Source organism: Balaenoptera borealis, assembly GCF_965194805.1.
Source record: "Balaenoptera borealis genome assembly, chromosome: 19".
Lineage (NCBI taxonomy): Eukaryota > Metazoa > Chordata > Mammalia > Artiodactyla > Balaenopteridae > Balaenoptera > Balaenoptera borealis.
In genome coordinates, this window is record NC_138878.1 from 58436268 (window position 1) to 58579360 (window position 143093).

General features: G+C 41.4%; 3 protein-coding genes and 1 pseudogene across 13 annotated transcripts; all 4 read left to right on the forward strand.

Annotated features, from left to right (window-relative positions):
- The first annotated feature begins 243 nt into the window (after positions 1-243).
- On the forward strand, positions 244-17422 carry ZNF234 (zinc finger protein 234). The gene is made up of 4 exons (XM_082368396.1): positions 244-252; positions 4421-4515; positions 8190-8316; positions 13023-17422. The coding sequence occupies exons 2-4, from the start codon at positions 4501-4503 to the stop codon at positions 14888-14890; spliced, it is 2010 nt and encodes a 669-aa protein (XP_082224522.1). The 5' UTR covers positions 244-252; positions 4421-4500; the 3' UTR covers positions 14891-17422.
- A 1583-nt stretch (positions 17423-19005) lies between these two features.
- On the forward strand, positions 19006-72984 carry LOC309616979 (uncharacterized protein). 10 transcript variants are annotated; one of them, XM_082368366.1, is made up of 8 exons: positions 19006-23098; positions 23574-23624; positions 25715-25760; positions 56492-56618; positions 57542-57664; positions 61334-66651; positions 71764-71854; positions 72442-72984. In XM_082368366.1, the coding sequence occupies exons 1-6, from the start codon at positions 23064-23066 to the stop codon at positions 63394-63396; spliced, it is 2445 nt and encodes an 814-aa protein (XP_082224492.1). In that variant the 5' UTR covers positions 19006-23063; the 3' UTR covers positions 63397-66651; positions 71764-71854; positions 72442-72984. The 10 variants fall into 10 exon arrangements, with proteins under 10 accessions (XP_082224492.1, XP_082224493.1, XP_082224490.1 ...); XM_082368373.1 differs by lacking the exons at positions 19006-23098; positions 23574-23624; positions 25715-25760 and adding exons at positions 49688-49757; positions 52538-52611; positions 55078-55125; XM_082368367.1 differs by lacking the exon at positions 71764-71854.
- ZNF233 (zinc finger protein 233) lies at positions 72487-81585 on the forward strand. The gene is made up of 5 exons (XM_082368395.1): positions 72487-72503; positions 74175-74236; positions 77070-77196; positions 77733-77828; positions 79161-81585. The coding sequence occupies exons 2-5, from the start codon at positions 74222-74224 to the stop codon at positions 81023-81025; spliced, it is 2103 nt and encodes a 700-aa protein (XP_082224521.1). The 5' UTR covers positions 72487-72503; positions 74175-74221; the 3' UTR covers positions 81026-81585.
- A 4675-nt stretch (positions 81586-86260) lies between these two features.
- Positions 86261-98580, forward strand: LOC309616508 (recombining binding protein suppressor of hairless-like; annotated as a pseudogene). Its single transcript has 2 exons — positions 86261-90678; positions 90783-98580. The product of its transcript is annotated as a recombining binding protein suppressor of hairless-like (transcript).
- Positions 98581-143093: the final 44513 nt, after the last annotated feature.

Consider the following 143093-nt stretch of genomic DNA (forward strand, 5'->3'; position numbering starts at 1 on the left):
GGAAGTCGGGACTTGAGGGATTCTTTTCTCTCTGGCATTTTGGGAACCGTAGTCAAGAAGCTTCCCGTAGTCTTCCTGGAAAGTGAGACTCTGGATTGTTTTCCTCGGCATTCTGGGAAATGTAGTCCAGGCACTCTGTGTAGTCGCTTGCACTTCCGCTCAGGAAGGCGGATCTGACGAATTCTGGGAAGTGTAGTCCAGAAGCCCGGTGGACTCGTAGGCACTTCCGTTCCCGGAGTGGGCGGGTTGCAGGTGTGTTTTCTGTGGGCCCGTGCGTCTGTTCCGCGTCTCGCTGGCCCTTGCGAGCTTCCTGGGTCTCTGCTTGGCTCGCGCAACCACCTGGCAATCGATTTAAGGGAAAAGAATCCTCGGCGGAGAACGCAGGTGCGGAGGGGCGAGGGCGGCCGTGTGCGTGCCCCTCGGTGGAGCCTCTGTGCGTTTGGGGCGTTCTCGAAACCCCAAGAGGGGACTGGCTCCGCTCGCGTATCCCCCGGATTGGGAGTTTCCGCGGCTCTCACCTCGCCCAGTCCGCCTCCCTCCACCTTCCACGTGCGCTTCCACTTACTCGCGTGGGGAGTTAATCTTCCCGTGCCTCCCGTTGCTTTTCTTTAAACTATTAGGCCCTTCCTAGTAGAATTGTTTTGGGAATTGAAAAAGGTGGTACAAATAGAAGTCTTAGTTCCTGGCACGTAGTGAATGGTGATCTCTCCTTGGTGTTAATTTCTCGAGGAGAGGTCAGGTCCCCAGGTTAGGGTCAGAAATCCAGCTTCAAGGACCCTTGCCCTTCTCTCTATCTCTGCGTGACGCTGGATAATCCCGGACCCCTTCTGACTTTTTTGGAGGGGAAGGTTCCGGATTGCTCGGGATTGCTTCTAGATTGCTCGGAGGGAGGGGAAGCTTTAACTTTTATCGGGGACGGGGACTCAATCGTGGCACTTCATAGCATTCTTTCTTTCTCCAGCGTGATTTCTCAAAAAGGACCACACGGAGGTAGAGGGAGTGACTCCTGAGCTACTGATAGCAAAACTCCACGTGAGTGGGACTTGACAGTTTTGTTTTACAATGATCTTCACATCAGTCAGAGAATGTGTAGGATGTGTAATTGGACATGAGTATTGATAATAATTAATCCTTAACTGTTAACTTAAGTAATGAGGGCTTTATACAAATAAATACATTATGTCACACCATGGCTCCGTGAAGAAATATTGCTTTTTTCCTGTTCTGAAAAATGAGCTTGAGACCTAGGGAGCTGAAAGTTATTTGCCCATAGTCACCCACCAAGTAAGAGGCTGAGCTGGGGTTGGAATTCAGGCAGTCTGAGTCCAGAGCTTGAGTTCATAATCTTTTGGATGTAATTCTCCTTGAGCTTTAGGAACTAGGTGGAATCAAGCAGTTTAGTCAGGACTTGATTGTGAGGGACCTTAAAATCAAATAAAATGGGCTTGGACTTTTCTATGCGTTTTAAAAAATATCATCAACTATTTTGTTTCACTTGTTACAAATAATATTTCTTATTCTCATAGAACTGTATCATCGTGGAACATTCAGAAATTAAAGAAATTTGAGAGAAAAAAATTTTTTAATTACTTCTTAATCCAGGGTAAAGATAGCAACAGTTAAGCTTCTAATGTATTTCTGTTTAGTGATTCTTTTTGTGTATTTGTTTATAAACATTTTACAGATTTTTTTTTATCCTACCTTTCTCAGTGATTTTTCCCTTATGTGTTTTAACTATGGAAATTGGCAAACACTGACAAGAAAGAATAAACTAATGAACTTCCAAGTAATTTAATGATCAGTCTTACTATTTTCGTTATTATTGTTATTCCTGTGACTGTTTCCTGATTTTTAAGAAAGTTTTATTTTTATATAATTTTTTTTAAAATATATATATATATTTATTTATTTATTTGGTTGCACGGGGTCTTAGTTGCGGAAGGTGGGCTCCTTAGTTGTGGCATGCAAACTTTTAATCGTGGCATGCATGTGGGATCTAGTTCCCTGACCAGGGAATGAACCTGGGCCCCCTGCATTGGGGGTGTGGAGTCTTAGCCACTGTGCCACCAGGGAAGTCCCTTTATATAATTTTAAACCTATAGCAAAGTTGCAAAATAGTATAAGGGACTCTCCTATACTTGTTACCTAAATTCACCAATTGTTTACATTTTGCCTATCTGCTCTGTTCCTCCATCAGTAATGTACCTGTATTCACTGACAGCTCATCTTAGCTTTCTGCATGAAGGAAGCCCACATACCATGAGTAATCAGGAGTTGTCTTGGTAAGAGGGATTTAGGAAAGGCTGACTATAGGATTTTAGCATCACATACTTGGTAATATGAGACTATTATACTATATATATTTTTAAAATGAATTAATTAATTTATTTTTCGCTGCGTTGGGTCTTTGTTGCTGCACGTGGGCTTTTAGTTGCGTCAAGCGGGGGCTACTCTTTGTTGCGGTGCGCGGGCTTCTCACTGCGGTGGCTTCTCATTGCAGGGCACGGGCTCTAGGCACGTGGCTTCAGTAGTTGCGGCACGTGGGCTCAGTAGTTGTAGCTCGCAGGCTCTAGAACGCAGGCTCAGTAGTTGTGGCGCATGGGCTAAGCTGCTCTGCGGCATGTGGGATCTTCCCGGACCAGGGCTCAAACCCGTGTCCCCTGCATTGGCAGGTGGATTCTTAAACCACTGCACCACCAGGGAAGCCCCTATACTAGATATTATACTAGAGAATAGTGTTTATATATTAGATACGTATTAAGTTATTCCTAATCATAGTTAATAGGTAACAGTAGATAATGCCAGATAGCATATTAAGTAACATACTGTTATATAGTCCACATCCTGTATTTTGTTCTGTTTTTCATTGGAAGTCTTCATAACTGGTTTTCCCCTCAGTTCAAAGTCCAATTTTACACCCAGCTCACAGATACAGAGAACAGATTGGTGGTTGCCAGAGACAGGGTGTGGCGGGGGTGGGTGAAATGGATGAAAGTGGTTAAAAGGTTCAAACTTGGAATTATAGGGTAAAGAAATCATGGAAATATAGTGTACATCATTATGACTCTAGTTAATAATACTGTATTGCTCATTTGAAAGTTTCTAGAAGAGTAGATCCTAAAATTTCTCCTCACACACAAAACATAAATTTGTAATTATGTATGGTGATGTATGGTGACTAGATTTATTGTGGTAATCATTTTATAACGTATACAAAACTAGAATGATTATGTTGTACACCTGAAATTAATATTATAAGCCAATTATACCTCAATTTAAAAAACAATAATAAAGCTCATGCACTTGATCATTAAAAAAAAAGTCCAATTTTATGCCTTGCCTTAAGGTGTATATTTGTTTACAAACATTTTACAGAATTTTTCTCATACTTTTCATAATGTTCTTCTTTGACATGGAATGATTCCACAGGTTTTGTCTCTTTTGTTCTTGATGCTTTTAGGGAGTTTAGAGGCAGGTTATTTTGGAGGACCATTTGAGGTTCATCTGATATATTCCATGTTTAGCTTCAGGTTACGCATTGTTGGCAGGGATTCCACAGAAGTGGTGAAGTGTCCTCGTCACTGCAACATAGCCGGAGCCAAAGGATATCAGTTTGTCCCTATATTGGTAAACTCAGCTTTGTTTACTAGGTTAAGGTAATGTCTGTCAGATTTCTCCATTGTAAAGTTACTCTTGTTTTTCAGAATTAATAAAGTTTTCTTATGGGGAGATACATTTATTAGTGGGCATTCTACTATAAAGAGAAACTTCTTCTCTCCCACTTATTTATTTATTCATTTAAATATAAATATTAGTATGGACTCAGGATCCATAAATTAGTATTCTAAATGACATGTAGATTAATAAACATTTATTTTTACCAGCTTGAGGTATATTGTACATATCATAGAATTCACCCACTTGAGATGTACCGATCAATGATTTTTAGTAACTTTGCTGAGTGGTGCAACCATTGCCATGATAATTTGGAACATTTTCATTTCCCCAGTTGGATTCCTTAGTTAACCCCCATTCTCTCCCCAGATACCCAGGCTACCACTAACCTACTTTCTGTCTCCATAGATTTGCCTATTCTGGACGTTTCATATAAATGGAATCATACAATATGTAGACTTTTGTGTCAGTCTTCTTTTGCTTTCCCACACATTTACAAGGGTTCATCCACATTGTAGCATAATCAGGACTTCATTCCTTTTCATTGGTGCATAATATTCCATTGTATGGATATGCCACAATTTGTCTGTTCTTTCATGCATAGGCCAACATTTTGGTTGTTTCCAGATTTAGGTTATTATGACTAATGGTGCTGTGAACATTCACATGCTCATTCACAAGAAGCATCTGTATGGGTGAGCGGCGACCCAGGTCACTCTTTCATTTCTTTTTTCTGCCTTCCCAGACACTCTGCCAGGTGCAGTTCTGACCTCCCAGGATCTGTGTAACTCAGGACTGTGCCCATCCCCAGACACAGGAGGAAACATGACCATGTTCAAGGTGAGTAGGGCCCGCCTTTCTCACTTTTAAAGTTCCATCTCATTACTCAGACTGTTGCACGTTTGTCTTGGGATGACTCAAGCAGAACAAGAGACATGGGAGGGCCTGTTCTCCTCCCAGCTCTTAGGTTGTCCTTTTTGAGTTTTCATTGCATTTGTTTTTATTGTTTATTTTATGTTATTATTATTTATTTTATAGAGTGGAAAAATGACTACAAATGAACAACTCTCTCACTTCACTACTTCCCTCCTGACAAACTAGCTGTTTTTATTTTCTCTTACTCTTTTTCTCATGTGCATTCATAACTCTTTTGTATTTATGGTGTACATTTAATTTTAAATTGTAACTTCTTTCCTTTAATATTAGATAACGTTCATTTTTTTAATGGATACAACATATTTGTCATTGAATTGATGTATGTTTTTATTTTATTTTTTGGTACCCTTTTATTTATAACTGCTTCCCACCTGTAGACATTTAGATGGTTTAGGAATTTGACTGTTCTAAGCAACCCTGCAGTGACAGCTTTCCTACATTAAAGCTTCGCCCCCCCAAATCAGTTCTGAAAACAGTCTGTCAGTTTTTTCTCCTTACTGTACTGTGAGCTCAGTATAGAAAGAGTACATTTGATATGTGTCATGTTGGCTGTTTTCTAGGTAGAATATCCAAATACAAGCATGGCACAGCCCTAACTTGCTTTGCACAAACATATTTGGAGGTTTTCACACAGGAAGAGCTGAATTCTGTCTTCCCCAGGCCTGAGTCATGGCTTGTGTATATTTTATTTATTGGTCCTTTTTTGTTCTTTTATGTATTAACCAGTTTGACTAAAGTAGTATGTAACCTTAGCTTAAAATGTCCAGTGATACTAGATTTGCCAGTAACTTGTGTTCTGTTTCTGCATTTACTCTTTAGAGCAGCTGCATGAGGAGATTTTGTCTCATTTTCTTCTTAAACACTTGAAATATGAGACACCTACTCACGTTGACACAGGAAACCAAGGGTCGGGAATGCTAAGCAGTCTGCTTAAGTGAAAGATAAACAAGAAGAAAGAAAGTTCATTTGAGACCTGTGTCTTGTAGTGTTGTTGTCTGGAGGGCCTTTTGAGTGATGATTTCCACAGTCAGTAGGTGGCGCTGCTCCTCCCCGACCCCTTTCTTGGGTTGCATCTCTTCTCTTCCTGAATCTCTCCTCTACCTGAGTACCGCCGCAGGTACTCTGAGATGCTCAGCGCTCCAGGCACACAAAGACAGCAGTTAGCACAGTCGTTGTATAAAATATTTAAATTCCTCTGTGGCAAAAAGATACCTTACATGGTATTACCAGAAAAAATAGCAACCTGGGGCAAAAGTATTTACCAAACGGATTCCAAAAAAAGACAAAATCCAGAAAAAAGAATCTTATACATAGGACAAAGGAAAAAATCCAGCGGAATATGAATGAGGACATGAACAGGTATGTTAAAGAGGACAGATACAGATGGTTAATAAACATCTGGAAAGGTATTAGTATTAATTTATAATCAGATAAGTGGGAATACTAAAGCAAATTGTTCTTCCAAATCAGATTACAAAAACTGTGGGAAAATTTATAACCTGCTCTTGGCCAATATATGGAGATTCAGGGTACTTGTACTCTCTTCAAAGATTAGGGAAGTAGGAAAAAAATTGGGAAGAAAATCTGCCATTATATAATTTTATAATTTATATTTTTAATATATAATTAAAAATATAATTTTAAATATGCCTATTTTGACTTTTTAATTTTCATTTGCAATTATTTTATTTATTTATTTATTTATTTATTTTTGACCACGTTGGGTCTTCGTTGCTGCGTGCGAGCTTTCTCTAGTTGTGGTGAGTGGGGGCTACTCTTTGTTGCAGTGCGCAGGCTTCTTATTGCAGTGGCTTCTCTTGCTGTGGAGCACGGGCTCTAGGTGCACGGGCTTCAGTAGTTGTGGCACACGGGCTCAGTAGTTGTGGCTCACGGGCTCTAGAGCGCAGGCTCAGTAGTTGTGGCGCACGGGCTTAGTTGCTTCGCAGCATGTGGGATCTTCCCAGACCAGGGATCGAACCCGTGTCCCCTGCATTGGCAGGTAGATTCTTAACCACTGCACCACCAGGGAAGTCCTGCAATTATTTTTAAATAATGAGAGAGATAAGATCTACAAAAATGATGTTCTTTGCAGGATGGACTATAAAGAGAAAAATATATAAAATTAAATACACTTTATTTAGAACAGGTAGATGTAGATCATCAGTTCTCTGAAATAATACGCAGCCACGAAATGGGATGAAATAGGTGTTGATAATAGGAAGGAATAATAAGAGTAATAGCAAATGTTTATCAGGCACTTACTCTGTGCTACATACTCTTCCAAATGCCATGGATATTCCCTTGTTTAATCCTTGAAAGAACTCTGTCATGTAAGGACCATTATACAGAGAGGAAACTCAGGCACATAGGCAAGCTTGTCCAAAGTCACGCAGCTAGTAAGGGTAAGGGCCACGCAGACCTTTGGGAATCATGTCAAAGTCTGCTGGATCCAGAGCGTGACACTGAATGCTGCAATTAAGAGACATAGTGTGTGCAAGATGGGACCCCATGTCTCTAGGAAGATCCTGGAACCAACACTCTTCAGTCTGTGGAACTCAGAGAATAGAAATGTTGCTACCAGAGCCCTTTACCAAGCAAGAAGTCCTTCAATAGGAAAATCTGGCTTCCAGCAGCATGAGTAGCTTATATGCACTCTAATTCAAGTCTCGCCAGTCAGCTTCCAAGTTTGAAATTCCCCTGACCCCGTAAATTTTGCCCCAGACCCTGGATCGAGGAAACAAACTTGAGAGCCTTGCCTCCTGTCTCCTTGTTGGTTGATCTCGCCATAAAGCTTTTTCTCAAAAAAAAAAAAAAAAGTGTACCTTTAGGTTACATAGGGTGAACTACATAGATGTCCCACACAGGTTACTAAAAGCTTGTTAGCTTGGCAGACAATAAAGAAAAGTAGTAACTTTTCTATCACAAGAGGGTTCGTGTGTGTGAGAGGAAGAAGGCCATTGCTGTCAAATACGTTTGGACTAAATTGCGAAATTCTTCTGGGGACAATTGGCAATATTCAACAAAAAGTAAAATGCATGTAGTCCAGGATATATATTTAGGGTTTTGGGAGGCTTACTTGTAAGTAGACCCAACGAGGGCGCAAAATAAATACGAGGACGGTTGTCACTGCCACACTTTCGGCGAGGCTGAGGAAAATCAGTGTGTGACGTTGGCAGGATGAAAGGAGAAGGTCTGGGAGGTCTACAGATTTGACTGAAGCCCCTCAGAATCTGGGCTCACTTCCCTCCCATCCTCTCCACCTTCTCAGCACTGTCCCTTTTCTTTCTTTCTTTTTTGTTTTTTAAATATTTATTTCTTTATTTGGTTGCATTGGGTCTTAGTTGTGACCAGCGGGCTCCTTAGTTGTGGCTCACTGGCTCCTTAGTTGTGGCATGCGAACTCTTAGTTATGGCATGCATGTGGGATCTAGTTCCTGGACCAGGGATCGAACCCGGGTCCCCTGCATTGGGAGCGTGGAGTCTTAACCACTGTGCTACCAGGGAAGCCCCAGCTGTCCCTTTTCAAGTGGCCATTGATTGTAAGATTGAGGCTACATCTCAATGTTTTTGGTGTCGTAGGAGGTGGTGACCTTCAAGGATGTGGCTGTGACCTTCACGGAGGAGGAGCTGGGGCTGCTGGACTCCACCCAGAGGAAGCTGTACCAGGAAGTGATGCTGGAGAACTTCCGGAACCTGCTCTCAATAGGTGAGGACAGGCACCCTCTCTAACCTAATGTCAGCTCCCCAGTTTGGTTTTGTGTCCTCGGGTGTTGAAGGCTTTGGGGGTCTTGAGATGGTCACCTGCATTTGGGGACCTCACTTTTGTACCAACAATTTTTTAACGAAATAAAATAAGGTAGAAAAATACCAGGATTTGTCGGGAAGAATGGAATACCTTGCAGCAAAAACTCTTGCCAATTGCATGAGTGATGTAAGAACCGATGGGAGGAGAGTTAATGAAAATAGACATTGGCAATAAATCGGTTTCTGTAATACTTATTACACATATGTGTCTGGGTCTTGAAATACTGGTATTTCTTCAAATAGGTCATGTTTTTTGTTTTTTTTTAAATACACTGGTTTTGATTCATTGATCAACATTTAATTCAGGAATCTAAATTTCCAGTAAATTGTACCTTTAGTGTGTTCCTTTTAAGTATGTGACTCTGCATGTTCACAGGGTGTCACCCCTTCAAACATGATATATTCCACTTAGAAAAGGAAAAGAGGCTTTGGGTGGTGAAGACAGCAACCCAAAGAGAAGGGACATCAGCTAAGAACCAGGCAGATAAGAGTCCTTGGAGATGCTCTTCTACGTGTTTTTACTTTTCTCCAGTCCTTTGCTGTCATCTGGTCCAAACTGCCAGACCCCTTCTTTCACACGCCTTTGTACTGGTTGCCCTGCTCCTACCCTTCCCCTCCTATAGTCTATACTCCACGTCACAGCCAAAAGTGATGCTTAGGAAAGATTGCCATTCCTCTATTCCAAACCTTTTATGGCTTATTTTTCTTAAAGTTAAAACCTCTTCAAGTGGCTTCTGGAGTCCTCCAGGGTCCGCTCCTGGGCCCCTGCTGCCTCTCCAATTCCTCTCCTCTGCTCTCCTCTCTCGCTGCATCCCTCCCACCCCTGCCGGCCTCCCCAGTGTTCTCAGACCTGCCGGGGACGCTGTATCGCCCGTGGCTGCCCTAATAAATCAGCACAAACTTCATGGCTTAACACAACACATGTTGATCATCTTACACTTCCAGAGGTCAGAGCTGTAACGTGGTTCTCACGGGGCTGAAATCAAGGTGTTGGCACCATTGCGTTTCTCCTTGGGGGCTGTAGGGGAGAACCTGCCTTTCCAGCTGCTAGTGGTCACCCAAATCGCTTAGCCTGTGGCCGCCTTCCTGCATCTTCACAGCCAGCGACATCGCTTCTCTCTGTCCCTTGCTATGTATTTGCACGCCCCTCTCCCGCTCTCCTTCTGCGTCCCACTTCCGCTTTGAAGGGCCCTTTTGACTGCATTGAGACCCCACCCCCACCCCATAGTAGAGGATCATCTTCCCTTTTAAAGTCAGCTGATCAGCAGCCTCAATCCCGTCTGCAACCTTAATTCCCCTTTGCCACGTGACCTAACATATCCTAGCTTCCAAAAATCAGGACGTGAGTTCCTTGGGGGACAGTTACTCTGCCCACTGCCGGTACTTCTGCCTCTGAGCCCTCAACTTGCTCTCTCTCTTCCTTTTACCTCAGACCCTCCTGCTCCCTCCCTTACTGCCTTCAGGTCTCCGCTCCGTTCTAACAGCACGCGAAAGGCCTCTCTAAAATCCCATCGTCCCTGTACTCTCCTCGTTCTGCCTTTTATTGGGTCTCACAGACTTTGGTTTGCTTGCTTATCACTTCTCTCTTTGCACTGAAGTGTGATACCCAGGAGAGAGTTTTGTCTGTCCTGTTTAGTGCTCTGTCCTCAGTGCCCAGAGCAGCCTGGTATGTGGCAGTCATCTGCAAATATTTGTTGACTTAGTGAGCGTGTTGATGGATGGGACGGGAGACCCCCGTGTCTCCGAGAGTCATGGAGATAACTATTAGTCATGTGCAAACCAGAGTGAAGGAAGGAGGTTGCAGAGCATTTTTGTCTTTTGATGAATGTCTATCCGATTACTTTCATTTTTTTTCTTATTCGTTTTTTAATTTTATTTTTAATTTTATTTATTTTATTTTTCCAATTACTTTCTGTTTCAACTACTTTCTTTTTTTTTCTTTTCTTTTTTAAAATTAATTAATTTATATATATATTTTGGCTGTGTTGGGTCTTCGTTTCTGTGTGAGGGCTTTCTCTAGTTGCAGCAAGCGGGGGCCACTCTTCGTCGCGGTGCGCGGGCCTCTCACTATCACGGCCTCTCCTGTTGCAGAGCACAGGCTCCAGATGCGCAGGCTCAGTAGTTGTGGCTCACGGGCCTAGTTGCTCCGCGGCATGTGGGATCTTCCTGGACCAGGACTTGAACCCGTGTCCCCTGCACTGGCAGGCGAATCCTTAACCACTGCGCCACCAGGGAAGTCCCCCACGTTCTGTTTTCAAAGAGACAGTCCAAAAGATTCAGAAGGAACTAGTGATGGGCCCTCTTGCTTTCTTTTCACCCCAAAGGATTCTTGCCACCTTTGATTTTCTTTATTAGCACATGCTTGGTGTACCCTGGTCTCTGAGACAGCTTTTCAGCAAAACTGAGTTCTCTGTCCCTTTGATATTTCAAATAACATACTTGGAAAAGATGTTTTCCCTGTAGGACTTGGCTTAAGCTCTCATAAAAAAGTCAAACCGAGATTCATTTATTCATTCAACATGCATTTGTAGGGTACTCACTGTACTCCAGTCATGATTCTGGACAGTGATTATAAAGTAGGGAAGTGTAAAAATGTGTTCCATGTACAAAGTGTGAAATGCTTCCCGCTTTGAAGCTGCATTGCAGTGGGAAAGAGACATATTAAACAGCAAATGATTTAGTGAGTCATGTGGGGAAAAGTGCTGTGTAGAACATAAACAGATTCAAGGAGGATGGACATTGCCAGAGGTAGACTGAGTGAGGGCAGGATTGGTTATTTTACATTAGGTGGTAAAGAGGCCTTGGTGGTGGGTTGACATTGAGCAGAGACCTAAAAGACGTGAGGAGTCACCCAGGTGTCTGTCTGAGAAGACTTCCTGGCAGAATTTAACTCCCGTTTTAGGATTGGCTTTCAGAGTTTATACCGTGACCTCACCTTCTCCCTTTCTCAGTCTCTGTCTCTGTGTAAAAGATTACCTTCCACTTTTTTACTTTTTTTCCTAGAGGTCTGAATTAATATCAGGTTTAGGACAGTGTATGTTATCTGTTCAACTTGGTTTCCCTTTTGTCCTAATGGAGAAAACCTGCCAGTAGGAGCTGAAGTTCCATCCTCTGCTTTCACTGTGTTTTAGTCGGTGTGTGATTAGATATTTGCTCCCAAACCTGCAAACCATTCTAACCATTCCAGTCACCTCAACGCTGAAGTAACTTTCCAATAAAATGACCTAAGGCAGAGTTATAGAGAGGCTGTTTATCATATGTCTACTGGATCAAAGAGGAGGCAGCTTAAAGGGAGGGGAGTGAATTTCTCCTTTGAAACTTGTCAAAATTTCTTCACAAGTATTTTCTTTCTTCTTCATCTTCTTCCTCTTCCTCTTCCTCTTCCTCCTCTTCCTCTTCTCCCTCCTCCTCCTCCTCCTTCTTCTTTTTTTTTTTTTTTTTTTGTATGGAGATGCCCTGGCACTCCAGGGGTTAGGACTCTGTGCTTTCACTGCTGAGGGCTTGGGTTCGATCCCTGGTTGGAGAACTGAGATCTCACAGCAAAAAAAAAAAAGCCTCTTTTGTTTTGTTTTGTTTTTAGAGCAGTTTTAGGCTCACAGCAAAATTGAGAGGAAGGTACAGAGATATCTCATATATCCTTTGCCCTCCTCACACTCACAGCCTTTAACATCATTGACATATCCTACCAGATACAACTGATGAGCCTACAATGACACATCGTTTTCATCCAGAGTCTATGCTTTACATTAGGGTTCATTCTTGGTGTTGTACATTTTAGGGATTTGGACAAATGTTTAACGCCATGTATCCATCATTATTAGTATCATACAGAGTATTTCCACTGCCCTAAAAATCTTCTCTGCTTTGCTTATTCATCCCTCCTTCCCCCTAACCCTTGGCAGCCACTGACCTTTTTACTGTCTCCATACTTTTGCCTTTTCCAGAACATCAAATAGTTGGAATCATACAGTATGTAGGCTTTTCAGATTGGCTTCTTTCTTTCTTCTTATTTAATAATATGCATTTACATTTCCTCCACATATTTTCCTGGCTTGATAGCACATTTCATTTTAGCACTGAATAATATTCCACAGTGTGGAGGTAACCACAATTTATTTATCCATTCACCTATCGAAGGACATCTTGGTTGCTTCCAAATATTGTTTACAGAAAAGTTATTGCTTTTCCTTAAAGTTCTAGTTGATTCAGATTTTATTATCTGTATAACTTTTTTGTCTACATCATTTATTAACCATATAATTTACTATCCAAGATTCTATGCCGCCTTTGAAATTCAATAGAAATGGCCATAGGTGAACAATTTGAATCTAATTATCAATTTTTTAAGTTAAGTTTTTGATGTCTAACTTGCGCCTCACATAGGAAATTTGCACCAATGGGTTTTGTTATGCTTAGTGGATAGGAGAGAGCTGGGCCACCTCTTGGTTTCCTTTGGCACGCAAACCAGAGCACACGACACACAATGGAAGAGACGAACTGAACATTCTCTGGATTCATTCAAGTCTCATACTCTGTCCTAAATGTGAAATTTTGACAGCACTGAGCAGAGCCTTCAGTTGTCCACATCTCTGAATTTTGTCTTTGCAGAAGGAAAGATCCAAAGTGAGATGGAGACTGTTTCAGAAGCAGGACCACATGAAGAGCTTTCCTCCTGGCAGATCTGGCAACATATTGCAAGTGACTTAACCAGGTGTCAAGACTCCATGATAAAAAGTTCTGAATTCCACCAACAAGGTGACTCATCCGGCCAGGTTGGGGCAGGATTCTCTGAAACTCACACAGGCCAGAAACCTTATCAGTGTAATGAATGTACAAAATCTTTCAGTGATGTCTTCAACTTTGATCTTCATCAACAAATACACCCAGGAGAGAAGTCTCATACATGTGGTGAGTGTGGAAAAAGCTTCTGTTACAGCTCAGCACTTCACATTCATCAGAGAGTTCACTCGGGAGAGAAACGCTATAAGTGTGATGAGTGTGGCAAGGAGTTCAGTCAGAGCTCACAGCTGCAAGCTCATCAGAAAGTCCACACCGTAGAGAAGCCATTCAGATGTGAGCAGTGTGGGAAAGGCTTCAGTCGTAGGTCAACACTTACTGTTCATTGTAAATTACACATGGGAGAGAAACCTTATAATTGTGACCAATGTGGAAGGGCCTTCATTCATGCTTCACATCTTCAGGAACATCAGAGAATCCACACTGGGGAGAAACCGTTCAAATGTGATATATGCGGTAAGAACTTCCGCCGTAGATCAGCCCTTAACAGTCATTGTATGGTCCACACTGGAGAGAAGCCATACAAATGTGAGGAGTGTGGGAAGTGTTTCACTTGTAGTTCAAATCTTCATATCCATCAGAGGGTCCACACAGGAGAGAAACCTTATAAATGTGAGGAGTGCGGTAAGTGCTTCATTCAGCCTTCACAATTTCAGGCCCATCGGAGAATCCACACGGGAGAGAAACCATATGTCTGTAAAGTGTGTGGTAAGGGCTTCATTTACAGTTCAAGTTTTCAAGCCCATCAGGGAGTCCACACAGGAGAGAAACCATACAGATGCAGTGAGTGTGGGAAGAACTTCAGGATGAAAATCCATTATCAAGTTCATCTGGTCATCCACACGGGAGAGAAACCCTATAAATGTGAGGTATGTGGGAAAGGCTTCCGTCAGAGTTCATATCTTAAAATCCATCAGAAGGCCCACAGCATAGAGAAACCTTACAAGTGTGAAGAGTGTGGGCAGGGCTTCAATCAGAGTTCACGACTTCAGATCCACCAGCTGATCCATACTGGTGAGAAACCATACAAATGTGAAGAGTGTGGGAAGGGATTCAGTCGAAGAGCAGATCTTAAAATTCACTGCAGAATCCACACCGGAGAGAAACCGTATAATTGTGAGGAGTGTGGGAAGGTCTTTAGTCAGGCGTCTCATCTTCTGACCCATCAGAGAGTCCACAGCGGAGAAAAACCATTCAAATGTGAAGAGTGTGGGAAGAGCTTCAGTCGGAGTTCACACCTTCAAGCCCATCAAAAAGTCCACACTGGAGAAAAGCCATACAAATGTGAGGAGTGTGGGAAGGGCTTCAAGTGGAGCCTGAACCTCGACATGCATCAGAGGGTCCACACAGGAGAGAAACCATATAAGTGTGGGGAGTGTGGGAAGCACTTCAGTCAGGCCTCAAGTCTTCAGCTTCATCAGAGTGTCCACACTGGAGAGAAGCCGTACAGATGTGATGTGTGTGGTAAAGTCTTTAGTCGGTCTTCACAGCTTCAGTATCACAGGCGAGTTCACACAGGGGAGAAACCTTACCAGTGTGAGATGTGTGGTAAAAGCTTCAGTTGGCGCTCCAATCTTGTAAGTCATCACAAAATGCATACTGGGGATACATTTTATGAAAGCAGCGAGAGTGGTAAGAGCATCAAGGAACTGTCAGAGGAAAGAAGTTCTACAAAATGATGTTTTCAAAAAACTCATGTGCAACGTGAATTCTTGCAAGCATCAGGTCTCATAGGAGAGAAAGTATTTTAGGTTAGTTGGTGTTGAAGCAGTAGCTAAACAGATCCTAGTGTTCACCAGACCACACAGCAGGGACCCCTTCTGAGTGTTGCAGTAAGGGCTGCATTCAGAACTTTGACATTTATCAGATGTCACTTAGGAGATAGCACTTAGAAAGGAAAAGAGTTTGGTCTGGCCTTTAATAAAAGTGTAAGGATGAGCTAGTCAAAATTGATGTCCATGAGAATGTGTGCTCCATGAGGGCAGGGACTTGGCTGCTGAATCTACACAACCTTAACATTGAGTAGCGCTTTTAGGTGTGCTCAGTACTTCTGTTTTAAATAAACCGAAAGGGGGAAATGTATAATATATGAAAGTTGTATCCAGAGGAGGAAACCTGCAAAATGAAATTAATTCAGGACATGAACATTTGTTGAAATACTGAAAATCACTGCAGAAAACTAATCTGCAATATATTTTTTTAAAATTTATTTTTGGTTGCGTTGGGTCTTCATTGCTGCACACAGGCTTCCTCTAGTTGCGGTGAGCGGGGGTTACTCTTCATTGCGGTGGGTGGGCTTCTCATTGCGGTGGCTTCTCTTGTTGTGGAGCACGGGCTCTAGGCGTGCAGGCTTCAGTAGTTGTGGCACGCGGCTGAGTTGCTCCGCAGCATGTGGGATCTTCCCAGACCAGGGCTCAAACCCGTGTCCCCTGCATTGGCAGGCAGATTCTTAACCACTGCGCCACCAGGGAAGCCCACCAATCTTCAATATTAATATGCTATTAGCCTATTGCAACTGGCTCCTTGCCTCCCGCAGCCTCTGTTCTCAAGTTGGGTGGTTATTTGAGGCCCTGTCTAGTTTTCCAAGGACTGTGTTCAGTAGAAATTGAACTATCTTGTGATGTTTTTTCTTTTCTGATGGTACAGACTGAAAAAACATGATTAACTTTGCAACAACAGTAACTGCCTAGTATACAATTGATTTTTTTGTCTGTCAATGTTAAGGCAGGGTATACTGTAACACTTTGAAAGTGTCACAAAAATCGTTTGTCCCTAGAAAAAAAATTTTTAGTTGACCTTGAACTTACTGATTTCTAATTCTCTGCATTTTCATCCAGACTTTGAAGTGTTTGCCTTCTAATTATTGTAGCATTTCTTCTATCAAAACTTCTCAGGTAGGGGCTATGCCATATTCTTCCCCCACATCCATGAGGCAAATACCCAGAAAACTTGTAGGAATTTGATAAAGTTATCTAATGTATTATTGAGACAAGACTGACATTTATGTGCTTTTCCCTATTGGTAGCAGTAAAGCACGGTTTCTGGAAAGGAGTATGTATCAGAATATATTAGATTGTACATCTCTTTGATCTAGAAATCATATAATTGGAAGTTATTGATTATGAGATTAAAATACCAGAAAGATGAGCACCACATCAATGATGTCACTGAATTTTTTAATGGAAATTAGTGTACAGCTGTAAGAATTTGAGTTTTGATATATTCCTATATTAATCTGAAGCCATTAAAATGATGACAGGGACTTCCCTGGTGGTGCAGTGGCTAAGAATTCGCCTGCCAATGCAGGGGACACGGGTTTGAGCCCTGATCCAGGAAGATCCCACATGCCGTGGAGCAACTAAGCCCGTGCGCCACAACTACTGAGGCTGTGCGCCACAACTACTGAGGCTGTGTGCCACAACTACTGAAGCCTATGTGCTTAGAGCCTGTGCTCTGCAACAAGAGAAGCCACTGCAATGAGAATCCCGCGCACAGCAATGAAGAGTAGCCCACACTCACTGCAACTAGAGAAAGCCCGCACGCAGCAACGAAGACCCAACGCAGCCAAAAATAAATAAATTAATTAAATAAATTTATTTTAAAAAAATTGTGACAGATATCATAATGGCAGGAGATACACAATATGGGCTTTGAGAGGTCACTGATTGTAGCCTTCATGGTATAATCAACCATAAATCTTTGTTAGTGTTTGTGTATGTGTGCGTGTGCACACATGTATGTGTACATGCATAAGATCATGTGTAAAGGGGTACTCTTGCAGAGTGGTTTTCCTAGGCAAGGAGCATTTTGTGGTATTTTTCCATTTTATAACTTCATGTTATATTTTTTTCTTTGAATAGTGAATATTGCCAAAGCAGGAAATTATTACAATAGAATTTGAAAAAGTACTAAATAATTAATCCCTTGCAGTTAAGACCTCATAATATGATTGTTCTATATTGTCATAAGGCATATAAGATCAAAATTACGGTATGAACTCTGGAAGCCAATTTCAAAAACAAAACAATTCTCAGATTATTTTGCATACACAGAAAAATTGATGAGTTTCAACAATCGAAGCTTTATTATTTATGCTGTGCTTTAACTACAGATCCGTTATAGGGAGAGGGAAAATCCTGGAGCTAGAAACAAAAGTGGATATACCTATATTGTGGAGGTTTAAAAAAATAAAGTTTCTCTTGTTGAAAAGATGCGCATGAGGAGAGAACTCAGCGTAATAGCAGAGGACCCTCTGGATGTGGAACCCGTAAGGACAAAGCAGGTTTGGATGCCATTCCATACTCAGACCAATGGTGGTATTTTTAGTATAGTTGGTTAAAGGGCTTTATTTAGCAAGTTACAGTTGACCCTTGAACAATATGGGTTTGAAATGGGCAGGTCCACTTATATGCAGGGTTTTTTTTAATAGTAATTACTACAGTACTACATGATCTGTGGTTGGTTGAACCCATGGTTGCAGAATTGCAGATACGGAGGAACCACGGATATGGAAGTCTGACCATAAGTTATTTATATAGATCCGTCCATCCATCCATCCATCCGTCCATCCATCTATAGAGAGAGAGGGAGGGAGTGCACATGCTAGGTATTTACAGAAGTAGATATGGAAGTGTGAGGATATACAAACACACACATGTGTATGTGGTGTATATAAGCATGTACATCCACGTTTCTATTTCAGGGCTGGAGCAAGGAAAGTATAGAATGATCCTGGAGAAAATTTGCTGTGCCAGAAAGTAGGAAAGAGTGGTGGGACATGTAAAAAGATTCAGCTTGAAGAGACTCACGCTGGGTAAATCTGAGCAATTTGACCATAAAATAAATAATTATCATACAGAATATGAATAAAGAGGAAGGGAGGGAAGGAAGGGCTCTCATAATAGAATGCCAAGCCATAAATATATAGAAGGAATGATGTAATGTAAAAATCATCATTTACAACCATCATAGTAATTATACGTTCTGGCAAGAATAATCAATGAATTATAAAACTACTGGTTGAAAGTTTATGAGGAACAGGATGCTACAAAACCCAAAATATCTCTCCACAAAGTAGTAGTAATCACAAAAGGAAATACAGTAGGTATAAATTTGGTGAACACTACCTTAGCCAAGAGATGAACATTATCAATAACAGAACAAACCAACATTTTAGATCTCTGGGATATGATGTACTGAGAAGGATGCAACGTTGCTTCAGTATTATTACTGACAGAAATAAACCAACTCTTACCACAAGGAAGCATCCAAGTTGAAGTCTCCTATTTCACAGATATGACCACAGGGAGCATAACTGACCAAAGGTCCCAGCTGCTGCTCTTAAATCCGTCACCACGTTTGCATAGAGGCCAGTCTTTCCCCTGATTGCTCCTAGTCAACACAGCAGGGATCCTAAGGCAGGCCATTTCTTGGAGACCAGGATTCCTCTGTCCAGTGACCTTTTTGCAAGGACTCCCTGACAGCCTTGAAGGATTTTACTTAGATTACAAGGCAGTCCAGGATGATTTACCAAATCTTTCTTCCAAATCTTCACTCAGGGACAGACTTGCACTATGAGCTGATAGTTCTGCCAGCCTTCCAGAGCTCCCTGCCATTTTCTCTCAGATGTTTTCCCTAATAAAATATTTGTTCATTAAAGTATTTCTCAGCACTTTGCCATCTAGTTCTTGGAGGACCAGGACAAACCCCAAACGCTAGAAACATCCCTTTTTGGCTCTTTCTAGTAACCTTCCTTTCCCTATGGTAGCCACTAATTTGTAATGGTGTAGATTCACTTAGCCTATTTTGTACTTTATATAAATGGAGTCATGTAATAGGTACTATTTTGTGTTGGCTTCATTTGCTCAGCATTATATCCATGACATTTATCCATATTGTTGGGAGTGGATAACTTTGATTCATTTTCATTGGTGGATATTATTGCAGTGTGTAAACATATCAAAATCTATTAATCCCATTATTGGTGGGTATTGGGTACTTTCCCATTCTTGGCTATCACAGTTAGTGGTGATGTGAGCAATCTAGAACGTGCCTTGTGCACTTGTTTGAGGGATATTTCTATGGGTGGAACCAAAGGGTTATAGGGTATATGTTCAACTTTGGTAGATACAGTTGACCCTTGAAGAATGCATGGGCATTAGGGATGCATCTGAGTCTTTTATTCCATAGATGTTTAAAAATTTTCTCTCACATTTGGCCCATTAGTGGTGCGTTTGGATTTACAGTGTTTCTTAACTTTAAAATAGTCCAATTTTTCAATTTTTTCTTTCACAGTTTATGATTTTTTTGGTCTTGTTTAAGAAATTCTTCCTACTCCAAGGCAAAAAGGCTGTTCTCTTACGTTTCTTTCCTAAAGCATCATTGTTTACTTTTCAAATTTAAGTCTGCAGATCTTCTGGAATTTATATTTTTGTATCCTATGCAGTAATGATTAATATTTTTCCCATATGGATATCCAGCTGACTGAGAACCAATAGTTGACCCTTGGACAACATGGGTTTAAACTACACAAGTGCACTTATACGAGGATTTTTTTTCAATAGTAAATACTGCACTACTACACAATCCAAGGTTGGCTGAATCCTCAGATGCAGAATTGCCGATTATGGAGAAACCATGTATGTACAGAGGACTGACTATAAGTTATACTTGGATTTTCAACTTAGCAGAGGGTTGGCACCCCTAACGCCCTCGAACCCTAGTTCAAGGATCAACTGTATTAACAAGACTTCTTTTCCCTCTCTGCTGCAGTGTTTTCTTTTCTTTCTTTTGGCCGTGCTGCGTGGCTTGCAGGATCTCAGTTCCCCGACCAGGGATTGAACCAGGGTCACCACAGTGAAAGCGCCGAATCCTAACCACTAGACCACCAGGGAACTCCTTGCAGTGTTTTCTTTTTACACGTTGTTATAATGTCTGTTTCAACATGGATTTTGATGTCTATCATCTTGTCTATCCTTGAGCAAACACCAGACTATCTTATATTGTAGATTTATAGTAAGATTTAATGTGACTAATATCTTTCTTTTCATTCTTCTTTCAGATTGTCCCAGCTCTTCTTTTAGCTCTTTGCTTTTCCACATAATATTTATAAACATCTCATCAATTTCCAAGGGAAAAAATGCTGATATTTTTATTGGGGTTTCATTGAGCCTATAGATCATTTTGGGGATTACTGATATCTTTGTAATATTGAATCTTCAAGCCATGAATATCATTATTTTTAAGAATTTCTCTTGGAGAAAAATAAAAGTGGATCCCATGTAATAAAATGTACATAAATAGACTCCAAAATATTTAAAGGACCTACATGTGAAAGATAAGTCTAGAAAGTTAATTTTTAAAAGGTAGAAATATATTTTTTCACCTGAGGAGTTTCAGAAGCACAGATATTAAGAAATTATTGTTTTATTATCTTATATCTTATAATTAAAGATTTCTATTCCATGAAGAACACAATAGAAAAATTTTAGAAACACGTGCCCAATTAGGAAAGGATACTTGTAATTGGTAAAACTGAAAAGGTATTAATAATCAGAATATGTAATAGAAATGAGGAAGAAAAAGATAGCATCCACATTACAAAATGGGGCAAAAGGTTTAAGTAGAGATTTATAGATGAAGCTACCAAGCATTTGAAAAAAAGATCAAACTTATTAGAAATCAGAGAAATTTAACTAAAACAAGATACTACTATACATTTAATACACTAGCAAAACAGGGTGATGAGTCGTCCAAATGAAGGTAAGTGGTTGCACAAAAACCTGACGCGCAACTCTTGGTAATCTGGGCTGGTGTAGCCATTCGGGAGGTCAATCTGGCTATATTATTAAAGTATACACATTTGCTATGAAATAATTTCACTCTTGGGTATGTATTCCAAAGAAATTCTCAGATACGTCTATAAACAGAAAGTAAGAAGATGTTTATTGTTATTGGCATGGCAGTTGGAAGAGTATAGGTAAAATGTGGGTGCAGAAAATGGAATTCTGTGAAACAAATTGGATGGGTGAATCTTAAAAATACACTCCTGAATGAAAGAAACATCAGAATGAATTTTATGACACAATATTATTTATATAAATTGAAAATATACACAAGTGCACATTTTGCACAAGAACACACCCAAAAGAAAACACATCAAACAAATTAGAATGGTAGCTGACGGGGTAGAGAAGGGAGTGGAGGGTGCCATAGGGAACAGGAGGTGAATAAATAAAGCTTTTAATTATGTTACTGTATTTCATCATACTATATCCAAGATTTCAGTTTACTTGTAGTGGAAAGAAATCCTGTGTGCTATGTTGCCTTAAGTCAAGAATAGTTCTTGGAGGATATTTTCCTGAAAGAATTTAGAACAAATTTTTGGAAAAATCTTTGTTTACACCATGGATGATCTTTTTGGGTTTTTTTTTTTTTGGTGTTTTTTTTGTTTGTTTGTTTGGTTTTTGTTTTGTGTGTGTGTGTGAGATCTACTTTATTTTGTTTCGTATTTCATTAATCTGCTCTTATTTTTTTCCATCTGCCTTCTTCCGTTTTATTATTCATTTATTAACTTCCTGAGATGTTTTCCGAATCAATTTTCAACTTCCTTTCTACTTTAATATATGCATTTAAGGCTCAACATTTCCCTCTATATATGTGTTAAAATCTCCAGATCCAATTATGAATTTGAATGTTTCTCTTCATGGTTCTGTCAATTTTCGCTTTATAAAGTATGAGCTGAAGTTATTAGTTTCTGATAACTTGAAAGTTTTATGACTGTGAAGTGTCCCTCCGTATGTCAATAATGCTTTTTTTTCCCCCTTACAGTTCACTTGGTCAAATATCAATGTCACAGATATTTTATAATTACAGAAATAACTTCAGACCTAGGATGTTGATGTCTGTCTCTAGAAAGGATTTTCACTTGCTTCTGCACGGGTTGTAAGATGCTAACAAAACACGTTCACCTTTACACAATTTCAGGGAAAGGTGTTTTGGCGTTTGGCTTCAGTCCCTGCCAAAGAAAGCCCAGTTTCCTTCTCCTCTTTTTCCAGTGGTGAAACTCTATGGGGTTTACCAGGAAGCCTCTGTGGCTGGTAATGCCTTTATGTCGCTTAGCCTCTCGAAGACGTCCAAAGTTCTGAGCTTGTACGCCTTTCAAAGAACAGAATCTACACTCTTCTGAGGCCGACACAGTAGAACGTCAAGACTGTCTGAGACCTTCTCAGGGATTCCGGAAAGTGAAAACCAGGGAAGTTGGGCACTTCCGCATCAGGGGAGCGAGGCTCTGTCCGTTTTCCGCTCGAACCTTGGGGGGAAGTGTAGTGTAGGAGGGCGATACTGTAGCCGGTACACGCACGCAGACAGACACAGACACAGACACACACACACACACACACACACACACACAATTCCTTGTGGGACATGTAGTCCAGAGCTCGTGCCGGCACACACACCCACACACACACCCTTGCATTCTGGGACATGTAGTCCAGAGCTCGTGCCGGTAGACACACCCGCACCCACCCTTGCATTCTGGGACATGTAGTCCAGAGCTCGTAAACTCGTGTAGTCTCATATACTGCAGCTACAGTAATGCCGCTCTGTAAACGTTTCCCCGCGGAATTCTGGGAAATGTGGTCCAGGAGCTCCGGGTTAGTCGCAGGCACTTCCGCCCCAGGAGGACAACGTAGCAGCCATCTTTTGCCTGATTATGGTGTTTCAGGTCCGCTCTTCACGACCCATTCAAGCTTCCACGACATGCGCCTGGGGCCAACATTTCCAGACCTTTCACTTGGGGAGAAAGAGGAGGAGCGGCTAAAAGCGGAGGTTTGAGGGCCTAGGGTGGTGATGTACGTCCCCCGGGCGGAGCTTCTTTGCGTTTGGTAACGTACCCGGGATGGGGTGGGCTCAGGTCGTGCCTCCTGGGGTTTGAGGGTCTCCCTGGTTTTCTTCACCCCTAACCTGACCCCGCCCCCCCACCTATGAGCTAGCCTTACCACTATATACGGCGTCACACTGGGTGAGTTGCTTAACTCCTCTGTGCTTCCGTTGCTGTTTTGTAAAAGGGGGAAAAAAGAAATGCCTTCTTAATATAGTGTTGTGAGAAAAAACGAGATAGCACAAGTAAAAGATCTACAACTGCCTGATGCATTGTTGTTATTAATACTACTCTAATTCGGGAGGCACCCATTTCGCAGCGGGATTCTGTGAGCCCAGGAAGCTGAATTGTCCTGGACTCCTGGTCTGTTTTGGAAGGAGAGGACTTCTAGCTGGTACGGGGGCGGGAGGGGGTGCGGTATGAATTATTGGGAATGGAAACACAGCATTGGTATTTCACAGTCTCCTTTCCTTCCCCAGCCCTGACTTCTCAAAAAGCACTGCACGGAGGAAGAGGCAACAGAGCCCCACGTGAGTAGGACTTGGCATTCTTCTACTTAAGATATTCATATAAATTGTAGAACGTATGGGACATGGGTAACGATTATAACTGAGCCTTGGTCACTAATTTCCATTCTAAAAGCTTTATGCAAATGAACACATTACCATCAGGCAGTGGCTCTGTGAATTGGTACTGCTGTTTTCTCTACTTTAACGATGAGGAGATGGGAGCAGGGAAAACAACCCTTTTGGCCCATCCTCACCCAGATGGTAGGAGGCAGAGCTGGGGTTGGGACCCAGGCAGTTTGAGTCCAGCACCTGAGTTTGCTAATCCCTTTGGTATATTCTCCTTGAGCATAGGGTACTGGGTAGAATTATATCATGAAAGTAGGTTGGGACTTAATTGTGGGGACCTTGAGAGCAAGGTTTAGGCTACTGCATGAGTTTTTTTTTTTAAATTTATTTATTTATTTTATATTTTTGGCTGTGTTGGGTCTTCGTTTCTGTGCGAGGGCTTTCTCTAGTTGCGGCAAGCGGGGGCCACTCTTCATCGCGGTGCGCGGGCCTCTCACTATCGCGGCCTCTCTTGTTGCGGAGCACGGGCTCCAGACGCGCAGGCTCAGTAGTTGTGGCTCACGGGCCTAGTTGCTCCGAGGCATGTGGGATCTTCCCAGACCAGGGCTCATACCCATGTATTGGCAGGCAGATTCTCAACCACTGCGCCACCAGGGAAGCCCATATTGTATGACTTTTTAAGATAGTTTTCTCAACTGGGTCATATATTTTATTTCAAATAATATGTATATCATAGAAGTAGCATAATCATTATGGAAAACTGCAGATATATCCATAAAGAAAATTTTTAATTATCTATAACTTTAGGATGTAAAGATAACAGTTGTTAATGTTTTAGTGCCTTTTTGTCGAGCTGGATTCACCAAAGCCCTACTCAGTCCAATGATTTTATTCCCGCACTAATTATTGTCAACTATCAGGGCCCCTTTCAAAATCCTGACTTGAGCAGAAGACAGCTAGCAAGTGTAGAGTCAAAATGGAGGTCGTTAGAAGTTGTGAAGGTATATCTCTCCCAGGCTTTGGGGAGTGGAATCTTTGCCATCTTTTGTACTAGATCGAACCCGGGCCACCTGCATTGGGAGTGTGGAGTCTTATCCACTGCACCACCAGGGAAGTCTCCCATTTATTTCTTAAACTTTCCTATATTTATAATGATATAATTACAATTCAGATTCCTGTCTTTTTTAATTTAAATTAGATATGAACTGTCAAACTATTTTTTATTGTTGTCGCAGAATCCTGGCTTTTATTAGTTCTCTTTACCTCTGTGCATAATTGTCAAAACGGTACTTCCTGTTTAAAAAGAAACTTAATGTATTTTTATACCTTTTGTAAAAAGTTGTTCACGTCAATTTAAATATTATTGTTGCAGTAACAAAATCCTTAGGAAGACGAGCAGAGATTTCAGAAGTCTAAAGACTCTCACATAACAGGGCAACAACATATGACCTCCACATGTCTGACAGTGTTCTGTTGGTAGAAATCACATCTCTAAGGATAATTTCTAACTAAAATATCATCTGCTTTACTGCAGTTGCTAAGAAATAAGAAACCCTGACGATGGTGTTCTCAGAGCTTTCTACCTTACAGCAATCTCACGAGGTGGATGCCATTGTTCTCCCCCACTTGCAGATGACAGAACTGAGGCGAAGAGATGTTAATAATTTGCCCAGGATGACACTGCTAGTGAATGGCGTAGCCTGATCGCAGCCCACGCATATTGACTCCAAAACCTACTCTTACTTACATGGTCTCTGTTTACACCATACCCAGAATAAGAATGACCACTGTGGAAGCTGCAGGCACACTGTGAGGGGGCCACTGTGTGTGGATGGGCAGGTCATTCCTCACACAGCCGCTGAGAGGGGTCACGGGGGCATCTGGTATCCGTGTGGGGCTCTGCTCATCAAGCATGCTCGGCTGCAGCCACCCCGAGGACTGGGAGCCTTGGTAATTCACAATGAGCACCACGTGGGTTAGTGACTTTTTTTTTTTTTAACCAGTTTCCATTGACTTCTTTCTTCTTTCCCTGTCTGTCTTCCTAGGACTCTGCACTTTCCCAGAAGGAGAGAGAAAATGAGCACATTCCAGGTGAGTAGAGCTTGCCTTTCTTGCTGTTAAAAATGCCATTTTTTTAACTCAGATTTGACACAGGTTTTCCTCTTTTTTTTTTTTCTTTTTCTTTTTTTTTTTGATTGGACTATAGTTGATTTACAATGTTGTGTTAATTTCAGGTGTACAGCAAAGTGATTCAGTTTTACATATATATACATATATTTTCAGATTCTTTTCCCTTATAGGTTATTACAAAATATTGAGTATAGTTCCATATGGGTTTTTCTCTTTCAAGGAGAGTCTAAGCATATGAGGACCTGAGTGTGCCATGTGTGCTTTTTTTAAAATTCCTGTTACATTTAATTGGTTTCGGTTTTAATTTTTGTTTTATTTCATCATTTTTTTGTTTCACAAATAAAAGAAAAATTAAGGGAAATGAAGAACATCTTCCACTTTACTGCTTACCTGCTTACAAATGAGCTGCTTTTATACTTCTGTAATCTTTTCATCATATGTATTCATAGCTGTGTAGTTGTATTTATAACATAGATACAATTTTAAATTGTTTTTTTCACTTAATACTAGCTAACATTCACTTTTAATTGCTTTATCATGTTCCCACAAACTTATGCACCTATTTTTTAAACTATTCTTTTTTCATAGACATTTAGTTTAAAGACTTTTACTGTTTTAGGAACACTACAGTGACAGTGTTCCTGATTTAACCTTTTTCTCAAAATATCTGTTCTGAAGAATATTGCCCCTTTTTGCCCTTAACATACTAGGTTTAGGTATTCAGAGTTGAAGAGATATGTTTTATATGTGGTGCCTTGGATGTTTTTTGGTATAATATCCAAATATGGCACAGCACAGCAGGATCAAACTGCTGCTTCATGCAGAAAACATAATGTATTGTTAGAAGTTTTCTCACGACCAGAGTTAGATTCAGTCTTCCCCATGCTTGAGTCAGACCCTTTGTGTATTTTATTTACTGGTTTGTTTCTTTTTCTGTCTTATATATTTTTCTAATCAAGTAATACATAACCTTAGTTTAAAAAGTCTAGTGGTACTTAAAGCACTTGTCACTGCATAGACATCTCAGAACAATTGTATAAAGAGGTGCTTGGTTTCATCTTTGTTTTAAATGTAAAGAATAGGGGTTGTGAAAAAATGAGGAACCAACTCAGACTCACCCAGAAAACCAAGGGTCTGGAGTCAGAGTATTGCATTCGAGCGAAAGACAGAAACGGGGAAAGAGGGAGTTTTCATTCAGAGACCTGGCATGGCCTTTTGGTTAATTTCCACATATAACACTCCTCCTCAGCTGGTTCCCACCTCAATGAGAAAGCAGGTGCCATCAAATACTGCCGGGACTAAATTGGTAACTGTTTCTGGGGCTCTTGGCAATAATAATTAAAAAGTGAAAGCTTTTTAGTTCAGGATCCAGCAGTTAGAATTCTAGGGAGTTTACTTATGAGTTGTCTGAGAGCCCCAGGTAAATACACAAAGCTTTCTCTTTCATAGCCGCACGTCCGGCGAGGCTGAGGAAAGTCAGTGTGTGGCATTGGCTGGATGGAAGGAGGGGGTGCTGGGAAGTCTGCACACCACACAGGAGCCAGAGCAACTTCCCATCCTCCTCCTGTCCTCGGGGCTGCCCCTCTTCCACTGGCCACTGGGTATAAGATTGAGTTGGTGTTGTTTGTCGTAGGAGGCGGTGACCTTCAAGGATGTGGCCGTGGCCTTCACCGAGGAGGAGCTGGGGCTGCTGGACTTGGCCCAGAGGAAGCTGTACCAGGATGTGATGGTAGAAAACTTCCGGAACCTGGTCTCAGTGGGTGAGGACAGCCTTTCTCTGCGAGTGTCTTTGTGACCTTGGTGTTTCAAGGCTTTGGGCCCCTTGAGATGGTTCCCTGAGTTTGGGGACCAGACTTTTGCAATTCCTGTGGGACATGAGAGGATGTCTCTGGTCTTTCTAAACAGTGTGTTTCAGGTCCTTTTCATTTGTTTTGTAAAAGAACTGTAAATCAATGGTATCTTGCTGTACCTTGTGTATTCTTTTTCAGATTTCCCTTCCTGCCATTAGTGGATTATAAAGCCAATTTATTGAGCCCTACGTGCGATTTTTTAATGAAATAAAATAGTATAGAAAATATCAGAGTTTGTTAGGAAGAGTACAACACATTGCAGCAAAAACTCTGGCCAATGGCATGAGTGGTGTGAGAGCCAGTGGGAACAGATTTCATGAAAATAGACATTGGTTAGAAATAGGTCATTCAAGCTTCGTTTTAGTAATGTATACTTCTACATGTGTATCTAGGTTGTGAAATAAATGCTGTTTCTTCATTGGGTCGTGATACAAAGTTTGAAAAACACGGCTTTCAATATCTTGAATATGCAGTTGGAACTCAAATTTCTAGTAAACTTTAGCTCTAGCCCGTTCATGTTAACTTGTGACTTTGCATGTTCTCCTTCTTCAAACGAGATACAAAACATATAGAAAGAGCAGAGAGGCTTTGGTTGATGAATTCAGCAACCCAGATAGAAATTTAGGTAAGAAGCAAGCAATCCTGAGTTCTTGTGGTTAGCTCTCCATCTGTTTTGCTTCTCACCAGCCCTGTGCTGTCCATCACCTGGTCCCAGTTGGAAATCTCTTTCCCGGATTATTGCATAGTCTTTGTACTGGTCACCTGATCCCATCCTTCTCCTCCCACAGTTTGTTCTTTAAGTGGCAAAGTGATCTTTTGTAATTTTAAGTCAGGTTATGTTCTTGTTTCAAAATTCTCTTGTGGCTTCTTTTACTTAGAATAAAAACCACTTAAAGTGGCTTCTAGAGTCTTCTGTGGGCTGCTGTTCGTTCCCCACCACCTCCCTGAATACATCTCCTCTCCTCCTTCTTACCCTATCTTTTCCAGACCTGCAAAGGATGCTTCTGCCACAGAGCCTTTTCCTTGTTCTTCTCTCTGCCTGGAATACTCTTTCACCTGTAATCTTTTAGGCCTCTTTACTTCTTTCAGTCATTCACCTTTAAGATGATGAGAGGGCTGTCCTCTGACCACCCTATGGAAAATACAGTCTTCTTTCTTACTCTCTCTGCCCTGCCTTGTTTTGTCTCTAAGCATTTCACTCATGTACATTTTTGTTCACCTGTTTCTCACCTCTCTTTCTTCCACTGGAGGGTAATCCAGGAGTGGAGGAGGAATTTGGTCTGTTATGTTTATTGCTCACTAGCCTCAGTGCTTAGCATAGTCTTCGTACATGACAGGGGCTCTTAAATATTTCTTGAATAAATGAATGAGTTAATGGATAGAGAAATTAGCCTTCCATGAAAATAGCTAGTAGGCAGTGAACAAATCCAAGTGAATAAGGGATATTGCCAAATGTTTTTTTGTCTTCAAATGAATTCCTAGCCTAATTCTAACTTCTCAGGTGCCCATGATGTGTATGTGTGTGTTTGCCTTTCTGTACAAGTTGGCCCTCATCAACGTGCACAAAAAACATGTATAGAACCTGTAATTATAACCAAACTGAGTAAAACGCTTTCCCTGTGACTTCCCTTGAGCGCTTAGTAGCAGAGCATATTCATATGTCTACTTCTTAGGTAGCTCTCCTATAGAAGGAAAAAAAATTCTATTTCCTTATCCCTTATACCAGGGGAGAACAGGTCTCAGAAAACAGCCAGCTGGTGAGTTAGCCTTTCCCTTAAAAGATTTGCCCCGCTGCATCCCATTTGCTTCCTCCAAAGCCCACCTCACTAATAAGAAATCGATCTTTGTTAGCTCTACAAACATTTTGTGTGTGGGGGTGGGGATTCGTACGTATCCTGTAGAAGGTATTTTAGATAATGTCACCTTGAGTGCTTTGATAATTCTTTAATAGTTTCTAGTCTGTTTCTTCTCAATACTTATCACAAGCTATGGAATTTATTCCCAGCTCACTCATAAACCCCATTCTTCACTTTGGAACTCATTCTTGTTAAAGACCAATGTATCTGTGTCCAAAAATTTTCCAGGCTGTTTTTAAAGAGACAGCATTCTTCCCTAGCCTCTAAATTTTGACTCCTACTTGGCAGGGGGAGTGGGGGGACGTATTAGGCAGCACAGATGCCTCAGAAGGATCCAGTGCATAGGTTTTCATGCTTTTTTTTTACCCCCACTGATTCTTAGAACCTTTTTTTTAATTAATTAATTAATTTTTGGCTGCATTGGGTCTTCGTTGTTGCACACGGCCTTTTCTCTAGTTGTGGCGAGTGGGAGCAGCTCTTCGTTGCAGTGCGCAGGCTTCTCATTGCGGTGGCTTCTCTTGTTTCGGAGCACGGGCTCTAGGTGCGCGGGCTTCAGTAGTTGCGGCACGTGGGCTCAGTAGTTGTGGCTCACGGGCTTAATTGCTCCGCGGCATGTGGGATCTTTCCGGACCAGGGCTCGAACCCGTGTCCCCTGCACTGGTAGGCAGATTATTAACCACTGCGCCACCAGGGAAGTCCTGATTCTTAGCACCTTTGATATTCTCCTCAGCACTAACCCCCTTGGTGTACTGCTGCCTCTGGTGCAGCCTTTCAACTTTTCAGCAAAACTGTACTTTCCAGTCCTTTTCCTATATCTGATACCTGACTTGTGAAAGCTCTTTTGCTTCTCTGACTTGGTTCAAACTTAACCTGGGATTCAGAATTGTAGAGAATCCTGGAAATCAAACTGGGGTTCACCTGTACATGCATTTCTTGAGCCCTGACTAACTGCCAGGCACTGTTAAAGCTGTGAGCACAGCAAAATGCTTGTCTTTATTGATACTGTATTGTGGTAGGAATGACATGTAATTTTTGAAAGATGACTTAAATAGTATGTCAGATGGTAATCATTTTGTTTTAAATGGGTTTCTTTAATGCTAAGTATTTGGGAGTTTAATGGACCGTCTCTTGGTTTCTGTCAGTATATAAACCAGAGAACTTCATTTGTGGTGCGAAAGATAAGCTGAACCATCCTGAGGTTCATTAAGTCTCATACTGTGTCTTAAGTGTAAAATCTTGAATCTTTGAACAAAGCTTTCACATGTCCACATCTCTGAATTCTCTGTCCTTATAGAAGAAAACAATCAAAGTGAGTTGAGGGCCGTTCAAGACAGAGGATCACGTGAAGACCTTTCCTGCCGGCAAATCTGGCAACAAATTGCAAGTGACTTAACCAGATGCCAAGACTCCGTGATAAATAGTTGTCAGTTCCACAAACAAGGTGATTCCCCCTGCCAGGGTGGGGCAGGACTCTCTATTCAAATTTCTGAAGATGAGAACCATATATTAAATGATAAAGCGGGTGATCCCAGTAGTACTGGAAATCCAAGGTGTGCAACTCTGAGAGCCCAGGATTCCTGGAGGAAAACTTCATTGACTGAGTTGCAGAATTATCAGAATAGACACCAGCAAATTTCCATGAAAAATAAACTGTGTCAGTGTAAAGAGGATGTTGACACCATCAGTTGGATTTCACATCACCTTGATGCTCATGGAGTACACAAGGGTCAAAAATCTTACAGCTACAGTGATTATAGAAAAGATAGCACGAGGGTTTCAACACTGGATCAGCAAACTATGATTCACACAGGACAAAAACCTTACCAGTGTAACGAATATAAAAAAACCTTCACCAATCTCTCCACCTTTGATCTTCACCAGCAATTACACTCAAAAGAGAAGTCTCATATGTGCAGTGAGTGTGGAAAAGGCTTCCGTTACAGCTCGGTTCTTCATATTCATCAGAGAGTTCACGTGGGAGGAAAACGCAGTGAGTGTGATGAGTGTGGCAAGGAGTTCAGTCAGAGCTCACAGCTGCAGACTCCTCAGAAAGTCCACACTGTAGAGAAACCGTTCAAATGTGGGGAATGTGGGAAAGGCTTCAGTCGTAGGTCAGCACTTACTGTTCATTGTAAAGTCCACACGGGAGAGAAACCTTATAATTGTGAGGAGTGCGGGAGGGCCTTCAGTCAGGCCTCTCACCTTCAGGACCATCAGAGAGTCCACACTGGGGAGAAACCATTCAAATGTGACATGTGTGATAAGAGCTTCAGTCGGAATTCACACCTTCAGTCTCATCAGAGAGTCCATACGGGAGAGAAGCCATACAAATGTGAGGAGTGTGGGAAGGGCTTCATTTGTAGCTCAAATCTATACATTCATCAGAGGGTCCACACGGGAGAAAAACCCTACAAATGTGAGGAATGTGGGAAAGGCTTTAGTCGGCCTTCAAGTCTTCAGGCCCATCAGGGGGTCCACACTGGAGAGAAATCATACATATGTAATGTGTGTGGTAAAGGCTTTACTCTGAGTTCAAACCTTCAGGCACATCAAAGAGTCCATACAGGAGAGAAACCATACAAATGTGATGAGTGTGGGAAGAGCTTCAGGAGGAACTCCCATTATCAAGTTCATCTGGTTGTCCACACAGGGGAGAAGCCCTATAAATGTGAGGTATGTGGGAAGGGCTTCAGTCAGAGTTCATATCTTCAAATCCATCAGAAGGCCCACAGCATAGAGAAACCTTACAAGTGTGAGGAGTGTGGGCAAGGCTTCAATCAGAGTTCACGACTTCAGATTCACCAGCTGATCCATACCGGTGAGAAACCATACAAATGTGAAGAGTGTGGGAAGGGATTCAGTCGAAGAGCAGATCTTAAAATTCACTGCAGAATCCACACCGGAGAGAAACCGTATAATTGTGAGGAGTGTGGGAAAGTCTTCAGGCAGGCCTCAAATCTTCTGGCCCATCAGAGAGTCCACAGCGGAGAAAAACCATTCAAATGTGAAGAGTGTGGGAAGAGCTTCGGTCGGAGTTCACACCTTCAAGCCCATCAAAAAGTCCACACTGGAGAAAAGCCATACAAATGTGAGGAGTGTGGGAAGGGCTTCAAGTGGAGCCTGAACCTCGACATGCATCAGAGGGTCCACACAGGAGAGAAACCATATAAGTGTGGGGAGTGTGGGAAGCACTTCAGTCAGGCCTCAAGTCTTCAGCTTCATCAGAGTGTCCACACTGGAGAGAAGCCGTACAGATGTGACAGATGCAGTAAGGTCTTCAGTCGGTCTTCACAGTTACAGTCTCATCAGAGAGTGCACACAGGGGAGAAGCCTTACAAGTGTGAGACCTGTGGTAAGAGCTTCAGTTGGCGCTCCAATCTAACAATTCATCACAGAATCCATGCTACTGATAAATCCTATAAAAGTGATAGGAATGGTAAGACCATCAGAGAGCCCACACAGGAAAAAAGTTCCATAAAATGATTAAAAAAAAAAACAAAACAAAACTCAGGTGTCATGTGAATTCTTCCAATCATCAAGTTCAAAAGAAAAAAAATCACTTGTTTCATTAAAGTCAGTGTTTCAGCCATAGCTCAGCATGTTCCAGTAGTCAGGAGGCCACACAGCAGAGAACCCTGGTAAATGGTGTAGTAAGGACTTCAGTTTGAACTTTGACCTCTATTAAATATTACTTAGGGGAGAAGCCTTAGTATGAGTTTTAGCAGGCCTTGTACAAAAGTATGATGGACATGCCAAAATTTATGCCCATTACAATGTAAGCTCCACAAACGCAGAGACCTTTGTTCTGAATCTACAGTCTGAACATTGCCAACTACTTCGTAGGTGCTCGATATTTGTTAAATTAATGAATGAGGAGAAACTTTTTGAAAATTATGTTGCAGTCCCCTCCAAAATTTCATAAAAATTTGTATTCAGAGCAGTTAACCTAAGTGTGGCCTTAAAAGTAATTCAGGGAGACAAAGAGTTGAAGTGTTAGAAAACCACTCAGTACTGCAATTTGTAATATTAGTGTGGCATCGTCCTGTTATGATTAGCTCCTCTTGTCCCCCCAGCCTCGCTTCAAGTTGGATCTTATCTTGGACTTTGTCTAATATTCTGTCAATTTTATACAGTACAAATTCAGTTATCTTTTGTGACAGTATAGACTTACTGAAAATGGATTGTTCATCTTGCAATACAGAAAACATACTGTTGACCCTCTTTTCAAGAATGTCAAGGCAGAGGTTTAAGTGTCAGAAAGAGTTACTAATGACAGTGACAGAGGACAAACATTTCTTAGTAAATGAACTGATAGTTGGTTTCTTATTCACCACATTTCCATCTAGGTTTTTTTTTTTTTAATTTATTTATTTATTTTTGGCTGTGTTGGGTCTTCATTTCTGTGTGAGGACTTTCTCCAGTTGTGGCGAGCGGGGGCCACTCTTCATCGCGGTGCGCGGGCCTCTCACTGTCGCGGCCTCTCGTTGCGGAGCACAGGCTCCAGACGTGCAGGCACAGTAGTTGTGGCGCACGGGCTTAGTTGCTCCGCGGTATGTGGGATCTTCCCGGACCAGGGCTCAAACCCGTGTCCCGTGCATCGGCAGGCAGACTCTCAACAACTGCACCACCAGGGAAGTCCTCCATCTAGGTTTTGATGTGATTGTCTTCCAAGGGTTTTAGCATTACTTTCATCAAGACTTCTTAAGTAGAGAAAAGAGGCTGTTTGAAGTAGATTACTTTTGTCAAGTTCTCTATCTCCTTACTCCTTCTCTCTGGCCTGAGATAAAAAGAAAAAAATTATTTGTTGAAATTTGGTAATTTCATCAAACATATTTATTCAATGACTGACTTGCACACTTTTTCCTAGCGGTAGATTGAAAAATTACTTTTCAAAGTGAAGTTGGTTAGTACATATCAAAATATAGAACGTGCGTCCCTTTGATATAGAAATCATAGAATAGGACCTTATAATTAGGAAATTCAAATAGAAAAGGTGAGTAGTACGTCAATGCTACTAAATTTTGTAAAAGTGAAATATTCAGTAGGAATTTATATTTTGAGATACTTATGTAATAACATCTGTTAAAATGATGGCTTAGACTTATGACAGAAGCATGTAACAGTTTAATGTATTTTAGGTACATCACATACTTTAATCAAACATGTATGTGTGTGTGTTAATGCATCCTATCATCTGTAAAGGGATATTCACCCTTATTTACATAAGTGGCAAAATTTTCAGGGATTTTTTCCACATTTAACTTCTATATTTTAAATTTTTCATTGAGCATCAATTTTCCAGTAAAATACTGTTATTTTTATAGTAACATAGGTAGTAAAATAATATAAAATGTAATATTAAAAATTACTGAGAACATTAATCCCTCACAGTAAGAAATCCTATCATCATGAGGCATATATATATATATATATATATATATATATATATATAGCCAAAATTAAGGAATAGTTCTCTGGAAATCAGTTATAAAAAGAAAAAATTTATATGGTTATTTAAAGATACAGAATATTAGTCATTGTAACTATATATTTATAAATTAATGCATTTGAAGTTTAGGATAAATCCATGCAGCCCAGAATATTCTGTTTTAATTCCAACAGTAGAAATTTACACTTCCTAGTTCTCCTCGTCAGACTTCCTTACCGGGTGAATGGATGGATAGCCCGGGGTACCGGCTTGTCCTTTCACGTGTTTGGTCTGACTGCGGAAGTAGCTGAGTCATTCCAGACACTATGACACAGAGAACCATTAGCTGTGGGACAAAAGGAATTTACCAAATTTTTTATTTTTTTTTAATTGTTTACAAAGTAACAGTGATTGGGCAAATCCTGAAGATAGAGAGTGGAAATAGGTAAGTTTTAGAGGTAAAATTTATCAACGATTCCCTAAGGAAAAATGTGCATAGGGAAGAAACCTAGAATGATGGGAACAAGTTGTTAAGGAGGAGGTTTGCATACCATTTCCTACTTCTTAGTCATTTCACTGATGTTTAACACTTACTTGGTTAAAGGGCTTTACTCAGCAAAAGATGTATTTAATGTGAGAGGCAGGTTTCCAAGATTGGTTTCCTAGACCACACCTTCACATGTGTATATAAAGTCCATGCTACCTCAAATTGCATTGCATTAGATGTCAGAAATCCTAGACCTTTCATGTTCTGTTTTGTTTTGTTTGGTAGATATCAGGATAGCCCACCAACTCTCAAGGTAATTTGTAGTTTAGTGAGTTAAGTCAAGGGCTGGAAAACTACCTCCTGTGAGCCCAATCTGGCTCATTGCCTTTAAAGCTTTATTGGAACATAAAAGCTCTTTATTGGCCCATCCATTTATTTACCATCTTTGAATGTTTCCCATTGTGCTGACCATGTTTAGTGGTTGTGATGAGCACTGTGGCCCACAAAACCTAAAATATTTACTTTCTGGCCCTTCAGAGAAAAAGTCTGTTGATCCCTGTGGTAAGCCCAAAAGGTTTGTCTCTGTAAGTGAAAGACCACAAGTAGAGCAGAACTTAGACTTGGTTCAGTGAGGATTCCAGAGAGGTTTCCTTTTTGATTCTCATATCTGCCCTTCTGGTTGACCTTGTTCTTTAGTTTGGTTCAAAGACAGTGGTAGCAACTAGGGACTACCTGTTTCTTTCTTCACATTCAGTGAAAGAGCTGCTCTTCCATTCTTGGTGTTGAGTAGTCCACTACTCACTCCTAGTGCATAGCTTCCTCTAACCTTGACTCCCATCTATGCTAAAGACTAAATCTTTAGCTTTTTATCCAGTTCCATTGGCTTTGTAGGGCCTTCAGTTTCAACTCCCACTTGATACCATGAGCTCAAAATCTGTTTTTACCTCTGGGGATTTTCTGTCTTAGCTTTGAGCTTGGCTACATAGCAACGCTTTGGGGGACTTGTTATAATCAGCATTTCTTTCTTTCCTTCCTTTTTTTTTTTTTTTTAAGGGGATCCAAAGTCAAATTCAGTCAGTGGCTGAATGACAACACATTGATTCACAACCTTGTAGATTCTCTTATGTCATAGGGCATCAGTGGGAAGGAGTAGAATCCTGGAAACTTGAGGTGGAAATACATGGGCAGATTCCAACAAAGCTGAGGCCTGTGACCTCTGACCTGTGACCTCTTAGCTGAGCCTCCTGTGCTATTAGAAGGAGGTCTTCCTCTACTCTGAGATAGTTTCCTTGCAGGGGACTGTAGATCCTCAAGACTTGCCTCCACTACCTCTCGTTTTTCTAGACCTAGTAATCAGACTAGAGTCCTTGACATGGGGAAGGGAGCAGGGAAGGGGTGGGTACCCATCGGGTATAAAGTATGACCATGAGGAGACACTATATCTGCTAAAATAAGAAATTTTATAATTTATATCAATAGGAACCTGAGAAATAATGTGTGATTGTGGATTTTGTAGGTATTGAAGCAGGTGGAAGTAATGTAATATTGGATTAGGCTGGATTTGTTGATACGAGTGCATTTAACACCCATTCCAGACTCAGCATGTTAGCTTGGGTACCTGGGAATGCCTTCAACAGTTTGCTCAAATGACTGAAACCTGCACCCAAAGTTAGCGTATGCTAAAGTCAAAATGCCAGAACTTTCTAAGTACGTTGTAGCAAAATTTCTTGACCTTGGCGTGACTGACGTTTTGAACTGGGTAGCTCTTTGTTGTTGGGAGCTGTCCTGTGCAATGTAAGATGGCCCAGTGCCACATACTCTTCCCTGCCACCCTAGTTGTAACAATAAAAAGTGCCTTGATACCTCCGTGTGCACCAGCCACGTGGGGCTCATTCGTAACACAGCTCCTTAAAGAAAAAAGTCTCAAGACACTGCCACATGTTTCCTGGGAGGGGGGACCAAAGGTTTCCCCAGCTGAGAACCACCGCTGTAGAAGGTTTACAAAGGCATAGGAATGCCAGACCGCTGGAGTGGATTTATCACATAAGATCCGCTTACCCAAACCCCCTATGTGCCCTGGGAGGGCTCAGAGGACACTTCCTTTGCCAGAGGTTTAAGAAACGTATTGGTGAGGGGAGCGTTAGCAGTCTTGGAATGCTCTGTAGCTACTCTTCTCTGCAGGCCAGTAATGAGAGAGGGAAATTATGTCATCATAATGGGCTCCCTAAATTCAGTGAGGCTAATGGGATCGTGGGGCATCATTGGTCAAGTGGAAACACTTCATTGGCAGAGATAAAGTGAGCGTGTTTTTCACAATGAACAGCAAACTGAAAGGGATCATTAGAATGGTTTGATACACAGAGATTTTTTACATTTGCTCATGTGGTATCTCTAGGACTGAAATAAATGGGAAGTCTAATACCCTGCTTGATTTGAATCAGGAGAAAAGCTCTAGGTCTGATGAACATGTCTGACCTGAATCAACATGAGAGTTGTGGTCCCTAAGCCAATTCCATAACATGAGTCAGTTCCCATTTCCAGAGCATCTTGAATGAAGGGCAGGCCGGGTCCCCTTGAGGGAGGATATACCCTGGTATACTACCAATACCATAAATCATCCCTAGACTTCTTCAGCATAACTTCCAGCCACACTTTATGGAGGTTGTGCATTAGGTTAGTGGAAATCACCAGAAGATGAAGGAAGCACTAGACACTGGAGCTGACATTAACTCCTGGACCCCAAAATGGCATTGTGGTCTACTGGTTAGTACAGGAACTTATAAATGACAAATAATGGATGTTTTTGCTTGGGTCCATCCACATGAGCTGGTCTAAATGGATCCCTGAACTCATCCTCTGGTTATTTACTAAGTTCCAGAATGCAGAGTTGCATTTGGAATAACCAACTGGCAGAATCCTCACCTTGGTTCTCTAGCCCATGGTACAAGGGCAATTTTGATAAGAAAGGACAAGTGAACATGATAACTGCCTTGTACATACCAAAACAGAAAACCAAAAGCAGTGTTATATTACTGGAAGGATTGAAGAGATTAGTGCCACTAGCAGTATCCTGAAAGCTGCAGGGGTCATGATTTCCATCATATTCCCATTCACTTCACTCATTTGACCTGTGCAGAAGACAGGTGAATCTTGAAGAATGACATGGGATTATTGTAAACTTAATTAGGAGTTAATGCCATTTGCAGCTCCAGATGTGGCTTTATTGCTAGAGAACACATCTGCTGGCACCTCATATGCAGCTACTGAACTGACATGTGCTTTTTTTTCTCTATATCTATTAGCAAATATCATCCATTGAAGTTCAGTTTCATCAGGTAGGGCTATCAACACATTTTTATTGACCCAGCTCCAGGCTACATCACTGTCCAATCTTGTTTCACAGTGTAGTTCAAGAATTGGCAAACTACAATCCATGGGTCAAATCTGGCTGCCACTTGTTTCTGTAAATAAGATTTTATTGAAACAACCATGACCACTCTTATATATTGCCTACGGGTGCTTTCGTGCTAAAATGGCAGAGTTGAGTAGTTGTGACTGAGATTGAGTGGTCTGCAAAGCCTAAACCATTTACTACATGGCTCTTTACCAAAATAATTTTATGGTCCCTGATAATGTCTGTGTTGTCTGTACCTGGTAATGTAGGCAGTGTCTGCGACAGATAGGGATGCTGCATGGAGATCACAACACAGATATTTAGGATTTGGGAACAGAGAGTTATGTCGTCCTCTGCATGTGACATGACTCCTTCTGTGAAAGCAGCTTCTGGTTTTATTGGTGACTAGTTAAAACTAAATACATGGCCATGAGCCAGAAAGTTATGCAATGAAGTCATAAATTTGGGCATACCAGCAGCACTTCATCATCGGGTGGAAGTGATACGTATGAGACTGGGCTCAAAGTCACAAGTGAGTTGCACAAGCAAGTGGCTCAAATTCCCAGAGCTCCAGTTCCTTCTACAGCGACTCCCATCTCGCAGCCCATGCCTTGTGACCTCATGAGAAGTTCTATGTGATCAGGTGAATGAGGAGGAAGATTTGGGTGCTGTTCTCCAAAGGAGATTCCCCAACCCCCAGCTGGGAATTTGATTACATGAGACCACTTCCATCATGGAAGGGACAGCACTTTCTTTTCACTGGAAAAACCAGTTGCTGTAGATATGGAACTGTCTTTCCTCTCCCAGTGCTTCTGATAAAAGTACCATCTGTGGACCTTACACAATGCTTTATTCTCTGTCATTGTATTCCATCCATCATTGCTTGTGACCCGGGAAGTCATCTTACAAAAAACGAATTGTGGCAATTGGGCTTGTGTTCACAGAATTCACTGATCTCGTACCATGCTTCTGCTTAGATATGCCTGGATTCTCAGAATTCCGACAAGCTCTGATTTCTCCTTCCACATTTGTGTAAGGTCTAATTCCTATTTAAAAATTCCCTTATCTCTAAAATCATAGTGACGTGGCTTTCCTAATTGAACCCTGACTGGTATTGAACCCTGTAGTGTAAGTGCCTGACATTAAGCTTTTGATTGCCAAGGCATCCATTTAAAAAGACATCTATTTTTTTCTTTTCTGTTTTTTAATTGAAGTATAGTTGATATACAATGTTGTGTTAGTTTCTGGTGTACAGCAAGGTTATTCAGTTATACATGTATATATCCTTTTTCATATTCTTTTCCATTATAGTTTATTACAAGGTAAATATAGCTCCCTGTGCTATAAAGTAGGACCTTGTTGTTTATTTCTTTTATATATAGTAGTTTGTATCTGTTAATCCCAAACTCTTAATTTATCCCTCCCCCCCTTTCCCCTTTGGTAACTGTAAGTTTGTTTTCTATGTCTGTGAGTCTGTTTCTGTTTTGTAAATAAGCTCATTTGTATCATATTTTTAGAGACCACATATAAGTGATATCTTGTGATATGTCTTTCTCTTTTTGACTTACTCCACTTAATATGATAATCTGTAGGTCCATCCATGTTGCTGCAAATGGCATTATTTCGTTCCTTTTTATGGCTGAGTAGTATTCCATTGTGTATATGTGTATGTGTGTGTGTGTATATATATATCACATCTTTTTTATCCATTCATCTGTCGATGGACATTTAGATTGCTTCCATGTCTTGGCTACTGTAAATAGTGCTGTGAACAATGGGGTGCATGTATCTTTTTGAATTAGAGTTTTCTCTGATATATGCCCAGGAGTGGGATTGCTGGATTGTATGGTAACTCTATTTTTAGGTTTTTTAAGGGACCTCCATACTGTTTTACACAGTGGCTGCACCGATGTACATTCCCACCAACAGTGTAGGAGAGTTGCCCTTTCCTCCACACCCTCTCCAACATTTATTATTTGTAGACTTTTTGATGATGGCCATTCTGACTGGTGTGAGGTGATACCTCATTGTAGTTTTGATTTGCATTTCTCTAATAATTAGTGATGTTGAGCATCTTTTCATGTGCCTATTGGCCATCTGTGTGTCTTCTTTGGAGAAGTGTCTATTTAGGTCTTCTGCCCATGCTTTGATTGGGTTTTTTTTCTTTTTTTCTTTTTTTTTCTTTTTTTTTTGTTATTGAGTTATATGAGCTGTTTGTATATTTTTTTAATTAAGCCCTTTTCGGTTGCATTATTTGCAGATATTTTCTCCCAGTCTGTAGGTTGTATTTTCATTTTGTTTATGGTTTCCTCTTCTGTGCAAAAGCTTATAAGGTTGATTAGGTCCCATTTGTTTATTTTTTTCTTTTATTTCTATTGCCTTGGGAGACTGACCTAAGAGAACATGGCTACGATTTATGAAAAGACATCCATTTTATATAAACATATTGCCGGCTGTATGGCACAGCTCCTAGCAAAGCAACCAGTTAAGGATAACCACTAGTGGATAACCACTAGGCCACCCACACCCATGAAGTTCCCATTTCAGAAGCCCCTGGCAATCTAGATACCTGACCACTTGAGTGAGCCTGCCTCCACTCTCCCACACCCTAATTCTCACTCTTATGCTTCAGGTTAGCCAATAATGAGTGAACCTACGTGAAACCCCACATACCCCACCCCTGAAGCCTAATAAAGGCAGGGCCCCAGGGCCGAGCTCTCTCTACCAAGTAGGAATTCTGAGAATCCAGGCATATCCAGCTATCGAAGTGGAACTTTTAACAGGAACATGGTATAAGATCAGTGACTTCTGCGTGCCTAAAGGCCACACAGCAAGGTAGAAAGTAGAGAGTATCTGTGAGTAATAGATCTTGTTTTTCAAAGTTCTCTAAATTTTTTTTTTAATAAAGGAACTCCTTTATTTTATTTATTTATTTATTTATCTATGGCTGTGCTGGGTCCTCGTTCCCGCGCAAGGGCCCTCTCCAGTTGCGGCAAGCGGGGGCCACTCTTCATCGTGGTGCGCGGGCCTCCCACCATCGCGGCCTCTCCCGCTGCGGAGCACAGGCTCCAGACGCGCAGGCTCAGCAGCCGTGGCCCACGGGCCTAGCCGCTCCACAGCATGCGGGATCCTCCCAGACCAGGGCTTGAACCCGCGCCCCCCGCACCGGCAGGCAGACTCTCAACCACTGCGCCACCAGGGAAGCCCTCTAATGTTTTTTTTTAATTTATTTATTTTATTTATTTTATTTTTGGCTGCATTGGGTCTTCGTTGCTGTGCACGGGCCTTCTCTAGCTGCGGTGAGTGGGGGCTACTCTTTGTTGCGGTGCGCAGGCTTCTCATCGCGGTGGCTTCTCTTGTTGTGGAGCACAGGCTCTAGGCACATGGGCTTCAGTAGTTGTGGTTCGCAGGCTCAGTAGTTGTGGCACATGGGCTTAGTTGCTCTGTGGCATGTGGGATCTTCCTGGACCAGGGTTCGAACCCGTGTCCCCTGCATTGGCAGGCGGATTCTTAACCACTGCACCACCAGGGAAGCCCAATGGTTTCCCTAATGGTTTTTTGCTGAAGTGTGTCTTGTGATAATAATAAGAACCATAAAGGCTGGCCCAGCCACAACACTGGCCCCAGTGGGGGAAATGTCTGTGGGGCTCTGTGTGAGTAATTCGGAGCCCAGGTGAGTGCCTCAGGCATTTGTAGCTAAGAGCATTACCATCAGTAGGCTGTGGCTTGCAGGATCTTAGTTCCCCAACCAGGGATCAAACCCGGGCCTGCTGCAGTGGAAGCACAGAGTCCTAACCACTGGACTGCCAGGGAATGCTCCTGATTTTCATTCTTGGAGGTAAAAATTTCAACATTTTTATCACTAGGTATTATGTGTAATTTTTCTGTAATTTTATTTTAGTTTTAAATGTGATCGTTCTAGGAATTTATAATCATTTCACATATATTTTCAAATTTATCATTATAATATTCCTCAAAATGTTCTCTTAAAATCTTTAGTGATGCTCCCTTTTTAACTTCTGAAATTGGTAATAGTGCCATTTCTGTCTTTTTTTCTTGATCACTGTTACTGGACTTTGTCAATTTTATTGTTTTAGTCACAATGTTCTTTTGGCCCTTTTTTAAAAAATCCACTTATTTTGTTTTCTATTTCATGAATCTCATTTCCCTCCATATACTTAGTGTATTTTTTGTCATTTGTTTATTAAATTCCCGAGGGGGATGTTTTAATTTTCAGATTCAGCTTCTCTTCTGTTTTAGTATATGCTTTTAAAGTTCCACATTTCTTCCTAAATATGTATTGAAAACTCCCATTCTAACTGAGAATTTTGCTTTTCTTCTTGTGGTTCTGTCAATTTTGCTTTTTCAAGTTTGGTTTTACATTATGTGAAACTGTTATTCATGATAATTTGAAACTTATTGTTTCTTCGTATATCTTATAATGCTTTTTCTTCAAGGACTACTTTGTCCAATATTAATATGTTTTTAAATTATAGAAATAATTTGAAGCCTATGATGATGCTCTCTTCCCTAGAGAGAATTTTCATTTGTTTCCGTTAGATGATTGAAGATACTAACAAAAAAGCTTCACTCTAATCCTATTTCAAGTAGTAATTTGGAGTTTGGTTTCAGTCTCCCCCAAAGGCGATCCATTACCCTTTTATCCTTATTCCTATAGGCAGCTCTTTAAGGTTTTACTACGGACTCCTGTTCTCCCTACCCTGACCTCCTCTCAAGCCCCTTGACCATGGCTAAAATGATGCTTAGCTTTCAATAACAGAATGGGTAGGAGCCACCAAGAAAGACAGTAGCAGCGCCAAATTGGACAACTTTGCCAAACTCCGCGCTGGCATTTCTTGTTGTAAGACGTGAGGGGCAGCAATTGCGGGTTTTTTTACGGTGACACAGATGTATATTTTGATAACACCAATTACAGGCTCAGTATTGTAAGGAGCATAGCAGGCCACTGCCGGCTTGTAATGCGGAGAGAACTGAATTAAAGCAATTTTATAACCAAAAAAAAAAAAAAAAAAAAAATAGCTCTTAAAATTCCTCTACCCTGAGTGTTTCAGGAACCCCCTACAAGAATTCAGTGCCTAGAAGCTCAGGGTACTCGGAAGTACTTCCCCTTCAGGGGGCGGGACCGTGGCCGTCGTTTCTCTCGGGCATTCTGGGAAGTGTAGTCTGAGGTCCGTGCAGCCCAGAGCACTTCCGCTTCTGGACGGCAGGGCTAGGGAATTCTGGGAAGTGGTCAACGGGCTCCCTCTCGTGGGAAGGCGGCGCTTTCGCTGTAGTAGGGGTGGGCTGCTGCCCACCTTCCCCTCAGGTGAATGGGTCTTCGATCCCCGGGGCCCCTCCAAGCCCGGGCGGGGAGCCAGCGAGGCCCTGGCCCTCGTCCTCGGGGAGAGTAAGAGAAGCTGCTGCCGGCTGCAGAGTATGGGGTTGGGGGAAGTTTGTGTTCCCCTCCGCTGAGCCTGCCGTTTGGAGAGGCTCGTGCTGCCCTGTGTTGGGGGCAGCCCGAGTCGCTTGTCGCCTGGTTTGAAGGTCTCCCGGCGCTCCAACCGGCTTCCCTCTCCTACCAGCCAGCTCTGCCACTTCCTGGTGGTATAACGTTATGCGAGTTACTTAATCTGTCTTGGCCTCATTATCCTCATCACTAAAGTAGTGTCATTAATCATTGATAAGTCCCTTATCATTTTATACAAATTAACTTCATTAAATGACCGCAACAGCCTTATGAGGTAGGTAAAGCTATTAGGCTTTTTTTCCTTTTTCTTTTTTTTAACAGATAAGGAAACGGAGGTATTGTTTGGGGGAAGTAAAGCACCCGCCTAACACACAAAGTCCTCTCTACACAGTGTCGAAAAGAAAGCAGTCTTATTACTGAATAAGCATTTCCAGAGTACAGTGTTGTAGATAATTTGTGGAAAGAGATTACAGAGAAAGAAATTTAATACTATTTATACAGTCAAGCAATTACGTGCTAGTCTATTTTTGACTGCTTGGTACATACATTCTCAGGATTAACGGTATCTTGTTTTCCTATAAGAGGAAGTGACTGCCCCCCATTTACTGCAAATTCTTTGATGAATTCATCTTAAATTTACTTGGGAATGTTTTGTTAATTGACTTTCTCTGAAGGAATAATAAAATATATCTGATCTCCCCTGCTAGCAGATTTACAACTCACTGAAAGGCACCTTCGTTAAACTCCCACAGTGACTGGGACGCTGGGTTATTTTCTAAGATGTTTACATTCTAAAGGGAAAACCCCCAGGACTTGGAAAAACGCTTCTGCGTTGTAAACTTGGTAAGGGGCTTCCTTAGCCTCTAACAAGATTTTCATGCATATGGAAAGGTTAAAGAAAGGATCCAAAAGCACTGGGTTTTTTATGGAGTTGCTCTAAGAAAAAGGACAGGAAAAACAGACCCTTTGGACAAGGAAAAATTCTTTTTTTTTTTAAATTTACTCTTGTGAGTTTATCTTATTTGCCCAAGACTTAATAGGTAGTAAGAGGCAGAACTACCATTTGAACCCGAGGAGTTGAAGCCTCAAATCTAGGTTTTTAATCTCTATGCTGTACTTTTTTTTTTTTTTAATCATCAGAAATAGTCATGTGAATGGTTTAAAGAAGTCTTTTTTTCTACCAGGTTTGGAAGTGGTTTGGGGCTTTGTAATTTATATCCTCATTATAAAAGGAATGTATGCCCATTATAGAGAGATTAGGAAATACAGAACTGTAAAAAGGAAAGAAATGAAATTACCCATAATCTCAAGGTTTAGAGATAACACTGTTAACATTTTTAATGCATTTTGCATTGGAGCTGTACTACGCATGGTATTTCTTCCTAAATTTTTATTAAGGAAAGGCCCAAGCATACACAAAACAGAGAAAATAGTGTAATGAAACCTGCCCACCACCCCATCAGTCATCTGTAACCCTTGTCAAAGTTTTGCCTATCTAATTGTGTCCATTCCCCTTCTCACACAAAATACTTTTGGGGAGGTTGGGAGGAAGAGAAGATGGAATAATTTAAACTAAAAACAAACCCCAGTCAGGTAGTCACTAGAATTTAAAATTCATTAACATAAATTGATTTTTTATGAAGAGCAAAGGAAAGCAACTGTTAACTTCACGGTTTTCATTCCTGGCAGCCAGGAGGATGGTAGTTATGTAGGTAAGAAAGTTTAGGGACATAGAAACATTGAAAGTTGGAGAGGAATAATTATGAATTTGGTTTCTTTATTTTGAAGTTTGACTTGAAACAGTCCAGTCTTCTAAATCTTGGTTTCTGATCTGTTTCTCCCTTTGGCTGTGTGCTACTTTGTTGCAGGGAGAATGTTATATTCTTTAAAGTATACTTAGCACCAAAGACTGGCAGGGAGATGTTCTTCAGTATTTGTGGCTGGTGTAGCTGCCCAATATCCTGAAACAGGCCTGCAGCTCAGTTAGATTTTATTCAAAATTCCTGAAATGGACTTAGGAAACAGTAAAGGAGAACAATATAAACTTTACTGATCCTTTATCTCACTTTCAATGGGTTGCAGAATCTCCTAATTTTTTTCACAGCATTCAAAAGTTGATATACATTAATTATTGACAATATTTTAATGATGTAAAGAAAACTTATTTAGAAACCGACTATCTCTAATTTAAGTGTCCTGTGTTTATCATCTGAGAATATTTGCTAACTTGTTGTAGGTGGTCGTGAGTCAGGCAGAGTTTCCAGTGCTTTTACATGTATTTATTACATGTATCTTCCTCATATCAATCCTATTATTATTTCCATTTTACAGATGAAGAAGAAGGGACAGATTTCACAGAATAAGTGGCAACGAGTATTTTAACCTAGGCAGCCTGAGTCCAAGTCTGTGATCGTGATTATCATACACGGTTTGTATTAGTCTGCAAGACAAGAACTCACAAGAAGTCTTACTGGAGCAGGGAATGTTTAAGCTATTACCTAGAAGTGAATAGAGCAGCAGTATATGACAAGAAGGAACAGCAGATACAAAAAAGTTTTTTGTAGGAGTACAAGCGATTCACCATGGCTGGACATGTAGCATGGAAAGCAGATTTGAAGAGGGAAACAAGCATATGGAAGATTCCTGTTTGTGAGGCTGGCCAAAGTATTTGGACCTTCCCTTAAGGGCACTGGATAGACATGCATGTGAAAAGGATTGAATTTCCATGTTAGGCTACAGCTTTCTGGCATCAGGAAGGAGAAAACATTGATTGAAGTTAAACATTCTGTTCATGTTGATTATACAAGATGTGGTTAGTGTAATGGTTACCTCTTGGGCTCTGGTTGTCAAATGCCAAATTTTGAAACCTGGCTCTAGTACTTACTAATTTAGTAACATGGGCAAATTACTTAACTCTCTCTGCCTCTGGCTCCGTTGTAAACTGTAAAATAGAGGAAATAATAGTATTTACCTAAAAAAAGTCATGAAGATGAAGTGAGATCCCGGAGTCTAAAGAGTTGGGAGTAGTCCCTGGCACACACTCAGTGCTCCATAAGAGATAGCTGCTAAGGATAACAGAAAAAGGAATATATGCTCAGAAATGAGAAATGCAAAAATATATTGTCATGGATATATAGATAGTTTTAGGTATTCCTCTCTTCTCTCCAGTCTCATTTCTTTGAAACATCAATTCTGTCATACTGTTAATGGAAATAATCAATAATCAACCTATAATAAGAATAGAAGAGAATTTTATTTGAGCCAAACTGAAGACTGTAGCTTGGGAGACAGCCTGTCAGATAGCTCTGAGGAACTGTTCCAAAGAAGCATAGTTTCCAGCACAGTTTTATATCTTGTCAGAACAAAGAACATCAAACATGACAGGAGTATATTCCTTCAAGGTTTCAAAAAAGACATTAGCACTCACATTACGAGTCAGCATGGCCTCAGCTCCAGGGAGCCTTATCATTGAAGGAACGCTAGCATTGACATCCCAGGAAGGGAGGCGTTTTTCTGTCTTCAAAACGGGCATTCTTTACTTCTGGACACTGCACACTTTTTTTTTTTAATTTTTAAAAATAATATATTTTTATTTATTTATTTATTTTTGGCTGCATTGGGTCTTTGTTGCTGTGCACGGGCTTTCTCTAGTTGCGGCGAGCTGGGGCTACTCTACGTTGTGGTGTGCGGGCTTCTCACTGCGGTGGTTTCTCTTGTTGCAGAGCACGGGCTCTAGGCACTCAGGCTTCAGTAGTTGAGGCGTGCGGGCTCAGTAGTTGTGGCTCGCGGGCTTAGTTGCTCCGCGGCATGTGGGATCTTCCCGGACCAGGGCTCAAACCTATGTACCCTGCATTGGCAGGCGGATTCTTAACCACTGGATCACCAGGGAAGTCCTGCACCCTTTTCTTTAATGGTTAAAGCAGATGTATGTTTACTAGGCCACAAAACAGGCTGTTTTACTTAGGGTAAAGTTTAAAGTTAAATTATGTAAAAGCCAGAATGACTTCCCCATACCTCAGTATATGCAAATTTCTTCCATCAATATATTTGAACAAACAACAATCTTTGTAGTGACTATTGTATAAACACCTAATTGACAAAAACGTGTTTGTCTTTCAAATTCAGAAACTCCCTGAGGATTGATTACAATGGCCCTGATTGCATTGAGAAATTGATCACACAGTCCATGCTGAAGCTTGTCTTTTCACTCCATGTGTTGTCCTCAGCAGCCAAGTTCTTAATTTTTTGACTGTTCTGTTAACAATAGTGGAAATCGACAATACAATCTGCCCCTGTTGCATTTTTTGGGTCTTTCACTCATCTAAAAATCGTCTAAAACTGCATTTTAAGCCTATCATTTCCCCTCTCCCCCCTTTTTTTTCCTCTGGTAGAGCGGGTACAGTTCTATTACACTGATCTGTTTCTTACAGTCTTTTAAGATTATGACTCTTCCAATATTTGTTTATCATGTTTTGTTCGTCAGTGAGATAAAGCTAAGCTCTACCGGCGTCAGAGAGCTGCTTCACACGAAGGGGATCCTGGAAGTCGTTGGCCGAGAACTCCCAAGAGTTTGGGGTTGTTTTGTTTTGTTTTAAAGCTCCAACGGGGAGGACACGGCCCTTCCTCCTCTTGGGGCTCTGGGAAGTGTATTCCCCCCCCCCCCCCCCCCGGACTCTATCCGGAAACGAGGGGCTACGGCGTGTCTCCGGGGCTTCTGGGAAGTGTAGTTCCGAGCGCTGTGTAGTCAGAGGCACTTCCGCTCCGGGAAAGCGAGGCAGCCACCATTTTTTTCGATCCGGGAGGTGAGTCGGCCCTGCACCCCCAAGACCCCTGCGAGCCTTTTCGGCCTGAGCGTGGGACTAGTCGCTACCTAGCCGGCTGTCTTAGGATGGAGAAGTCGCGGCCGCCGGCGGAGGCTGAGAGGTGGAGGGCGGAAGTGCGGCATCCTTCTGTTCTCCTCCCCCGCGTACCAAGCAGAGCTGCTACTTCTATCGGTACAATATATGGCGAGTTGTTGATTATCCGTGCGTCCTACTTTCCTCCTCTGTAAGATAGCGGGAGAGACGGTCACTACTGGGTAGGGTTGTGATTAGAATCGAGTGAGGCCATACGTGTCAACAGCTTCGAACGCTGGTGGCACATAACGGGTTGGCTCTTGCTATTGATGCAGTTAATTTTCGCACGAGCGCCCTTTTGACTGGACGCCCCAGTGAAGGGAGAGAGCGAGGAGCGATGGCACGGCCCTTCTGTCATCCGTCGGGAGACAGCCCTTCCCGAGCTTTTCCCGAGCTTTTACTGATCTCGTTTTTTAGGAAGCACCGAGTCACCCCGCGCTAGTGCCTGGGGACGTCCCGCGGCAGTGTATCCGGCAGACGGATACAGTCGTGCTCTTCCACCACATCCTTTTCTTCGCCAGTCCTGAATTCGGAAACGGGAGGAAGGAAGGACCTCTTGGCTCCTCACAGCATAGCCCCAGGTACATACTACTGAAAGGTCTTTCTTGGTCCGTCATCTGTTTTCAGTTAATCAGGTTTCCTTCACTTAATAAATTACCACTAGGAAAAAGATCAGTTGTCTGTTGACTACACCTGAGAATGTTTAATTGCTTGTTAATATGTACGTGTGTTTTTCTACCACACGTACATGTGTTTTTAAAATAAATAAACATTTTTTAAAATATAAAATGTTTTATTTACTTTAAAATATGTTTTAAAATATTTAAAAAAATTTTTATTGAAGTATAGTTGATTTACAATGTTGTGTAAATTTCTGCTGTACAGCAAAGTGACTCAGTTATATTCTTTTTCATATTTGTTTCCATTATGTATATCACAGGATATTGAATATAGTTTCCTGTGCTCTACAGGAAGACCTTGTTGTTTATCCATCCTATATATAATAGTTTGCCTCTGTTAATCCCAAACTCCCAGTACTTCCCTCCCTCAGCCCCCTTCCCCTTGGCAACCACAAGTTTTTCTCTATGTGAGTCTTTCTGTTTCGTAGATAAGTTCATGTGTGTCATGTTTTAGATTCCACATATAAGTGATATCGTATGGTATTTGTCTTTCTGACTTCGCTTGGTATGATAATCTCTAGGTCCATCCATGTTGCTGCAAATGGCATTATTTCATTCTTTTTAATGGCTGAGTAATATTCCATTGTATATATATACCACATCTTCTTTATCCATTCATCTGTCAGTGGATATTTAGGTTGTTTCCATAAGCTTGGCTATTGTAAATAGTGCTGCTACTAACACTGGGGTGCATGTATCTTTTCGAATTATAGTTTTGTCTGTGTATATGCCCAGGAGTGGAATTGCTGATCATATGGCAACTCTTCTTTTAGTTTTTCAAGGAACCTCCATACTGTTTTCCATAGTGGCTGCACTAAATTACATACCCCCCAACAATGTAAGAGGGTTCCCTCTTCTCCACACCCTCTCCACCATTTATTATTTGTAGACTTTTTAATGATGGCCATTCTGACCAATCTGAGGTAGTACCTCATTGTAGTTTTGATTTGCATTTCTCTAACAATTAGCGATGATGAGCATCTTTTCACATGCCTATTGGCCATCTGTATGTCTCCTTTGGAGAAATGTCTATTTGGGTCTTCTGCATCTTTTTCGATTGGATTGTTTGAGTTGTACAAGCTGTTCATATATTTTGGAAATTAAGCCCTTATCAAGTCCCATCATTTGCAAATATTTTCTCCCAGTCCGTAGGTTCTTTTCATTTTGTTTATGGTTTCCCTTGCTGTGCAAAAGCTTATAAACTTGATTAGGTCCCATTTGTTTATTTTTTTCTTTTATTTCTCTTGCCTTGGGAGACTGACCTAGGAAAACATTGGTATGACTTATGTCAGAGAATGTTTTGCCTATGTTCTCTTTTAAGAGTTTTATGAAAAAAAAAAAAAAAAAGAGTTTTATGGTGTCTTGTCTTATATTTAAGTTTTTAATCCATTTTGAGTTTATTTTTGTGTATGGTGTGAGGGTGTGTTCTAACTTCATTGATTTATGTAAAATATTTTTAAAATATATATTTATTTTTAAATCACCATGCTTTACATTTCTTCTTTTTATTCTCTTTTATTGTCTTCAGTTCAGTTTATTCCTTTTATTTACCCTCAACTCATTTGAAAATTGTGTGGTCTTGTATTTTAACTTTTAAAAACGATATCTGTCTCAACAAATACTAAATTTAATCAGCATGTATTCTCATTCTGAAAAATATAGAGACTAAATAAAAATACACTTGAAATTTGATGATGGCTCCCTCGTACCACCTTTTTTTTTTTTTTTCACTGCAGGCTAGGTTATAGGTTTACTTTTTATTAAAACCACCCTCAAAATTTGTCATATCTTTCTAGGTTTTTTTTTTTCTTTTAACAAAGATATTACCAACATATTTACATGTTTCCTTACCATCTATTCTTTCAGGGTTCATTTAGTTGTAAATTTTCTTCTTTTTTTTATCAGCTAAAACGTCTTTCTTTCTCTCTCATATAAATAACCATTTAATTGAGCATAGAAGTCAAGATTCACGATATTTATTCTTCATTTTGGAAATATCATTCATATATTTTAGATCTCCATTCTGCTTCCCTGTTTCTGTCAGTCTAATTTTCATTTTTATTAGGTAAATTTTATTTTCTTTCTGGGAGCTTTAAGGATTTTTGTTGTTGTTTTTAGTTAATTATTTATCCTTTGCCTTCCTGAGTTTCACTATCATTTGTTTAGGAGTATATGTATTTTTATTTTTCCTGTTCAGAATTTCTATATGTGAACTCAGCAGTTATCTCTTGAAATAAAACCTCTCTGTAGTTGCTTCCATTCCCTTCTTACACTCCTATTAGACAAATGTTGGAGCCTCTCAATCTGTCTTCCATGTTTCTTGATTTTTATTTTGTCTCTTTTTCTTTTCTGTGTGTTTTTCTTTTATCTCCATGAACATAGGATGAAAGGCTTTTACCAATAAGCCTTTTCTGGCTTCAGTGAAATAAATTGACTCAAAATGATACTTTTTTAGAAAACTAATACAAGTGTGAATAAAATATTATTAACTGGGCAACAAATTATTAAATAAGGAGAAATTTTAAGTCAGAATCAGGGCTTTCAGAAAATACAGGTGACTCTCATAGGAGAGCAGTCATACACAAAATCCAGATGCCTTTCACGTCTCTTTTGTTGTTATTGTTAGAAAAGACATTTGCAAATACAGTTTATGATGCAAAGGATCATCTGCTTTTTTGCAGCTGCAAGAAAAAGGGACCCCTGTATTTTTAGAACTTTCCATCTACTCCTTGAATCCTTGGAACAACTCTATGAGGTGGGTATGGTTTATGAGGAGTGGCCAGGTTCATATCCTATCCTCATTGTGCAGATGACTGAAGAGAGGCACAGAGAGGTTTTTTGTAATACCCTACATTACACGGATGCGTAGTATCTTTTCCAGGATTTAAACCTAGGGCTTTGACTCCAGAACTCTTTTTTTTAAACCCACATTGTTGTTACGTTGCCTTTCATTTCCTGCCACCCCCAGGATCAGAAATCTTTTTTTTTTCTTTAGGTTTTATTTTCATTATTATTCTTTTTTTTTAATTGAAGTATAGGTAATTTACAATGTTGTGTTAGTTTCAAGTGTACAGTAAAGTGATTCAGTTTTTTATATATATATATATATTCTTTTTCAGATTCTTTTCTATCATAGGTTATTATAAAGTACTGGGTATAGTTCCCTGTGCTATACAGTAGGTCCTTGTTGTTTATCTATTTTATATATAGTAGTGTCTATATGTTAATCCGAAACTCCAAATTTATTCCCCCTTCCTCCCCCCTCCCTTTTCCCCACCCGCTATCCCCTTTGATAACCATGTTTGTTTTCTGTGTCTGTGAGTCTATTTCTGTTTTGTAAATAAGTTCATTTGTATCATTTTTTTTAGATTCCACATATAAGTGATATTATATGATATTTGTCTTTGTCTGGCTTATTTCACTTAGTATGATAATCTCTAAGTCCATCCATGTTGCTGAAAATGGCATTATTTCATTCTTTTTAATAGCTGAGTAATATTCCATTCTATACCACAACTTTATTCATTCATCTGTCGATGGACATTTAAGTTGCTTCCATGTCTTAGCTGTTGTAAATAGTGCTATGAACATTGGGGTGCATGTATCATTTTTTAAAAAATTTTTATTGGAGTATAGTTGCTTTACAATGTTGTTAGTTTCTGTTGTACAGCAAAGTGAATCAGCCATACGTATACATATATCCCTTCTTTTTTAGATTTCCTTCCCATTTAGGTCACCACAGGTCATTGAGTAGAGTTTCCTGTGCTGTACAGTAGGTTCTCATTAGTTATCTCTTTTATACATAATAGTGTATATGTGTCGATCCGAATCTCCCAATTCATCCCACCCCCCCTTCCCCCCTTGGTATCCGTAAGTTTGTTCTCAACATGTGTCTCTATTTCTGCTTTGCAAATAAGTTCATCTGTACCATTTTTCTAGATTCCACATAGAAGCGATACTATACAATATTTGTTTTTCTCTTTCTGACTTACTTCACTCTGTATGACAGTCTAGATTTATCCACATCTCTGCAAATGGCACTATTTCATTCCTTTTTATGGCAGAGTAATATTCCATTGTATACATGTACCACATCTTCTTTATCCATTCCTATGTTGATGGACATTTTAAAAAAATATTTATTTATTTATTTATTTACTTGCATGGGGTCTTAGTTGCAGCAGGCGGGCTCCTTAGTTGTGGCTCGCCGGCTCCTTAGTTGCAGCACACAGGCTCCTTAGTTGTGGCTCGCCGGCACCTTAGTTGCAGCACATGGGCTCCTTAGTGTGGCATGTGAACTCTTAGTTGCAGCATGCATGTGGGATCTAGTTCCCTGACCAGGGATCGAACCTGAGCCCCCTGCATTAGGAGCATGGAGTCTTATCCACTGTGCCACCAGTGAAGTCCCATGTTTTATGTAATTTTTATTGGGCCGTTTTTTCTTATTATAAAAATAACTTATGAGTATTGTGTGTGTGTCTTTTTGAATTAGAGTTTTCTCTGGATATATGCCCAGGAGGAAGATTGCTGGATCCTATGGTAGCTCTATTTTTAGTTTTTTAAGGAACTTCCATACTGTTGTCCATAGTGGCTGTACCAGTTTACATTGGCACCAACAGTGGAGGAGGGTTCCCTTTTCTCTACACTCTCTCCAGCATTTATTATTTGTAGACTTTAATGATGGCCATTCTGACTGATGTGAGGTGATACCTCATTGTAGTTTTGATTTGCATTTCTCTAATAATTAGCAATGTTGAGCATCTCTACATGTGCCTTTTGGCCATCTGTATGTCTTCTTTGGAGATGCCTATTTAGGTCTTCTGCCCAGTTTTTGATTGGGTTGTTTGCTTTTTTGATATTAAGCTTTATAAGCTGTTTGTATATTTTGGAAATTAATCCCTTGTCAGTAGCATAATTTGCAAATATTTTCTCCCAGTCCATAGATTGTCTTTTCATTTTGTTTATGGTAGGATCAGAAGTCTTTATGGTAGGGAGACTGTGTTTGGTTGTGCCGGTTGTTGACTGTCCAGTGGCCGCTGGCTGATGGTCCTGCTAGTAGCTGCAGTCTCCTCCAAGCTCTGCTTACCAAGCTGTATGTGAGCACCTCTGCCTGGGAGTATGAGTGCTCATGTGTAATTTCTGCAAAGATCCGCATGGGCTCCTGACAGCCCTGGCCTGCATCTCATGGCTTCTTTGTCCTTCCCCAGTTATGCCTTCTCAGGACTCTGACCTTCCCCGGAAGGAGCGGGAGAAAATGACCGAGTTTCAGGTAAGTAAGGCATTGCTTTCTGTCTCCTAAGGGATTTTATTTCTCAAAGATTGGACACCTTTTTTCTCTTCCTTGGAAAGGTTAATGAACACGACACACCTTGAGTGCATGTTGTGTGCCAGACTGTGCGTTTTGTTTGGTTTATTTTATCATCTTTATTATTTCACAAAGCAATCTTTGAAAAATTGTGGAAATTTGAAATAGAGAAAAATAATTTACCCTACTACCCTGTTTACAAACTACCTCTTTTCGCTTTCTCATATTCCTTTTCCCTCAGGCATTCACAGCTATATATTTGCAATATTTGAATTGATGGGATATACTTATAAACATTGCATAAAGGTTTAATATCTCTAATTCTTATTAAAATTAGTAAAATAAAGTAAGACCCAACTGGAATATGAGTAAAAGAAAGAATAGGAGCGTCACAATAATGGAAAGTAAATTTATGAAGAAAATAATTTAATAACTAAATGTGTACAAACGTTAATAAAAGCTTTCTATTTATTTATTTCACTTAGATTGTGGAAGATTTTCTTTTTTTATTAAAAAAGGAATTATGTCTTAATTTGGCCAGTCTAGAGATTCAGGAACATTTGTACTCCCTCATATGAAAGGTGAATTGGGAAAACCTTTTGAGAGGGAAATCTGCCATTATGCTTTCAAAATTTTTAAAGTGCAGTTGCTACTTCTTGGTTGAGATCTCTGTGAAAGGATCTTTACAGCAGATGATGATAAGTAAAAATCTGTAACTAATTGTGCTTTATTTGGATTGATTAAAGCTACATCATCAGCTTTAAGGAATACTATACTATGCAGTCACAAAATGGAATGAAAGAGATTTTAATGATACTGCTTGCTCAAATTTATTGAGCACTTCTTATGTGCCAGGCGCCATTGTAAGTGCTTTACATATGTTCACTCGTCTAATCCTTTCAAACACCTTGTGATTTAGACACCATTATAGAGAAGAGGAAATTGAGATAGTGAGAGGTAAAGGAATTTGCCCAGGGTCCTGTCATTAAAACCTTGAAATTTGAACTCACCCTGTGCCTTCACCAGCTGTGCATGTGGCAGCAGGTCGACACGGCTTGTGCCTCGAAAGCACAGATGGGAAGCTGTGTACCTGTCCTAGAGGGTTGCTCAAGACCTGTGAACTTTGCGAATATTAAAAGCAGAGATAGAGTGGGACAGCAGGGAGGTGACATCACTGTCACTGAGAGGGGCAAGTGTTGGGACTGAAAACTGCCTGGAGTGCCTCCAAATCGGTAACCATTTTTTGGGTTAATCTTCTTTATCCTTCTCGATGCTGCCCTTCTTCCAGTGGAGGTTGTGAGATTGAGGTGACATGTGTTTGATGTCGTAGGAGGCGGTGACCTTCAAGGACGTGGCCGTGACCTTCACCGAGGAGGAGCTGGGGCTGCTGGACTCCGCCCAGAGGAAGCTGTACCAGGATGTGATGGTGGAGAACTTCCGGAACCTGGTCTCAGTGGGTGAGGACGGGCACTCTCTGACCCTGAACCTCAACTCTCTTGAGAGTGTCTGGTCCTCAGTTGTTCAAAGCTTTGGACCTTGTGAAGTGGTTCCCTGACCTTGAAGACACAAGTTTTTCCAATCCATAGGTTTTTCTGGTCCCTCTCTGCTCAGGCAAAATTCCGTCCGGGGTGATTTTGCCTCCTTGGGGACATTTGGCAATGTCTGGAGACAGTTTTGATTGTCACAGCTGAGGGAGGGGTGCTACTGGCATCTAGTGGCTAGCGGTGCTGTTAAACGTCCTACGATGCACAGGACCACCTCCCCCCACCACACAGAATTAGCCAGTCCAGAATATCAGTAGTGCCTCAGCTGAGAAACCCCGTTTTAGATGAACTATAAACGGGCAGCTTAGCTTCTATACTTTGTCTTTCGGATACTTTGGTGGATCATGGAGTCAACTTAGTTCATTGTACTGGCATTATTTTTTTTTTTTCAGTGAAATAGAATAAAATGGAATAAGAATAGAAACTGTCAGAGTTCCTTATCAAGACCCCCTCACACTGTAGCAAAAAGTGTGACCGTTTGCAGTAAGTGGTATGAGAGTGTAAGAAATATGATAAAAACAGACATTGGCTAAATCTAATTTTATCTATATATAGACATGAACTAGGTTGTGACCTCAATTTGTTTTTCTTTTTTTGATTGAAGTATAGTTGATTTACAATGTTGTGTTAGTTTCAGGTGTACAGCAAAATGATTCAATTATATATATATTCTTTTTCAGATTCTTTTCCCTTATAGGTTGTTACAGAATATTGAGTATAGTTCCCTGAATTTATTTCTTATTACAGTTTGTGATCACTTGAGGGTTATAGAACTTGGACAAAGATCTATTTTAGCTGTGTGTTCATCTTAAATATATATATCTGCCTTTTCATAGGACATCTTCCCTTCAAGCCAGATATGGTGTCCCAGTTGGAGACAGAAGAAAAGCTTTGGATGATGGAGAGAGAAACCCAAAGAAACGGGCATTCCAGTGAGAACCGCAAAGCTGTTATTTCAGGTACCAGCTAATCTGCTTCTCTCCACGTCTGTAACGACCGCTCTTGTCCCCGTGCTGTCATCTCTTGCCTGGACTGTGACAGCTTCCTCCAAACTGGTCTCCATGCTTCCGCCCTTGCACTCCTGTAACCTTTTCTCCACATGGAAGCCAGACTGGTTCTTTAGAAAGCAAGTAAGATCATACCATTCCTCTGTCCAAAACCCTCCCAAGGCCTCCCTTTTCACTCTGAGTCCTTGCAGTGGACTGCAGGGCCCTACCTGATCTGGCCTCCTCACCGAGTTCCTCTTTGATCACCCATCCTTTTACCCTTTCTTAGATCATTCATGCCATCCTGGCCCCTTTGGAATGTTCTCTTCTGTTTCCCAACCTTCGACTAGCTCTCTGCCTCAGTGTAGAGGCCCCCAGCCACTCCCTTACTCACTCAGGTCTTTGCTCAAATTTCGTCTCATCAGACAAACCTTGTGTGTCTGCCCCATTTACAGTGCCATCCTCTCTCCATTCTCCGTGCCCTTACCCTGCCTTATTTTGTGTCCAAGCACTGATAACCTCCTGACCTCGTAACTTGTCTTTATTTACTTGTTCATCATCCGTCTCCCCTTGAAAGTAGGAATTTGGGCAATTGTATTTCCCGTCTCTACCCAAAGCCTCCGATGAGCCTTCTGCATAGTAGATGCTCAGTACGTTATTGTTGAATGAAGATATTACTTTAAAAATTACTATTCTTTTGAGTAAAAGTGAGGAAGCTCTCCTCACAGCTCCTCCTGACCTATGACCCCAGCCTTCTTCATCTGTGAAGACCACCTCATCCTCTGGATCCCCAGCCATTGTTTCACTTTTCTCCCCAGCCTTTCAAGGCCCTCTGTTCTCCTGCCTTCGCTCAGATCCTCACTGTTTACTTCACTTTTTGACCTCCTCTTCCTTTCTCTCCCCTTCCTTCCCTTCTCTCCCCTTCCTTCCCTTCTCTTTAATTTGCATATTCCTCAGTCCTACCCATTTAAAAACATCAGATATTCCTAGGGAATGTAAATGTATATACTCTCCCTCTGCCTGAAAAACGAAGGAGAGAAGCTTATCTGCAAACATGATAGATTAGGCCCTGAATTCTGAGAGTGGTTAATGGATATAACCATCTGCTTTTGTCCATCTCCCTTCTCATGTCTACATGTTGCTTCACGTTTGATGCATTCAGGAACATTACTGGAAAGGGTCTCATTCTCTTTTTCTTTTTCTTTTTTTAAATTGAAGTGTAGATGATTTACAATGTTGTGTTAGTTTCACTGGGGTTCATTTTTATATGCAAACTGAACCTCAGGAATCATGATCCTACATATTGTTACGCTTCAGTTTTGTGTCATAGACCAAGTCTCTTTTAACAAATCTGGTAGCATTTTCTGCCACCCTTTCTCAAAGGTTTTTTTGACCTCTTCAGCATCCACACGTTTCAGGATTTTGGAACCATGCTCCATGTACAAATACTACCTAAAATGTTCTTTATAGGTCACTGGAGTGCAAAATAAAGGGCTTGTTTTTGTAGGGGTTCTTTTTTTTTTTTTTTTTAATGTATTTATTTATTTTTGGCCGCATTGGGTCTTCATTGCTGCGCATGGGCTTTCTCTAGTTGCGGCGAGCGGGGGCTACTCTTTGTTGCAGTGTGCGGGCTTCTCATCGCCGTAGCTTTTCCTGTTGCAGAGCACAGGCTATAGGCGCACGGGCTTCAGTAGTTGTGGCACGTGGGCTCAGTAGTTGTGGCTCACAGGCTCTAGAGCGCAGGCTCAGTAGTTGTGGCACACAGGCTTAGTTGCTCCACGGCATGTGGTATCTTCCCAGACCAGGGCTCGAATCCATGTCCCCTGCATTGGCAGGTGGATTCTTAACCACTGCGCCACCAGGGAAGCCCCCCGTCTCCTTTTTATACGGACCCTTGTGACTTCTTTGGGCTCATCTCAAGATCCTTAATTTAATCAAATCTGAAGTCCCTTTTGCTGTGTACATTAACATGTTTGCAGGTTCCAGGGATTAGGGCATGGACATCTTTAGGATGTTCAATTAGCCTACCATGCCCTGAAATGTGCACATACCTGTTGGGACTTGTTCAGTTTATATTATTTGAATGTAGCTTTCTATTTAAGCAAATTAATCATTCAGGACTTGGTACCCACTTTAAACATTTTAAGCCAGTGGCTTCCATACGTTTTTAACGATGACCCTCAATAAGAAATATTTTACATCCCGACCAAGTATAAATGTAACATATGTGCATGTTTATGTGTATGTCTACAGCTGAAACAAGCATTTTATATAGTGGTACCCTTACTGCTTGTGATATGCTTTTCATGTTATTTTTTTTTCCACATAACTTCTTTTATTTTTATTTATTGTTTTAAATTTAATTTTTATTTTATATTGGATATAGTTGATTTACAATGTTGTGTTAGTTTCATGTGTACAGTAAAGTGGTTCAGTTATACATATACACATATCCATTCTTTTTCAGATTCTTTTCCCATATAGGTTATTACAGAATACTGAGGGTTTTTTCCCCCCCTTGGCCGCACCACGCAGCTTGTGGGATCTTAGTTCCCCAACTAGGGATCGAACCCGGCCCTGGCAGTGAAAGTGCTGAGTCCTTATCACTGGAGTGCCAGGGAATTCCCACTTCTTTTTCTTTGAAATGTCACAGTGTATGGAATGGATTTCACAGTTCACGAGTATATGCCAGCAATTTGAGAAATTCTGTTACAGTAGGGATGAAGCAATGAAGAAATCAAAGTGCTTGTTTTCCTCATGATTGTTACATCCTAGTTCGTCTAAATGGGCAGGAAAAAATTAGGAAATATGTAGTAAATCAAATAATAAGCGCCATGGGGGAAAAGAAAGCAGAGTAAGGCAGATGGGAAGAGTGGAAGGTGTGTTGGGGTGGGAGGAATTATTTTATACTGGGTGATAGGAAGGCCTCACCCAGTTGAGTGACATTTGAGCAGAGAGACCCGAAGGGAATGAGAGAAAAAGCAAGGTTCGCAGCTTCCTGGGCAAAAGCTTTCCAAGCTGAACATAACTCTCCCTCTCCTCCGTTCAGGGTTGCCTTTGAGAATCTGCTCTCTTTCTTCTCCTCTCAAGTTCTTTCTCAGCTGTCCAAGGTTAGTTTTCCCTTTCCCCCTTCTTTTTACAGAGACCAGAATCACTCCCAGGCTTAGAACAATGAATGTTATTATCCCAACCGCTTCCCAAATTTACTCTTAGAAGATCATTTCTACCAGGGCCTAAAATACTGTTTAATGCCTACAGTCTGTGCTTTCCTAACCTAATTCAGTAGAAGCCCACTTGTCATAAGCCTGCTAAGGAACAGGTGATTAGGCTTTTAATTGACGTTGCTGTAGGTTGGAAGGTGGGTTGTCTTTGTTGCCTTGCAGCCATCCGATTCCAAACCTACAGCTCTTCTATTAAACTGTTAGACCTGTGGTTCTAAATGGGTCACATTTACAGAAGAGTCTCTTGACGCTGTTCTTCGCTTCCACTTACACGGAAAAGCATAACAAAAGGATAAGTGGTGTGGTACAGACATGACCGTTTCCCTGGTTTTTTAAGGCCTTATCCCTGAGTGTGAAATCCCGATGTTTCTGAACAAAGCATTTACTTGTCCTCACCTCTGAATATCGCTTTTTCTTTTAGGCAGCAAGAATCCCGATGAGGTGGAGACTCTTGGAAAAGTCGCATTAAAATACCTTTCATGTGAAGAGCCGTCTTGCTGGCAAATCTGGAAACAGGTTGCAAGTGATTCAACGTGCTGTCTTCAGAGGAGGACTTCCCATTTCCTACAAGGTGATTCTCTTCAGGTTTCTGAAAATGAGAACCATATGATGAACCACAAAGACGATAGTTCCAGTTACCTTGAAAATCAAGAGTTTTTGATTTTGAGAACCCAGGATTCCTGTGGGAATACGTATGTGAGTGAGTCAGGGAATCAGAGTAGAGGTAAGCAAACGAATGGGAAAAACAACCCACGTATATGTGAAGCCTTCATGAAGAAATCACCCCTGAGTGATCCTGTTAAAACTGACACAGAACAGAAACCCTGCAAAGGAGAGAGACCGTATCCCTGTAGAGAGTGTGGGAAAAGCTTCAGTGATAGCGAAGTGCTCCCAATTCATCCGAGGGTTCTCCTGGGAGAGAAATGCTCCCATCTGCAAAGTCATCAAAAAATTCACCCGCGAGGGAAAGTCGATAAATGTCGTGAATCCGGCGATGGTTTCAACAGGAACTCCTTTCATCCCCGTCAATCTAATCACACGGGAGAGAAGTCCTACAGGTGCGACAGTTGTGGCAAGGGATTCAGTAGCAGCACAGGCCTTATCATCCACTACAGGATACACACGGGGGAGAAGCCTTACAAATGCGAGGAGTGCGGTAAATGCTTTAGCCAAAGTTCAAATTTTCAGTGCCATCAGAGAGTCCACACCGAAGAGAAACCGTACAAGTGCAACGAGTGCGGGAAGGGCTTCGGCTGGAGCGTTAACCTTCGTGTTCACCAGAGGGTCCACAGGGGTGAGAAACCCTATAAGTGTGAGGAGTGTGGGAAGGGCTTCACGCAGGCCGCGCATTATCACATACATCAGAGGGTCCACACCGGGGAGAAACCCTACAAATGCGATGTCTGCGGCAAGGGGTTCAGTCACAATTCTCCTTTGATATGCCACCGGAGGGTCCACACTGGAGAGAAACCGTACAGATGTGAGGCGTGCGGGAAGGGCTTCACCCGTAACACAGATCTTCACATCCACTTCCGTGTCCACACGGGAGAGAAACCCTACAAATGCAAGGAGTGCGGGAAGGGCTTCAGTCAGGCTTCCAATCTGCAAGTCCACCAGAACGTCCACACCGGGGAGAAACGATTCAAATGTGAGACGTGTGGGAAGGGCTTCAGTCAGTCATCAAAGCTGCAGACCCACCAGAGAGTCCACACAGGGGAAAAGCCCTACAGATGTGACATGTGCGGTAAGGACTTCAGTTACAGGTCAAATCTTAAACTGCACCAAGTCATTCACACTGGAGAAAAACCGTATAAATGTGAGGAGTGCGGGAAGGGCTTCAGTTGGAGATCAAACCTTCACGCTCATCAGAGAGTCCACTCAGGAGAGAAACCCTACAAATGTGAGGCGTGTGATAAGAGCTTCAGTCAGGCCATAGATTTCCGGGTCCATCAGAGAGTCCACACGGGCGAGAAACCCTACAAGTGTGGTGTCTGTGGGAAGGGCTTCAGCCAGTCCTCTGGTCTTCAGTCCCATCAGAGGGTCCACACTGGGGAGAAGCCCTACAGATGCGATGTGTGTGGAAAGGGCTTTCGTTACAGTTCACAGTTTATATACCACCAGAGGGGCCACACTGGTGAAAAGCCTTACAAATGTGAGGAGTGTGGGAAAGCCTTCGGGCGGAGCCTGAATCTTCGCCATCACCAGAGGGTCCACACAGGAGAGAAACCCCACAAGTGTGAGGAGTGTGGGAAGGCCTTCAGTCTCCCCTCCAATCTTAGAGTCCATCTGAGTGTTCACACTCGGGAGAAACTGTTTAAATGTGAGGAGTGTGGGAAGGGCTTCAGTCAGAGTTCTCGGCTTCAAGCCCACCAGAGGGTCCACACAGGAGAAAAACCATACAAGTGTGACATATGTGGTAAGGACTTCAGTCACCGTTCACGGCTTACATACCATCAGAAAGTCCACACTGGCAAGAGTTTTTAAAAGTGAGAAGTCTGTTAATGACTTCAGTCAGGATGCACATCTTCAAGGTTTTGGAGAGTCAATGCTGCTGATAAACTCTATGAAGTATTGAGAGTGGAAAGGGATTCCTTCAGATTGAATCTTCCCAGCAAATCCATTAAAATGGTGACATAGAACCATACATAGTAACAGGGGAGAAATAGGTTGTAACCCTCTTGGTAAGATCCACTTGATATAAATGATCTCTCAAAGTGAATATAGGCCTAAAGACAGTGTGTGAAAAAGATATTTGCCATATACTAACTAGTTTTTTTTGAGGGGGGATGTCAAGGAGGGCTTTGGGGTTATTTTTCCATCAACTTCCATTTTATACTTGTTTACAGTGACCGTTATTTTTACTAAAGCTGTAAAACTATGAAAAATGAAATAAATAAAATTACTAAAAATTTCCTGTAGCCAAGAATTTGTAATATGATTGCTTTATTTCATATGATATATTGGATTAAAATTAAGGAATAGATCCCCAGAGATGAACCTTTGATCTTCAGAAGTAAATACGTATCTGCCGCAGATGTATATAAAGGAATGTTCATTGCATTATTGTTTATAATAGCAAACAGAGAAATAATCAGTTGGGTTGCCAAAGTATTTTATGATTTACTTATCCAGTGCAAATTGTTGCTATGGATGTTGGAAGATGTCCAGAATACATTAACCTGGAAAAACACAAAGCATGGGATTTTTGTGTGATCTCATTAAAAAAGGAAAAAAAAAAGTATTTATTTTTACTTATCTCTAAATGATGGGATTTTGCTTGACATAAGTTTTTACATTTCTTTAAACTTCTTGTTTTGAAATAATTTAAAACTTTCCAAATATTGTAAAAATAATATAAAATCTCTCATGTACCCTGTACTCAGATTCACCAGTTAACATGTTTGAGTCATTATTCTCTTAATGTATGTGAACGCGTATATATGCACACACATATTGACATATGCTTTTTTTTAACCATGAGTATGTTCCAGACCTCTTAGCCTTTGCATCTGAATACTTAAGTAATACTGTAAAAACAAGGGTATTTACTTACATATCTACAGCACAAGTATAGCATTCAGGAAAATTGAATATTGATACATAACGTCTAACCTCCAGACCTTATTCAAATTTTAGCAGTTGTCTCTCTCTCTTTCTCTCCCTCTCCCCCTCCTCCCTCCCTCTTTCTTATTTCTTTATTTTTTTGGTAGGTGACAGAATTAAAATCAACTTATCAACAAATCTTCAAAGAAAGGTCTATATTTGCCTTCCACATAATTTGATTATTCACCATATGAATATCCAGTTGTTCCTATACCAGTTACTGAACATTTCCCTTATTCCCCACTGCTTTGCAGTGCCACTTTTGAAGAAAATCAGTAATCTATATATGATTAGATGGATGTCTTGACTCTCAATTCCCTTTGATTGGTCTACTTTTCAATAATTTTACCAATACCACACTGCTTCAGTTACCATAGCTTTGCAACGAGTCTTGATATTTGATAGAAAACATTTTCTCATCTTGCTCTCTTTTTAGGTGTCTTGGCAGCTTCCAGTTAGGGTAATAGGAGATACAAACAGAACCACCCATGAGGTATGCTTTCCAAAAAAAAATAAACCTGAATCAAATTGAACCTCTAATTCTAACCACTGGTACACAGGAAATACATATGGAGTAATATTTGTGACAACATGAATAAAACTGTAGGGCATATGCCAAATGAAATAGAAAAATAATGCATGGTATCAGTTACATGTGGAATCTAAGGGGAAAAAAAGGTCAAACTTAGAAACATTTAGTGTGATGGTGGTGGTTGCCTGGGGAATGGGGAGAGGTTGGTTATAAAAAGGGTACAAACTTTCAGCTTTAAGATGAATAAGGTCTGAGGATCTAATCTATGGTGACTACAGTTGATGATGCAGTGTTGTATAGTTTAAACTTGCTAAGAGAGTAGATATTAAAGGTTCTCACTCCTCTCCCCCCAAAAGAGTTAGCTATGTGAAGTGATGAATGTGTTAATTAATTCACTTGTGGGAGTCCTTTCACAATGTATATGTATATCAATTCATCACATATACTTTAAATATATTACAATTTTGTCAATTATACCTCATAAAGCTGAAAAAAGTTGAATTTGTTACCGTTATCTGAGCAGGATACCCCACTTCCGCACCTACTTTTTGAATAATCGTGGCTCATTGATTTAGAACATCCTGAAGAAAAATAAAACATTCTAGTGTATTTACTTATTTTCCTATTGTATTTATGGTGATTTTATTTATTATGGTAATTTTACAAATTGAAGGTTTGTGGCAAACCTGTGTCAAGCAAGTCGACTGGTGCCATTTTTCCAACAGCATTATTTTAATATTAAGTTGTGTACATTATTGTTTAACATAATGTAATTGCACACTTAGATTATAGTGTAAACATAACTTATATGCAGTGGGAAACTGAAAAATGCATACAACTCAGTTTATTTCGATATTTGCTTTATTGCAATGGTCTGGAACCTAACACCAAATATCTCCGAGGTATGCCTGTATTCTAGACTTTTCTTTTTCAAAGTACAGTATTTCCTTCACTTCTTGCTAATGCATCTTCTTTCGTTTGCCGGAAAACTCGAGATTTCAAAATGAGCAATTAAAACCAACGAAAGTGGGAAAGTCGTTATTTATTTTGTGGCTTGATCAAAGGTTACTTTTCCTTCTCGTGAGTCTTTAGCATCTTGGAATGAATAGCTCATGCCAGGTAAACATTGTCAGGGGTCTACATGCATCCAGGCACAAGGAGAGTAAAGAAGGCAATAAACCGAGTTTGAGATCCTCTCTTCGCCTTTCTTTGCTATACAGCCACATTTACTTTTCAGTCGCACTTATTAGTAATGTAATTAAAACAACAACAACAACAAAAAACCCTCCAGAATAGAAGAAAGGAAGGAAGGAAAAGAAAAAGATCAAGCGCTAATAGCGCCTCCAAACTGACCGAACTGAACCGGCTTATATTTAAAAACAAAACAAAGCAGACAAAAAAAAACGTGGCATTACTTTGCCGAGGATTCTGGGGAGTGTAGTCCCGCAGCGCCGGGTAGTCAGAGCCACTTCCGCTCTCGAAGGGAGGAGGTGTAGCCCTTGTTCCGCTGAGGGATTCTGGGAAGTGTGGTCCAGGAGCGGCGTGTAGTCCGGGCCCTTCCGCTACAGGAGTGAGAGGCCGCGGTCATCAGTACCTGCTGGGAGGTGAGTCAGTGCCTAGAACCCGAGTCTCTTCCGAGCCTGCCTGGGCGTGGAATCCGCAGGTGCCACCCTCGCCCTGGGGAATGGAAGCCGTGGAGGGCAGGGGCGACGGTTTTCGTCACCTCGGTGTTTGGGGCGGTTCGCGCGTACCCGAGTTGTAGGCGGGCAGGGGTCGCGATCTCCGGGTTTGAGAGTCTCCGGGCGCTCGGTTTCCCTCGCCTCCCCTACTTTCTGCACGCTCTGCGGTCTCTTCGGGATGTACTCTTCGTAGAGTTGTTTCACTTTTCCATTTCTCGTCTGCAAAGTGGAGTTAATAGTAGTGCCTCCCTAGTAAGCATGTGGTGAGGTTTACGTGATGTGAAAATGCTTAGAACCGGTCGCTGGCACCTGCGAAAAGGCGGTCGGTCGTTCTCAGTCTTATTTCTTTCGAGAAGCGCTCAGTCCTTGAAAGCTTCTGTGAGCCCGCGGTGGGTGCTGAGCTCCAACTGCAGAGCCACTGGCTCTTCTCTGACCCCTGCGGGAAGAGGGGTTTTTCGTGGATTCCTAATGACCCCACGACCTTTTTTAAAGGAAGGAATGGGTCTCACCCCCAGCTGGTGCCTGGGGATGTCCGCTGTGATTTATCCTGGACCTGAGACACGATTATGATATCTTTCCTTTCCCGGCCCTGATTTCTCAAAGAGGTTGCAGAGAGGAGGGAATGACCCATGACTCCTGGCAACATTGTCCCAAAGTGAGAGAATTTATCGTGCTGTGTCATTTCTACTCTCAGTTGGGCAACAGATTTCCTTCATTCATTAGCAGATTTTTACTCCTGGGCAAATGTCGAATGTTTATAGAATAAATGGGAGGTTGGATGAGACGTGTTGATGAATGAGTAATAATAATTTGTTAACACAGTGAATGCCAGGTACTCTTCTACAGCCTTTATATGCATTAATTAGCTTAATCTTCATAACAAAGATGTGGTTATTATCTGTATTTTACAGATGAGAACATTGATAGGTGAAGAATTTAAGTAATTTTCTCAAAGTCAAACAACAGAGAAGAGACAGAACTGGGAATTTGAACCCAGGCAGCCTGTGTTCTTGACCTTTAAGCCATACTCTTGAAACTGAGCGGGACACTCTGGGGCCTTCCTGGGGACAGACCTCCCCTACCCACCGTTTGTCCCTCACCTCTTGTTTATAAAAAAGCTTTAGTCTCCTAGGCCTTCCCTGAGTTCTAAAGAGCAAATTTAGTCAGATAAGCGAGAAAACGCAGAAACAAAGGAAAACAGTCAAGCAAGACAAAAATAATAGTTTAGCCGTAAAACAAAGTCAGGGAGGACCTTTAGTTCCTCCTCAAGAGCTAGAGATAATATCCTGAGCCACATCCTTGAGTTGTTTTGCGGATACTAAACCCCCCACCAGGTGGAGGAAGTTAACTGCATGCTGACCACCAGCAGGTAGATCCCAGATGTGTTGGAACCAGGTTGATGATTGAGATTCCCGAAACAGCACCCTGTTACCTCACCATCAGCCAGTCAGAGAATTGTGCATGAGCTGATCACACACCTGTGACCCCCTGCCTCACACTGTCTTTAAAAACCCTTCACTGAAATCTGTCAGAGAGTTTGGGTCTTTTGAACATGAGCTGCCTGTTCTCCTTGCTTGGCATCCTGCAGTAAATGCTGTACTTTCCTTCACCACCACCTGGTGTCAGTAGACTGGCTTTGCTGCGTGTCAGTTGGGTAACACTCTCCTTCAGCCCTAACGTGGTAAATAACCCCTGTGAATGAAGGAGGGAGGGTCGTTTGGTAATAATTTAGGACCTTAGAGGACCTGAAGGCTGTGCTCATTTAATTAATTTCTTTTTTAAAAATTTATTTTATTTATTTATGGCTGTGTTGGGTCTTTGTTGCTGTGCGCAGACTTTTCCTAGTTGCAGTGAGCAGGGGCTACTCTTTGTTGCGGTGCGCAGGCTTCTCACTGCGGTGGCTTCTCTTGTTGAGGAGCACAGGCTCTAGGTGCACGGGCTTCAGTAGTTGTGGCATGTGGGCTCAGTAGTTGTGGCTCGCGGGCTCTAGAGCGCAGGCTCAGTAGTTGTGGCTCATGGGCCTAGTTGCTCCGTGGCATGTGGGATCTTCCCGGACCAGGGCTCGAACCTGTGTCTCCTGCATTGGCAGGCAGATTCTTTTTTTTTTTTTTTTTAAATTTATTTATTTATTTATTTATGGCTGTGTTGGGTCTTAGTTTCTGTGCAAGGGCTTTCTCCAGTTGCGGCAAGCGGGGGCCACTCTTCATCGCGGTGCACGGGCCTCTCACCATCGCGGCCTCTCCTGTTGCAGAGCACAGGCTCCAGACGCACAGGCTCAGTAATTGTGGCTCACGGGCCCATTTGCTCCGCGGCATGTGGGATCTTCCCGGACCAGGGCCCGAACCCGTATCCCCTGCATTGGCAGGCAGACTCTCAACCACTGCGCCACCAGGGAAGTCCTAATTAATTTCTTGTAATTTTATATGATGTCACATTCATATTCTGATTATAGAAGTGATTTGTGCTCTTCATAGAAAATACAAAAAATAGATGAAGAAAGCCAATAATTATCCATAATTAACCAGAATGTAGAGATAACTATAACATGTTAATGTATTTCTCTTTAGTTATTTCTTTGTATATATTTTTTTCTATGCTTCTCAAAAATTTTATTATACTTGTAGTACTTTTATATTTGGTAACTTGTAATTATGAACATTTTCTAGCACAAACATACAGGAAATAATATAATGAATTCTCACATAGCCATCAACCCTTGTCAACCTTCAACTGTTGTATACCGTTTGTCAATCTTACATAATCCACCCTCCTTTTTTTTTTGCTTGAGTATTTTAATACAAAATCCAGACCTTGAGTGAAGACGATTTATACTAGATTATCATAAATATATAGAGGTCGAGAGAGAGAGGACATTAACAGTTGCAAAGTTTTCACATAGTAACTAGGAGAATGGTGGCTAGTGAGAAAGCTAGGGGGCCCCCTGAAAGAGTTGCAGTTAAAGAAGGTTATGGATTTTGTTTCTCATTTGGAATTTAATTTGCTCATGGTTTCCAGTCGGTCTTGATGGTCACCTCCCCATCTCTCTCCATCCCTGTTTTCCCTGCCATATTTTTCTTAGCAGTGTCTACCACTGGCTAGCACATTATATACTTATCTGTTGGTTGGCTTATTACCTATCTCCTCTACTATAATATCAGCTTCATGACAGCAGGAATTTAATCCACTGCTGTATCTTTAATATATAGAATTGTGCCTGGTATATGCTAGATAATCAGTAAGTATTTGTTGAATGAATGAATGAGTGAAAGATCCTGGTGAATAGTAATGAAGCGCTCAGCTAATATAATACAGGATGTATCTTTATCAACTACTCATTCAGTCATTCACCTTTTTTTTTGGCCGCCCCTCGTGGCAGACAGAACCTTACTTCCCTGACCAGGGATCGAACTCGCGCCTCCTGCAATGGAAGTACGGAGTCCTAACCCCTGGACCACCAGGGAAGTCTCCTCAGTCATTCACCTTTTTTTTTTTTTTTAAACAAATCTGTGTTGAGTGCCTGCTTCATGCCATGAACTGTTCTAGGCACTGGAGAAAGAGACTAAAACAATGCGGCCTACACTGCAAAAGCGTGGATTGATATAAGCAAGATGAATAACTAAAATGTACATTAGGGACTTTCCTGTCGGTCCAGTGGTTAAGACTCTGTGCTTCTGCTGCAGGGAGCCCAGGTTCGATCCCTGGTCAGGGAACTAAGATCCCACATGCTGCAAGGCATGGACCAAAAAAACCCAAAAAAATAAGATGTACATTAATAAGATAGAGAGGGATGACCGTAAATATAAAAGGGCAGTGAACTGGAGAAGAAGGGAAGCGGTGGAGCAGGGGATTTAAAGTATATAAAGCATGTCTATGGAAGAGCTCTGAGGACAATGACATTTGAGTAAATACCTGATCATGTTGAGTGAATGAATGTTTTTAAATAAATAAATAAATAAATAGGGGTTACCTTATCCAGAGCCCATAATTATTCCTTTTATCAATACTTTACTTTTTATTTATTTATTTGGCTGCGCCGGGTCTTAGTTGCGGCACATGGGATCTAGTTCCCTGACCAGGGGTCGAACCTGGGCCCCCTGCATTGGGAGCACAGAGTCTTAACCCCTGGACCACCAGGGAAGTCCGTGAGTATTTTACTTTTAAGGATGACCTTAGTGTTGCTTGAGCAAAACCAGTGATTAGGACTCCGCGCTTCCACTTGCATGGGGCACGGGTTCAATCCCTGGTGGGGAACTAAGATCCCGCAAGGCGTGCGGCATGGCCAAAAAAAAAAAAAAGAAACCCAGAGGAAAACATTGGAAGATACAATTCATCCTCTCCTCCTCCCAATCAGGAACAGCCGCAGAATTTTACAGCTCAGAGGAACCTCTGAGATGGACCAGTCTGATCCTTGCCCGACAAAGTGTGTCTTCGGTCATCCTTTGATTCCATGTGTTTTGAGCACTCATTATATTCTAGGCGCTGGGATTAAAAAAGTGTGTTAATCATCTCAGAAGCAAAACAGATGCTTCACCGCTCACCATCCTCTGAACCTCCCCCAGGCGATAGAAGACTTCTGGGGACTGGGATTTGAAGGGTGAGAGGCGAGCAGAGCTGAGCCAGGCACCCCAGACCCCACTTGCTTTCTCCTCCTAAATACGGCAAAATGTCAGGTCTGCTTGCAAAACCGTGTTGCTGAGCAGAGTAGAGCAGGAGAGTGCAGCAAGTATAGGGCCAGCGCAAGGGAGTTGGGGGTTATGAATGATCTGTCTTCCAAGCTTTGGGGATACATTGCTCTCATCCCTACGGGAGTGCTTCTGCCTAAAGCAGCAGGACCCACGAACATGAGGCGCTATCATGCATTTAACGCTTATTTGCATGTGTTCACTGAAACCTCTTGTCACCCCTATGAGCTCGATATTCTCCTTATCCCCGTTGTATAGATGTGGAAATAGACGCAAAGAGCTGTCAGAAGAGTGCTCAGCAGGTCACTTTCAGCAGAGTGTGTACCTTCCAACTCCCCTTTCTCTCCTCCCCAAGGACACCCCTCCCATCTCTTCTGTGTGTTTGTGATTAGAGACACAGTGACTGGATTAAGAGCACGATCTCTGGAGTCAGAGTTGGATTTCAGGTTAGTCAGGTCTCACCAGCTCTGTGATTATCAGTAACTTAATCTCATGAATCCTCAGCTTCCTCATCCATTAAATGGGAGCAATAATCATCATACCATCACTTACTGAGAGCTTGTATTATGTGCCAGGCACTGAGCCAAGGCCTTTTCTTCCCCCTATTTTTTAACTTGAGATGTAATTCACATATCATAAGAGTCACCCTTTAGTATACTAAAGTCTGCTTTAGTCACCCTTAAAGTATACAACTCACTGGTTTTTAGGATATTCACAAGGTTGTACAGCCATCACCACCGGCTAATTCCAGAACATTTTCCTCATCCCCAAAAGAAACCCTGTGCCCCTGAGCTGTCACTTCTCACTTGCTGCCCTCCCAGCCCCTCGCAGCCACTAATTTACTCTCTGTCTGGATGGACTTGCCTATTCGGGGCTCTTGGACTTGCTCACTTAATCCCCAAAGCACCCTTATAAATTAGGATCTGTTATGGCCACTACAGTATTGTTCATTGAGACATTCTGTCGGACTTTTGTTTAAAATGAAAAAAAAAACCTAGCAGTCATATTTTAAAATAGTTTTTCTTTACTACAGTCAGCATGGCAGACGGGGATGTGCCATTGAGACTCTTCTGGCTGCATGAAGAAAATTCGCAAGTATTTATACCTTTTACAAAACCGGATACTGGTATCAATGAACCATCATTACAGGGCCAGAAATTATTAAGTAATATAGCCAATCAGAACTATGGACTTGTCAGAGATAAAGGTGAATTTCTTAAGACAAAGCATTGTACAGTCTCTGAAATCTGGATGTTAAAAAAGACCCCTTGGGGCTTCCCTGGTGGCACAATGGTTAAGAATCCGCCTGCCAATGCAGGGGACAGGGGTTCAAGCCCTGGTCCGGGAAGATCCCACATGCCGCGGAGCAACTAAGCCCAGGTGCCACAACTACTGAGCCTGTGCTCTAGAGCCTGCGAGCCACAACTACTGAGCCCATGTACCACAACTACTGAAACCTACGTACCTGGAGCCCATGCTCCCCAACAAGAGAAGCCACTGCAATGAGAAGCCCGCACACCACAATGAAGACCCAACGCAGCCAAAAATAAATAAATAAGATAAATTTTTTTAAAAAGACCCCTTTATTGGAAATGATGGCAAAGGACATTTGCAAGAGCAGTTTTATGATGTATAACATTTACTTGCTTTTCTGAAGTGGAATCAGTTATAAGTTTCCATCTAGTCACACGTTTGACTCGCACATTTGAGCAATCCTGTAAGGAAGAACTGTTCTCATTTTGCAGGTGACAGATTTGAGGCAGAGGGAGGTTAATTAACTTAAGCAGCGTTAGTAGCTCTGTAAGAACAATTCAGTCTTCCTCCTGTGTCCCTCTCTATTCTCACACTCCTAGCACCTTCACAACATTTCTGACACCAGATGTGGGTGGGTTTTTCCCCACGCCAAGCAATTCTACTTTACCAGCTGAGTGCCCTACAACTTAGCTCAATTCGGACACTCTTTTCCTGGAGATAGCTTCAGATCCCACAGGTTAAGGGCTCAGTCCCACGAGATCGCCCTCCCCCACCTCAGATGCTGTTTGCAAGTAGAAGGCCCCCAGGTTACCCACAACTTCTGTCTGACTTGGCTGCAAATCAGAGGTTTGCAAGACTCTTCCACTTTGGAGTCAGTTATTTGCTGGTGCGGCTCACAGAACTCAGAGAAACGCTTAACATTTGCTAGTTTGTTAAAGGATATGACATAAGGCGAATCCCATACTTTTGGGATTTTATGGAGGCTTCCTCACTTGGGCATGATGAACTCTTAGCTCCATTTCCAGCCCCTCTCCCCTCCCTGGACAGTAGGGGGTGCGACTGAACATTCCAAGCCATCTAATCAAGCTTTGGTCTTTCTGCTGACCAGTCCCCATACAGGAGCCCCCCAAGAGTCACCTCATTAGAACAAAAGACACTCCTAGCATCCAGGAAATTACAAGGATTTCAGGAGCCCCGTGTCAGGAGCTGGGGGCAGAAACCAGTATATTATGTCACAGTAGCAGTACCAGGATTGACCCCAGACCTGTTGACCCCAGAGTGCAGTCTCATACCAGTATATTCCACTGCCTTTCATTTCCCCTGATACCCAGGGCAAGAATGATGACCCTGAATCCTGGGAGCCACCACAAGGGACTCTTGTGTGAGCCTCACTGCTTAGACTTGAGCAGATTGTTCACTGCACAGGAGCCCCTGGCTGGGGGGCTGGTGATTCACACAGAGCCACCACTTGGGCTTGGACCTACGTCTCATGGCTTCCTTCTCTTTTGCCAGTTGTGTCTTCCCAGGACTCTGCCCTTCCCCAGAAGGGGCTGGAGAAAATGACCAAGTTCCAGGTGAGTTGAGTTTTATCTCTTAAAATTACATCTCTTTTCTCAAAGATTAGACACATCCTTTTTCTCTCCCATGGGAAGGATAAGGGAAGAAAACATGTGTTCGTTATATGCCAGGTACTTGCCTTTTTGTTTTTTTTCTTTTTGGCCGTGCCATGCGTGCTTGCGAGATCTTAGTTCCCTGACCAAGGATCGAACCCGAGAGCCCACTGCAGTAAAAATGCTGAGTTCTAACCACTGGACCACCAGGGAATTCCCAGGTACTTGCTTTTTTATTGGTTCTAGTTTTTATTTTTGGTTTTGGTTTGTTTTATTTTATCATTTTCATTTCACAAATAAGAGTACAGAAATCCATGGATATCAGAAATTTTAAAAACCCAAACTACTACACTGCTTGTAAATCAGTTATACTTAATATAATTATAATCACAGTATATGTATAATTTTCAATTTTATTTTTTCACTTAATGTTAACACTTGAATTTTTATGACTCAGCGTTCTTCTATGTATTGTCTGAGAAGGGTTTCTATTTTTTGTCTAACATTTCAGAAGCTACAGTTAAGCATACAGACTGCTGTACCTCTGAATAAGTTTTGCTTTGATTCATAACACTTTTGCATAGGGCTTTTAAAAATGGAATGTAATTTACTTACAAAAATTACAGGTCAATGACAGTTGTATACCCCATTTTGCAAGTTGTATAATTGCATTAGCCCACTACACAAAACAAGAAATAGAACATTTACATTACCTACATTACCCCCAAAAGTTCTCTCATGTCTCTTTCAAGACAGTTTCTTACCCCTGGGAGGCATCTGCTGTTCTGATCTGTCATCATATCACTAGATTTACTTGTTTTCAAATTAAATATAATCAGTGAAATCATACTGTATGTACTCTTGTGTCTGGCTTCTTTCACCCCGCATAAAGTTTTTGAGATTCATCTGTGCTGTTGCAGGAGTCAATAATTCACTCCTTTTTATTATATTCCATTTTATGAGTATATCAGTTTGCTTATCCTTTTGAAGGACCTTTGAGTTGTTTGCAGCTTTTAATTGTTAATGCATAAAGCTCCCATGAGCATTCTGCGCAGGTCTTGAGGACATATGTTTTCATATCTCTTGGGTAAACATCTAGAAGTGGTAGGTGAATATAAACTGTTTTCCACAGTGCTTGTACCATTTAACAACTCATCAATGGTGCATGAAAGTTCCAGTTTGTTCTACCTCTTTGCTGTCATTTGATGTTGTAGATCTTTTTTATTTTAGCCATTCTAATGAAATGACATCTCACCATGACTGTAATTTGTATTTCCCTCGTGATACAGGATGTTGAATACTTTTTCATGGGTTTTTGCAATTGGCATATCCTTTATAAAAAGTTTGTTAAAGTCATTTGCCCATTTAAAAATGTGGCTTCTACTTTTTATTATTGAGGGGTTCTTTATGTTTTGTGAGTTCAAGTCCTTTGTTAGATATACGTACTGTAATTTTTTCCCATTCTGTGATTTGTCAATTTGTTTTCTTAATTGTATCTTTTAAAATCATTTTGAGGTAAAATTTACATGTAATATACATATAATAAATGTATTTAATCAATTTTGACAAATATACATACCCACGTGACCACTGCCACAATCTAGATGTAGACCATTTCCATCACCAAAAAGGTTACCTGGTGCCCCAGTTAATCCCAATCCCACATCCCTGACTGTAGGCAATAACTGATTTACTTTATGTCACTACAGATCAGATTCATCGTTTCTTGAGTTTCACCTTAATGGAATTATACGGCATATGCTCTTTTTGTGTCTGGCTTCATTTGTTCATCAGAATGTTTTTGAATACAGGTCAACAGTTTGTTCCTTTTTATTGCTGCATAGTATTTCATTGTATGGATATACCACAATTTGGTTATTCATTCACCTCTTGATGGACATTTTTTATTGTGGGAAAATATACATAACAGGGACTTTCCTGGTGGTCCAGTGAGTAAGACTCCACGCTCCCAATGCAGGGGGCCCGGGTTCAACCCCTGGTCGGGGAACCAGATCCTGCCTGCATGCTGCAACTAAGAGCCTGCATGCCGCAACTAAAGGTCCCGTGTGCCACAACTAAGACCCAGTGCAGCCTAAAATAAAATAATTTCAAAATATATATATACATAACATAAAATTTACCATTCAAACTATTTTTAAGTGTACAGTTCAGTGGTATTAAGTACATTCACACTGTTGTGCAACCATCACCACCACACATCTCCAGAACTTTTTTCATCTTCTCAAAGTGAAATTTCATACCCATTAAACAGTAATTCCCTATCCCCCCACACCCCCCAATCTCTTGCAAACATCACTTTACTTCCTGTCTCTATATATTTGACTACTCTGGGTATCTCATATAAGTGGAATCATACACATAATCCTTTTGTGACTGGCTGGCTTCACTTAGCATAATGTCTTCAAGTTTCATCCATCTGATCAGGATTTTAAAGCAACTATCATAAGGGAATTCCCCAGCGGTCCAGTGGTTAGGACTCCTTACTTCCACTGCAGGGGGCACAGGTTCCACCCCTGGTCAGGGAACTAAGATCCCACATCCTGCATGCCGCGAGGCACGGCCAAAAAAAAAAAAAAAAATCAATGATCATAAATATATTTCAATATTTAGCATGTGGCATTAACATGCGTGATGGAGAAGAGGGGGAAACTACATAAGGTAGACTCAAGGTCCCCAGAACAACTTCCCACCCACCCTCTCCACCCACTAAGTGCCGTCCCTCTCCCAGTGGCCACTGATCATAAGATTGAGGCTGTGTGTGTGCTTGATGTCGTAGGAGCCAGTGTCCTTCAAGGACGTGGCTGTGACCTTCACCAAGGAGGAGCTGGGGCTGCTGGACTCCACCCAGAGGAAGCTGTACCGAGACGTGATGCTGGAGAACTTCCAGAACCTGGTCTCAGTGGGTGAGGACGGGCACCCTGTGACTCAGTGTCAACCCTCAGGAGTGCCTTGGTTTCAAACATTTAAGACTTGGGGCTCTTGAAATGCTTCCCTGAATCTGGGGGCCTGAATTTCCTCATCCCAGTGGGACATCTCGTCTCTACCTTGTCTATTTTCTCAAACTGTAGTTGCGACATCTTGGTGGGGTTTTAAAGTCAATTAGCAAATTGCGTCATTATTTCATTTAATGAAATAGGACGGAATAGCATAGCTTCTTGTCAGGAACTGCATATAGTGCAACAGAAATTGTGAGTTAAGGCAGGAAAGGAGATGTGATAAAAGTAGATAGTGGTTAGGATCGAGTGATCGATCCCTCGATTCGGTGATGTACATCTGTGTATTTGTCTACCAGATCACAGCATAAGAGGTATTTATTACAACAGGTCACGATCAGAATTTGGAAAAATACTACTTACAGTGCATAAAGACTATAGCATTGGAATTAAAAATTTTGCCTTTAGTGTACTCACCTTACACATGTGCCATTTCTTTTTCACAGGATATCAGCCTTTCAAATTAGATATGATACTACAGCTGGGGAGAAAAGAGAAGCTTTGGGTGATGGAGCCAGAAACCCAAGGAGCTGGGTGTTCAGGTGAGAACCATGCAGGTCTGAGTCCTTGCAGCTCACAGAGAATGGTGCTAAGTGGATCTCACTGTCCACTCCTGCAGACAGCTCATGAGTGGAGAATATATCAGTATGATGAAAGGATTATTTCAGAACACTGTTAATCTTCTGATGAATGTCTAATCTAATTTTGATTTCTATGGTACTTGTATTGTATTAGCCATCAATTGCTGTATAACAAATTGCTCTTAAACTTTGCAGCTTAGAACTACAGGCATTATAGTTTCTGTGAGTCAGGAATCTGGGGGCAGCTTAGCAGGGTAGTTCTGGGTCATGATCTCATAAGATCTCAAGGAGTCTGCATGAGCTGCAATCCTCTGAAGGCTTGACAGGCCTCAAGGGATGTGCTTCCAAGATGGGCTCATTCACAGGGTTGTTGACAGGAGGCCTCAATTCTTCCCTGGCTGTTGGCAGGAGGCCTCAGTTCTTTGCCAAACAGGCCTCTCCCTAGGGCTGCCTGAATGTCCTCAAAACGTGGCAGCTGGTTTCCCCAAGCTAATTACACCCAAGGGAGTAGAAGGCAGAAATCACAGTGTCTTTTATGACATAACCTTGGAAGTGACATACCATTCCATCTGCCATATCCTGTTGGCTTCGCAGGCCAATCCTGAAAGGTTGTGGAGGGGACTTCAATAGGGTGTGGATACCTCCTGGGGACTGTCTTGGATGCTGGCTACCACAGCAACTTTTGGTATTTGCAGATTCATATCTACAAAACCTGGAAGATAATATTAGCCATTCAGGCTTATCAGAAAATTCAGCCAAATTAAGTGGCAATAATTATCATAGGATTTTTTACTCCCATAGGATGTGTCAGTTAAGGGAATAAGTTTTCTAGTTTTTATTCCCAGTTATAATGTTCACAAGTTGAATGTTATATATTAGGACATCATTGAAATAAAGAGGAATTCTCTCATATCTAGCTTATGTATTAACATGTGCATATAATGGCTAAATTAAGGAAATAAAGTTATCATCTGATGGGTTCATTATCAGGACAGAGGAGATGTTTCCCTTTGCAAATCTTTTCTTTTCACTTTTGCTGAGCACATCCCCTGCTCTGTAACACTGTATTTTTAATTTTGACCTCGTACATTAGTTCTAAATGAGTTTCATTAACACGTAGTGAATAGGAGGCTACTTATCAGCTCTTTGTTTCCGTAAGCATGAAAAAACTAAGAGTCCAGCTGAACTCTCCACTGGTTGAATAGGGTCTCCCAGCACGGTCGACCTGTGAAATATTTTTTTGTCCCTGAACTTGTCCTCACTTTCATCTCTGAATTCTCTTTATCCTTCCAGGACACGGGAACCAAAATGAGATAGAGACTCTTCAAGAAGCAGGATTAAGACAGCTTTTACATGAAGGCCTTATGTGCTGGCAGATATGGGAACAGTTTACAAGTAAATTAACCAGAACTCAGGACTCAATGATAAAGCTGCAAGGCAAGAAGTTGCCAAAACAAGATGATTCCTCCTGTGAGGCATGGTCAGGAGAGTCTACTCAGGTTCCTGAAGATGAGAACTATATAGGAAAGCTTCAAGGGGAGAGTTCCACAAGTATCAAAAATCAAGAGTCTCCAACTCAGACCTCCTGGGATTTCTGGAGGAAAATGTATCTGAGAGAGTCACAGAATTATCAGAGTAGGTGTCAGCAAATTGACATAAAAGATAAACTGTGTCAGTGTGATCACTGTGTCATGAGAAGGATCTCTCATCACCATGGCAATCAGGAAGTACGCAAAAGCGAGAAGGCTTGTGGCCACAATAATCATGGAAAAGACTTTGTGAAGAACACATCCCAGCATAGCATCATCCACTCAGGAGAGCAGACCTCTGATGAGACTGGAGATGTCAGCCTTGGCTATGATGTGGAACTTCATCAGCAGTTGCGTGTAGGAGAGAAGCCCCATAGTGAGTGTGGGAAGGGCACCATGTATAACTCAGTGTTTCACATTCATTACAGTGTTCACAGAGGAGGGAAACGCAGTGGGAATGATGAGTGCGGGGTGGACTTGGGTCAGAGCTCACATCCGCAGACCCGTCCGAGAGCCAACCCAGGGGAGAAACCCTACAGATGTGGGGTGTGTGCTGCTGAGAGCTTCAATCAGAACTCCTCCCTTCCCACTCATGAGCCCATTCACCTGGGGGAGAATCTGTGTAGGGGTGGCAGGTGTGGGAAGGGCTCCAGTCAAAGCTTGGACCTCAACAGTCACTGTGTAGACAACACTGGAGAGAAATCCTGGAAATGTGAGCTGTGTGGTAAAGGCTTCAATGAGACATCACAAATTCAAGCCCATCAGACAGCCTACCCTCAAGACAAAACGTCCAAATGGAAGGCGTGTGACAGGATATTCAGTCAGAGCTCTGGTCCTCTTCAGAGAGTTCACACTGGAGAGAAACCATATAAATGTGAGGTATGTGGGAAAGACTTCAGTAAGGCCTCCAACCTTCAAGCCCATCAGAGAATCCACACCGGCGAGAAACCCTACAAATGTGATGTGTGTGATAAGAACTTCAGCCGGAATTCCCATCTTCAGGCCCATCAGAGAGTCCACACGGGAGAGAAACCCTACAGATGTGACACATGTGGGAAGGACTTCAGTCAGATTTCCCATCTTCAGGCCCATCAGAGAGTCCACACAGGAGAGAAGCCCTACAGATGTGACACATGTGGGAAAGGCTTCAGTCAGAGCTCACATCTTCAAGACCACCAGCGGGTCCACACCGGAGAGAAACCTTACACGTGCGATGTGTGTGGGAAGGGTTTCAGTTGGAGCTCCCATCTTCAAGCCCATCAGAGAGTCCATACAGGGGAGAAACCCTACAAGTGTGAAGAATGTGGGAAAGGCTTCATCTGGAACTCGTACCTTCACGTTCATCAGAGGATCCACACGGGAGAGAAACCCTATAAGTGTGGCACGTGTGGGAAGAGCTTCAGTCAGACCTCCCATCTTCAAGCCCATCGCAGGGTCCATACAGGAGAGAAACCCTACAAATGTTTTGACTGTGGTAAGGGCTTTAGCAAGAGTTCATGTCTTCAGGTTCATCAGAGAGTCCATAGTGGTGATCAATCCAGTACACGCAGAGAGTGTGATAAAAGTGTTCTTCAGAATGTAGACTTCTCATTTTCATCAGAAAACGCCCACAACAGGGGCTATTTATAAAATGTTGTATTTTAAGCATTCAAGAGGGAGCTGCTTTTTTTTTTACAGTCATCCGAAGTCCATTGGAGGAGACCTGTTTGTTGTATGAGTATGGCCAGTGTGTCCAGCAGAGCCAAAAATGTCACAATTCTCAAGAGAATGCACAGCAGAGAAACCTTGTAAGGATGGTGCAGTAGGTTTCAGTCAGAACCTTTACATTCAATAGAATCTACACGGGGGAGAAGCTTTAAAAATGAGAAGTACCATCAGGACTTTAGGAAAAGTATAATGATGGACATGACAAAATCCATGTCCACTAGAATATAAGCTCCATGGGGGCAGGAAGTCTATTTACTGCTTGTATGACCGTGACCTGGAACCAGTGCTGAACAGAGCAGGTGCCCTGGACTTTGTCTCACTTGAAGGAGAGGAATAGGACAAACATTTGAAAATGTTAGTGAGCTCAATCCCAAGTAGTCACGATAAATTGTACTAGGAAAAGGATTCTTGGAAGAAGCCTTAAAAATTAATTCAAGGAAATGATAATTTAATAAAAATATGTTAAATCATGCAGTCTACAATTTGAGTGTTAGATTTTTGCCATTGGCTCCTGTCCTCCTCAGCTTCACTTTTCAAGCAGTAAAGGGCTCGATTTTTTTTTTTTAACTCAGTAATACTCTTCTTCCTTGCTTTTTTTTAAAAATTTTTATTTATTTATTTATTTATTTATTTATTTATTTATTTATTTATTTTTGGCTGTGTTGGGTCTTCGTTTCTGTGCAAGGGCTTTCTCTAGTTGCGGCAAGCGGGGGCCACTCTTCATTGCGGTGTGCGGGCCTCTCACTATTGCGGCCTCTCTTGTTGCGGAGCACAGGCTCCAGACGCGCAGGCTCAGTAGTTGTGGCTCACGGTCCTAGTTGCTCCGCGGCACGTGGGATCTTCCCAGACCTGGGCTCGAACCCGTGTCCCCTGCATTGGCAGGCAGATTCTCAACCACTGCGCCACCAGGGAAGCCCAGGGCTCGATTTTTTATCACATCATTTAAGACTTTCTCTGGACAGTGTACCATTAGTTGTGTATGGTGTAAGTTTCACTATTTTTCTTTTGTTGGGTCTTTGGTGACAGGAACAGACTGAATAGAAAAAGAGAAACTTGGTTTTCATTCCATAAAGCTTCCTGGCAAGGGGTCTACAAAGAAGGGGGAACATATTATAATATGCATTTTGGATGTTAAACTAAGCTGTTAAGGCACAGAGCATTTTGGACAGCACCCCATGCTTCTCAGATGCTTCTGTATTTTTCAAGTTTGCTTGGTTGAACGGTTTACTCAGGTGTATATTTACTGGAGGTAGTGGACAGTTTCCCACAGCTGTTTTGCTTTGTTTTTTTGGAGTATAGCTGATTTGCAATGTTGTGTTAGTTTCAACTGCACAGCAAAGTAATTCATATATATATATATATATATATATATATATATATATTCTTTTTCAGATTCTTTTCCATTATAGGTTATTACAGAATATTGAGTAGAGTTCCCTGTGCTATATACTGTAGGACCTTGTTGTTCCCACATTTTTTTTTCTTCTGGACCTTACCTTCCAGGACACTGGTTACTTAAGTTCTATGGTATCTCAAGTTTCATGTTACCATCAGAAATCCAGGGCCAACACCAGACACTGGGGTGGGCTACCGGAGCTCATGGTTGTTTATAACCGTTAGGATGTTCTCAGTTGTAAGAAATAGAAAACCCAACTCAAACTAGCTGAGACAAAAAGGAGGATTATGTAATTACTTCAAAACCCTTTTCAGATAATCCCAACATCTAAATTGTCTTGGTATTGATGTCTGTTGATTGTTTTTTCTCATTCAAATTCTGATTGTTCTAGCTCTTGGTATGATGGGTGATTTTTTTTTTTATTGTATCCTGGATATTTGGGGTACAATGTTGCAAGACTTTGGATCCCATTTGATCTTTTTGGCAGGAAGTCACCTGTTTAGGTGTAGTACACAGGTCCAAATGGGAATGGAAGTTCACCTTCCCTCTGGGCCCTTTTGACACTGTGTGTGTGGGAGCGGGGGAGCTGGTGGGGGGTGGCAGAGGGCCAACTGCCTCTACCTCCTTGCTGCTGAAAGTTCAGCTGTCCCCGTTCAGCCTAGAGCACTGCCTAGGACTGCCTCACCTCTGTGGGTGGTGGGAGTGAGGTGGGGACGTAGGGAGTGGGAATTCAGCTCTCCATTCAGCCCCACTGACCTAGTATTATGGGCTCTTCTGTCATATTTGCCTTCTCCTTTTCCAGAAGGAGGATAGTTCAGTAAATTCCAGGAAGTAGTATTTCCTTTCTTGGTTAAACATCTTGTCCATTCTCAGAAGGGATATGACTCTTACAAAGAGAGCTTAACATCCGTTGAGGGATACTTCAAGATCACCATTCCTACTAGGTTGAAGCCTCAGTGAGGTAAGTGATATTATTCCCATTGTAACATGAGGAAGGGTTAAACCATTGCCCTAGTTCACACAAGTAGCAGTGTTGGTAAAATTCAGGCTTTAAAAATTCAAGATTTTAATTCTTAATTATGAAAAACGTCCAAAATAATCAAAAAGAGAAAATACAATGGACCCCATATATTCATCACCCAAATTTAACAATGGTCAAGATTTTGCCACATTTGCTTAATCTATCCCTTTTTCCTTTTTATCTTACATGCTGAAATAATTTAAAGCAAATCCCTGATGGCATCTCTTAACACCTATAGGCATCTCTTAAATATAGACTATTTTTTACAAAATCAGAAAGCTATTATCACACCTAACAAAATTAACAGTCACATTTCTATGATTGCTTCAAGTTTTCACTTAGCTACAGACTAAATAAACTCTCTTCTTTCTTTCTTTCTTTCTTCCTTCCTTTCGTTCTTTCTTCCTTTCTTTTGTACTGTCTCTAATTTTGGTATCAGAATAATATTGGCTTCTATTTTCTGGAAGAGATTGTGTATAATTGGTGCTGATGCTTCTTCAAATGTTTAGTAGAATTCTCCAGTGAAACTATCTGGGCTTAGAGATTTCTTTTTTTGGAAGTTTTAAAATTATGGATTACATTTCTTCAATAGTTATAGGACTATTGAGATTATTTCATATTGGGTGAATTTGGGTAGTTTGGTTTTCAAAGAGTTGGTCTATTTCTCTTAAGTTGTTGAATTTACCTGGATAGAGTTGTTCATAGAAGTCCTTTATTAAGTTTTTATTGGCTGCAACATCTGTAATTATATCCCCCATTTTATCCTTGATATTGGTAATGTCTTTGTCTTGCTAGAAGCTTATCAATTTTATGGATCTTTTCAAAGAATCGGCTTTCTGTTTCATTGATTTTCCGTTATTTTTCTGTTTTTAATTGTACTTATTTCTGCTCTTTATTATTTCCTTTCTTGTGCTTACTTTTGATTTATTTTGCTCTTTTCCTAGTTATCTGAGTGGGATTTTGACTATTGTTTTGAGACCTTTCCTCTTTACTAAGGTAAACATTTAGTGGCATGAATTTCCCTTTCAGCACCCCTAGATTTGAATATGTTGTATTTTTATTTTCATTCCATTTCCAAATGTTTGGAGAGTTTTCTGTTTTGTTTCTTAGTTTAATTTCTAGTTTGATTCCATTATGATCAGAGAACATAGTTGGTATGATTTTGATCAGCTCATATATTCCCAGACATCAATTTGTTCTCTCAGGGAGAAAACAGTATAAATGTGGTAAGGGCTTTAGGAGGGAGTCATCTCTTACAGCCATCATTGAGTTCACATGGGAATAATAGTTTTACAGGTATAGTGTGCATGGTAAGAGATTTGGCTTTAGGTCACTTATTTGTGTTTCAGGGGTATAGCAAAGAAATTCTAAACAAGTGAGGAATGTGGAGAGGGATTTGCCCAGAACTCCCATCGTGTCCACTAGAGGGTGAACATTGGAGAGAAATCCTAAAATGAGGTGAGACTGCAAAGTGTTTCTTCAAGTTCAGTTCAAGTGATATTCCTCAAGTCCATTTAGTTTTCACTCAGGAGGGAGGACTTACTGTGAATAGCAGTGGAAAGAGCTTCAGAGAGAGCAAATACCTTTATATTCACTGGAGTCCATAAGGAGGAGAAGCCCTACAAGTGCTATGTGTGTGGAAAGGATTTTTGCATATAGCTGAGTTCTCACACTCATCTGAGTGTTCTCTCAGGGGATGAATCCTGTAAATATGAATGTGATAAGAATGAAAACAGCCATGAATGGGATGAATGGAGTAAGGGCTTATTTGGAGTTCAGATCTTCGTGTCCATCTCAGAACCCACATGGGAGAGAAGCTTCCATACATAGGAAAAAGATACTTAGGACTTCATGTGAAGCTCATCTTATTCATCAGAGGTGCATGAGGAAAAGAAAACCATATACATGTGAAGAGTTTATTATTTTGAATAATAGTTCAGACCTTCTTACTCATCAGAGTCTGCACAAGAGGACAGAAATTCTATACATATGGTCAGTAATTGACCTGTCAGGGTTCAGTAGAGAACCAGATGCCACTCTGTATATTCTAGGCATGAATGTTTTTTTTGGGGGGGGGAGAGGGGTGGGGAGTAATATATATATTTTTTTGCCCTGCCGCATGGCATGCTAGATCTTAGTTCCCCAACCGGGGATCAAACTCGTGCCCCCTGCAGTGGAAGCACGGAACCCTAACCACTGGACCACCAGGAAATTCCCATGGAATAATAATTCTTATTGGAGTATAGTGGACTTACAACGTTGTGTTAGTTTCTGCAGGCATGAATGCTTTTAATATAGGCAATAAGAGGCACACACACGTTTGGAAGAGCTAAGGGAACGTTGATCAGGAAAGCCAACACCAGCCTGCAGCGCCAAACTGGGTTCTCAAGAGCTTTCTTAGAAGCTGCTGCCAATCTCAAGAATCTCAGTCTACAGCAGCAACATGAGTGATACTCAGGGGTTTTCTCTGAAGCTGCTGAAGATGTGGAAAGCCCCACAAGCTATCTCAGTCTATAGTACCAATATGGGTGATATTTTTTTTTAAGTATTAAAAGCTTTATTTATAATTGGAATCATTCAACAAAAAGCAAAAGCAAATGCGCCTGAAAAAGGAACTAAGCTGTGGTCTAGAATAGCCTCAGTAGCTAAGCTGCCTTTGCACCTGGCTGGCATGACAGCTGTGGCTCAGCATACACAGCAGTTGCACTCACAGCGGCATCAATATGGATGATTCTTTTTTTTTTTTTTTTTTTTTTTGGCCACACCGCGAGGCTTGTGGGATCTTAACTCCCCGAACAGGGATTGAACCCGGGTCCTCAACAGTGAAAGCACAGACTCCTAACCACTGAACCACCAGGGAATTCCCTGGATGATTCTTAAGAAGCTCACTTGGATGCTTGGAAGCTCATGCCTGTCGACGATTCCTCCTGCAATTGCCTCCGGAGAATAATGCCTTTTCTTCCTATGTTTCCTAAGTCTCATGTGAGTGCCTTTTCAATGGCCAAGTATAACCAAGAAACATCTGGGGAAGGGGATTCTGAGCTATGCTGTTCCTGTCTTCTCTTTTAATACAGGCGCCCTTAACAGATTCAGTCGTAAAAAGAAGTGATGATGTCATGTGACCAACAGACAATATAGCACAGTGTTGTAGGGGCCTCATTTGCACCTCAAGTCTTAGTAAACAGCATGCACACTTATTTATGTCCAATCCATGTAGGTCGTGCTACAGGAAGGGCTACAGTTAGCACTCCACTCTTGGAAGACATCAGTTTTCCTACACTGTTGATGGACTCTATTGGTATCATGCATGGCAAGGATTCCAGAGGTACCTCTGGTCTCCCCAATCATTAAACATCTATGCAGAACAAAATCCATAAATGTGATGGTTGTAGCCATGGCTATCGTCAATGCTCAAACTGCTATCATACCTTCTACACAGGAAGAAAATTGTAATTGGGGTGAGTCTTCAGATTTATTAAAAAGACCGTATTAGAAAAATAACCTAATGTTCTTTTTCTAATGTCAGGTCATACAAGTTATCAGAGAGTGTATTCATAAAATAAATAAAATGTGGTGAGAACTTTAATCAATGTGTAGGCCCTTAAATTCATTAGTCTCCACCACATGAGAGAAAGTTTATCGAAGTGATGTTTTAAGAGTATCACAGAAACACTGCTATATGGTCAACACACTGTTTTCTCTTTATGGGCACACAAGAAGACTACGTTCACATCCTCCAATATGGATTGGAGCCATATGATTGAATTCTGGCCAATGGAGTGAGGACAAAAATTATGTGCACCACTTCCTGGCATTGCCCATAAAAATATTCCAAGTGACTCCTTCCTCTTCCACAGTGATCTCTAGACATGAATTATGGGTGCCACCTGTTCCATATTATGTAGCTACAAGATGAAGGACTGCCTGACCTCTGTTAGACATCACTTGAGTGAGAAATCTTTTTTGCACTAAGCCACTGAGATTTCAGGGATTATCTGAAATATTAAGATAAGTCTATCCTAACCAGTACAAAAGTCTTAGTAGCAGCTAATTTCATAATTACACAGGAAGGTAACTCTACAATCCCCCCCTTAAATTTTTGAAACAATTATTTTCAAACTTACATAAAAGTTACAAGTACAGTAACAAAGGATTTTCCTTCCCTGAACTCTGAGACTAGCATGATGCCCCATCACCCCTGGATACTTCTGTGTATATTATTACAAATATGGATATTTTTCTACACAATCATTTTATAACAACCAAAATCAGGAGATTAATATTTGTACATTACTACCATCTAATCCACATATTCCATTCACATTTCATCATTTGCCTCAACAATGTCCTTTATAGCAAAATTAACCAATCTAGGACCACACAATGTGTTCAGTCATCATAGCACCTTAGGCTCCTTCAGTATGGAATAGTTTCTCAGACTTCCATGAGCTTGACACTTTAGAAGATTACATGCTAGTTATTTTTGTTCTTGTGTAGAACATCCCTTAATTTGGACTTGTCTGATATTTCCTCGTGATTACATTCAGCTTATGCATCTTTGGCCAGAATATCACAGAAGTGATGATGTGCTCTTTTGGCATACAGTTTTATTTATCCCATTTGTGGTGATGTTAATTTTGATTACTGGACCCATATGATGTCTGCTAGACCTTTCACTGTAAAGTTACTAGTTTTTTCCATTATAATCAGGAAGTAGTGTGTGGAGTGGTACTTTGAGTTCATGAAAATATCTGCTTTTCATTAAACTCTCATTAACTGATTTATTAATATAATCTAGACTCCTGGATTTCTAATCTATTCAGTGTGTTATGATCAGTTTCTGTCACTTGTTTTGATCCTTAAATTAACCCAGATTTGGCCATGGGAACCCTTTAGGCTGGCTTCTGTGTCCTTTTGATTTGTCCCCATCATTCTTTAATCACCCCCTTACTTTCTGGCACAAGACATGTGAGGCTCACCTTGTACTTTCCCAGCCTGTTGATTTGCACCCTCGGGAGTCTCCTAGGTGAAATCTGAAACAGGAGCCCCAGACACAGAGGGCAGGGAGAGACCGAAGAAAGAGGCAGATCACTTCAGGTTGGGAGGTGGCAGGGTTAATAAGGGAACTCACATACAAGGCTTGTCTTTGGTGACTGCAAGACAAATAGGTCTCTGCACCCACCTGCCAGAATCTTAAAAGTTTATATAGAGGCCATAACTGGGTTCAGTCATGTATTCAATCCAGATGGTCTTAACAACATCTTACTGTCTCAAGGCTGTGTCCTGGAGGCAGCTTCTAGTGGGGAGGGGGCAAGTGGACTGCATATTCCAAAGACAGGGGAGGGGGCAAGGAGCCTCCAATTGCCCAAGTCCAACTCATGGGTCAACCAGTGGTCACATCCTCGAAATGACCTTCTCCAACTTAGCCCCTCCTTTTAACAAGGAAGCCTTCTTCTGTGTAGTGGGGAATGGTGATTAGAGGCCAAAATATGGGTACTAGGTGTACTCATTACTGTAGAGTCACAGCTCCCGGGCTCTCTCATACCCAGAACTGGCAGGGGATGAGTGTGTGATTGTGTTTATACACATTTTTGTTTGTTTGTTTTTGGCCATGCTGCACAGCATGCAGGATCTTAGTTCCCCAACCAGGGGTCGAACCTGTGCCCCCTGCAGTGGAAGCAAGGAGTCTTAACCACTGGGCCGCCAGGGAAGTCCCAATACACATTTTTTTTTTCTATATTTCTTCATACAGTTGACCCTTGAACTTGGGTTTGGACTGCATGGATCCACTTACACGTGGATTTTTTTCAATAGTAAATAGCACAGGAGGGTTGGAGTTGTGGCGAGAGTTTGTGGAAGATGGCGCCTGATGTGACAGGTTCCTGGCTCACAGCTCCTAAAACCCATGGAATTTCCTGAGTGGTAAAAGTGTCTTTTGTTATGTTAATGAGTCATTGAAATTATGAAACTATCATTCAAATGGAAGCATTATAGTTCTTCGGAACCATTATTATCTCAAAAGGAAAGGAGAATGATACAGATACACTGGCTGAGGTGTTTTGAGGGGCATCGAAGTGTTCCAGCCTGTGGCTTACCTTAACATGTTCTTGAAGTACCATGGCGTGGATTAAAAGAAAATTTGGTGAGCGGCCTCCATCTAAACGACTTACTAGGGAAGCTATGCGAAATTATTTAAAAGAGCAAGGGGATCAAACAGTACTTATTCTTCATGCAAAAGTTGCACAGAAGTCATATGGAAATGAAAAAAGTTTTTTTTCCCTCCTCCTTATGTGTATCTTATGGGCAGTGGATGGAAGGAAAAAAAAAAGAACAAATGGAATGTGATGGTTGTTCTGAACAAGAGTCTCAACCATGTGCATTTACTGGAATAGGAAATAGTGACCAAGAAATGCAGCAGCTGAACTTGGAAGGAAAGAACTATTGCACGGCCAAAACATTGTATATATCTGATTCAGACAAGAGGAAGCACTTCATGCTGTCTGTAAACATGTTCTATGGCAATAGTGATGACTTTGGTGTGTTCCTCAGCAAGCGGATAAAAGTCATCTCCAAACCGTCCAAAAAGAAGCAGTCATGGAAAATGCTGACTTATACATTGCCTCAGGAACAAAGGTGGCTCTGTTTAATCGACTTCGATCCCAGACAGTTAGTACCAGATACTTGCATGTGGAAGGAGGTAATTTCCATGCCAGTTCTCAGCAGTGGGGAGCATTTTACATTCATCTCTCAGATGATAATGAATCAGAAGGAGAAGAATTCACCGACCGCGAGGGATACGTCCGTTATGGACAAACAGTCAAACTTGTGTGTTCAGTTACTGGCATGGCACTCCCAAGATTGATAATTAGGAAAGTTGATAAGCAGACCGCATTACTGGATGCAGATGATCCTGTGTCACAGCTCCATAAATGTGCATTTTACCTTAAGGATACAGAAAGAATGTACTTGTGCCTTTCTCAAGAAAGAATAATTCAGTTTCAGGCCACTCCATGCCCAAAAGAACCAAATAAAGAGATGATAAATGATGGCGCTTCCTGGACAATCATTAGTACGAATAAGGTAGAGTATACATTTTACGAGGCGATGGGCCCTGTCCTTGCCCCAGTCATACCCATGCCTGTTGTAGACAGTCTTCAGTTGAATGGCGGTGGGGACGTAGCAATGCTTGAACTTACAGGACAGAATTTCACTCCAAATTTACGAGTGTGGTTTGGGGATGTAGAAGCTGAAACTATGTACAGATGTGGAGAGAGTATGCTCTGTGCTGTCCCAGACATTTCTGCATTCTGAGAAGGCTGGAGAGGGGTCCAGCAGCCAGTCCAGGTTCCAGTGACTTTGGTCCGTAATGATGAAATCATTTATTCCACCAACACCCCAGAACCGGGGCCCTACACCCCAGAACTGGCGCCACGGCCACATTGCAGTGCGACGGGATCAATCCTTCGAGCCAACTCCAGCCAAGTGCCCCCTAATGAGTCAAACACAAACAGCGAGGGGAATTACACAAATGTCAGCACAAATTCAACCAATGTCACATCATCTACAGCAACAGTTGTGTCCTAACTACCGTCTTTTTGCTAGGACGTACACTGACTTGAGTGCAGCAAAATGTTGACAAAAGAAAGAAATAAAAAAATGAACAATCTTTTGTGGTTTCTTGGGAAAACTTTTCATACTCAGTGATACTATTCAAAAAGCCCGTTACTTGCAAGTGCTGATTTGAAGTGCAGAAGCCACAGTAAAGCAAACAAAAAAAACCATCAAAATGTACAAACTTTTGGAAACTGATTTTTTTCAGCTCTTATTTTTGTTTGGTTGGTTTGTGTTTGGTTTTGTTTAAATGGGCAAGAAATAGAGATGTGGCTGGAGTAAAAGATAATCAAACTAGAAGATGAAAATCTAACATAGTTTTTATGGACCAAGGAACTTGTATAAGCTTTAGTAAAAGGTACATTTTCACCATACCTTTTTTATATCACAGTATATATAATACACCTTTGTTACCAAATAGGTCGTTCTCCTCCCCACCCCCTTTGAGCGTTTGCTCTTAAGTACATTCAGGTGCCAAGCCTGACCATGCTTGTTTAATCTAATTACCATACTCCTCCAGGTCTTTTTGGTCTAAGGCTGGAACTGTTCTTTTTATTTTATTATTTTCTTTAAAAGCTGAAGTCTTATGACTTTTCATGAGTGGAAGGTGTTTTGATTTCAGCAAGTCAAATCTTGTAAAGGCCTGCATATTTCTTTTAAGATTGTTTGAAGTCTGTGCAAAAGCTTTAAAAAAATGCCTCTGCCTTGCCTGCAATACATGCAACGTACATTGACTTAGTCTCTGTTCTCAGACACTGTTGATAGTTATTTCTGTGTGTTCCTTTTTATTAAAAAAATGTATTTATAGTTGTAATCCAAGAGGTTCTAACATTTACCTGGAATTAAATGTGGCCATTTAGTCATTAATGAAAAAAAATAGTAAATAGTACAGTAATACACAATCCGCAGTTGGTTGAATCCACAGATGGGGAACTTCCGATGTGGAGGGTCCTTGGATATGGAGGGCCAGCTATAAGTTATACTCAGATTTTTGACTGAGTGGAGGGTCAGTGCTCCTAACCCCCAAGTTGTTCAAGGGTCAACTGTATATATTGAAAAGCATAAATTGACACCAGTACCTCCAACGTTAATCCCAAACCACAGGTGCATTCTGTTTTCTCCCTTCCCAGCAAAGAGCTCCTATCCCGAAAAGAGTTAATAGCAGGTTTGAGACCACTGTCTGTAGAAAGGCCTGTTTCGAGGTCATGAACGACATCGGGGAACTTGGATTTTGGTATAGGGTTCCCTCACCATTTCCTGCTCATGGGGATTCACTGGGCCTTGACTGTTCGTACAAATAACGTGGCTTATGCTGAACACCTGCTTTCCTTCTGGGCGCCGGGAATTTGAGTTCGTGCTCGGCAGAGCGTGACTATGTGACCAGCCTGCAATGGGAAGCTTGGGCAATGTGTGTCTGATGGGCTTTCCTGGTGGACATACTTCACACGTGTTGTCACAGTTGTTGCTAGGGAATTAACTGTGTCAGACTGGTTTTCTCCAGACTTCACCCCAAGGAACAAAACTTTAGATAAACCAGAGAAAAAAAAGAGGGCCTAGGAGAAAAATGCTTAGCTTCCTTGATAACTTCACAGAGTTGGCACAGCGCCCCTCCCTTCAACCCCCAACTGTAATGTTAACCTTGTAAGTGCTGAATTTATTGCTCAGGGGTTTGAGGAGGAAAGAGGGAAACTTTAAAAGCGTGGGTTTGTATTTTGTGGCTATTACACCTAGATGTGGGATCATCTCAGTCAGGGAAAGCTGCAAAGAAAAAGTGTCAGGGGCCACAGCGCCCTGGATTTCTGCTGCCAGTGGGCAGGTTGAAACTTAATCTCTGAGTTTGAAGAACAGAGATGTGTCTTGCCTATAGGAACCTCTGGGGAAAAAAGGAGACAACATGAAAAGAGAGGCAATCTCCAGATGGAGATACACTTTTCGGAGATTTCAAAAGCCGTTTTCAGTTGCTACTGGGCTCTTGGGAAATCAGATGTCTGACCCTGAGAGGCTGATGCGTCTCCAGCCTGGTGTGCATGTTTTCTAGAGGGTCAGTTTGGACTCTTAAGAACGACGAAGAGGAAGGGGTTCAGGAAAGCCTTACTTGGACTTAGAACATAGCTGTCTGGCCCTACTGAGTCTCGGCTTTGCTACTGCCAAAGAAAAGCAGCTGGCTTTTTTGGGAATCCTGAAATCACAGATGCTATCTGCCTGGACCTGCCTCTGAGCTGAAACCCGAGACTACCTACCTGAGTGTTTCAGCCCCAGCACGTGCTGTGCTTAATTGAAATGGGATGGAATTTCTTCACTCAAAAAACTGCCTCAGACTATGCAACTGTGGCAGACTTAGGACACCCCTCTAGGGGGACCCTAAACTGTGACAAAACAGCATGGGTGCTCCCACTTCTGGGCACAGATCCAAAGGAAATGAAGACAGGTTACTGAAGAGACACGTGTACTTCCATGTTCATTGCAGCGTTATTCACAACAGCCAAGACATGGAAACAACCTAAGTGTCTGTCAGTGAATGAATGGATAAAGATGATGTGGTGTTATGTGTACAATGGAATATTATTCAGTCATGAGAGAAAAGGAAATTCTTCCATTTGGGACAACATGGATGGACTTGGGGGGCATTATGCGAAGCGAGATAAGTCAGACAGAGAAAGACAAATACTGTATGTTGTCATGTATATGTGGAATCTAACAAGTAAAACGAAGTAGTGAATATAACAAAAAAGAAACAGAATCACAGATATAGAGAACAAACTAGTGGTTACCAGTGGGGAGAGGGAAGGGGGAGAGGCCAAATAGGGGTAGGGCATTAAGAGGTTCAAACGATTATGTATAAAATAAACATGCCACAAGGATATATTGTACAACATAGGGAATATAGCCAATATTTTATAATAACTATAGATGGAGTATAATCCATAAAAATTTTGAATCACTATGTTGTACACCTGAAACTAATATAATACTGTAAATCAACTATACCGCAATAAAAAATTATTTAAATTAAATTTAAAAAAGGAAAATGGAAAAAAGAATTGATTAGACAGGTCATTAAAAAGTTCAGATAAGTTTAAATAAGACCCTGCCCCCCCCACCTTAAAAAAAATTAAAAATAAAAAAAACCCCCAAATTATAAAAACAGAGTAAAATGGTGGTTACCAGGGGCTGGGGGGTGGAGGATATGGGAGAGATATTGTTTAAGGGTACATATAACTAGTAATAAATAAGTCCTGGAGACCTAATACATGATATAGTGATTATAGACAACAAAACTGTATTATAAACATTAATTGTTCCCACCACTAGAAGAAATAATTATGTGACGTGATAGAGGTATTAACTAACACCACAAGGGCAATCATTTTGCAATATAAGTGTATCCAACCAATCTGTTGTACACCTTAAATCTACACAGTGTTGTAAGTCAAATATATCTTATTTCTTTTTAAAAAGAAAGTGAAAAAAATATCATGGAAGCTGCTGGACCCACTGGGTCACATGGAAACACCCACAGGAAAGGCTTATCGCCAGATGAGACCGTCTGAAACTAAGCTGCTTATCCACACTCTGATAGCATTCATCACTTTTGAGCCCTGCCTGTCAAATCAAAACACATCTGAACCTCAATAAGGACAGATTTCATTCAAAAGGACTTGTATATATACACTACCAAACGTAAAATAGGTAGCTAGTGGGAAGCAGCCGCATAGCACAGGGAGATCAGCTCGGTGCTTTGTGACCACCTAGAGGGGTGAGATAGGGAGGGTGGGAGGGAGACGCAAGAGGGAAGAGATATGGGGATATATGTATATGTATAACTGATTCACTTTGTTATACAGCAGAAACCAACACAACAATGTAAAGCAATTATACTCCAATAAAGATGTTAAAAAAAAAAAAGGACTTCTCGTAGGGAGAACACTCCGATTTCAGAAATCTGCAAGTGTCTCAAATTTAAACAGAAAAGGGCCTTTCTAAGGCGGGGTAAGAAAGGCTGGCAGGAACTTTGTGGGGGAGGAGCCGGTGGCCAAATCAGGGCTTCAGCGAGAAATGTTTATTGTCTTCAAAGACATCCCACGGATGTCCTCAAGATGCTTGAGAACAGTAGATACGGTAAGAAACCCAGAAAATAAAACTGCGGTTCTCCAAATCCTCTGACCGGGGAACCTCAACTCTCACCAAGGCCACAGCTCCCCTGTTCACTTGTGGGTTCATTCACTCCTCCATTCATTGTGGATTCCACCCTTTTATCTGGGAGACTGGCGATAGGAAGCTGAGTAAGGATTGATCGCCTCTCAGGCAACACAGGAGGTTAATTAATCAAATATCCCTGGATGGGACTTCCCGGGCGGTCCAGTGGTTAAGACTCCACGCTTCCACTGCAGGGGTCGGGGGTTGGATCCCTGGCGGGGGAACTAAGATCCCGCATGCCTCGGGGCACAGCCAAAAAAATAATAATGATAATAAATTTAAAAATAAATAAATAAAATAAGATATCCCTGGAGGGTGATGGAGGGTTTCCTGAAGGCAACAGCTGAGTAGGTTTTTAAGGGCACATGAAAGTTTTCCAGGAAAATAAAGGGAAAGAGGGTCTTCCAGGTGGAAACAATGGCCCACGTAAAGGGGTGTGAGGACTTGCGGACTCAGGAAAGGCCAAGTCTGGAAAGTCGGGTCTAGAAAAGGGACCCTGCTGGACGTCACGGACAAAACTTAACCAGGTGAACCAAACCCTTGTTTGGTCCAGTGAGGTTTTCCCACTAAACCCCCAGAATTGTCAGATCTCCGAGCAACTCCCCGTTACTGGGAGGAAGGCTTCTGATGATCGTTGAGGCACAGAGAAGAAGTTAGGAGCTGTGAGGGGACGCTTCTCCCAGTAAGGGGAGACGTTAACGAGAATAGGGAACGTGTCTCAAATGCTCACACTGTGCGTGGCCCGGTGCTGTGTTTTATGTGTGTTCACTGTGTTGTGCCTCCTGATGACCCTGCGAGGAGGTTACGATCTTCCTTTTACACAGATGAGGCACAGAGAGGTAATGAGTCCATGTTAAACCCTCAGCGATGTGGCTCCAGAAACCACGCTCCTCCCTGCGTTATACTCTCCGGCAGCCAGATCCTATGTCAGCAGGAGCTTTCTCCCTCTTCCGTGGGTCTGTCCTTCACTCCCTGGGGATGGCTGAGTAGTGCCCCCCACAAAGACACCCACATCCTGATCCCCAGAACCTATGCATATGTTCCCTTTTATGGCAAGAGGGACTTTGCAGGTGTAATCAATGTCTTGAGATGGGGAGATGATCTTGGATGATCCAGGTGGACCCAATGTAATCACAAGAGGCTTATAAGAGGAAGGCAGCCTGTTAGAGAGAACATTCCATGCAGCTGGCTTTGAGGATGGCGGGAGGGGTCACAAGCCACCTCTAGAAGCTGGAAGAGGCAAGGAACGAACGGATCCTTCCCTGGAGCCCCCAGGATCAGCCCTGCCCAACACCTTGATTTTAGCCATACTCGCTTTGGATCTCTGACCTCCAGAACTGTAAGAGAACACATTTTTGTTGTTTGAAGCTAAGTTTGTGCTAATTTTCCACAGCAGCCATAGGAAATGAATCCACTCCTTGACTGTCCTCTCCTGATTCCATGAGAATTCCCCCCTTGTCTTGTGTTTGTCTTTAGAGCAGCACGGAGGCATGGTGAAGAGCACGGGCTTTTGAGTCAGAGCTGGATTCAGGCCCAGCCACTGCCTATTGTCAACTCTGTGACCCGGGTGCCTTACTCTCATTGAACCTCAGCCTTCCTATCTATTAAATGGGAGCAAAAGTCATCCTGATCCTCATTAGTTATTGAGAATTTATCTAATGTGCCAGGCACTGAGCCTCACATAGATAAGCTCACAAAATCTCTAGAACAACTATGTGGGTTGGGTTTTGTCATCACTACTCAAGTACCATTAAATGAAACAGACTAGCAATGTTTTTGTTTTAACACGACAGATTAAGATATGTCAGAGGTCCATTAGTCCATGAACATAGGAGAGGGATGTGTCATTGAGCCTTTTCTGGCTTCAGGAAGAAAATTCACCAGCAATGATTCTTTTTTTTTTTTTTTTTTGCACTGAGCAGGGGTCGAACCCAGGCCCTTGGCAATGAAAGCTCAGAGTCCTAACCACTGAACCGCCAGGGAATTCCCACAATGATTCCTTTTTATAAAACAAATATGAACATCAAAAAAATTACTAAGCAACAAATAAGTAAAGCTGCTAGCCAGAATTTCACACTTTTCAAAGATTACAGTCTGATGTTCGGGTGTCTGACAAGCACATTGGCAAAGACAGCTTTACCATGCAGAAATAGCATCTGCTTCTATGAAGCTACCAGGAAAGGGGGTCCCCCGAGTAGAGTTAGAACAGCTTTGCACCTGCCCACACGTTAATCCTCACAACTATCCTGAGAGGTAGGCTCTGTTGGAATCCTCAACTCGCAGATGACGAATTAACATAAACCAATTACTTGACCAGTGAGTAGCGCGGCCATGATTTGAACTCGGGCATTTTGAGGTTTTTTTGGTTTTTATTTCTTGTTTTGTTTTTTTTGAAGATGTGGACCATTTTTAAAGTCTTTATTGAATTTGTTACAATATTGCTTCTGTTTTATGTTTTGGTTTTTTGGCCACGAGGCATGTGGGATATTAGCTCCCTGACCAGGGATTGAACCCACACCCCCTGCATTGGAAGGTGAAGTTTTAACCACTGGACAGCCAGGGAAGTCCCCTGAACGCAGGCATTTTTGGCCCCAGCCCCAAAATATATTCTATTGCCTCCCCTGCCCCACATTTCCTGGGGTGGGACGGCTGGCCTGGGCGCTCTGAGGACCAGCTGTTGGCACTGATGGTGCTTGTCGAAGGTGAGCTAGAGGCTGCAGGACCCCAGCCCACACTCTGCTCACCAGGGGCTGTGTCTGCTCAGTGGAAGGGGAACCTTCCTGTAATTTTCACAAAGATACCAAGCAGGCTAGGGGATTCCTGCCTTTTTTCTTATGACTTCCTTTCCTTTCTCCAGCTCTGTCTTCTCGTGATTCTGCCCTTCCCCAGAGAAAGGAGAAAACCACCAAGTTCCAGGTGAGTTGCGTTTTCGTATCTTGTTTTGCAGTGAGTGGCCGCGTCTTTTCTGATTTCTTGGAGGGTGAAAGACGATACCAAATATTTAGTATTTGTGATGTACCAGGCATTTGCCTTTTATGATGCAATTTCATTTGTTCGTTTTGTTTGTTCCCATTTTTGTTTCCCAAATAATAGTGTAGAAGTGAATTTAAAAATTTCTACATTTACTACTTGCCTTACAAACCAGTTGTTTTCTGACTTGAATTTTTATTTATTTATTTGTTATCGAAGTATAGTTGATATACAATATTGTGTTTCAGGTGTACAGCAAAATGACTCAGTTATGCATATGTATATATCCTTTTTTCAATTCTTTTTCATTATAGTTTATTGCAAGATATTGAATATAGTTCCCTGTGCTATACAGTAAATCCTTGTTGTTTAACTATTTTATATATGGTAGAGTGCATCTGTTAATCGCATACTCCCAATTTATCCCTCTCCCAAACCAGTTGTTTTCAATGCTCTTCTTAAAATAGGCATTCCTAACTATATTTGCAATAATAGAAAATGATTTTGAATAGTGCTTTCTCTACTTACTTTTTATAACTGCTTGATTGAGATACAATTCACATACTGTATAATAAACCCACTTAAAGTGTAAAATTCAAAAGTTTTTAATACAAGCACAGATATGTGCAACTATCACCACAGTTAATCTTAGAACATTTTCATCACCTCAAATTAACACTATACCTTTTAGCTACTACACCACTCCATCCCTCGTAAAAATGGAATCATATAATATGTAGTCTTTTTTTAAAAATTATTTATTTATTTATTTATTTATTTATGTATTTATGGCTGTGTTGGGTCTTTGTTTCTGTGCGAGGGCTTTCTCTAGTTGTGGCAAGCGGGGGCCACTCCTCATTGCAGTGTGCGGGCCTCTCACCACCGCGGCCTCTCTTGTTGCGGAGCACAGGCTCCAGACGCGCAGGCTCAGTAATTGTGGCTCACAGGCCCAGCTGCTCCGCGGCATGTGGGATCTTCCCAGACCAGGGCTCGAACCCGTGTCCCCTGCATTAGCAGGCAGACTCTCAACCACTGCGCCACCGGGGAAGCCCTATGTAGTCTTTTTATGACTGGCCTCTGTGATTTGGTGTAATGCTTTCAAGGTTTATCCATGTGTGGCATGTATCACTACTCCGTCCCTTTTTATGACTGAATAATATTCCATTTATGGATGTAGCACATTTTGCTTAATTCATCGGTTTGGATTGTTTCCATCTTCTGGTTGCTATGTATAATGCTACTGTAAACCTCTGTATACAAGTTTTTGCATGCATATGTTTTTGTTTGTCTTGGACATGTCTCTTGGGTAGAAGTAGAGTTGCTGCATCATCTAGTAACTCTGTTTGTTTATTTATTTTTGGATTTAGCAAAATGTATTTATGTGGTTTGCAATCACTTTTATATATAATTAAGTTATTGCCTGTTGTCTCAGTGTAGGAATGGTTTCCAGGAACTCTCCCTCTGCAAACTGTTAATGAATGTTGACAATGCAGAGTTTTTAAGGTTTGTCACTGAACAAGAGATCTTCAGATGCCTTGTAATCTTGCACCTCATACATGAAAGAAACTTGGTAGGGGACTTCCTGAATTTGGCAACGATCCTAAAAGTTTATATGACATTACTAAAACAAGTTGTGGAGCCCAAATAAACTTTTTATAAACTAGCAATAGGAAAAATAAATTGAATAACTAGATTACAGAAAAGAAAAAGTACTTTTTCATTTTCTATATAGAAAATAATATAATAAAACCATTGTCATATGAAAAGGTGATCAAAGATAACCAAAGTTTTAGAAAATGAGAATATGGAAATATGGAGAGATTCATTCCTTTAGCTATTTCATCCACAGATATTTATTATTTGCCTACTCTATTTTCTAGAATGCTACTAGGGGCTGAGAATAGAACATTGAATAGACATAAATAGTCCCTGACATTATAGTAACTATGTTTAAATGTTTGAGAAGCTGCCAGACTCTTTTCCAAAGTGGCTGCACCATTTTACAATCCTGCAAGCCATGTTTCCAATTTCTCCACATCTTTGCCAACACTGGTTATTACTTGACTTTTTTTTTCATTCTAGCTATCCTAGTGGGTGTGAAGGTGGTATTTGTGGTTTTGATCTGCCTTTTCCTAACAACTAATCTGCTCATTTAAAAACTGAGTTATTTGACTTTGTATTATTGAGTTGTAAGAGTACCTCATATGTTCTAGATACTAGTCCCTTATCAGATACATGATTTGCAAATATTTTCTCCCATTCTGTATGTTGTCTTTCCATTTTCTTCATAATGTCTTTTGCACAAAAATGTTTAATTCTGATGAAATCCAAGGTATCCTTTTTCGTTGTTGCTCATGTTCTAAGAATCCATTCCCAAATCCGAGGTCTTGCGTATTCACCTGTTTTCTTTGGAAATACTTCTAGCTTTAACTCTCACATGTAGGTCTTAGGTCAATTTTGAGCTAATTTTGTATAAAATCGGAAGTAAGTATCTAGTTTCATTCTTTTACACGTGGCTATCCAGTTGTCCAGCACTATTTGTTGAAAAGATTTTTCTTTCCCCATTGAATGATTGTGGCGCCCTTGTTTGAAAACCAGTTGACCACAGATATAAGGTTTTATCTCTGGACTCTGAATTCCATCCCATTGATCTATATATCCATCCTTATGCCAGTACCACATTATCTTTTTTTTTAAATGAAATGCGAAGTTTTTTTTTTCCTTTTTAAATTATTTATTTAATTTATTTATGGCTGTGTTGGGTCTTCGTTTCTGTGCGAGGGCTTTCTCTAGTTGTGGCAAGTGGGGACCACTCTTCATCGCGGTGCGCAGGCCTCTCATTATCGCGGCCTCTCTTGTTGCGGAGCACAGGCTCCAGACACGCAGGCTCAGTAATTGTGGCTCACGGGCCTAGTTGCTCCGCGGCATGTGGGATCTTCCCAGACCAGGGCTCGAACCCATGTCCCCTGCATTGGCAGGCAGATTCTCAACCACTGCGCCACCAGGGAAGCCCCAACACATTATCTTGACTGCTGTTGCTTTGAAGTTTTGATCAGAAAGTGTGAGAATTCTAACCTTCAAACATCTTATGTTGATGCATTTCAAAGTAAGTTGAAGATATTTCCTCCTAAGTATTTCAGTATCCGTATCATTAACAAGAGTTCAATATTTGTGTATGGATATTTTTTCTTTTGAGGTAAAACTGACATACATCAAAATGAACATATCTTAAGTGAACTATTCATTGAGTTCCAAAATCTGAATATGTGCGCAGTCAATTGGAGCCCCTAGCAGTATAAAGAATTATCCCAGGGAGTTTGTAATGCCCCTTCCCAGGCTCTTCCCTCATGCTCCTCTCCTGCATAAGCAGACTAAACACTGTTCTGATGTATTATTCATCATAAAATAGATTTGCCTATTCTGGTTTTTTGCTGTTGTAGTTAGATGTGATGTCTCTTTGATTTCGTTGTTATTTTCTATGTCTCTTGGGTCTCCCTTTTTCATTTTACTACAGTTTGCAAACAGTAAAGTTGAAAAATCTGTTGGATTGTCCCTTTTATCATTATAAAATGTCCTTCTCTGTGTCTGGTAACAATTTTTGTCAAAGCCGGTGTTTTCTTTTTTTTTTTAATTAATTAATTTGGCTGCATTGGGTCTTTGCTGTGTGCGGGATTTCTCTAGTTGCGGTGAGCGGGGGCTACTCTTCGTTGGTGTGTGGGCTTCTCATTGCGGTGGCTTCTCTTATTGAAGAGCACGGGCTCTAGGCACGTGGGCTCAGTAGTTGTGGCTCATGGGCTCCAGAGCGCAGGCTCAGTAGTTGTGGCGCACAGGCTTAGTTGCTCCACGGCATGTGGGATCTTCCTGGACCAGGGCTCAAACCCGTGTCCTCTGCATTGGCAGGCGGATTCTCAACCACTGCACCACCAGGGAAGTCCCCCAACTCCATTTTAATTTTCCTTTCACACTTCAAAGGACACAAATAGGCTGAAAGTGAAAGGATGGGAAAAGACATCGTGCAAACAGTAACTGAGAGCTGGAGTGTTCATTACTAATATCAGAAAACAGCGACTTTGGGACTTCCCTGGCAGTGCAGTGGTTAAGAATCTGCCTGCCAATGCAGGGGACACGGGTTTGAGCCCTGGTCCGGGAAGACGCCACATGCCACAGAGCAACTAAGCCCGTGCACCACAACTACTGAGCCTGTGCTCTAGAGCCCGTGAGCCACAACTACTGAGCCCACGTGCCACAACTACTGAAGCCTGTGAGTCTAGAGTCCGTGCTCCACAACAAGAGAAGCCGATGCAATGAGAAGCCTGCGCACCGCAACGAAGAGTAGCCCCCACTTGCCTCAACTAGAGAAAGCCTGCGTACAGCAACAAAGACCCAACGCAGCCAGGAAAAAAAAAATGGAGTTGGTATTGCTAAGAGCACTCGCTAAAATAGAGCCAGGAGGCCATTGAGGAAGTGACATAAGTCATAAGCACATCTCAGCCTGGTTGGAATCTGACCTTTTGATCTGATGCAGCTATCTAGAACCTCTGTCAGAAATTCATGCCTGTCGACTTACCAACGCTTACACTAAAAAAAAAATCACCTCATGATTCCTAAGAACAAATATTTTCTGACTCACGTCAGAATCCACTGCAGTTCTCACCCAGCAACGTTTTTTTTCTCCATTTTTTTTTTAAACTGAAGTATAGTTGATTTACAAAGTTGCGTTAGTTTCTGCTGTACAGCAAAGTGAATCAGCTATACATATATATATATATATATACATTCTTTTTCATATTCTTTTCCATTATGGTTTATCATAGGATATTGAAAATAATTCTCTGTGCTGTACAGTAGGACCTTGTTTATCCATCCTATATATAATTGTTTGCATCTGCTAATCCCAAACTCCCAATCTTTCCTTCCCTCAACCAAGTTCCCCTTGGCAACCACAAGTCTGTTCTCTATGTCTATGAGTCTGTTTCTGTTTCGTAGATTAGTTTGTATCATATTTTAGATTCCACATAGAAGTGACATCGTATGGTATTTGTCTTTCTCTTTCTGACTTACTTCACTTAGTATGATCATCTCTACTTGCATCCATATCGCTGCAAGTCACCCAGCAACTTGTTAACAACCTTCGTAGCTTTTTGTCTTTATAAGCCCATGACTCTTTCTCTTCCTTGGAACACTCTTTCCTGGTTGCCTGAATCTGTGTCTCCCACATTGCAGTTCTTAAAGATGCCAAATAAACTCTTTACTTATTTGCAGATTCCTGCATTATTTTTTGGTTGACAGGAGCACCTAAGGGATATTTAACTCCTCAGCTTTTCCTTTTAAGCTTTGTGATTGGTTCATTATCTGCCCCAGCTGAACTGCCTCAGACCACCATGATGTGAAAATATTGCATGGGGTGGACCTTCCAGGGAATCAACCAATTGACCCAATAATAATTTGAGAAGGAGGATTTGAAAGAGCCCTAGGTCTACTCTGCTTCCTCCAGTAATGGAAATGCAGTCTCTCAGCTTCCAAGGCTACTGCTGAGCTGGGGAATGGGAGATGGGCCTAAGCTAAGTTAAAACCACAGACCTTGCTCTTCTTACTGAGATTCAGCTGTTTTTTCTTGACTAAATACACCTGGGCTGCTGCAAGCCTTTAGTTAATTTCCAGAGTTCTGGGAAAAAAGTCAATTCTGTAGCTGCCAATTTTTTCATTACTTTTACGTAGAGTGAACTTTCAGAGGTCCTTAACTCTACCATGTTTGCTGAATGTTTCTGTATAAGTATTTTCGTGGATTTATGTTTTCATTTATCCTAGATCAACACCCAGGAGGGTAATCACTGGGCCACGGGAGAGATAGTATATTAAGGTTTTTAAAAAACGGCCAGACCTTTTCCCCCCGAAGTTGTACCACTTACAATACAAACATTTGAGGTTTCCAGATGATTCATATCTTTATAATGTCACATGAACTGAATCATACAATTGAAATGTCATAATTGAATTATACTTTCAAGTATGACTTACTACATTTAACATAAATGATATTTATCAATATTTCATTAATATTCATTCCTCTTAAAATTCTATTTCATAGTATGGTATGGATTAAATTTATGGTATGGATTTATCTCAATTTGTTTATTAACCAGCTGATGGAGCTTTCAGTTGGCACTTATGAATAAAGCTGCTATAAACATTGCATACAGATTTTTGGATGTGTGTTTTCATTTCTTTTGGGTAACTACCTAGGAGTGAGATTGCTGGGTTTTAGGGTACTTTTTAGTCAACTTGATAATAAACTGTCCTTCCTTCTTTCCTCCTTCCCTCCCTCCCTCCCTTCCAATTTGATCCATTCTAATAAGTGTGTAGTAGTATACTACTGTGGTTTTAATTTGCATTTCCTTATTGACTAATGATGTTGAGCACATTCATGTGCTTATTGGTCATTCCTGTGTCTTTTGAAAATGTTCAAATATTTTTTCCATTAAAAAAATGGATTATTTGTCTTCATTGAATTGCATGAGTTCCTTGTATATTCTGGGTACAAGTCCTTCATCAGATTTATGTCTTATAAATATTTCTCATTATGCATCTTAACTTTTAAACTTTGAAATAGTATCTTTAATGAAATAGAATTTATCAAGCTTATTGAGTGTCTTTTGATTTCATCCTTTCTGTGTCCAGTATAAGAAATCTGACTAACCCATGTTCATAAAGGTTTTCTTCTATGTTATAAGCTTTATAGCTCCCGTTTTACATGTAGGTCTATGATACATTCTGAGTAAATTTGTAAATATGGTACAAAGGATCAAGGCTCATATATTTTAACATAAGGTTGTCCAATTATTCCAGTAACATTTGTTGAAAAACAACTTTCTCCATTGAATTACCTTGGTACTTTTGTCAAAAATTAACTGACAGTATATATGTGATACTAGTTATGGATTTTCTACTCTGTTTCATTGAGCTATATGTCTATTTCCATCCTAATATCAACCTGTCTTGATTGCCATAGCTTTAAAGTAAGTCCTGAAATTAAGCAGTGTGTCTTCTAATTTTCTTTTTAAAAATTGTTAGAGATGTTCTAAATCCTATGATTTTTCCATATAAATTTTTATTTATTTAAAAAAAATTTTATTTTTATTTATTTTTGGCTGTGTTGGGTCTTCGTTGCTGCACGGGGGCTTTTCTCTAGTTGCGGCAAACGTGGGCTACTCTTTGTTGCGGTGCACGGGCTTCTCATTGTGGTGGCTTCTCGTTGCAGAGCATGGGCTCTAGGTGTGCGGGTTTCAGTAGTTGTGGCACTCGGGCTCGGTAGTTGTGGCTCACAGGCTCTAGAGCGCAGGCTCAGTAGTTGTGGCACACGGGCTCAGTTGCTCTGCGGCATGTGGGATCTTCATGGACTAGGGCTCGAACCCGTGTCCCCTGCATTGGCAGGTGGATTCTTATCCACTGTGCCACCATGGAAGCCCTATTTATTTATTTAGTAAATGATGTGGTCTTTTCTATAAATGGGTCACCCAGCATTGCCCTCTACATAGCTTGGGCTTGTGTGTTTATGAATCAACAGTCAACGGCCTTTTTTTTTTGGGCCGCACCCCACGGCATGTGAGATCTTAGTTCCCTGAACAGGGATGGAACCGGTGCCCCCTGCAGTAGAAGGGCAGAGTCTTAACCACTGGACCACCAGGGAAGTCCCAATTTTTCCATGTAAATTCTAGAATCCACTTGTCAATATCTACAGGAAAGCCAGAGGAGATTTTGAAGGTGACTGTGTCACAGCTATAGATCAATCTAGGGAGAACTGACATTTTAACAATCTGTCTTATCCAAGAAAAATGACATCTCTCCATTTACATAGGTCTAGTCTCCTTTAAGTTCTGTTAGTGTATTACATAGGATACAAATGATAGTCTTCTGTCATATTGCACCTACAGGAGGGGGTGACCTACCCTATCCTCCATCACCTGCCAGATCCCTTGGCTGCCTTGGGATGAACTGAGTAAACAACAGTGGGAGATGGTGGACTACGTGAGGGTGCTGCCACCACCCACGTGATGGAGCTCAGGGCGATGCTGCTGCTTTCCATCCCTTAGCCAGGAAGTCCCTGATGAAGGATGGGACCCAAGCATCAACACACTTGGTCAAACTTCAGGCAGTCTTCTCAGTGCTGGATGCCCTGGCCAACAAATGGAACCATCTTCACATTTATCAAACTGCTGGACCACTGCCTAAAAATTGTTTGCTCTAGGGTAAAGGACTCTGAGAATCTCTTGCCTTACAGATGCCCAGGACATAAATCGAATCACACGTGTCTCTACACACTAAAGCCACGATACAGGGCCCTGCCAGGGCACTCCTTATCTTCAGAATTATAGAAATTACTGATAGTAACCAAGACACACATTTCACTTTCCAAAATACACATTGCTAGCTCTTGGAAAAGGCATTCAATGGAACTCATGTCCCTGATGGGTCCCAGATAGCCCATTTAATTAAAAAACAGAAAGGTCACCTCAAACAACTCCTTTTCAAATTCCAGTTCAGCAAATGGATTCATAAATGGGTCTTGTCCCAGACCTTACTTTATCTTAATTCAGAGCTCCTTGGCTGATTCACACCAACATTAAAAACCTTTCTCAGCACCCTTTCCCATATTTAAAGTGGGTTATGGGGACTTCCCTGGAAGTCCAGTGGTTAAGACTCCACGCTTCCACTGCAGGGGGCATGGGTTCAATCTGTGGTCCGGGAACTAAGATCCTACACGCTGTGTGGTGTGGCAAAAAAAAAAAAAAAGTGGGTTGTGTCTGACCTCCATGTATATAAAGACTCATTATATATGAGGCCCTTTAATAATATCACCCCGTCTTTATAAATGTTTTATCTTGCCCCCCCACCACCCAAAAAGGGCTGGAAACCAGATTGAGGGTGCATACTCTCCTGCGACCCATTTGAGCCTAAAATTCCACCACCCCAAAACTTTGCTAAATGTTCCGGTTATAAGGGGTTGATAATTTGTGCTCTCCCTCCGGTCCTCTTCAGGAAATTAAATTAGTATTCCAGGGCCATCCCCACAGACAGGGTGGACTACCAAAAAAGGGCGATAGAAAACTCCACTTAGTACATTAAAAAAAAAAATCACGTTTGGACATAATTTATTCAACACTATTAATTTACTGTGGCTATCATTAACAAAATACCATAAACTGGGTGGCTTAGACAACAGATTTATCTTATCCCAGTTCTGGGTGCTAGAAGTCCAAGATCAAGGTATCAGCAGGTCTGTTTTCTTCTGGGATGTCTCCCTCTGCCTTGCAGTTGGCCCCGTCTTGCTCTGTCCTCACATGGCCTTTTCTTTGTGTGACGCATACCTGGTGTCTCTGTGTGTGTCTAAATTTCCTCCCCTTATAAGGATACCAGTCATATTGTATTCAGACCCCCACGCCCACCAAAGACCTCATTTTAACATAATCACCTCTTTAAAGACCTTCTCTCCAAAGAGGGTCACATTCTGAGGTACCGGATGTTGGGACTTCAACATAGGAATTTGTTGGGAAGGGGGTGAACACAATTCCACCCATAACAACACCGTATCAGATAATGATGAAGCCAGACAAACCTTCCTTGATAGTTACATGTGCCAAGGAAACTCAGCATATAGGACAAAGCCTCTCAAGTGCAGCTGCACACCCTACTGTTGACTGTTGGTCTGGTTACTGTGGGTTTGGGTGCTTTCATTGGTTTGCTGTCAAGAGACTCAAACCTTCCAAGGAAGCCATTGTTTCAACCACACATGACAAATGCTGAGGCCTGCATGCCATCAAGTTTTGTTGATACAGGCCCTATGATCCAAAGACCTTGCCAGCTTGCCTACCACCAACAAATCCTTTGCCCTTGAGGTCAAAGTACCACAGTAATTGGTCAAATTAGAGGACCTGCCTACAGGCTAATGCTGGATATTTCAATTGGCAAATGACCTGACACCCTATTAACACATTTTTGACCAGAGACCTATTACGGCCACAGGCATTAGTTTCTGCAAAAATCCCCCAGTCAATAATGTGTTAACGACATACACTCAAATCAGGCCATATGGTTTAAAACCTATTTGCAACAGAAATAGGTTGCACACAAACCTTCTCCTCAGTTGCACACAAACATCACGAATCTTTACATATACTTTACCCAACTATCAGTTCGTATCCTCCAAGAGCACAACTGCCATACCTACCACCTTGACCCAAGAAACACACCAAGATGTTAATTGTCTATATTTTTTCAATGGCAATTTTCTCCTGATCTGTTGGCCTTACTGTACTTCAACTTTTCTATTAACACACTGTATTTTAAAACATGATCATGTCATCTGTAAGTAGTTTTCTTTCTTTCCAATTTGTACACCTATTAGTTTTTGCACTAACTTGGACCTTCAGTCCAACATTGAATAGAAGTAGTGAGATTGGACATCATAAAAGTATTCATTCTTTCAATATTAAATATGATGCTAGCTGTAGTGTTCTTATAGATATCGTTTATCAGTTTGAGGAAGCTGCCTTTCTATTCGTAGTTTATTGAGAGTGTTAATCATGAATCGGTGTTCAGTTTTGTCAAATACTTTTCGTATAGCTATTGAAATGGCCATATGGTCATTTTTTTTAGTCTCTTATTAACATGGTGAATTATTTTAACGAGAGAAATGGTTACTAAATTTCTTTTTAATTAATTAATTTTATTTTTGGCTGTGTTGGTCTTTGTTGCTGTGCACAGGCTTCTCTAGTTGCAGCGAGCCGAGACTGCTCTTCCTTGTGGTGCATGGGCATCTCATTGTGGTGGCTTCTCTTGTTGCAGAGCACAGGCTCTAGGTGTGCAGGCTTCAGTAGTTGGAGCACGTGGGCTCAGTAGTTGTGGCTCGCGAGCTCTAGAGCATGGGCTCAGTAGTTGTGGCGCACGGGATTAGTTGCTCCACAGTATGTGGGATCTTCCCGGACCAGGGATTGAACCCGTGTCCCCTGCATTGGCAGGCAGATTCTTAACCACTGTGCCACCAGGGAAGTCCCTGTATGATCTTTTTAATGTGTTGTTGGATTCAGTTTGCTAGTATTTTGTTGAGGATTTTTGTGTCTATGTTCATCAGTGATTTGGTCTGTAATTTTCTTTTTTTGTGATATTTTTTGTCTGGTTTTTGTATCAGGGTGATGGTGGCCTCATAGAACGAGTTTGGGAGTGTTCCTCCCTCTGCACTTTTTTGCAAGAGTTTGAGAAAGATAGGTGTTAACTCTTCTCTAAATGTTTGATAGAATTCACCTGTGAAGCCATCTGTCCTAGACTTTTGTTGGTTGGAAGATTTTTAATTACAGTTTCAATTTCATGGGTCTGTTTATATTTTCTAATTCTTCCTGGTTCAGTCTTGGAAAGTTGTACCTTTCCAAGAATTTGTCCATTTCTTCCAGGTTGTCCGTTGTATTGGCATATAGTTGCTTGTAGTAGTCTCTTATGATCCTTTGTATTTCTGTGGTGTCAGTTGTAATTTCTCCTTTGTCATTTCTAATTTTATTGATTTGAGTCTTCTTTTTTTTCTTATGAGTCTGGCTAAAGGTTTATCAATTTTGTTTATCTTCTCAAAGAACCAACTTTTAGTTTTATTGATCATTGCTATTGTTTTCTTCTTTTCTATTTCATTTATTTCTGCTCTGATCTTCATGATTTCTTTCCTTCTACTAATTTTGGGTTTTCTTTGTTCTTTTTCTGGTTGTTTTAGGTGTAAGGTTAGATTGAGGTTTTTCTTGTTTCTTAGGGTGAGGTTGAATTGCTATAGACTTCCCTCTTAGAACTGTTTTTGCTGTGTCCCATAGGTTTTGGATCATCATGTTTTCATTGTCATTTGTTTCTAGGTATTTTTTTAAAATTTCTTCTTTGATTTCCTCAGTGATCTCTTGGTTATTTAGCAGAGCACTGTTTAGCCTCCATGTGTTTGTGTTTTTTTACAGTTTTTTGCCTGTGATTGATTTCTAATCTCATAGTGTTGTGGTTGGAAAAGATGTTGGATATGATTTCAACTTTCTTAAATTTTCCAAGGCTTGATTTGTGACCCAAGATGTGATCTATCCTGGAGGATGTTCCATGTGCACTTGAAAAGAAAATGTATTCTTCCACTTTCAGGTGGAATGTCCTATAAATATCAATTAAGTCTATCTGGTCTATTGTGTCATTTAAAGCTTGTGTTTCCTTATTTATTTTCTGTTTGGATGATCTGTCCATTGGTGTAAGTGGGGTGTTAGAGTCCCCCACTATTACTGTGTTACTGTCGATTTCCCTTTTTATGGCTGTTAGCATTTGCCTTATGTATTGAGGTGCTCCTATGTTGGGTGCATAAATATTTATAATTTTTATGTTTTCTTCTTGGACTTTGATCATTATGTAGTGTCCTTGATCATTATGTAGTGTCCTTCCTTATGTCTTGTAACAGTCTTTATTTTAAAGTCTATTTTATCTGATACAAGTATTGCTACTCCAGTTTTCTTGTGACTTCCACTTGCATGGAATATATTTTTCCATCCCCTCACTTTCAGTATGTATGTGTCCCTAGGTCTGATGTGGGTCTCTTGTAGACAGCATATATACAGGTCTTGCTTTTGTATCCATTCAGCCATACTGTGTCTTTTGGGTGAAGCATTTAATCCATTTACATTCAAGATGATTATTGATAATGTATGTTCCTGTTACCATTTTCTTAATTGATTTGGGTTTGTTTTTGTGGGTCTTTTTCTTCTCTTGTGTTTCCCACCTAGAGAAGTTCCTTTAGCATTTGTTGTAAAGCTGGTTTTGTGGTGCTGAATTCTCTTAGCTTTTGCTTGTCTGTAAAGCTTTTGATTTCTCTGTCAAATCTGAATGAGATCCTTGCTGGGTAGAGAAATCTTGGTTGTAGATTTTTTCCTTTCATCACTTTAAATATATCCTGCCACTCCCTTCTGGCCTGCAGAGTTTCTGCTGAAAAATCAGCTGATAACCTTATGGGGATTCCCTTGTATGTTATTTGTTGATTTTTCCCTTGCTGCTTTGAATATTTTTTTCTTTGAATTTAATTTTTGTTAGTTTGATTGATATGTGTCTTGGTGTGTTTCTCCTAGGTTTTATCCTGTATGGGACTCTCTGTGCTTCCTGGACTTGGGTGGTTATTTCCTTTCCCATGTTAGGGAAGTTTTTGACTATAATTTCTTCAAATATTTTCTCAGCCCCTTTCTTTTTCTCTTCTTCTGGGACCCCTATAATTCGAATGTTGGTGCATTTATTGTTGTCCCAGATGTCTCTGAGACTGTCCTCAATTCTTTTCATTCTTTTTTCTTTATTCTGCTCCTCGGCAGTAATTTCCACCATTCTATCTTCCAGCTCATTTATTTGTTCTTCTGCCTCAGGTATTCTACTATTGATTCCTTCTGGTGTATTTTTCATTTCAGTTATTGTGTTGTTTATCACTGTGTGTTTGCTCTTTAGTTCTTCTAGGTCTTTGTTAAACATGTCTTGTATTTTCTCGATCCATGCCTCCATTCTATTTCTGAGATTTTGGATCATCTTTACTATCATTACTCTGAATTCTTTTTCAGGTAGGTTGCCTATTTCCTCTTCATTTATTTGGTCTCGTAGGTTTTTACCTTGCTCCTTCGTCTGTAACATATTTTTTTGTGGTCTCATTTTTTTTGATGGGTGGGGCTGTATTCCTGTCTTACTGGTTGTATGGCCTGAGGCATCCAGCACTGAAGTTTGCAGGCAGTTGAGTAGAGTCAAGTCTTGGTGCTGAGATGAGGACCGCCGGGAGACCTCACTCCAATTAACATTCCCTGGGGTCTGAGGTTCTCTGTTGGTCCAGCGGTTTGGACTTGGTGCTCCCACCACAGGAGCTCAGGCCTGACCCCCAGCCTGGGAACCAAGATCCTGCAAGCCGTGTGGCACAGCAAAAGAAAAGAAAGAAAAAGGAGCAGTCCAATAACAAAGAATAAGAAATAAAATTAGAAAAATAAAAAATGTATTAGGAAAAATAAAAATACAAGTGAAACAACTACAACAAGGTAAAACAGAGCCATAACAGAAAAAAGAAAGAAAAAAACGGGGGAGGGGGAACAAGCCAAAAGGAACAGAACAATAATAAAGTATAAAGAATAAAATAAAATTAGAAAAATAAAAAATTTATTAGAAAAAATACATAAATGAAACAACAACAAGGTAAAACAACCACAACCTCAAAGAAAAAAAGGCTGGAAAAGGCCTTGGCTGTGGGATGGGGTGGAGCTTACACAGGGCTTAGGAGGGGGCGGGGCTTAGGGCAGGGGCAGTGCCTAGGCTCAGGACCCCTGTGGCCAGGAAAGGCAGCACGCCCATGGGGGGCCTCAGGAGTGTGGAGTTTAGAGGTAAGGCCCTGGGTGGGGTGTGGGGGAGGGGCTTAGGTTCAGCGCAGCCGGAGGGAGCCTCAGAGCAGAGGATTTGCCTGGACCTCAGCAGGCTCCCGGGGCCCAAGTGGGCAGGGTAAACACTGGCCATGTTCCCTTCCCATCCTCTGCTCTCCCGAGGGTCTCCCCTGTCCCAGTTGATCCCTTAACCATGGGTGGGCCCCTCTGGGCGTGGGAACCCCTCCACTCCCCCAGCCGTCCCTCAGGGGCGCCACTCCTGTCCTGCCTCCACTCCTCTCCCTTCCTCCCTGTCATGTCCTACCTGGTTGCTTGGGGGTTCCTCCCATCCCCTTAGGTGTCCATGGTCCCCCACCAGTGCCTGGTAGGTGCCCTAGTTGTGCAGAGATGCAAAGTCCACGTCCCCCTAGTCTGCTGTCTTGACTCCATCCCCTCTGTAGACTTTTTAGTGATGGCCGTTCTGACCCGTGTGAGGTGGTACCTCATTGTAGTTTTGATTTGCATTTCTTTAATAATTACTGATGTTGAGCATATTTTCATGTGCCTACTGTCCATCTGTATGTCTTCTTTGGAGAAATGTCTATTAAGGTCTTCTGCTCATATTTCGATTGGGTTGTTTGTTTTTTTGTTGTTGTTGACTTGTGTGAGCTGTTTATATATTTTGGAGACCCTTGTCAGTTACATCATTTGCAAATATTTTCTCCCATTCCATAGGTTGTCTTTTTTTTTTCTTTATGGTTTCCTTTGCTATGTAAAAGCTTGTAAGTTTGATTAGGTCCCATTTGTTTATTTTTGTTTTTATTTCTATTGCCTTGGAAGACTGACCTAAGAAAACATTGGTACGATTTATGTCAGAGAATGTTTTGTCTATGTTCTCTTCTAGGAATTTTATGGTGTTATGTCTTATGTTTAAGTCTTTATTGCTTCATGTATTTTGAAGCACCTTATTAGATGTATACAAATTTGCAATTGTCATGTCTTCTTGATAAAGTTACCCCTTTATCATTGTGGAATACCTTTATTTATACCTGTTAATATTTCTTGTTCTAAAGTCTACTCTTATAATAATATAGACACACTAGCTTTTTTGGACTAGCGTTTGCATGACATGTCTCTTTCTATTCTTTTATTTTTCCTACCTGTATCTTTATATTTAAAATAGGTTTTTGTATACAACATACAGTTGGGGCTTGCTTTGTTTTTAAATACAATATTAGAATCTTTGCCTTTTAATTGGGTGTTTAGACCTTTTACACGTAATATGACTATTTACATGTTTGGATTTAAATCTAGCATCTTCCTACCTGCTTTATATTTCATGTGTTCTTCTTTTTTCCTGTTTTCTGTTGGCTTGAGTATTTTTATGATTCCATTTTATCTCCATTATTGACTTATTAGTTATACCCCTTTGTTTTGCTTTTATACTTCTTTTTACAATACACAGTTTACAACATTATAATCTACCTTAAAGCAATACTATACTGCTTAAAGTACAATGTCAGATCATTACAACTCTACACTTCTAGTTTCTGCCTTCTGTCTTTTGTGCTATCATTATACATTTTACCCTACATATGTAATAAATTTTAAAAAATATTTCTGCTTCAAATAGTCAATCCATTTCTTCAAAGTTTACTTAAAAATTATCATACAATAAAAATGACCTTTTTAACTTTGGTGTTTAATTCTGTGAATTTTAACACATGTGTAGATTTGTGTAACCATCATTGTACTTCAGGATACAAAACGTTTCCTTCACACCAAAAACTTCCTCATGCTATCTCTTTATAGCCACTCCTCACCACATTGATAACCCCTCAAAACCAATGATATGCTCTCTATCACCATGGTATTGTTTTTTTATTTTATTTATTTATATTTTGGCTGTGTTGGGTCTTCATTGCTGCGTGCAGGCTTTCTCTAGTTGAGGCAAGTGGGGCCTACTCTTCATTGCAGTGCGTGGGCTTCTCATTGTGGTGGCTTCTCTTGTTGCGGAGCACGGGCTCTAGGCACGTGGGCTTCAGTAGTTGTGGCACGTGGGCTCAGTAGTTGTGGCTTGCGGGCTCTAGAGAGCAGGCTCAGTAGTTGTGGCGTATGGGCTTAGTTGCTCTGCGGCATGTGGGATCTTCCCAGACCAGGGCTCGAACCCATGTCCTGTGCATTGGCAGGTGGATTCTTAGCCGCTGCACCACCAGAGAAGCCTCGTATTGTTTTTTAGAGAATGCCATATAAATGAAATCATATAGTACTTAATACTATGTGACTGGGTTCTTTCATTTAAGGTACTGTCTTTAAGATTCATCAGAGTTGTTGTGTATATCAATGGTTGGTTCCTTTTTATTGCTGAGTGGTATTCCGTTGTGTGGATGTACTGCAGTTTATTAATCCATCCTCCCATTGAAGGGCATTTGGGTTATTTCCAGGTATTGAAAATTATGAATAACGCTGGTATAAACATTCATGTACAGGTTTTAGTGTGAGCATAAGTTCTCATTTCTTGAGGGAAGACTGCTGAGAAGAGTACTCAAGAGTATTTTTAATTTTGTTATAAATTTTCAAATTGTTTTCCAGCAAAGTGTCTGTACCCTTTTGCATTCCCCCCGCCACCTGCCAGCAATATATGAGAGTTCCAGTTGCTCTGGGACCTCATGACAGCTTGATATTGTTCCTATTTTTTATTTAAGGCATTCTAATAGGTGTGTAGTGGAGTCTAATTGTGGTTTAACTTGTAATTTCCTTAATTGCTAATGATGTTGTATATATTTTCTTGTACTTATTTGTCATCATTATATCTGCCTTGGGGAAGTGTATGTTGATGTCTTTTTTTTTTATTGGAGTGTAATTTCTTTACAATGTTGTTAGTTTCTCTTGTAAAATGAAGTGAATCAGCTATATGTGTACCTATATCCCCTCCTCTTGGACCTCCCTTCCTGCTGCCATCCCACACATCTAGGTCATCACAGAGCACCGAGCTGAGCTTCCTGTGCTTTATAGCATGTTCCCACTAGCTATCTACTTTACACATGGTAGTGTATATATGTCAATCCTAATCTCCCAATTCGTCCCACCCTCCATTCCCCCCCTCCAATTTTCAGTTGTGTTGTTTCTGTTGAGTTTTAAAGTTCTTTTTGTTGAGTTTTGAAAGTTCTTTATATATTATGGAGAGAAGATTTTTTTTTTTTTGAGAAGATTTTTTTGAATATGTGATTTGCAAATATTCCTGTCTATAGCTCATTTTTTTTCATTCTCTTAATATGGTCTTTTACGTAAGTTTTAAAATTGGATAAGGTTGAATTTATTAATGTGTTTTTGTATGGATTGCACTTTTGGTGTCAAGTCTAAGAACTCTTTGCTTAACCTCAGGTTCCAAAGATTTTCTCTTATGTTTTCTTTTTATATTTTTTCTTCATTAAAAAAAAATTTATTGGAGTATAGTTGATTTACAATGTTGTGTTGGTTTCAGGCATACAGCAAAGTGAATCAGTTATACATATACATATATCCTCTTATGTCTTCTTTTAAAATTTTTATAGTTTTGCATTTTGTAGTCAGATCTATAAATAACTGCTAATTTTTGCATAAGGTGTATGTTTAGGTTAAGGCTCATTTCATTTTGCACACAGAGGGTCAATTGTTCAAACACCATTTGTTGAAAGAATGTCCTTCCTTTTGCATCTTTGTCAAAGTTAATTTGCCGTATATATATGCATACATTTCTGGACTTTCTATTTTCCACTAATCTATGTATCTGTCCCTTCACTATCACCATATTCTTGACTACTGTAGCTTTAGAGTATCTCTCAACATCAAGTATTATGATTCTTCCAATTTATTCTTCTTTTAAAATAAAATTTGGGTCTATTTAAGTTCCTTTGCTTTTTTTTTTTTTTTTTTTTTTAAGCAAGCAGTGGTTTTTTGTTTTATTTATTTATTTATTTATTTATTTATGGCTGTGTTGGGTCTTCGTTTCTGTGCGAGGGCTTTCTCTAGTTGCGGCAAGCGGGGGCCACTCTTCATCGCGGTGCGCGGGCCTCTCACTATCGCGGCCTCTCTTGTTGCGGAGCACAGGCTCCAGACGCGCAGGCTCAGTAGTTGTGGCTCACGGGCCCAGTCGCTCCGCGGCATGTGGGATCCTCCCAGACCAGGGCTCGAACCCGTGTCCCCCGCACCGGCAGGCAGACTCTCAACCACTGCGCCACCAGGGAAGCCCCCTTTGCTTTTCTGTATAAATTTTAGAATGAGCTAGTCTATATCTACAAAAATGCTGCTAGAACTTTGACTAATATTGCATTAAATCTGTAAATCAATTTGGGGATAATTGACACATTTACTGTGTTGCGTATTCTAATTCATGAACACTGTATATCTCTTCAGTTATTTAGGTGTTCTTTGGTTTCATTCTATCAGTACTTTGTAATGTTTGCCACACAAATTCTATACATGTTGTTAGATTTATACCTAAGCATTTCATTCTTTAGAGAGATTGTTGTTGTGGTCCGTGTGCGGGTTGGAAGAATTTCCAGACACAAAGTATTTTTAGATGAGAGTGAGTTTATTGGGAACAAAGAGCAGAGTTAGTGAGGGGCACTGCAAATACAGCGGGCCGACCTCCTGATAGACCAGGGAGAGCCGATCCCCTTTGTGGGCTGGTAGCCAACTTTTATAGCGTCAAGACAAAACTCCTGCTGCCAGGATGGCATTAGGTGATTGGTCAGGATGCTACATGGTGAATATTTTAACTGATATGGAGTCGGGGGCTGTCCAGTTTAGGTCAGGAGAGCCCATGGCAACAGTTGCTATGGGGGCTCGGTTAATTCCAGAGATTTTTGTCCTGTGCCCTCGATATAGGGCTCCACATTTCCCTCTCTTTTTATTTATGGGCCAAATCTTTGGCCCCTTAACACCCTGCTCATGACTAACTATCTACCTATCCCCGTCTCGGGCCATAGGAACCCAGGTCACTGGGGAAAGGGGCGATGACCATTCCTAGCTTCTTCCTGCTGGACGGGGGCATCGTGGGGCCCTGGGTCCCAGTGCCCGCTCCCTGTCAGGGTGTATTTACAGAGGGAGATGAGAGCCCTTGGAATGAAAAGGCAGCCTGTTCCAACGTAGTCCATGTGCCAACTGGCTGGTACCCTTGTTGTAGCACCATCTGGAATTGAATCTTTTGAACCTGTCGGGAGATGAACCTAGACAATGTGTTAATAATGCAGGGGTCAAACAACAAAACAAAGGCTATCAGGATTAATGGTCCCAACAAGAGCAATAGCCATGTCCATATCTGGATCCCCATAGAGGAGAGGAGGCTGGAAAGCCAGCTTGGGGCCCTGTCCTGCTGTCTCTTTTAAATCTTCTATTAATTTGATGTCTTTCTTTAGAATCTGAAGGTTGTCTTCAACCTGGCCGGAGGTATTAATATAGAAGCAGCCTGTCTCATTTAGTAGGGCACAGATACCCCCCGTCTCAGCTGTTATAACACTAAGGGCCCTCCTATTTTGGAAAACCACTTTGGCCAGAGAGCCTAGGGCTGACTGCTGTTCCTTGGTGGCTGCTACCGTAGCCTTCCAAGGTTCCTGGACCATGATGGTGGGATGGAGAACGCTCCTCTCTAAGGGGTATGCCTGCAAACCAGGAGAGCCCTCTAAAGACACTATGTATTATTTCAGGCTGATCAAGAATTGGGTTATCATAAGCATGTCCCCTTCAATCAGTGGTTCATTTTTGTCTCTCCCAGACAGGTCTTAAGGCCTCCTTGAGGAAGGACCCAAGGTTGGGAATGCCTCCTGAGGAAGCTAAATCCTTTGTAGTCATAATGGTCACCTCTGGGACCACAGCAATAATTGTGCAGGAGCCCCTCCAAAGTGTGGGAAGATCTAGATAGACCCCGTTACCACATAGAAATGAAAATCCAGTGCACCTCAAGGATACCCCCGTTGTGGGTCCCCAGAGCCAGGCCCTGACCTTTTGGAAGTTTTCCTCTGGAAATAGACTGGGGTCCCATGGCCTGGGATTATATTGGGAAGGCCAAACTCTGTGGAAGTAATCATCTATACTTGAAGGGGAGAATCCAGGCTCTGACTGATGAGTGTGACCAGGGAATTGGCATAACAAATTTCTGAATATTAGCTGAATTATGTTATATTTTGGAGGAGAATCTTGTCGGGAGGTTAAACTAAGTAAGTGTCCGGTGGTCACACCGATCCCCACCTATTTAGTTCCCAGGACCGAGCCGTTTATGGGGATATGGTCTTCATTAATATATTTGTTAGTCACATTTTTCCTTGAATTTCCCCAACATAAAGTGAAATTACCTTTGTGTACATCATATTCATCTTCCTCTGACCAGGGATCCCATTCCAGGCTGGTCTGATTAAAACTGAGAGTGTAATTACAAAGAGTCATTTAGCCAGCCCAAAATGGGTCCCCCCATCCATGTAGGTTTTGGAAACAGAGCTGTGCCTTTCCTAAGGGCCTGGAAACTGTACCTACACAGACAACTAGACCTGTGCCAAAAGCCTCAGGTTCTACCTGCCTTTGGCCTCCGTACAAAAGGTAATCCATCCCATAATATTGGCCTGATAGATTATACAACTGTTTGATGGAGGTAGGGAGGGCCAATAAGTAGAGTTCCTCTAAGTTTTGAGTTCCCCTGGGGCATGTCCAACAGTCGGTTTTATTAGTTAATTTTGCAACTTGATTTATGGTGTCAGAGGATGGCGGGGATATGGAGAAATGAAGGGAAAAGAGCAAAGTCCAGTAACTGTAAGAAGAAATGCCACATTAGGGAAGTAAGAGGCAGTGTGCGAATTCATTTTGTGACGATATGCAGAATAGGAGAAGGGCAAGCACAACGAGAAAAGTCAGGAGGTACAGTAGGCCTGTTGCTTCTGCCAGCTGTGGGAATGGTGAGTTCACGTACCCAGAGGGCCTAGGTTTAAAAGGCAATGGGCCTGTTGTGGTGTATAATCTTAGAAGTCCCCTTGGAGGATTCTGTCCCACGATAATTGTAATATGTATTGTCTCTGATAATTTGGGGGCCGTTAAGTATAACTGAGGCTCTTGAGAATTTATGTCTTTCAGCAACGCCCAGTAGAAATCAAGTCCAAAAGGGGAAATTGAAAGCTGGTGTATAGGGGTCAATGGAAAGAGCAGATTTAGTAGCTATCTTAAAGTGTACATTAGTATTAGAAGGAAGTGAGGTTATTGGCGTTAGATCCGTGCCATCCTAGCTAGGCAGTCCCTGGAATACTAGGGAACCGCTCTGCAACGGAGGGTGATAAGTGCAAGCAGAAATGAAATGGCCCAGAAAATAACAAGGAAAATGAAACAGTTGTAAATCAGTTTCTCAAGATCCAGAAAGCAAGGAGGAGACATCACCTGGTCCTTTTTTGAAAAGGAAGCGAAGACCTTCCAGAGTTTCGCAGCTATACGTTGGGTCCGGCAATTTTTCTACCTCCTGGGGGTTTCGTTCTTCAGGGGGAGGAGCTGCTTTCAGTCTGGATATGTGAATCCAAGGGGTGAAGCCTTGGACTTTTGCCGCCATGCGGATGGTCAGCAGGACTTGGTGTAGCCCCGTTCAGATCGCACTTAATGGCTTCCGGTCCTGTGGGAGAGTCTTAACATACACTCAGTTACCAGGTAGTAAGTTTTTAGATGTTTCTGTGAGATCAGGGTCAGGTTTGGCACTGTTTGGGTCCTAATATTTCCATATATATATTTTTTGATGGATCATTATTGGAGTATAATTGCTTCACAATACCGTGTTAGTTTCTGTTGCACAACAAAGCAAATCAGCCATATGCATACATATGTCCCCATATCCCCTCCCTCTTGAGCCTCCCTATCCCACCCCTCTAGGTCATCACAAAGCACGAAGCCAATCTCCCTGTGCTATGCTGCTGCTTTCCACCAGCCAACTATTTTACATTCGGTAGTGTATATACGTCGATGCTACTCTCACTTCACCCCAGCTTTGCCCTCCCACCCCATGTCATTAAGTCCATTCTCTATGTCTACCTCTTTATTCCTGCCCTGAAACTAGGTTCATCAGTACCATTTTTTTTTTTTAGATTCCATATATATGCCTTAGCATATGGTATTTGTTTTTCTCTTTCTGACTTACTTCACTCTGTATGACAGATTCTATAGGTCCATCCACCTCACTGCAAATAACTGAGTTTTGTTTCTTTTTATGGCGTTTATTCCATTGTATATATGTGCCACATCTTCTTTATCCATTCATCTGTCGATGGACATTTAGGTTGGTTCCATGTCCTGGCTATTGTAAATAGTGCTACAATGAACATTGTGGTGCATGTCTCTTTTTGAATTACGTTTTTTTGGGGGTATATGCCCAGTAATGGGATTGCTGGGTCATATGGTAGTTCTATTTTTAGTTTTTTAAGGAACCTCCATACTATTTTCCATAGTGTTTGTATCAATTTACATTCCCACCAACAGTGTAGGAGGGTTCCCTTTTCACCACACCCTTTCCAGCATTTATTGTTTCTAGCTTTTTTGATAATGGCCATTCTGACCAGCATGAGGTGATACCTCATTGTAGTTTTGATTTGCATTTCTCTAAGAATTAGTGATGTTGAGCATCTTTTCATGGGCCTCTTGGCTATCTGTACGTCTTCCTTGGTGAAATGTCTATTTAGGTCTTCTGCCCATTTTTTAACTGGATTGTTTGTTTTTTTGATATTTGAGCTCCATGAGATGTTTGTATATTTTGGAGATTAATCCTTTGTCTGTTGTTGCATTTGCAAATATTTTCTCCCATTCTGGGTTGTCTTTTTGTATTGTTTATGATTTCCTTTAGTGTGCAAAAGCTTTTAAGTTTAATTAAGTCCCATTTGTTTATTTTTGTTTTTATTTCTGTTACTCTAGGAGGTGGGTCAAAAAAGATCTTGCTATGGTTTATGTCAAAGAGTGTTTTTCTTATGTTTTTCTCTGAAAGTTTTATAGTGTCTGGTCTTACATTTAAGGCTTTAATCCATTTGGAGTTTATTTCTGTGTATGGTGTTAGGTAGTGTTCTAATTTCATTCTTTTACATGTAGCTCTCCGGTTTTCCCAGCACCACTTATTGAAGAGGCTGTCTTTTCTCCATTGTATGTTCTTGCCTCCTTTGTCGTAAATTAGGTGCCCATATGTGTGTGGGTTTATCTCTGGGCATTCTATCCTGTACCATTGATCTATATTTCTGTTTTTGTGCCAGTACCATACTGTCTTGATTAGCTTTGTGGTATAGTTTGAAGTCAGGGAGCCTGATTCCTCCAACTACGTTTTACTTTCTCAAGATTGATTTGGCTGTTCGGGGTCTTTTGTGTTTCCATACAAGTTGTAAGATTTTTTGTTCTAATTCTGTTAAGAATGCAGTTGGTAGTTTGACAGGGATTGCACTGAATCTGTAGATTGCTTTGGGTAGTAATTTTTACAATATTGATTCTTCCAGTCCAAGAACATGGTATATTTCTCCATCTGTTTATGTCATCTTTGATTTCTTTCATCAGTGCTTTATAGTTTTCTGAGTACAAGTCTTTCGCCTCCTTAGGCAGGTTTATTCCTAGGTATTTTATTCTTTTTGTTGCAGTGGTAAATGGGAGTGTTTCCTTAATTTCTCTTTCTGATTTTTCGTTGTTGGTGTATTGGAATGCCAGACATTTCTGTGCATTAATTTTGTATCCTGTAACCTTACCAAATTGATTAGTTCTAATAGTTTTCTGTTGGCATCTTTAGGATTTTCTATGTATAGTATGGCATCGACAAACAGTGAGAGTTTTACTTCTTCTTTTCCAATTTGTATTCCTTTTATTTCTTTTTCTTCTCTGACTGCTGTGGCTAGGACTTCCAAAACTATATTGAATAAGACTGGTGAGAGTGGATGTCCTTGTCTTGTTCCTGATCTTAGTGGACATGCTTTCAGCTTTTCACCATTGTGCATGATGCTTGCTGTGGGTTTGTCATATATGGCCTTTATTATGTTGAGGTAGGTTCCCTCTATGCCCATTATCTGAAGACTTTTTATCATAAATGGGTGTTGAATTTTGTCAAAAGTTTTTTCTGCATCTTTTGAGATGATCATATGGTTTTTACTCCTTAGTTTGTTAATGTGGTGTATCACATTGATTGATTTGCGTATATTGAAGAATCCTTGCATCCTTGGGATAAATCCCACTTGATCATGGTGTATGATCCTTTTAACGTGCTGTTGGATTCTGTTTGCTAGTATTTTGTTCAGGATTCTTGCATCTATGTTCATCAGTGATACTGGTCTGTAGTTTTCTTTTTTTGTGATATCTTTTTCTGGTTTTGGTATCAGGGTGATGGTGGCTTTGTAGAATGAATTTGGGAGTGTTCCTCCCTCTGCAATATCTTGGAAGAGTTTGAGAAGAATGGGTGTTAGCTCTTCTCTAAATGTTTGATAGAATTCGCCTGTGAAGCCATCTGGTCCTGGACTCTTGTTTGTTGGAAGATTTTTAATTATGGTTTAATTTCATTACTTGTGATAGGTTTGTTAATATTTTCTAATTCTTCCTGGTTCAGCCTTGGAAAATTGTACCTTTCCAAGAATTTGTCCATTTCTTCGTAGCTGTCCATTTTATTGCCATATAGTTGTTTGTAGTAGTCTCTTATAATCCTTTTTATTTCTGCAGTGTCAGTTGTGATTTCTCCTTTTTCACTTCTAATTTTATTGATTTGCGTCCTCTCCCTTTTTTTCTTGATGAGTCTGGCTAAGGGTTTATGAATTTTGTTGATCTCAAAAAACCAGCTTTTAGTTTTATTGATCTTTGCTATTGTTTTCTTCTTTTCTATTTCATTTATTTCTGCTCTGATCTTCATGATTTCTTTCCTTCTACTGACTTTGAGTTTTCTTTGTTCTTCTTTCTCTAGTTGTTTTAAGTGTAGGGTTAGAGTGTTTATTTGAGATTTTTCTTGTTTCTTGAGGTGAGATTGAATTGCTGTAAACTTCCCTCTTAGAACTGCTCTTGCTGTGTCCCATGGGTTTTGGGTCATCGTGTTTTTGTTGTCATTTGTTTCCATGTATTTTAAAAATTTCTTCTTTGATTTCTTCAGTGAACTCTTGGTTATTTAGTAGTGCACTGTTTAGCCTCCATGTATTTGTGTTTTTTACAGTTTATTTTCTATAACTGATTTCCAGTCTCATAGCATTGTGGTCAGAAAAGATGCTTGATACACTTTCAATTTTCTTAAATTCTCCGAGACTTGATTTGTGACCCAAGATGTAATCTATCCTGGAGAATATTCCATGTGCACTTGAGAAGAAAGTGTATTCTGCCCCTTTTGGGTGGAATGTTCTATAAATATCAATTAGATCTATCTGGTCTATCGTGTCATTTAAAGCTTCTGTTTCCTTATTTATTTTCTTTTTGGATGATCTGTCCATTGGTGTAAGTGGGGGTGTTAAAGTCCCCTACTATTATTATTATTTTTTACCTATTTAAAGAAGGGGTTGAATGAGTGAAAACACCCTAGACAGCCTAGGTTTTATTTTTACCCATAACTCAATTCAGACAAATGAGTTTGGTATTTTACCTTTTCTATTATACAAACCATGTTTACATTATATTTTAACAAGAAATGTCAAACAATGTATGTCTCAGTATGACCTAAAAACGAATGAATTCAAGCATAATTACAAGGTAACAAACTCCAAGACAGACCAATGGTGGAATGCCACCAGAGATGTGGATTTGTTTGGATACTTTCTGAGCATTTAATAGTGAAACTATAGCTGGTTTGTATTCTGAGACTTATTAATGGAAGGCAAACAAAACTAGATGCTGATTAGTTTTCCTTGAATTGTGTCTTTCTAAAAGCCCAATTTAAATTTAGCTTGGGATTTCCTGTTAATGCTTTAAAAAAAGTCAAAGCAGCTGTTTGCTGTTTACAGTTTGGTGTGCTAGAATTTGGCTCACTGTGGATTCCACACTTTGCCTGCTAAGGGAGAACTAAGAGAACCTTAAGTGCCACCTAAGTAGGTTTTTCATTTCAGGAGAATCCCAGAGCATTTCTGGAAATGAGGGAAACAACCCCATCTAGCCAGCCATCCTGTCTGCACCTCAGCTTCCCTACCTGTAAAATAGGGGTTGGCTATCTTCATAACAGAGTCCCCTACTATTATTGTGTTACTGTCGATTTCTCCTTTCATGGTTGTTAGCATTTGCCTTATGTATTGAGGTGCTCCTATGTTAGGTGCATAAACATTTCTAACTTTTATATCTTCTTGGATTGATCCTTTGATCATTATGTGGTGTCTCTCCTTATCTCCTGTAACAGTCTTTATTTTAAAGTCATTTTATGTGATACAAGTATTGCTACTCAAGCTTTCTTTTGATTTCCGTTTGCATGGAATATTTTTTTCCATTCCTTCACTTTCAGTCTCTATGTGTCCCTAGGTCTGAAGTGGGTCTCTTATAGACAGCATATATATGGGTCTTGTTTTTGTATCCATTCAGCCAGTCTGTGTCTTTTGGTTGGGTCATTTAATACATTTTGCTGGGTGTGTCCTGTCTTCTGTCTGCAGTAGTGTCGCTCCAGGACCTTTCGCTTCAGACTTGTATGAAGACTGAAGCTCCAAGCAGCTATGTGATTGTCCAAAGTCATATGGCAAAATTGGTGACTGGGAGGCATCCTGATTAGAAGGAAGAGCATGGGGCTTCCCTGGTGGCACAGCGGTTGATAATCTGCCTGCCAATGCAGTGGACGCGGGTTCGAGCCCTGGTCTGGGAGGATTTACATTTATATGTATGTTCCTATTACCATTTTCTTAATTGTTTTGGGTTTGTTTTTGTGGGTCTTTTTCTTCTCTTGTGTTTCCCACTTAGAGAGGTTTCTTTAGCATTTGCTGTAAAGCTGGTTTGGTGGTGCTGAATTCTCTTAGCTTTTGCTTGTCTGTAAAGCTTTTGACCTCTTCATCGAATCTGAATGAGATCCTTGCTGGGTAGAGTAATCTTGGTTGTAGGTTTTTCTCTTTCATCACTTTAAGTATATCCTGCCACTCCCTTCTGGCCTGCAGAGTTTCTGCTGAAAAATCAGCTGATAACATACAAAGGAATCCCCATAAGGTTATTTTTTGTTTTTCCCTTGCTGCTTTGAATATTTTTTCTTTGCATTTAATTTTTGTTAGTTTGATTAATATGTGTCTTGGTGTGTTTTTCCTAGAGTTTATCCTGTATGGGACTCTCTGTGCTTCCTGGACTTGGGTGACTATTTCCTCTCTCATGTTAGGGAAGTTTTCCACTATAATCTCTTCAAATATTTTCTCAGACCCTTTCTTTTTCTTGTCTTCTTCTGAGACCCCCTATAATTTGAATGTTGGTGCGTTTACTGTTGTCCCAGAGGTCTCTGAGGTTGTCTTCAATTCTTTTCTTTTTTCTTTCTTCTGCTCCTCGGCAGTTATTTCCACCATTTTGTCTTCCAGCTCACTTATTCGTTCTTCTGCCTCAGTTATTCTGGTACTGATTCCTTCTAGTGTATTTTTCATTTCACTTATTGTGTTGTTCATCTCTGTTTGTTCTTTAGTTCTTCTAGATCTTTGTTAAACATTTCTTGTATTTTCTCAATCCGTGCTTCCATTCTATTTCTGAGATTCTGGATCATCTTTACTATCATTACTCTGAATTCTTTTTCAGGTAGATTTCCTATTTCCTCTTCATTTATTTGGTCTTGTAGGTTTTTACCTTGCTCCTTCATCTGTGACACTTTTTTTTGCCGTCTCTCTCTCTTTTTTTTTTAATGAGTGGGATTGTGTTCCTGTTTTACTGGTTGTTTGGCCTGAGGCTTCCAACACTGGAGTTTGTAGGCTATTGGGTAGAGGAGCTGGGTCTTGGTGCTGAGATGAGGACCTCTGTGAGCCCTCACTCCAATGAATATTACCTGGGGTCTGAAGTTCTCTGTTAGTCCAGTCGTTCGGACTCAGAGCTCCCACCACAGGAGCTTCCGCCTGACCCCGGGCTCGCAAACCAAAATCCTGCAAGCCGAGTGGGGTGGCAAAAAAAAAAAAGTAAAAAATAATATTATACTAGGAAACTAACAGATATGTTAGAAAGAATGTAAAAATAAAAATATACATGAATTAACAACAGGAAGGTACATCAGTATCACAGTAGTAAAGAAGAGGAGGAGGGAAAAGAAAAAAAAGAAGAAACAAAGGTGGGGGAGGCCTTGGCTGTGGAGGGCGGGACCTAAGCAAGGGCAAGGTTCGGTGGTGGGCGGGGCCAATGCTCAGTACCCACAGGGCTGGGAAAGGCCCTGGGGGCTGTGGGGGGTGGGACTTAGGCTCAAGGAACCGAAGGGGCCCAGGCGTGCCCCCCACCTCTGGTCTCAGAGGGTGAGGGACCTCACCTGTGAGCCCAGCAGGCTTCCTGGGTCCAAGTGGGCAGGGCAAACGCCCTCCTCTCCTCTCCTGCTCCTCCAGTCTGGGGTCTGGGAGAGCCCTTCCCGCCTGCCTCTCCTGATCTCCCTGGCCTCCCTCCTATGCCCCCAGGACCAGTGCGGCCGGGGTGGGGGTGGGGTGGGTGCTTTGGAGAGCAGAGAACCAGCCTGGGAGCTCAGTAGGCTCCCCATGCCCAAGTGGGCTGGGCGATCACCCTCCGCTCTTCTCCTGCTCCTCCTGGAGGGCCCCTCCCACCTGCCTCTCCTGTCCTCCCCTTGACCTCCTTCCTATGCCCCCGAGGACCCACGCGACCTGGAGGGAGCTTTGGAAGGCAGGGGATTGGCCTTGGGAGCTCAGCAAGCTCCGAGCGGGCCAGGCGATCGCCCTCCTCTCCTCTCCTGCTCTTCCCGGAGAGTCCCTCCCACCTGCCTCTCCTGATCTCCCCAGCCTCAGGGGCACCGATCCTGTCTGGCCTCCACTTCTCCTCCCCCCTCGGTCCCCCTATGTCCTACTGGTTCACTCTGGGGTTCCTCCCATCTCCTTGGGCGTCAGAGTTCCCCACCAGCGGCTGGGAGGCGCCCTAGTTGTGGGCAGATGCTAACTCCACGTCTTCCCACACTGCCATCTTGAGTCCGCCTCCCCATATATTTTTGAGAGTTAATCCTAACTCTGGGAGGTGTTGAGCCAGGTAGTGAGTTTCTGGATCAACCAGGAGATCCGTGTTTAGAAAGGGCCTTCCATATAAGATTTCATATGGGCTCAGAGGGGTCTTAGATTTTGGGGTTATTTCGGGCTCTCAAGCGGGCGATGGGGAGAAGTGTAACCCATGTTTGATGGATCTCCATAGCCAGTTTAGTTAAATACCTTTTGAGGGTTTGATTAGCTCTCTCTACTTTTCCAGATGCTTGGGGGTGCCAGGCTGAATGGAGAAAGTATTTAATATGTAATGCCTTGCTTTCGCCCTGAGTTAAACTGGAAATAAAAGCGGGCCCATTATCGGATTGTAGAGACCTTGAGAGTCCGAATCTAGGTATGATATGTTCCACTAAGGCCGTGGTGACTTCTGAGGCTCTTTCTGTCTTAGTCGGGAATGCCTCTCTCCACCCTGTGAAAGTGTCTGCCATAACCAAGAGATATTTGTAAACCTTGCAGGTGGGCATGTGAGTGAAATCTACCTGCCAGTCTTCCCCTGGTTGGTTCCCCCACCTTTGGCCTGGCTGGAGCAGCGTTGGGGGTCTTATGGCTCCCTCTGAGTTAACCTGGCCACATACCGGGTGAGCCTGTGATATGGACTGAAGTGCCGAGAGAATTCCTTTTCCAGAGAAGACAGTCTCAGCTAATTTAAAGAGAGATTTGGCCCCCAGGTGGGTGGCCTGGTGGAGAATGGTTTAAGACCTTCCATTGAGATGCTTCTGGTAGAAGGAGCTTATTGTCTGGGCCTTGTAACCATCCTTCAGGAGTTAAGGTGAATCCCCGGCTCTTCCCTTCCTTTAGCTCTAGATCACAATACTGGGGTGGGGAGGCATTTAAATTTGGGATCAAGGGAGCTTGTAAGATTCTTTGAGCGGCTTTCTTTGCTTCCCTGTCTGCTTTCTTGTTACCCTTGGTTATCTCCGAGGAGTCCCTTTGGTGTGCCTTGCAATGGATGATGGTCACTTCCTTAGGGAGTTTTCTTGCCTCTAGCAAGTCTAGAATGTCTGGCCCATGTTTAATTGGGGTGTTATGTGTCGTTAACAGTCCCCTTTCTTTCCAGATGGAGGCATGAGCATGGACTACATGGAAGGCATAAGCTGAGTTTGTGTAAATATCTATTCGGAGTCCCTCTCCTAGTTTTAAGGCTCTAATTAAGGCAATGAGTTTTGCCCTTTGGGCAGAAGTGGTGGCCCCATAGAGTGGGCCAGACTCTATGACATTTTCTTGACTGACAATGGCATAGTCTGAGACCCTGTGTCCCCTCCTTCATGAAACTACTGCTGTCTGTGAACCATTCTGCATCTGGGTTGGGCAAAGGTGCATCCCAGAGATCTGCCCTAGTGCTGTAATTCTGGTCTAGTGTTTCTAGACAAGAGTGTAATAGGAGGGTGTCAGGATTTGGGTTAGGCAGAGAGGTAGCAGGATTTAATATATTACAAGGTTTAATTGATGTCTCAGATCTTTCCAGAAATAAAGCTTGGTATTTTTGAATTCTGTTGTCTGAAACCCAGTGCTAAGCTTTGGAGTTGAGAACACCTGGGACCTGATGGGGAGTATAAACTGTAAGGGGAAGTCCCTTCTGTTAGTAATGCTGTGGCAGCCAGCACCCTAAGACAAGGAGGCCACACCTGGGAGGTCACATCTAATGTTTTAGATGAATATGCCACAGGGCGCTGGGATGGCCCCAGAGATTGAGTTAGTGCTCCAAGGGCTATTCCTCTCCTCTCGTGAGTGAAAAGAGAAAACGGCTTGGTTAAGTCTGGTAGGCCTAAGGCTGGGGCCATAACAAGAGCCTCCTTCATCTATCTAAAGGCCATCTCCATCTCAGTGGTCCCCTCAAGAGGGAGATTTTCTGGTCCTTTAAGGGCCGCATAGAGTGGCTTTGCCAACAGGCCGTAGGTGGGGATCCAGATCTGGCAAAAGCCAGTCATATCCAGGAAGGTTCTGAGCTGTTGTTTAGTGGCTGGCAGGGCCATATCAAGGATTAGAGTCCTTCGGCGTCAAGAAATACTTCTCCTCCCGGGGTTAATATTAACCCTAGGAAGGTAACCTGTTGGGAAGTAATCTGAGCTTTGGCTGGGGATACTCGGTATCCCCTTTCTGCTAAATGTTTAAGGACTAAAACAGTGTTGTTGTCTGAGGTTTGTCTGTTGGGGCTACCGATCAAGAGATCATCTACATATTGGAGCAGGCAGCCTTCGCCTTCCAATCGTAGAGGTAAGAGGTCTTTTGCTAATGCTTGGCCAGATAGGTGGCGGCTGTCTCTGAACCCCTGGGGTAACACTGTCCATGTGAGTTGTTGAGTATGTTTAGTGTCTGGGTCACTCCATTCGAAGGCAAATAAGAATTGGGAGTCAGAATGGATTGGGATGCAGAAAAAGGCATCTTCTAGATCCAGGACTGAATACCATTGGGTCCCCGGTGGAACGTGACTCAGGAGGATGTAAAGGTGTGGGACTATAGGGTGGATGGGGACCACGGCCTGGTTGATTGCCCTTAGATCTTGGACCAAACGGTATGTGCCATCAGATTTTTTTTACTGTGAGAATCGGAGTATTGCATGGAGAGTTGCAGGGAATTAAAAGGCCGTTTTTGAGACACTTAGAAATTAGGGGCTGTAGTCCCTTTAAAGCTTCCTCTTTAAGAGGGTATTGTGGCAAGAATAAAGACACAGACCTACTGGAGAATGGACTTGAGGATATGGGGAGGGGGAAGGGTAAGCTGTGACAAGGTGAGAGAGTGGCATGGACATATATACACTACCAAACGTAAAATAGATAGCTAGTGGGAAGCAGCCGCATAGCACAGGGAGATCAGCTTGGTGCTTTGTGACCACCTAGAGGGGTGGGATAGGGAGGGTGGGAGGGAGGGAGACGCAAGAGGGAAGAGATATGGGAACATATGTATATGTATAACTGATTCACTTTGTTATAAAGCAGAAACTAACACAACATTGTAAAGCAATTATACTCCAATAAAGATGTTAAAAAAAAAAAAGACAAAAAAAAAAGTCATATGAGATAAGCCAAAAAAAAAAAAAAAAAAAAAAGAGGGTATTTTGGGACCCTGGGAAAGGAGTTCGGGTCTTTTAATAACTACCAGGGTGGGGGGGCAGTAGTAGATCCGCCAGCAGTAGAAGTGTCCCACATTATTGGAGGTACCTGTTGGTAAATACGGGGTGGAATATTGTCTGGAATGGATTGAATGTTTAAAGCCATAGTGGTTGTGGTGAGAGAGAGGGTGGCTCTGAGTCTTGTCAGGAGGTCTCTGCCTAGCCGAGGAACGGGGCAGGCCGGAAGAACCAACAAAGAATGTGAGAGTATAGGGTATTTTCAACGGAACATGGCAGTGGAGGTGTAAATCGGCCAAGGCTAAGTTGTCCATCTATTCCTGTTAGAAGGATCGAGGAAGAGCAGGTAGGACCAGAGAAGGAGGTTAGGGCTGAATAAGTGACCCCAGTGTCAATCAGAAAGGTTATAGCAGCCCCTGCCACATCCAGGGTTACCTGGGGCTCCTCCAGTCTTATGGGAACCATGGGGGCCTGTATATTAAGCCCTGGGCACTGTCAATCATCCGCCTCTAGGATGTCGAAACCCAGGAGACTGTGGCTCCTGTTCTTGGTAATCAGCGATCACCGATAATGGCAGTGGGGTCTGAACTTTGCCTGGGGCATTGAGCCCCATCATACCCTTGTTACTGGGAGCCTTGGGTGCTGGCCCACTTGCTTGAGGGCGGGAGGGACAGCTTCTTCTCCAGTGGCCCATCTGCTGGCAGATAGGACAAAGGGGTATTAGGCGGTGGGGCGTGACAGTTTCTGATGGTGTGCCCTGGCTGACCGCATTGGTAGCAGGTCATTGGTGGCTTTTTTTAAAAAAATTAATTAATTTATTTATTTTTGGCTGTGTTGGGTCTTCGTTTCTGTGCAAGGGCTTTCTCTAGTTGCAGCAAGCGGGGGCCACTCTTCATCGCGGTGCGCGGGCCTCTCACTGTCGCGGCCTCTCTTGTTGCGGGGCACAGGCTCCAGACGCGCAGGCTCAGTAGTTGTGGCTCATGGGCCTAATAGCTCTGCGGCATGTGGGATCTTCCCAGACCAGGGCTCGAACCCGTGTCCCCTGCATTGGCAGGCGGATCCTCAACCACTGTGCCACCAGTGAAGCCCCATTGGCGGCTTTTGACCGGTAGGAGGAGCTCCCGTTGTACCCTGCCATGAGCGGGACTGGGGGAGAGCAAGAGCCATGTGTTGCGCATGTTTTCTTAATTTCTCTCTCTCTCTGCTCCCTCCTGTTCCTGGAGGCTTCCTCCCTGTTGTTAAAAAACCTTAAAAGCCATATCAGGTAGCACAGGAAATGGGGTCTGGGGGCCCTGGTCTAGTTTTTGTAGTTTTTGTCGAATGTCTGGGGTTGACTGGCTTATGAAGTGGACTGCAAGGATTGCCCTTCCTTCATTAGTATCCAGATCTCAGTTGGCATATCTTCTCATGGCTTCTGCTAGCCGGGCCTGAAAAAGGGCTGGGTTCTCAGAAGGGTCTTGAGTGACTTCCCTAAGCTTATTGTAATTGACAGGTTTAATGACTGCTTTCCTCATGCCCTCTAGCAGGCAGGTGATCATGTAGTTTCTCCAGGTTCGTCCCCCCGCTGGCCCATTATCATTTGCCTTGTATCTCCATCTGGTATCAGCTCTCAGGACCGCATCTGCTCCCATTCGGTTTTCATTGGGATTTCGAGCATGTGCCTCGTCTGCCCAAGCTTGGGCTGATGCCCATATCCTGTTTTTCTCTTCATGAGTACAACAAGTGGTCAGGACTACATGAATGTCTTGCCAGGTCAGGTCAAAGGCTATAGCGAGGGCCTGAAATTCCTTAATAAAAGTCGTGGGATCCTGACTGAGGGAACCTAACTTGTTTTGAATTGGGGAAATGTCAGACATGGGAGAGGGAACATGGACTCTAATAGTGCCCATGTCTCCATTTGCTACTTCCCTTAAGGGAAGCATATCAGAATCTGTTTCCTGGCATTGGGCAGTCCTCGATCCTGTGTGGGGAGGGGGGAGAGGGCTTTCGCCCTGATAAGGGGGTGGCTATTGGGGAGCTGTGGGTTGAGGCGGGGTCGGGGGCTGAAGCACAGGGGGTTGATGGGGTGGGGGATAGGAAAGGTCAGGTAGAGGGTCGCCTAGGAGATCTGATGGAGAGGGAGACAGAGGGGGCAGGGGGATAAGGTGGCAACAGAAAGACACATGCGGCATGAGTCCCTCAGATCTGGATTCTGACTAAGGGCCATAAAGGTCTGGACGTAAGGAACCTCTGAGTTCTTTCCTTGTTTCCAGCAAAAGAGATCAAGTTGGAGGATCGTGTTATAATTTAGTGTGCCATTAACAGGCCATTGTTCTCAGTCCCCCAGTTTATACTGGGGCCACGCTGTGTTACAAAAGAAAATGAGCCTCTTCTTTTTGAGATTTTCAGGGTCAAATTTTTTCCAGCTCCTGAGGATACAGCCAAGGGGTGAGTCTGAGGGAGGCTCCTGAGACGTACCAGAACCCATTCTTAGCCTATATGCCATAGAACGGGGGGTACTGAGAGTCACCGGCTGACAGGAGGGCGTCCCCTTTGTCCCAGTGATCTCTCCGTGCGACTAAGGCACAAAATGGGCCGACCGTCCCAACAATCGCATCCGACCATGAGAGGCGACCCCTGAGCGTGAGACTGAGGCACAAACCATGCGACTAAGGCATCGTGTGACTCAGGCAGAGAAAGAAAGAAAAGAGAGAGAGATTCCCAGGACCCACCGGGTGACTCTCCGTTTGGCGATTCCCTGAAACGTGCAAAGCACTCCTGGGATGGCTCAGAGGCAACTCCTAGGCTCCTGTAAGTCAGTCCGGCCCGAGAAAAAGGTGAAAGTAACAGAGAAGACAGGCTGAGGAATCGGCCTTGCAGTCCTGCCGGGAAGGCGGCGGCCAAGGGGAGGGGGCTCAGTGTTTTGCTTGAACCAATATGTGCCTCACGGTGCACGGAAGTTGTCTTGTTTGGGGCAGATGCTCTAACAGCCTGGTCCGTTCCGTGACCCCCTTATCCTTTCATGGGAGTCTTCAAGTGGCAGGCGCCCTAATGGCTTTTAAGTGCCTGACCTGTGCCCGCATGATATTAACTGGCCTGGTCCTGAGCCCAAGAGAGAAAGAGGAAAGGAGAGACCTCACCCGCTTGGGTGGCAGCTACTGGGGTGTAATGGGCTGTGAGGCCTTCAGAACACACCAGAGGGTGCCTCTCGCCTGTTCACAGAGGGTTCGAAAAAAGAAACGAGAGTGTGGAGGGGGGCCCCCCGAGAGTCCCCGTATGGGCCACCAAAATACTGTGGTCCGTGTGCGGGTTGGAAGAAGAATTTCCAGACACAAAGTGTTTTAGATGAGAGTGAGTGTATTGGGAACAAGAGCGGAGTTAGTGAGGGGCGCTGCGAATCCAGCGGGCCCACTTCCTGATAGACCAGGGAGAGCCCACCCCCTTTGCGGGCTAGAAGCCAACTTCTACAGCCTCAAGACAAAGCTCCTGCTGGCAGGATGGCATTAGGTGATTGGTCAGGATGCTACATGGTGAATATTTTACCTGATATGGAGTCGGGGGCTGTCCAGTTTAGGTCGGGAGAGCCCATGGCAACGGTTGCTATGGGGGCTCGGTTAATTCCGGAGATTTTTGTCCTGTGCCCTCGATATAGGGCTCCACACTTGTAAATGGCACTGTTTTTAAATTTTGTACATTGCTAGGGCATAGAAATATTATACATTACTAGGGTATTAAAAATTGTACATTGGTAGCATATTGAAAAATGATTGATTTGTGGGTGTGTGTGTACTGCCTTCATATCGAATGACCTTGATAAACTACTTAAAATTCTAGGTTTTTGTAGATTCCTTAGAATCTTCTTGGGTAGAAAATTATTTCTTCCTTTCCAATCTGTATACCTTTTTTTCCTTTTTTCTTGCTTTGGTGCACTGGCTAAGACTTCTAGTACAATTTTGAATAGAAGTGGTGAGAGTGGACATCCTAGCTTTGTTCCCAGTCACATGGGGAAAGCATTCAGTCTTTATTAATTATGATATCACCTGCCGGTTTTTGCTAGGTGCCTTTTATCAAGTTGAGGAAGTTCTCTTCTTTCCCTAGTTTGCTGAGATATTTTATCATTACTGGATGTTTTAGTTTGTCAAATGCCTTTTCTGTGTCAATTGAAATGATATGATAGGGACTTCCCTGGTGGTGCAGTGGTTAAGAATCTGCCTGCCAATGCAGGGCACACGGGTTTGAGCCCTGGTCCGGGAAGATCCCACATGCGGCGGAACAACTAAGCCCGTGCACCACAACTATTGAGCCCGCGTGCCGCAACTACTGAAGCCCACACGCCTAGAGCCTGTGCTCCACAAACAAGAGAAGCCACTGCAATGAGAAGCCCGTGCACCGCAACGAAGAGTAGCTCACAATTCACAATTGTGAATTGTCACAATTCACTTGCAGCTGTTTAAAAAAAAAAAAAAAGAGTAACTCCTGCTCACTGCAACTAGAGAAAGCCCGTGCACAGCAACGAAGACCCAACGCAGCCAAAAATAAATAAATAAATAAATTTATTAAAAAAAAAAAAAAAGATAAAGTGTTTTCTTCCTGAGACCAATATTGGAAAACTTTTCTGAAAAGGATCAGATAGTAAACATTTTAGGCTTTGTGGGCCAAGAGGCAAAATTTAAGATATTACGTATGCACTTAAAAAACAAAATTCTTGCCCTAACACTATTTGCCTAGGTGGACTTCCCAGGGGGTGGGCACACTTTGTGTGTCTAGTTGTTGGAGACATTCTTAGGATAATAGAGCATCTGGCCTGAGGAGGAGGGGCTGGACGGGCTGAGTCTTTTTGACATAAACAGTTTCACAGAAAATCAACATTGGACAAGGCCACTTTGTTACCATGATACATCAAGGCAAAAACAAGACCATTCTGCAATCATGTTTCAACAGGGACAATACATGATTATCCAAACAAAAATGACCAACCCTCCCCCTCTCCTGGCTGATCTGAGTGACTGCTGCTTTTTTTTTTTTTTTTAACCAATAATACCTTTAGCCTTGGTCTTGTTTTCTCTCCTATTGGTACATAAGATTTATTAATTATACCCAAACATAGACCCACTCAAAGGACATAATTCTATGTACATAGACCCACTCAAAGGACATAATTCTATGTACATAGACCCACACAAAGGACATAATTCTATGTCCAAATCTTTTTCTACATCTAAACTTTCTTCCCTCTTCTTGAAGAGAGACCATTATTAGCCTTTTACAGTATAATTGCATAATTGTCTGAAGTTGGATCCCTTTTTTTTTTCCTGTTCCACTTCCTTTTTATCCACCCCACCCCTCGTGAAGCTTTTGAGATTTATTATAAAAAAAATAAGTTGTTTTTTTGGGGGGGCTGTGCCACACTGCATGCAGGATCTTAGTTCCCCGACCAGGAATCGAACCCATGTCCCCTGCAGTGGGAGCACAGAATCCTAACCATTGGACCACCAGCGAAGTCCCAAAAATCATTCAGTTGTTATTCACACACTTCAGTCAAGATAAACTGTCAAAATGATTTAAAAGAAAGAAATGTTATTAAACTGCAAGTTATTACACATTTATCAAAGGAATATGATTTGGGTCTTCTTATATGAAGTGACTAAGTTAATTCATGCCCAGATTAATATAGGTTCCTTTTCTGTCACCAAATTATTCTCTTAAACTCTCAGTTAACAGTCAACAGTATTCTGCTGTTCTTGGGTGAAGGGTTCTGTAAATATCAATTAGATCAAGGAGGTTGATATTGTTAATATCTGTCTTCACTGATTTTGTGTAGTTGTACTAACAGTTTCTGGGAGAGAGGCTAAAAATCTTTACCTCTGGTGGGTTTTCCTATTTTTTTCCCTTTAGTTTTACAAGTTTTGCTTCATGTGTTTTAAAACTTTGTGATTTGTCCCATAAACATTTAAAAATTATGTTACTGGGACTTCCCTGGTGGTCCAGTGGTAAAGAGTTCACCTTCCAATGGAGGGGGTGCAAGTTCATTCCCTGGTCAGGAGCTAAAATCCCACATGCCTCTTGGCCAAAAAAACCAAAACATAAAACAGAAGCAATATTGTAACAAATTCAATAAAGACTTTAAAAATGGTCCACATAATTTTTTTAAAGATTTGTTTTTATGTTACTGATGTATTGACCTTTTTATCACTGAAAAAAATTCCCAGTTTTAGCTCTGTAGGAGTCTTTGTAAAGAAATCTATATTTAATATTATCTAATATTAATATAACTGCTCCAGCCTTCTCATGCTTATGGGAAAAGTCATATGGACTCTTCCATCTGTGTACTTTCAACCCATCTGGCTCTTGATGTTTAAGGTACATTTCTCGAAGGGAGCATATAGTTACTTTTTAATCCATTCAATCCTTGCCTTTGTATAGTTAAGATTTAATGTAATTATTTATGTGGTTATATTTAGGGCTACTGTTTTACTATTTACATTTTACCCTCTTGTTTTTTGTTCCTCTGTCTTCCCCTTCCTTCTCTCTTTGGGACTAATTAAGTATCTTTTTTTTTTTTTTTTTAAATAATTTTATTTATTTATTTATTTTTGGCTGCATTTGGTCTTGGTTGCTGTGTGCGGGCTTTCTCTAGTTGTGGAGAGTGGGGGTTACTCTTCGTTGTGGTGCATGGGCTTCTCACTGTGGTGGCTTCTCTTGTTGCAGAGCATAGGCTCTAGGCATGTGGGCTTCAGTAGCTGTGGCACGCGGGCTCAGTAGTTGTGGCTCACGGGCTTAGTTGCTCCACGGCATGTGGGATCTTCCCGGACCAGGGCTCGAACCCATGTCCCCTGCATTGGCAGGCGGATTCTTAACCACTGTGCCACCAGGGAAGTCCTAATTAAGTATCTTTATGTGTTCCATTTTAATTATCTATTGGCTTTTTGGCTGTACCGCTGCATCATTTAACAGTTGTTTTAGTGATTACAATGTTCTTCATAATTTTTCACAGTTAATAGTGTCATTTCATGTAAAGCAAATAATGTATTTGTATATGTATTGCATCAACATACATTATATATTTTGCATCATCAGTCATATGTATATTAGTAAGTGTAGAAGAAATACAGTATATTATGTTTACATATTTACCATTTCTGTCTTTCTCCCTTATTTCCTGGAGATCCATGTTTCCAGTGTCATTTCTGATCATACTGAAAAACTCCTCGAGCATTTATTATGGTGCAGTTCTGCTGGCAGTGAATTCTCTGTTTGCCTTTATTTGAAGATATCTTTACTTTGCCTTTATTTTGAAAGAACATTTTCTTTGAAAATAGGGTTGGTTTGATTTTTTTTTTCTTGCAACACTTTAAAGACATTGCTCCTCTTTTTTCTGCCCTAGATTTTTTTCTGGTGCAGCATTTTTTCTTTTTCAAATCAGCTGTCATTTGAATCATTGTTTCCCTCTGCAATATCATTTTTCTTTAGCTGCTTTCATGATTTGACTTTTATCCTTGATTTTCATCAGTTTGACTACAGTTGTATATAGGTCTGTTTTTCCTATTTGCAGTACACTGAGCTTTTTTTAAAATTTATTTTACTGAAGTATAGTTGATTTACAATGTTGTGTTAATTTCTGCTGTACAGCAAAGTGATTCAGTTATACATATATATACATTCTTTTTCATATTCTTTTCCATTATGGTTTATCATAGGATATTGAATATACTTCCCTGTGCTATACAGTTAAGACTGTGTTGTTTATCCATTCTATATATGAGTTTGTATCTGCTAATCCCAAACTCCCAATCCATCCCTTCCCCCAACCTTTGGTAACCACAAGTGTGTCCTCTTTCTGTTTCTGTTTTATAGATAAGTTCATTTTACACTGAGCTTCTTGAATCTGTAAAGTTACGTCTTTCATCAAATTGGGCAAATTTCTGGTCTTTATTTTTTCAAATTCTTTTCTGCCTCACTCCCCTCACCCCTCCTTCTGGGACTATAAATACACACACATTATACCTTTTTATTATCCTTCAGATTTCAGAGGTTCTCTCCAAATTTTGTGATTTTTTTTCTCTGTGTTCTTCAGATTTGATAATTACTATTAATGTATCTTCAAGGCCACTGACAATTTTGTTTTTTTCCATTCTGCTATTTTAGTAATCTAGTGAACTTACTTCAGTTATTGTACTTTTTTAAATTAATTAACTTATACAACCATAGATTGTATATCCATTTGCTTGTTGAAGGAACATCTTAGTTGCTTCCAGTTTTTGGCAATTACGATGAAAGTTGCTATAAATATTTGTGCAGGTTTTGAGTATATGTAAGTTTTCCACCCAGTTGGGTAGGATCCTAGAAGCATGATTGCAGGACATATGGAAAGACTCTGTCTAACTTCATAAGAAACTGCCAAAGTGTCTTTCCACATGGCTGTACCATTTTGCTTTCCCACCAGATATGAAAAAATCATCCCTGTTGCCACCGTGTTCTTAACAGCATTTGGTGTTGTCGGGGTTTTTTTTTGTTTTTTACATTTAATTAATTAATTAATTAATTAAATTTCGGCTGTGTTGGGTCTTCGTTGCTGCATGCTGTCTTCCTCTAGTTGTGGTGAGTGGGGGCTACTCTTCGCACCAGTGCACAGGCTTCTTATTGCTGTGGCTTCTCCTGCTGTGGAGCACGGGCTCTAGGCACGCAGGATTCAGTAGTTGTGGCTCCTGGGCTCTAGAGTGCAGGCTCAGTAGTTGTGGTGCACGGGCTTAGCTGTTCCGCGGCATGTGGGATCTTCCTGGACCAGGGCTTGAATCTGTGTCCCCTGCCTTGGCAGGCGGATTCTTAACCACTGCGCCACCACGAAAGTCCCGTGTTGTCAGTTTTTTGATAGCCATTCTGATAGGTAGTGTCTCATTTTAATTTGCAATTCCCTGATGACATGATGTAGAATGTATATTTATATGCTTATTTTCTATCTGTATGTCTTCTTTGGTGAGGTGTCTATTGAGATCCTTTGCCCATTTTTAAGTTGGTTTGTTTGTTCTTGTTGACTTTTTAGAGTTCTTTGTATATTTTGGACACATCCTTTATTAGATATGTTTAATAAGAATTTTCTTAGTCTGTGGTTTGTCTTTTTTTCAATAGTGTCTTATGCAGAATGTAAGTTTTTAATTTTATAGAAGTCTAACATTAATTTTTTTCTTTCATGGACATATGGTAAGTGCTCTATCTATCTAGAACTTATTGCCAACCCCAAGGTCACCTAGATTTTCTCTTATCTTCTAGAAGTCTTACTGTTTTGCATTTTACGTTGAAGTTTGTGATCTGTGAAGTGTGTAAAGCCTGTCTCTAGATTCTTTTTTTAATTTGTTTTTTCATGTGGATGTCCAGTTGTTCCGTGTCATTTGTTGAAAAGACTCTTTGCTCCTTTGTCAAAGATCAGTTGACTAGTATTTGTGGGTGGGGGGGGTCTATTTCTGGGCTCTCTATTCTGTTCCACTGATCTACTTGTATATTCTTTTGCCAGTACCACACCACCTTGATTACACCTTTATAGTAAGTCTATACCTTTATATACAGTCAGGTCTTTTGACCACCTTCTTTTGTTGGCTATTCTGGATCTTTTGCCTCTTCATATACAATTTAGAATCCATTTGTCAATATTAACAAAATAACATGCTGGGATTTTGGCTGGGACTGCATTAAGTCTATAGATCAAATTAGGAGTACTGACATCTTGACAGTATTGAGTCTTCCTGTCTATGAACATGGAATATCTCTCCATTTATTTAGATATTTCTTTCATCAAGGTTTTAGTTTCCCTCATATGGATCATGTGCATATTTTGTTAGATTTGTACCTAAATATTTCTCATATTTGGAGCTAATGTCAATGGTATTTTGTTTTTTATTCAAATTCCAGTTGTTCATTGCTGGTATACAGGGAAGCAGTTGAATTTTGTATATTGTATTCTATACCTAGCTATAATCACTTTGACTTGCAGGAGTTATTATTTTCTTGTCAATGCTTTGGGATCTTCTACATAGACTAATTACATCATCTGTGAACAAAGTTCCATTTCTTTCTTCCCAAGCTTTCCTTATTTTATTACATTAGCTAGGACTTCCAGTACAATGTTGACTAGGAATGGTGTAAGTGAACATTCTTGCCTTGCCTTTGATCTTTGGGGAAAAGCATCCAGTTTCCCACCATTAAGTATTATGTTGCTGCAGGTTTTTTGGTAGATGTTCTTTATCAAGTTTGGAAAGTTCTAGTTTACTGAGTTTTTGTTACAAATGTGAGTTAGGTTTTGTCAAATGCTTTTTCTGCATCTATTGATATGATCACGTGATTTTTCTTATTTAGCCTATTGGTGTGATGGATTACTTTAATATTCAAATATTAAACCAGCCTTGTATACCTGAAATAAATCCCACTTGATTGTGGTACAAATTCTTTTCATACATTGTTGGATTTGATTTGCTAATATTTTGTTGAGGATTTTTACACCTTTGTCCATGAGAGATATTTGTCTGTAGTCTTCTTGCTTCTAATATCTTTATCTGGTTTTGATTATTAGGGTAATACTGGCCTCATAGAATATTCCCTCTGCTTCTATTTTCTGGAAGAAATAATACCAATTTTCTAAAATTTCTTCCTTAAACGTTTGGGAATTTCACCAGTGAAACTCTCTGGGCCTGGTGCATTATTTTTTGTAATTACTCACTGGTTCAATTTCTTTAATAGATATAGGCCTATTCAGATTATCTATTTTTTTCTTGATTGTGTCTTTCAAAGAATAGGTCCATTTCATCTAAGTTATTTTAAAGTTCACTGAAACACTTTTCTCTGTCATTTTCACTTTTGTTACAGTGATCTAGTAAATTTGTTAACTTAGGATATTTTTTTAGTTCTAGAATTTTTTTAAAACTTATTTATTTTTGGCTGCATTGCGTCTTCATTGCTGCACGTGGGGTTACTCTTTGCGGTGCACGGGCTCCTCATTGGGTGTCTTCTCTTGTTGTGGAGCACAGGCTCCAGGCGCGTCAGTTTCAGTAGTTGTGGCACATGGACTCAGTAGTTGTGGCTCACAGGCTTAGTTGCTCTGCAGCATGTGGGACTTTCCCGGACCAGGGCTCGAACCTGTGACCCTGCACTGGCAGGTGGATTCTTAACCACTGCAACACCAGAGAAGCCCCTAGAATTTTTATTTTGTTCTTTTTTGAGTTCCAGTTTCTCAGCGGAGAATTCTTATCTTTTCCTTCACAGTGAGTAATACATTCCTTTACATTTTAAGCATAGTTATAATAGCTTTTTTTTTTTAATAGAGTGGTTCTTTTTTTATTTTATTTATTTTTTGGCTGTGTTGGGTCTTCGTTGTTGTGTGTGGGCTTTCTCTAGTTGCAGCAAGTGGGGGCTACTCTTTGTTGTGGTGTGAGGGCTTCTCATTGTGGTGGCTTCTCTTGTGGAGCACAGGCTCTAGGCACATGGGCTCAGTAGTTGTGGTGCACAGGCTCAGTAGTTGTGGCACATGGGCTTAGTTGCTCCATGGCATGTGGGATCTTCCCAGACCAGGGATCGAACCTGTGTACCCTGCATTGGCAGGAGGATTCTCAAACACTGTGCCACAAGGTAAGTCCTTATAATAGCTTTTAAAAATCATTATCAGGCTTCCCTGGTGGCGCAGTGGTTAAGCATCTGCCTGCCAATGCAGGGGACACGGGTTCGAGCCCTGGCCCAGGAAGATCCCACATGCGGAGCAACTAAGCCTGTGTGCCACAACTACTGAGCCTGCACTCTAGAGTCTGTGCACCACAACTACTGAAGCCCGTGTGCCTAGATCCCGTGCTCCACAACAAGAGAAGCCACTGCAATAAGAAGCCCGCGCACCGCAACGAAGAGTAGCCCCCACTTGCCACAACTAGAGAGAGCATGCACACAGCAATGAAGACCCAACACAACCAAAAATTAAAAAAAAAAAATCATTATCTAATTGCAACATCTGAATCATCTCAGGGCTGATTTCCATTGATCTCTTGTCTCTTGAGAATGGGTCATGTTTTCCTGTTTCTTTCATCTGTCTAGTAACTTTGGATTATATCCTGGACATTGTCATTAATATACTGAGGAAACTGGATTCCATTATGTTCCTCCAAAGGGTACTGATTTTCTTTTTTTAAAAAGTATTTTTATTAGTCACTTAATTTAGCTGGATTCAGACTGAAAATTGTTTCTTTCCTGTGGTTGACAGCTCAAATTTCAATTCAGTTCTATTGGCTT

What these genes read in the sequence shown, in the direction of transcription:
- ZNF233 (XM_082368395.1), top strand. An exon ending in CCAGAACCTGGTCTCAGTGG is followed by an intron (nt 77,197 to 77,732) that starts GTGAGGACGGGC and finishes TCTTTTTCACAG; the next exon opens with GATATCAGCCTTTCAAATTA. An exon ending in CCAAGGAGCTGGGTGTTCAG is followed by an intron (nt 77,829 to 79,160) that starts GTGAGAACCATG and finishes TTATCCTTCCAG; the next exon opens with GACACGGGAACCAAAATGAG.
- ZNF234 (XM_082368396.1), top strand. An exon ending in CCGGAACCTGCTCTCAATAG is followed by an intron (nt 8,317 to 13,022) that starts GTGAGGACAGGC and finishes TTGTCTTTGCAG; the next exon opens with AAGGAAAGATCCAAAGTGAG.
- LOC309616979 (XM_082368364.1), top strand. Translation starts at nt 23,064, where the DNA reads ATGTACGTCCCCCGGGCGGAGCTTCTTTGCGTTTG. An exon ending in GCGGAGCTTCTTTGCGTTTG is followed by an intron (nt 23,099 to 23,573) that starts GTAACGTACCCG and finishes TTCCTTCCCCAG; the next exon opens with CCCTGACTTCTCAAAAAGCA. An exon ending in AAGAGGCAACAGAGCCCCAC is followed by an intron (nt 23,625 to 25,714) that starts GTGAGTAGGACT and finishes CTGTCTTCCTAG; the next exon opens with GACTCTGCACTTTCCCAGAA.